The sequence below is a fragment of the Ovis canadensis genome, chromosome 17 (genome assembly GCF_042477335.2).
Source record: "Ovis canadensis isolate MfBH-ARS-UI-01 breed Bighorn chromosome 17, ARS-UI_OviCan_v2, whole genome shotgun sequence".
Classification (NCBI taxonomy): domain Eukaryota; kingdom Metazoa; phylum Chordata; class Mammalia; order Artiodactyla; family Bovidae; genus Ovis; species Ovis canadensis.
In genome coordinates, this window is record NC_091261.1 from 53,791,404 (window position 1) to 53,935,582 (window position 144,179).

Genomic DNA, 144,179 nt, shown 5'->3' on the forward strand with positions numbered 1-144,179 from the left:
ATTTTTCTAGGATGCCCTGTGAATAACTTTAAAGAAAGCAACCATGTCTACCTTTACAGTGTTTAAAATTAAATAGAAAAATCTAAAAAGGAGCATCCTTACAGATGAATAACTATGCTAGTAATTTAAAAATCTAAACAAATGTATCAGACATAGCTTTTGTTTGGAGCACACAAGCCTTTAGAGATGAGAATATCACGGTAATTCTTTCCTTCTTCGCCCCAGACACAGTTTGAGAAGACTAGAGTCCCCAGTAATACAGGACCATCTGTCTTAATACAGAGGAATCACTATTAGTTTTCCCCTCTAGAGGTCTCCCCAGTTTCATACATTATTTTGCACATGGTCCAAGTAGGCTGGTAACATGGCATTTCTTGGAAATGCATGCCCAGAAAATGCACTTTGGAAAATTACAATGTACAGATAGTGTTTGTCCTTCCTAAAACGGAATCTTGCCCTGGGATTGCTTTCTTCCTTCAAGAGAGAGATGCTGCAGTTCAAAGTCCAGACAATCTGGGCTGTTTTGAAACATTGTTGTAAATAAATTATTAACATCATTCTAAAGAGATCTAGCTGGCTATTTTAAAAATAAATAAACAGTAATGAGGTCATTTTTCTCAATTACATTGGATACAATTTTTCAATTTCTATAAATATGTTTCAATGAATCATTTTATCTTTTTCTTTTATATATATTCATTTATTTTATTTTTTTATTTTACTTTACACTACTGTATTGGTTTTGCCATACATCAACATGAATCCACCATGGGTGTACACGTGTTCCCAATCCTGAACCCCCCTCCCACTTCCCTCCCCATACCATCTCTCTGGGTCATCCCAGTGCACCAGCCCCAAGCATCCTGTATCCTTAATTGGAGGTTAATTACTTTACAATATTGTATTGGTTTTGCCATACATCAACATGAATCCGCCACAGGTATACATGTGTTCCCCATCCTGAACCCCCCTCCCTCCACCCTCCCTGTACCATCCCTCTGGGTCTTTTCTTTCTTTAAATTTTATTACTTATTGTTATTTACACTATGCTGGATCTTTGTTTCAGCTTGCAGACTTCTATTGTTGAGTAAGCTTAGGTGCCCCGAGGCATGAGGGACCCCCGACCAGGGATCGAACCCACATCCCCCACACTGCAAGGCAGATTCTTAACACTAGACCATCAAGGAAGTCCCCATTCAACATAGTGTTGAGAATGTTTATTCTCAAAACAATTGAAAGTTACAAATCAATCAAAATACACTATGAATTTAGATTATTAATAAATGTTGCATTTCAATTTTATATATTTCAGTCAAAGTAAAGGCTAAGAATAAGCTGTTGGGCTTCCTAGATATCAGAGAAATCATGAACTACGGTAGAATAGAACAGTTTCTGCTTTTACCCCTGCCTCTGTCATTAAGACTTCCAGTCACTTTCTACATGACATCTATTCCTGTATTTGATTTTTGGTAACCCCATTCATATGAAGGCTTCAGATAATCCTACTCAGATGGTACTAAGTAAGTGAGACAAAGTTATAACATTATCTTTGATAATTAAAGACACACATATCTTTTATTCAAAACAATCACTAGTATCACATACATGTAGCCCTTCCAATTTCAAAGCTTAGAAATTCCATCCTGATTATACAAATGCATTTAAATAACGCAATTCCTGACATAGACAGCACTTTACATTTGAAAGAGAAAGTGAAAAAGTTTTAGTCGCTCAGTCACGTCTGATTCTTTGGACCCAATGGACAGTAGCTCACCAGGCTCCCCTGTCCATGGAATTCTCCAGGCAACAAAACTGGAGTGGGTTGCCATTCCCTTCTCCAGGGGATCGTCCTGACCCAGGGATTGAACCTCCTGCATTGCAGAAAGACTTTATCATTTACTCTTGAACCTTATTTTCAAATAAGCATCTGATATAGAAGTCTTCTCGTCATGAACTGCAGACTGTTTCATGGACTCAAGGCCAGTCATCAGAGATCACACAAGGATTATCTGAAATGTACACTCTACAAAACATAAGATTATTTTGTCGGCTTTTAGCATGATGGAGATTTGTCTATAGTTTGTAGAAATTATCTGCCTGGGGTACAGATAAGAGCAAACAAATTAAAAATAAAATATATTTTTTATAGTTTAACTTTTATGAAGAAAATCAGCAGAGAAATGGGGTAGGAAATGACTCCCAGAATGTGTGCTGCTTGAATTATGGTGGTTGGGGGAGACATCTGAGCTGAATCTAAAGGAATAAAGGGCTGAGTGGTATGGGTTCCCAGCAACATGGGGATTGGGGAGGAGAGAGCGCCAGGCTCAGAGGAAGACAGGCAAGATCCTCACGTGTGAATATACCTGCAATGACCAAGAGACACAGTGAGGAAGGTGGCATGCCGATGCCCAGGGAGCAAGGAGAAGCATGATACCTGGTGGGATCATCATGGCGGGCAGGTCACCAAAGAAATGTAACATAGATGACGGTGGTTTCCAGGGGGTGAATTTCAGGAGTTGCTGGGTACAGGTCAACAGAGAAGAAATTTGCCAATGATGAGATGACAAAGACTGGGTATTTGGGGACCTTATTTCTACTCTCTCATTTACTAACTATATAGACTTGGCCAAATGAACCACTCTTAAGGCCCTCATTTCTCTTACCTATGAAATGTAGGTATCTGTACTGTCAAGGTGCTATCATAGGCTTTAATAAATTAAAGATCTTATCATCTAACATTGACTGACAACTAACGTGTTATATTAAGCTTCTTTATGTTAATCATACTTGGCATCATTTTCATCCTTCAGCCTAAAACTATAATATGTATAGGTTTGCAGCTGGACAAAGCAGTATCCGATCAATAGAGAAATAAGTGTTTCCTTTATACTAAGTTAATAACTATAATATGCTCACTTATAGATGGAATGAAAAATGCTAGAGCTCTGATAGAAACAAAAATTCTTTTAAAAGATAACTAATAAAATTTACATATTCATTGAGTCAACACATACTTGTTAAACACCCACTAAATGTCAAAAACTATGATTGATCACTAAAGAGTCAAGGTTAGTGCTAGCATAAGGTTGGGATTTTACATTTAATTGGTAATTTGTCAAGTTAATGGATAGTTATAATTAGCAAATTGTACAAATGATACTCTGGTTTCAGTTGAAAACAGATGGAAGAGAACCAGAGTATCTGCAGCAGTCAGGATTCTCCAGAAAAAAGAAAGAATACAAGAACTTATTGATTGCTTGATTGATTTATTACAAGGAATTATGGAGGATGATTTTCACATAATTATGGAGGCAAGCAAGTGTCAAGACCTGCAGGGTGAGTCAACTGGAGACCCAGCGTCTTCTGCAGGATGGAGTCTGAAGACCTGCAAACCAGGAAAGCTGATGGTAATGTTCTGGTCTGAAGGTCAGTTGCCTTCAGGTCCAGGAAAAGCCAGGGTTTCAGTTTGAATCTGAAGCGGAAGACTGCCGATGTCCCAGTTTGAAAGGAGTCAATTAGGAGTGATTCTCCAGATTAGCCATTTTGTTCTCATCTTTTTATTCAGCATTCACCTGCTTGCCCACAGCCCACCCACATCCAGGAAGGTAACCTTCTTTACACAGGCTAGTGACTTAAATGTTAATCTCACCCAAAAACACCCTCATGGACCCCTGTGCCCCAGTCAGGGTGACACATAAAATTAAACATCATGATGTCCACTTTTCAAGGTTGACTAACACAAATGAGTGATGACCGGGGCAGTAGAGCAGGGAAGAACTGCAAAAATTTAAAAGATACGAAGGAGGTAAGGGAAGTGGGGGCAGCAAGGTTCACGACAAGCATATCCTCCTGAACCAGATCTCCTGATGCTTATTGGTGGAGTTTGGGAAAGGGGTGTGTGTGATGAAGACCATGGGTGCACAGTTAAAGTAACTCTCCCCAACAAGTCCCCAGGCTGTGACAGTGCCACTGGGGTGTATGTTTCTGCATGTTCCTGGATGTGTGTGTGTATGTGTTTGTATGTGGCTGGGAAGTGGGGTGTGGAGAAAACTGGGTTAAAGAAAGGGGGCAGATATACGAGGTATACTAGATACATACTAGATACCTAGGTAGGTGTGCACTCCTCCTTTGCTGGCCACTGGATCCTGGAGTCAGCACTTCAGTTTAAAGGCCGCACAAAAGCACAGGGCTATGAGCAAAATATTAATGACAACCTTGAGAAGTCGCCCAGTTCAGTCTTCTGCCTTGAAGGACGCATTTACATCTTGAGAAAATGAGACTCTTTCTGCTTTTCTATTTCTTCAGAAAGGAAGATTCTGGAGGCCAGTTCGTTATCAGAAACACTCAATTTCCTCTACAATACCGGCGCACACAATATTAGTGCATAATAAAACGTACTTAGTACTTACGTGCTCCAATAACGCAATTACTATTGCTTCCTTAGTGCTGTGGGCTGGTTCTCTGCTCTGCAGCCGTAGATGCCGGCTGTGTGACAGGGGACTTGCTAATTGGCCTCTTTGGACCGCAATTCCTTCTTTTTAAAAAGAAAGCTTGGATTAGAGAGTCATTATGGAGTCTTCCCGTTTTAATTTTTACCTGTGATTTCTATAGATTTAATACTAGATATCCGCCCCCAACTCCAGCCAGGCACTTCTCTGTTTTTAAAAGTACCATGCTGCCCTCATGTGGTCTGAGTTGAAATGACACACATTTAAGGAAAGCAGTAAGTACAATTTTTGTTTTAATTAATGTCAAGTGAAATCCTATACTTTAAAATAAAATTCATAAATAGTAACAAAATCAGTTTGGATACCTGTCCACTAAAAGCATCAAAGCTTTACACACCCACACGGATGCAACATTTTCTTGTAGGAATAATAATACATATTCTAACATGAGTTAACATGAATGAGCATTAGCTAAGAGATAGGCAAGGTAAAATTTTACATACCTCATCTCACTTAATTTTTCAAGCATAGGCTGTTTTGATATATTATTTTTCAGGTGTGGACACTAAAACACGTATGGGGAATGTACCAGGATGTCAATAAATAAATGTAAGTGAAGTCACTCAGTTGTGTCCGACTCTTTGCGACCCCATGGACTGTAGTCTACCAGGCTCCTCCGTCATGGGATTCTCCAGGCAATAGTACTGGAGTGGGTTGCCATTTCCTTCTCCAGGGGAACTTCCCCACCCAGGGATCGAACCCAGGTCTCCCGCATTGTAGGCAGACGCTTTAACCTCTGAGCCACCAGGGAAGTCCAACTAAATGTAAAGGGCAGTATAAAGCTGCTTTTTCTGACTCAGAGCCCAACCTCTTTAGCCATCATATTCTTACCTTGTTCAATTCTTTTAGATTAACAACAGTGCATTTTCTAATATTCCATTATCAGGAGACATAAGGAAAGGAACAAAGAATTTTTGAAGATGAGGTGAGATAATACAATATATATGAAAACTATACAAATGCAATGCCTAGGATGAAAATAGGAGCTAAACAATGTTAACTTCTTTCTGAATTAAGTATCTTATTGCTAACAGAATAATACTACTTTATTTAATAACTAATATTCACTACCAACCTATTGGGATGTGAGTCAAAAAAATAGATTAAGTATCTTAAATTAACCAGTGAATACTGATCTTCTAAACAGTTCAAACTCTATCCCTGGTAAGTGAAAAAAGATCTGTTAAGAGCTTAGGAATGAAAGAGGATTTATTTCAGGTTTATATTTTTGTTGGTTGACTGCACAAGGCAGATCAGCAGTGACTGCATTTCAAGTTGCAAAAAAAGAATTTTTAGTTTAAAAATGAGAGGATGTGTCTACTCAGAGAAGCAGTAGCAGCCAAAATACCGTGTTAATCTCTGGCTCTTCAGGGGCTGACCATGTGAAATTTAGGAGTGTTTCATCTCATTAGAAAACTTCTCATCTGCAAATTAAAGAGATTAGATTCTAGGGTTTGATCCTAATGATTCTAAAAAGTCTGGAGTTCAGATCATCTTCGTCTTTGGTCTGCTTTGTTTCATAATTCTATAGTCACGTGGCAGGAGGATTTGTGTTTGCTTAGGCTTTGTTTAACTTTTTCAGTTATTTCTCAACCACCCATCTGAGATGTGAGGTTAACAGTCTTACGTTTGCCCATAATAAGTCAATGATAGAGCATGTGCTATCAGATCTTTTTAAAGCGTCATATGGACAGAGAAATCCAGTGACTGAATTTCACATGCCAATCTCTCTCCCCAAGTTCTATGCAAAAATAATGCTGCTGACTTTGCCATTCATGTTTCCTCTGTTTTGTTTAAAACTCCAAGAACCCTATTTCCTTAAATATCTCTAAAGGAAGAAATAAAAACTTAAACAAAAAATGTCCAAATTTGTTGGGTCAGTGAGACTATCTAAGAAGGAATTATTATGGTATTAATAAGTTAGTCATTAGGAAGTTACCATACGTCCCTGATAATAATAGCTAGCTTTTATGATATATGACTACTAGTGCACTCTTGAGATCAGAAAAGTTCACTAAGATGCAGAAAAGACAAAGTAAGGCTGCCATCTGCAAATATGGAATGACTTTTGCATAAGGACTTAACAATAAAGAGAGTAAAGTCTATAGATGTTGGTTCTGCATCTTATCCCACAGGGAAATTTTATAGCCAACAACTATATCTACTATTATGAGTCAACAGCTGTGGCCTAAGAACTCTTGATCCATTATCTCTAATCCTTATAACACCAGAACTAAGTATGTCTAACTTATATAGAATGTAATTGAGGCCCAAGAAAGGTAAGTAATTCCTTAAGGTCACACAGACAATAAGCAAACAAGTAGAAGGGTTCATGTTTACCCAAATCCAAGGTTGTGTTTTTGGCTTCCCTGAAAACTAAGACTGTAAAGAATCTGCCTGCAATGCAGGAGACCAGGTTCTATCCCTGGGTTAGGAAGATCCCCTGGAGAATGAAATGGCACCCCACTCCAGTATTCTTGCCTGGAAAATTCCACGGTAAAAGGAGACTGGCAGGCTATATATAGTCCATGGTGTCACAAAAAATCGGACATAACTGAGTGACTAACACACACACAAGGCTGTTTTTTATCCACTTTGTGTCACATGCACTCTGGTATTATCTAGGGTCTCAGTTCAAGAATTATCTTAAAGACCATAATGAACAAATGCAGTATTAAAAATGGCAATCATCAGGAACAAGGTAAGGATACTCTTTCTCAGCACTGCTTTTCAACATCATACTTGAAGTCCTATCTAATGCAATAAGACAAGAAAATTAAGGCTATGCAGATTGAGAGGGCAGACATAAACTGTCTTTGTTCACAGATAACAGCTTAATCAATGTAGAAAATCTGAAGAAATCAACTAAAAAACTCCTGGAACTAGTAAGTGATCACAGCAATGTTGAAAGATGTAATGTTAATATGGTTAAGTCAGTCTCTTTTATGAGATAACAACAATGAACAAGTGGAACATGAAATTAAAAACATAATATAATTTATATTAGGACCCCTGAAATTAAATACTTAAGAAAAATTCAAAAATATTACAAGATCTGTATGAGAAAAGCTACAAAACTCTGATGAAAGATACCAAAGAAGAACTAAATAAATGGGAAAATATCTCATGTTCATGGACAGAAAGACTCAATATTGTCAAGATGTCAGTTCTTCCCAGTTTAATCTGTGAATTCAACAGAATCCTAAAGTCCCAGCAAGTTATTTTGTAGATATTGACAAACTGATTGTGAGGTGTATATGGAGAGACAAAGGATACAGAAGAGCTAAGTCAGAGAACAGACACTAACTCACTTTGAAACTTTGTATGAAGTTGCAGTAATCAAGACATCATGATATCAGTGAAAGAACAGACATATAGCTTAAAGAAATAAAATAGAAACTTCAGAAGTAGATAGGTATAATATAATCAACTAGTCTCTGACACATTAATTATAATCAACTGGTCTCTGAAAAATAAGCAAAGGCAATACAATGGACTATCTCAACAACTAATGGTCCTGGAACAGCTATACTTCCACATATAAAATAACAAACCTAGTCACAGACTTACACCTTTCACAGAGTAGAGGCCTGAATGCAAAAAGCAAACTGTAAAAATCCTAAAAGATAACACAGGAGAAAACCTAGACTGCCGTGGGTATGGTGATGACTTTCAATGCACAATACCAAATTCACAACCTATGAAAGAAATGAATCATAAGCTGACTTCATTAAAATGTAAAAGTTTTGTCTATGAAAGACCATGTCAAGTGAGTGAGAAGATAAGACACAGACTGGAAGAAAATAGTTGAAAAAGACATAGCTGATAAAGAATGGCTATTCAAAATATATAAAGAACTCTTAAAACTCAACAATAAAAACACCAATACAGTATGCTGCTGCTGCTGCTGCTAAGTCGCTCAGTCACGTCCGATACTAACACATATAAATGGAATTTAGAAAGATGGTAACGATAACCCTGTATGTGAGACAGCAAAAGAGACACAGATGTATAGAATAGTCTTTTGGACTCTGTGGGAGAGGGAGAGGGTGGGATGATTTGGGAGAATGGCATTGAAACATGTATAATATCATATATGAAACGAATCACCAGTCCAGGTTCAATGCAGGATACAGGATGCTTGGGGCTGGTGCACTGGGATGACCCAGAGGGATGGTATGGGGTGGGAGGCGGGAGGGGGGTTCAGGATGGGGAACACATGTACACCCATGGCGGATTCATGTTGATGCACAGCAAAACCAATACAATATTGTAAAGTAATTAACCTCCAATTAAAAAAAATAAATTTATATTTAAAATTTTTTAAAAAGATTATATATATATATATATATATATATATATATAATCTACCCATACAGAAAATGGGCCAAAGATCTTAACAGACACCTCCCCAAAGAAGATACATAGATGGCAAGTAACACATAAAAGTATTCAATATCATATGTTATTAACAAAGTACAAATGAAAACATCAGGGAGATACCACTACACACCTATTAGAATGACTGAAATCCAAAACACTGACATCACCAAATGCTGTCATGGTTGTGGAGCAACAGGAAATCAAATATACTAATGGCAGTAATGCAAAATGGTACAGACACTTTGGAAGATAGCTTGACAGTTTCTTTCAGAAGTAAATATACTCTTACCATACAATACAGCAATAGCCCTTTGTAGAGTTCAAATGAAATTGAAAACTTCTGTTCACACACACACACAAAAAAAACCCTGCACGTGGATGTTTATATTGTAGAAGCCTTAGTCATAATTGCCAACACTTGGAAGCAACCATGATATCCTTCAGTAGGTGACTGGATAAATAAGCTGTGATTGATCCAAACTAAAGAATATTATTTAACACTAAAAAAAAAAAATGAATTATTAAGCCCTGAAGAAACATGGAGGAAACAAATACATATTACTAAGAGAAAGTTAAGTTAATTTGAAAAGGCTGAATTACGTTATGATGCCAACTATATGACATGCTAGAAAAGGCAAAATTATGGAGAATATAAAATGATTGACAGTAGCCAAGGGTCAGGGGTTGGGAAAGATGAATAGGAGCACAGAGGATGTTTAGGGCTGTAAAACAATTCTGTATGATTCTATAATGGTGGATGCTTGTCATTACACATTCATCAAAACCCGTAAACTATCCAATATCAAGAGTGAGCACCAATGGAGAAGAGTGATGAGCTAATATAGACCATTGATTATGACAAACATACTATTCAGTGGGGATGCTGACAGTGGGGGATATCATATGTGTAGGGGGAGGGACAAGAAATATGTGGAAATTCACTGTGCTTTTGTTCAATTTTGCACCAAACCTAAAACAGCTCTAAAAATACAATTTATTAATTTGAAAAAGACAGTGATCAATTAAAAAGTCATTTAAGCTGAGTATGATCTCTGTTCATTTCCAAGTCAAACCATTCAATATCACAGTAATCCAAGTCTATGCCCCAACCAGTAATGCTGAAGAAGCTGAATTTGAATGGTTCTTTGAAGTCCTACAAGACCTTTTAGAACTAACACCCCAAAAGGATGTTGTTTTCATTATAGGGGACTGGAATGCAAAAGTAGGAAGTCAAGAACACTCAGGGTAACAGGCAAATTTGGCCTTGGAATAAGGAATAACGCAGGAGAAAAGAGAACGCACTGGTCATAGCAAATACCATCTTCCAACAACAGAAGAGAAGACTTTACACACGGACATCTCCTGATCTTCTGTCAACACCAAAATCAGACCGATTATATTCTTTGCAACCAAAGATGGAGAAGCTCTATACAGTCAGGAAATACAAGACTGGGAGCTGACTGGGGCTCAGATCATGAACGCCTTACTCCTTACTGCCAAATTCAGACTTAAATTGAAAACCATTAGACCATTCAGGTATGACCTAAATCAAATCCCCTATTGTTATACAGGGGAAGTGAGAAATAGATTTAAGGGACTAGATCTGATAGACAGAGTACCTGATGAACTGTGGATGGAGATTCCTGACATTGAACAGGAGACAGGGATCAAGACCATGCCCATGGAAAAGAAATGCAAAAAAGCAAAATGGCTGTCTGGGGAAGCCTTACAAATAGCTGTGAAAAGAAGAGACGTGAAAAGCAAAGGAGAAAAGGAAAGATATAAGCATCTGAATGCAGAGTTCCAAAGAATAGCAAGGAGAGATAAGAAAGCCTTCCTCAGCGATCAATGCAAAGAAATAAAAGAAAACAACAGAATGGGAAAGTCTAGAGATCTCTTCAAGAAAATTAGAGGTACCAACGGAACATTTCATGCAAAGATGGGCTTGATAAAGGACAGAAATGGTATGGACCTAACAGAAGCAGAATACATTAAGAAGAGGTGGCAAGAATACACAGGAGAACTATACAAAAAAAGAGCTTCACGACCCAGATAATCATGATGGTGTGATCACTCAGCTAGAGCCAGACAACCTGGAATGTGAAGTCAAGTGGGCCTTAGAAAGCATTACAGGAACAAAGCTAGTGGAGGTGATGGAATTCCAGTGGAGCTGTTTCAAATCCTGAAAGATGATGTTGTAAAAGTGCTGCACTCAATATACCAGCAAATTTGGGAAACTCAGCAGTGGCCACAGGACTGGAAAAGGTCAGTTTTCATTCCAATCCCAAAGAAAGGCAATGCCAAAGAATGCTCAAACTAATGCACAGTTGCACTCATCTCACACGCTAGTAAAGCAATGCTCAAAATTCTCCAAGCCAGACTTCAGCAATACATCAACCGTGAACTTCCTGATGTTCAAGCTGGTTTTAGGAAAGGCAGAGGAACCAGAGATTGAATTGCCAACATCTGCTAGATCATGGAAAAAGCAAGACAGTTCCAGGAAAACATCTATTTCTGCTTTATTGACTATGCCAAAGCCTTCAACTGTGTGGATCACAATAAACTGTGGAAAATTCTGAAAGAGATGGGAATACAAGACCACCTGACCTGCCTCTTGAGAAATCTGTATGCAGGTCAGGAAGCAACAGTTAGAATCGGACATGAAACAGACTGGTTCCAAATAGGAAGCAGAGTACGTCAAGGCTGTATATTGTCACCCTGCTCTTTTAACTTCTATGCAGAGTATATCATGAGAAACGCTGGGCTGGAAGAAGCACAAGCTGGAATCAAAATTGCCAGGAGAAATATCAATAACCTCAGATATGCAGATGACACCACCCTTATGGCAGAAAGTGAGGAGGAACTAAAAAGCCTCTTGATGAAAGTGAAAGAGGAGAGTAAAAAGTTGGCTTAAAGCTCAACATTCAGAAAATGAAGATCATGGCATCTGGTCCCATTACTTCATGGCAAATAGATGGGGAAACAGTAGAAACAGTGTCAGGCTTTATTTTGGGGGGCTCCAAAATCACTGCAGATGGTGACTGCAGCCATGAAATTAAAAGATGCTTACTCCTTGGAAGGAAAGTTATGACCAACCTAGATAACACATTCCAAAGCAGAGACATTACTTTACCGAGAAAGGTCCATCTAGTCAAGGCTATGGTTTTTCCAGGGGTCATGTATGGATGGGAGAGTTGGCCTCTGAAGAAAACTGAGCGCCGAAGAATTGATGCTTTTGAACTGTGATGTTGGAGAAGACTCTTGAGAGTCCCTTGGACTGCACAGAGACCCAACAAGTCCATTCTAAAGGAGATCAGTCCTGGGTGTTCTTTGGAAGGACTGATGCTAAAACTGAAACTCCAGTACTTTGGCCACCTCATGCGAAGAGTTAACTCATTGGAAAAGACTCAGATGGCTAGGAGGGATTAGGGGGCAGGAGGAGAAGGGGACGACAGAGGATGAAATGGCTGGATGGCATCACCGACTCGATGGGCATGAGTTTGAGTGAACTCTGGGAGTTGGTGATGGACAGGGAGGCCTGGTGTGCTGCGATTCATGGGGTCGCAAAGAGTCAGACACAACTAAGTGACTGAACTGAACTGAACTGAATCCTTCAAAGTCACGAAGCTGTGTCATTCTTCAGTTAGCTGCCTCAGTCGTTCAGCCGAGTAGTTCTCTTTTTCGTATACTTCCTGGACTATAGATTTTTCTGTGATTGTTGAGTGTAATGCTAGATATATGGTCAGTAAGAGCCACCCTAATTTATGCAAATTCCACCTGAGGACAGTATTTTTTATTTTTTCAATGTGTTTCCCTCCCTGTAAGTCTTCCGTTTTTCTCATGTCTTATATTTGCAGCAATGTGATTTTTGCACAGGCAATAAAAGTCAAAAGGTATGTAATTGTTTCAGGCTCCATCTAACCTCAGGGAATGGAAAAGTATTAAAACATAAAGTACATAAGTACTAATGACGTGCAGAGAATAAAGAATACTAGAATTACTTTTCTTAGATTATGAAAAGGACACATTTCTGATATTTAAAATGGTTACATGAAAGAGAAAGGGAGTTTAGGCTCTTGCAAAGTACTGCTGTCATGTGAAATGTATTGTTGATACCTATGAGTCCTGGGTTTTTCTAACATTCTTAAGACTATGGAATCACCCAGAGCTTCCCAGGTGGCACTAGTGGTAAAGAACCTGCCTGCCATGCAGGAGACTTAAGAGATGCGGGTTTGATCCCTGGGTCGGGAAGATCCCCTAGGGGAAGGCATGGCAACCCACTCTGGTATTCTTGCCTGGAGAAACCCATGGACAGAGGAGCCTGGCAAGCTACAGTCCATAGGGTTGCAAAGAGTCGGACCTGACTGAATTGACTTAGCACAGCGCAGCACGCATGGAATCACCTTAAGTCTATAAGAAGAGAACTGCTACTATTTTGTTATGAGCAGTTAATAATGGTTTTAAGATAAACCCATTAGCTGTAACCATAGCACATGCAGCACAGCAAAGCTAAAGGCTTTCTCTGCTCACATTTACTCAAATGTCAGCCACATAGAATGGATTGAAGTTTCTATGGAAACCATTTGAGGTTTCAGTTGTTTCTCGGGATATTTCATTTCATTAATTGTTTGGAGAAAGGAGATATACATTACGGCTTTTCACTAATGACATTTTCCCTCCTGGTTAGAAGCTGGTGGGTGGAGTTACCACCTTGTTTTACCACATTTTTGGCAGCCCCCAGTTGCAGTTTCCCTGTGGATGAGAAAATGGAATGAACTGCTTCTAAAGCCTACAGAGCCAACCCATCAGCAGTGACTGTTCAGACAGCATCTCTCTTCTCTGGCCTGAAAGGAAATTTGAAAGTCTGGTACCTAGAGATTTTTATAATGTATTTTCTCATTCAGGATTTATGGAGTTCTGCTTCCCTTGTGGCTCAGATAGTAAAGCATCTGCCCACAGTGTGGGAGACCGGGGTTCAATCCCTGGATTGGGAAGATCCCCTGGAGAAGGAAATGGCAACCCACTCCAGTACTCTTGCTTAGAAAATTCCATGGATGGAGGAGCCTAGTGGGCTACAGTCCATGGGGTTGCAAAAAGTCAGACACGACTGAGCGACTTCACTTCCATGAAATGTAGCCAATGCAGGATGTCAGTACAACTGTGATGACTGTATGAACCCAGCTAGCAACAACAATGTAAGGGGATGCATGGTCGGGGAGGATTTTGTGGCATTAATAAATCTTTCAGTGCAAAATTCAAGGCCGAAGAAAATAAAATATTTCAATCCATCCATTAGCTAATTAATTGCCTGGAGGAATAGAATCCCCTCCTGTACTGGGAAGAGAAAAGTTAAAAAGGAGAAAAGCAGCTCTTCAACCCAGAGGCGATACAAGGACTCGAATACACTATCGAGTGTCATGTTGTTCTGTAATCATATCAAAATATAGAAAACTTGTAGTAGACTACAAAAATATTAATAATAAAGAAAAGTCAACACAAAATAAAACTAAGAAGAAGGAACAACCACAAATGTTCCTTGGAATAACTGAGGGCAATATGGCTCTGAAGTAAGAGCTTAATTTACATCTCATCACAGCTACTGACTACCTAGGGTCTTAAATAATTTTCTTTCTCACTATGCAAGTCAGTTTCTTCATCTGCGGAGGGAGGAATACCTACCTTGCAAAGATGTTGTAAGGATAAGAGGTAGTGGGTAAGCATCCTTTTCATCAGTATATTCATTATCTGAAATCCTGAAATCATGAGGTTAGATGGTACATAATTTCCCATATCATGAAAAACATCACTAAAGTACTAATCTCTTATAAAATTAATATCCACTGAAACATTTCCCCGTTTAAAACTAGGAGCTTCTCAGTTTATGCTTGACAAACTTTAGCTGATTTAAATTTACAAAATCTCATGCATCACAGTACTCATTCAATGAGTACTGTAATGCATCTCTCAAGAATGTTCAGAATTTAATAAAGCATTCAAAAATGAGGATGAAAGACTGGAAAGGCTGCATAGCGGAGATGAGAGCCAGACTGCTGATTCAGATGGACCAGTTGTCAGACGCACAACCTCAAGCAAGTACCTCAACTTTTCTGTGTCTCAGTTTCCCACACACACAGCAGAAATAAGGATAATACCATCTCCTATAAGTGTTTGCATGAGGATTCAATAAAGGTAATACTTGTAAAGTACTTAGAACAATGCTTAGAAAATAAAAAGCATGGGTGTTCATTACAATATTATAAAGTAAAAAAAAAGAAAAAAGAAAAGCAAATGAAACAACTCCATAGCAAAGTCATTTTATTTATTTCTATTTTTTAATTGAAATTTAGCTGATTTACAATGTTGTGATAATTTCTACTTTACAGTACAGGTTCAGTTATGGATATTTTTTTCCATATTTTTCCTTCATGGTTTATCACAGAATATTGAATATAGTTCCCTGTGCTACACAGAGGACCTTGTTGTTTGTTCATCCTATACATAATAGCTTGCATATGCTAATCCCACCCTCTCAATCCATCTCTCCCCTCCTCACCCCTCCCCCTTGGCAACCACAAGCCTGTTCTCTGTGTCTATGAGCCTGCTTCTCTTTCGTGGATACGTTCATCTGTGTCATATTTTAGATTCCACACATAAGTGATATCCTGTGATATTTGTCTTTGTCTAGCTTACTTCACTTCTCCAGGCCCATCCACGTTGTTGCAAATGGTGTATTTCCTTCTTTGTTATGGCTGAGTAATATTCATTGTATATGTGTACCACAGCTTCTCTATTCATTCTTCGGTCAATAGACATTTGGTTGCCTCAATGTCTCAGCTATTGCAAGTTGTGCTGCATAGCAAAATCATTTTAAAATAAAGTAAAATGATTATAAGCTAAAGAAAGAAAACCCAGAAGGTTTATGACAAGATCGTAGAAATAATAAATAATGATTTGACTATCACAGAACTTGAGAAGCATTTGTGAAGCAGACAAAGAGCTGGATTATTGTCATGATTATTTTCATACACACACAGGTGACCATGTGAGCTGTAGGACCGCTTGTATCCAGATGAAGCCTTGGCAGTTGGTTTCCCAGACACGCCAGGGAGCCCAGCACCTGGTGTTCACAGTCTGTATCCTCTCCCCTCCCCAGCCCCCCAACCCCGGCCCGGACCATGCTTGGTCTAGGTAACCTTGGGCAGCAGCATGCTATGCGACTTCAAGGTCAGGTCCCAGAAGACACTGCTGCCTCATCTCAGTCACTCCCTTGCCTGTTCTCCCCACACCTCCAATCCTCACTCTGGAGGAAAACAGCTTACAGGCCCCATGGAGCCCTGGGGAGAGCTCAAGTGGTGGGGACCTGAGGCTTTTGTCCAAAAGCCTGAGGACATCTGAGAACTCCTACCAACAGTGATGTGAGCTTGAAATCTCAACCCCAGCCCTGTGAAGCTTTCAGACAACCTCAGCTGCTCCCAACAGCTGGTCTGTATCCACTGGGAAAAAAAGACACAACCATAAAGTTGAGAATTATGTTTTATTTGGCAGACATCCTGATGATGTAAGCCTGGGACAGCCCTCTCAGATCACTCTGAAGGACCTCTTCAAAGAGGCAAGGGAGGAGCCAGGGTATATAGGATCTTTTACAACAAACACCAGGTAGTAGGAACTTCTAAAATTACTGTTCGTCAAAGAAAACCAAATATCTCAAGGAATTCAGAGCTTTTCTATGTTGCATTTTCTAGGGAAGATGCAAGAGTCTGGACTCACTGAATCGTTCCTCTGATGTACACCTCAGCAGTCGAGGGCCAGTATCCTGTGTTTTCTCAGCCTGAGTCACCCTGGGGTGCTTCAATGCAGGCTGGCTGCAGGACTGACTGCTGGATGGTAGGCACCCTCTTTCCATCCTGTGTTTCCTTAGGGCTCACTGTCAGGGTGGCTGTAATGTGGAAGGTGACAACATCCTTTGCTTAGTCATATGGCAGGTTTCCTCATTGACATCTGCAACCGCATGAGAGAGCCTGAGCCCAAACCATCCAGCTAGGTCCCTCTTAGCTGCTTGCTCCACAGAGACTGTATGAGATCATAAAGGTTAGCACTTTCAGCTACTAAGTTTGGGGTCACTATTGTGTAGCAACAACTAACACAGAAATGAAGGAAGTGCTATGTGCTATTCTACAAAGTTAATGAGAAAAATTACCTCCCACATAGATGCAGTATAGATGTGAGAGTTGGACTGTGAAGAAGGCTGAGCGCCAAAGAATTGATGATGTTTTGGGAAAGTGCAGTCACAGTCCCACCTCAAGGATGGGCAGTGACCATTCCTTCCATCTGCTTCTCTTTCCCCAGATTCAAGAGCATCTCACCAACTCCATGAGGGCAGGGAATTTTATTACTTTAATCACTTATTTGCTAACAGATTCTCATCAACCAGAACCATGTCTGGTACTTAACAGGCGCTCAACATATATTTGTTGATGTGAGCTTAGAAAGTAAATTTAGTTTAAATGTTTTTTTTTTCCCCCATACCAATATTCCTGGGGTTAGGTGGCTGTTCTGTTAAAATTTTCTGACTCAGTAGGTTGTCAATAAACAGTAGCTATGATCTGAATGAAAACTTTTGTTTATATTGGGTTGACCAAAAAGTTCCTTTGAGGTTTGTTTTTTTTTTTTTGGCAAGATGTTGCAGATATGTACACATATACACGCATAGTAACTCCTTTAAATATGAACAAGTTCCTTTCCAAGAACATGCTTGTTCAATTTGTTCATAAGTCTAACAAAGTTAGCCTAGGTACCCAACTAATACAATTGGCTATATAGTACTGTACTGTAAACAAGGCTTATAAAACTTTTCACACAAATAATACATTAAAAACAGGCACAAAAAATAAAAACATTTTTAATCCTACATTACAGTATCTTGAAAAGTACAGTCGTACAGTACAACAGAGCTTCCCAGGTAGCTCGAATGGTAAGGAATCTGCCTGCAATCCAGGAGACCTGGATTCAGTCCCTGGGTTGGGAAGATCCCCTGGAGAAGGGAATGGCAAACCACTCCAGTATTCTTGCCTGGAGAGTTCCATGGACAAAGGAGCCTGGTGGGTCCATGGGTCGCAAAGAGTTGGACATGACTGAGGAACTAACACACACACACACACACACACACACACACACAGTACAACAGGTGGCATACAGGGGCTGGCACTGAGTGAACAGGCAAGAAGAGTTGCTGACCGGAGGAGGGAGAGGAGGTGGGAGATGGTAGAGATGAAGAGTCATCAGCAACAGAGGGCAAGCTGCAAAGTCACTCACTCCTGACGTTGATGCCATACATAGGTCTGGTTCTTTGATGGATTCAATTCTGTCTACCCTTGATAGCTTACAGTCAACAGTGTCAGATTCTTGATCTCCAAAGAAGAAGATTTAGCTTCAGGACCAAGGACCAGGCTTGATCACTCAAGAGCATCTGTGTAGCAGTTTTATTAAAATATAAAAAGGAACAGAGAAAGCTTCTGACACAGACATCAGAAGGGGGAGGGAGAGTGCCCCCCTTTACTAGTGCTAGCAAGGAAATTATACAGTTTGTTAATTGATCACAATACATCAAAAGAATGTCTCAAGTTTGTAGAGATCTTACTAGACCCACTCTGACAATATACATTTTAAGATAACAGGGTTAGTCAGGTTTTCAGGAAGGAGAAACATGCTCTCAAGCAGGATACATTATTGTTTTATAATCCTTATTAAGGAATATAGGGGAAAAAATGTTTGTCCTTTCCTCCTTGAGAATTCCAGACCCCTATCTTCTCCTTGAGAGCCCCAGAGACCCCTTCCTCCTCCTCCTCCTCCTCCTTCTTCTCCTCCTCCTCCTCAGGGACCCCAGACTTCTTATCAACCTGCCTAGGAACTGACTCTCTCACCCTCTTGAAAAAAATGGCCCAGTAAGGTCTGGGTAGCGGCTCTTCTTTCCTCATCATAGATGACACAGTAGCACTGGGTTGAATTCTGAATGGCTGCTGCCACCTTTGTGCACCATTCTACATTCAGGCCCTTGTGCCTCAAAAGCTAACAGTGCCTCCTCCGATAAAGAAGATTCCCCTGCCATTTCCTGTGTTCTGGATCTCTTCTTACACTTGCTTCTGGACATCCTGAACTTGAAATAAAGATACAGCCCCACTGTACTCTATAGAGTACTGTGGTAAGGTACACAAAAGCACAACCACTTGTAGAGGATGCATGCAGGCGACGATGTACACTAGACATGTGAACTAGTCTCTGTGATTGAACATGTGAACTCATGTTCATGCCTTTGAAAGTTCGCCACTTGAAGGTTCGTATATAGGGGACTCACTGTATATATATTAGCTTCAGTGTCTTACAAGGAAGGTCTAGATGCAGAACTGCCAGGGATGATATGAACACTGACCTGTAAATTCACCGTTTAAATTAAATCTTTACCATCTACATTCCGAGAGCAATAATCTCATCATATATGTGTAGAAAAAAGTTTTCATGTCTTTACTTTTAATACATTATCAACATACATTATCTTTATTAACAATTTTCCATCAGAGAATAGCATGACTCACTGTACTAGGTAAAAACTGAAGATGTAAATCAGAGAGTGAGTCTAAAAATTCTAAGAGGCTGACCGTGACATCAATTCAGAAGACTCCTGAAAGTCGTTTTGAAAAGATTATAGCAGAAAGACCCAGGAAGCTGCCTGTGTGGGTGTGTGGCCTGGGGAGCCACACAGGACCCTGTACAAGAGAGACTCATCCTTGGTTTAATGTTCTACTGTTGCCATCCTAAAGTCCTTACTAACATTCTGTTTACACGGGACCCTGCAAATCACGTAGCTGCCCTGAAGCCAGGGAAGACAGTATTACTCACTACCTGTGACCAAAAGTGGTCCAGCTGCTCACTGTTCAAAAGCCATCAGGCAGGTGGAGGCTAGGTTGGTGAAAAGGAATTTGCCTTTGGATTCTGGCAACCTTTGGGGAGGGCACATGCCTGTCCAAAGGCCACCCCCTCCACCCTACCCCCCACACACATACACCAACAGTCAGGGGGCAAGAAATTTTATAGATGGAGGGAGGGGGCTACATACAGAAACAGCACAGTTAGCTCTGACCATCACCTTGAAGTTGGTTATTGAAGGTCTGACCAGTGTCATCTTGCTTGTTTTAGGTACAGTTAATCTTCAGTTTCAGGGTCAGTTTGTTTCCATTTCTTCAGGCCAGTTCTCAGAACTGTGGCAGCTACTGTCAAGGCTACAGTCTGGTCATCACGCAGTTAACTTCTCTCACCTGGTGGGGGTTTCAATATCTTTAGAACAGCTCACACGCTATGGTTTAGTGTGTGTGTGTTAGTCGCTCAGTCGTGCCCGGCTCTTTGCGACCCCATGGACTGCAATTCACCGGGTTCCTCTGTCCATGAGATTTTCCAGGCAAGGATATTGGAGTGGGTTGCCATTTCCTTCTCCAGGGGATCTTCCCAACCCAGAAATCGAACCCGGGTCTCCTGCACTGCAGGCAAATTCTTTACCGACTGAGCTACAAGGGAAGCCCCAATCTAAAGCCCTTGAGAAGGAACAAAACGTCCTTGACTTTGCTTACTAACTGAACTATTATTGCTTTGTCCTGTCAGACTGTTTTCCTTTGGGTCTGCATTTTCCCACTTCTCTGATTAAACTTCTTCTTTGGCTAAAGTTTCTTCACAGACAAAGGCAGACAGAGGTCATGAGGAACAAGAACCATAGGGCCCTGCTCTGTTTCAGTACTATTCACTGTGCAAGGAAATGAGCAGAGATAAAATGACCAGGAAAGTATGAATTTTCCCTGGGAAAGATACCCTAGCCTTCTCTTCATGTCCCTCTTGAGTTAGGGGAGCGGAGAAACAGCAGCAAGTTTGGTACACTGCTTGCTGTTCCAAACAGGAACCCTGATGCCACCAGCAGCAGGCCCAGGAGATGGTTAGAAAAGCAGAATCGGGACCGACTCCAGAACTCCTGCATTAGAATTTGCATTCAACGTGCACTTTAAATTTGAGAAACAAATCTGTGCCCTTCCAAAAGCCATCCTGGACACTGATGACAATGCACGTTACAAGTGGCCTGGTCTCCTTGTTACTACTGAACTCAGGTCGCAGCTGCTTGCAGCTCAAAAGCCAAGAGGCAAGTGTGAACAGAAAGGAAAGGTGCTTTAATCAGAAAAGCCAGCATTCTGGGGAGAAGGTGGATTCATGTCCTGAGATGAACTCCAAAGATTTTGAGCAGTCATGGTACGTTTTCAAGGGAAAAACGGATGGGAGCAGAGAGTCTCAGTAAGTCAGGGAAGCAGGAGGGTGGGTTCTGTGTGGTCCTCCATAGCTGCAGGCTGGCTGACTCTTCAGATGTTATCTTGCCTGTGTGATCCACCAGCAGGACTGCTCAGGGGGCTGTTCTGGGTAGAAAGGGAGCCACTCTTTAGCCATGAAGTCTTCATTCTTATCTCTTTTTATCTAGAAGAATCAATAGGTCAGGCTAGGTATGGTGTGCATTCAGGAGAGCATAAATCAGGAGTTAGTTTTGATGCCTAAGGATCTCATTCCTACAATTAGGTTTTTAGCGAAAGAGCCACTTTCATCCTTAAAGGGGACCTTCCACCTTCACCAGAAAATCCTTAACTGGAAATGCTGCCAGATTGGGATGTTAACTGATTTGAACATTACTTCTGTTGTGTCTATGGTCCATTCTCTAGGATTAAGTTGATATGAAGTGAAATGACTTAAAAAAATAAATGAAAAAAAAAATAAATGAAAGAGAGAAGAAAACGTGAAGGATGGGTTACTATGAACTAAGCTGAACAGGGGGAAAGCAGTGTAATGATAATAAGAGGGGAAAAGCTACCTTTAAAACAAAATAGTTGATAAATCAAGCGTTTAAAACGCGCTGGGCATCTTACAAAGCGTTTGAAATACTTTATTTAAATTTCAACACAAATGTAAGAAGTGCTACCTTCAGAAACTGATTTCCAAATTTTGAACTGGCTATGATCTAAATCGTCAAAACGTGGTGTATTATTTTCACAAGTGTGTTTTGATACGCAATTATAAACACCTGCTGAAAGAATGTCTATAAATTCACAAGCATTTTGGAATTGGGTTCCTAAAGTCAGGGCTCATCACAAAGAGAAACAGAATTAGGGTCCTTCGGATTCCACTGTTGCCTGCATCCTTCCATCTGAGATGGAAAAGAAAAAAGATAAAACTTCGACTTGACGCAGGAAGTGCAGGTCACACAGCTGTCTGCACTGTCACACTTCCGAGTAAAGAGGCTCTTTCCTAGCAGAAGTGAAACTACCCCAGGGCACACGGTCCGGGGCAGGTGCTCGCACTGAAAACAGCGTGAACCCTACAGCTTGCAGCCTACCCGACATCCGGGCTCAGAGCCGCCAGGAACGAGGGGGCGTCGCCGTCTCAGCCCCACGCCCCGCCCCGGACCCGCCGGCAGGGAGGAGCTCGAAACCGAAGAGGAAGCGCGGGATGGAGCTGCGGCGCCTCTGGCTGCTCTGCTGCTGCTGCTGCTGCTGCTGCTTGGGCTCCTGCGCCGCCCTGACCCCGCCGCTCGGCCGCCACCCGGCCGCCGCCTTCCGGGTACCGCGCACGCCCGCGGGTCCCTTCCCGCGCTGCCAGCCCCGGGCTGGGTGGGGCGGAGGGGCCGCGTGGGGCGGAGGGGCCTCGCGAGCCCCACCCACTCCCACCTCCGGGGTCGCCGGCCCCTTCCGGTCCCGGGGCGGAGGGAGGAGCACTTGAGCTCCACACCCCGGAGTCTCCCGTATTTTCCAGCCCGGGGCTAGGCTGGGTGGGTCCGAGGTGCCACTCGAGCCGATCCCGTCGGGTTACCTGCCCCGTCCTTTCCCGGGGCGAGAAGTGGGGCTGGGGCACCTGAGCTCCACACCGGGACGGGCGGGGGCGGGCGTGGGGAGACTCTCAAGTCCCGTCAAGTCCTGGGGCTGAGGGGCCACGCGAGTGCCACCCGCGGGGTCGCTTACCCTGTCTGGTCCCGGGGCTGGGAGAGGGGGCACCTGAGCTCCACCGCGAGCACGCCCCCCTGTCCCCGGGCTGAGCGGGCTGGAGGGGCCACGCGAGCACCCCCAGAGAATACCTGCGCCGTCCTTCCCAGCGGTGGGGGCGAAAGGGGTGGCACTCGAGCGCCATCCCTAGGGGGTCGCCTAAACTCAGTCCGGTGACGCGCCCGGGTTCCAGACCGGACTCCGTCCCAGGGTTTCCCAGGGCATGCTGACCCACAGATTGGTCCTCCAGGAAGGATGGGTGCCTGAGGGTTTATATGGTACGTCCCAAGTTGCCCACTGATTATGTCCAAAGTGAAAGTGGAAGTGAAGTCGCTCAGTCGTGTCCGACTGTTTGCGACCCATGGACTGTAGTCCACCAGGCTCCTCCGTCCATGGGATTCTCCAGGCAAGAATACTGGAGTGGGTTGCTATTTCCTTCTCCAGGGGATCTTCCCGACCCAGGGATCTAATCCAGGTCTCCTGCATTGCGGGCAGATGCTTTAACCTCTGAGCCACCAGGGAAGCCTGATTATGTCCAAGGTGGTCCTAATTGAAAGGCACAGCCCCCGGGCGTTCTCTCAGCCTCCCCAGACTGTGCATTTCAGGGACTGGAACCAGAAGTAGGCGGAAGAAACCTGGCCGTTTTCCGGAGGGGAACACTGATCACCTCCTCCTCAAATCAGAATTTTATCCAGAGCTCAGGGAATCCTGCCCATTTATGATTATCCTGAACCCTGGCTCCTTGAACTACCCACCCTAAAAGTTCACCTGACTTGGTGGAGACTGATTTAGAGAAGGGTGTAGTGTTTAATTTACTTTTCAGATTATTTTGAAAAGGCTTCATAATCTCAGATGGCACCCCAGCGTTAAAACTCAGGAGCACACCAGTCGGCTGAGCTTATCAGTGTTTTTCCTGAAACCAAGGAAGCTGCAAGAGAGAATGATTTAGAGTGGACCTCAGTGTGTTCTATTAATAGTATCCGATACTATCTAATAGTTTTAAATTGTGAGAGGTCATTATCATGGTTTAATTTTGCTGTCAAAGAAAGTTCATTCATTCCTAATCAGGAAGTATGAAGTCAGTAATCCTGCTGCTTATTGGAGTTGTATTTATTCTTTTTCCTGGTATTTTATTGAGGTTTGCCAGGGATTCTGAGGCTGTGCTCCCTTCTACCTCTCCTGCTGGTCCCCTGAAGCCACAGTGTGTGGGAAGTGCCAACCTCACCTGAGTCTATTTGTATTTTTGCCCAAACCAAGATATATATTTTTTTTAATCTCCTACTTACTGCTCTAGCTTTCAAAACCAGAAGCACTGGTATAATTGCTTGAGAACAAAGTTTTTGTGCTGTATTCTCTTCCTGCCCTGAGCTTAGTGACATGTGATGGTGAAGTAAACCCCTTTGGGAGAAAATAATCAGTCCTACCTATCCTGGTGATGTGTTTATTGACTGAAGAAATAAAAGCGCTGCCATCCTCCTCAAAAATATATTTGGGGATTGGAATCACAAGGAGGCAAGAGTAATGAATATATCTTAAATATGTATTATTTGTATAATTCATAGATATATGTGCACTTGTTCATATTATATAGTTACTCATACTAGAGGCCCTACCCAGACAATGGCAGCTAGGAAATACAGCTAGCTCATGTGAGAAGTACAAGAGTGCTTGTTGGAAGATAGAATTTCTGTTTTAGGTGGAGGAGGGCAGAGTGATAAAGATTCTGAGCACATTTTAAAAATCTTGAGTGGAGAGAGCCTGAAAAATTTCCAAAGCAATTGCCCCTCGTGGGACTTGACTTCATGAGATGTTGGTGACTCCTTTCCACACCTGCTGGAAACTGGGTTTGAGCATTGATGGCTGTTTGAACCTGGGGCAGACTAGGTAGAAACGGCCTTGCTTGAGCATTAGGAAGCCTCCCTCTGCCCCAACAAGAGAGACTAACATGTGTTGTGACTGATGCTCAGTATAACTCTGGAAAACTTTACTCCTTAAAATTATGTCAGATTAAGAGTTGGTTAAGTTGAAATTCTCTGCTTACCTATCTGGGGTAAATTATGTACAGATTCTAGAAAATTCCCTGGCTCCATAATCAAGTTAAATTTTTTTTTAATGTTTAAAAATTAAAATAGAGTTATAAAGTACAGTCTGTGTTGTGCTAGGGAGAACCAATAGGTTTTAGGGTGAAAAGTAACAAATACCGAGGGCCAGGAGGTTTCCTAAATTCACTTCGAATATTCCATGAGTGGAAGTTAGGTGGAATCTGTAATCCTTGCTCACAAACTGTCATTCAGTTACTGCTGGGTGAAGACCAGGCCCCTCCTGGGATGATTATGGGATGCCTCTCAGGATAACTGACAGGAAAGGGGGAAACAGCACCCAGCTCCCACCTTTTCACTCCTTAGAAGCTTCTGGTGCTCAGGAAGCCCCTGCTCTTTTTCAGCCTGTTCCTCAGGCTGGAACCCAGCTGTGCACTGACCTTTACTCATGCTCCCTATCTGACCAAGAGCAGCTGGTCTCCTGACCGCTTTGGGGCTACAAACCCATTAAGGGAACCAATGATAGCTGTATGTACTCACTTCAGAATAATGTTTATATGCCAGTGCACATGTGATTTTGCCTAAAATTTCAGAAGCTTCACGTTTAAAATGCTTACCTTAATGATACATGTGCCAGTTTTAAAAAAATTAAATTATGCATACTTAGAGGCATGTTTCTTTAAATAGATCATTTTGTGATGAATGATCCTAAAGAATGAGCCACAGTTTGCTATTAACAGCCCCTGAAGATCTGGATTATTTCCTCCAAATAAACTTTATCCAGAATACTTTAAACCACAATTTTTATCTAACTGAAACGTTAAGAGGTGAAATTGATGTAAAAGACTCTTGTTCAGTTGGCAATTTCTAATGGTTCTAGCTTAATGCATATACTGCCAAAATTAAAATATACCAGAAACTTGAAATCTTGGCTCAAAATTTATTCATTCATTTGTTCATCTGTCCATCTATTTATCTAGTACTTTAACATTTACTATATAATGTGGGCTTCCCTGGTGGCTCAGATGGTAAAGCGTCTGCCCACAATGCGGGAGACCTGGGTTCGATCCCTGGGTGGGGAAGATCGCCTGGAGAAGGAAATGGCAATCCACTCCAGTATTTTTGCCTGGAGGATCCCATGGACAGGGGACCCTGGTAGGCTACAGTCCATGGGGTCGCAAAGAGTCAGACATGACTGATGCCTGTATAATGTGCTGACTTTAAAAATAAAAAGCACAATATAAGGGTTGCAAGTTAATTTTTGTTTGGGGCAAAATGAGAACTATAGCATGGGAGACTGCATCTTAGATAGCTCCGAGAAACTGCTCCAAAGAGGTAGCAGGGGAGTTCAGTATATATGTAATTTTAGTGAAAAGGGAGTACATGCAGTCAAGCACATATTTTTTGTAGAAGGTTTCTGCTAATCATGAGGAGCAGATGTTATCATGTAGGAGATGCAGAAATTGGGCTCATAAAATCGGCTTCTGAAGATACCTCTTGAAGAGCTGTCCTGCCAACTTTTCCTTGAGCACAGGGCACATCATTTCTGATCTTCACACAGAACTTCTTTCAGGGGGTATTGAAGGTCAGCAGCTGCAATGGCACATGATTTAATTCTTGTAGAGGAAGATGGCAAGCACCTGTGGCAGGTGCCAATTTGTAGTTGATAATGAGATGGTCTAGGTTTTCTGATTGATTCAGTGGGGAATAAGACACAAATGGATTCTGTTAGAAGTTGGCCTCTGGTCAGAGTAGGCATTTCATCAATTCCTTCTGTCAGGTTGATCAAGTTTCCTTTCATTCACTGCTGAGAGTCCTTATGAAAGGATTATGAATTATGTCAAGTGCTTTTTCCGCATCTATTGAAAATATCATATGGTGATCCTGTTTTTATTCCATGAGTGGGGGGAATTATGTTGATTGATATTCAAATACTAAACCAATGTAGTCTCTTTTAATGAACCTCACTTGGTCATGCTCTATTGTCTTATAAATTTTTGAATTTGATTTGCTGATTTTTTTTTTAAGGATTTTACATCTACAGTCATGAGGGCTATTGGTGTATATTTCTCTTGCCATGAGGTGTTTTTGTCTGGTTTTGGAATCAGGCCTTATGTAACCAGCTGCAAGGGGTTCCCATGAATGTGTGTGTACAATTGGTATTGGCATTTCTTTTTTAGTTATATGGAATTCACCAGTGAAGCCATCTGGGCCTGGAGTTTTCTTTGTGGGATGATTTTCAGTTAGGAATTTAATGACTTTAGTTGATAAAAAATTGTTCAAATTCTCTATTTTTGTTATATCCAGATTTGGTGATCTATGTCTTCCTTGGGGGTTGTCCATTTTGCATAGGTTATCAAACTCGTTGGCCTCAAGTGCTAAAAATATGATTCTTCTAGTGCCTGAAGCATCTTTGTCGCCCTTCTTTCATTCCCAATAGTGGTGATTTATTATGTGTCTTCTCTTCTTTTTTCTTTATCACAGGAGTCAGGACTGAGAAAGTGCAGGGAGGGGCTCAGGGAGAGCATCTGACTAGAGCAAAGCTCTAAGTGGAGAAAAGGGGGAGAAAGGGCGTGGGGGATGTGCCCTGGACACCTTGCAGGCCAGGGCAGGGTCAGGAATCCGTGGGGATGCATTAATCACAAACCAGCCTTCAGGGGAGCCCCTTCCCCTAGTAAGACACCTGAGTGCCTGGTCATGGGCCAGGTTTTGGGAACCTGGACCTCCTCGCTGCAGTCTGTCTGTGAGGCCCACCCTTGTGGCTGCCATGTACTTTCCTGTGTGTCCATAAAGGTCCTACACCCTCAGGATGTCCATCATCCCTCCAACTCACAATGAAGTCCAGGAGATGTCTTTAGGACCAAGGAACCCTCTAAACTGCTCAGCAGTTTACAGTCACTGGCTTATATTTGTCACATACTCGCTTTGTAATTCAGTTCTGTTTTTAGATGTATACATCTTCTTCCCAAATTAAAATCAAAGCCTTGCTTCATCAAGATTATCTTTTGAATGCCTGAAACTCGATAACTGTTGATAATTTCATAGATTAGCAATCTTACCACAAATGCTCAGTAAGGAAAATATGATCATGATAAATCCCAGGAATGATTTGCTTAAAAATAAACAGCTTATGCCATTTGTAGCAATAAGAATGACCCTAGAGATTATCATACTAAGTGAAGAAAGTCAGACATTGAAAGACAAATACCCATATCACTTATATGTGAAACCTAAAAATGAACTTATATATAAGCCAGAAATAGACTCACAGACATAGGAACCAAATTTACGGTTTCCAAAGGGTAATGGGGTTGGGTGAGGTATAAATTAGGAATTTTGAATTAATGATATACACTACTATATATAAAATTGATAACCAAAAAGTTCCTACTGTATAGCACAGGGAACTGTATTCATTATCTTGTAATAACCCATAATGGAAAACAGTCTGAAAAATCATTATATATACATATGTAAAAAACATAGCTTAGAGCTATCAAGGGCATGATGTATATAAAATATAATTACGCGTTATTCAACAAAAAGTGCTAATTAAGCATCTGTTGTGTGCCAGGCATGTGCTCAGTGAGGCAGAAACAGCAACGAATAAGACCAGCCTGGCCCTCATTTTGCTTACAGGTTTATGAGACAGACACCCAATAAACATATAAGTGAACAAGCAAGTTTAGAGTAGCTGAAGATAGAAACTTAAGGAATGGTGGTCTCCTGAAGTTGTATTTACTCCACAGAGTTAGTTCAGCTCAGTTCAGTTCAGTTCAGTCACTCAGTCGTGTCCGACTCTTTGCGACCCCATGAATCGCAGCACGCCAGGCCTCCCTGTCCATCACCATCTCCCAGAGTTCACTCAAACTCACGTCTATCGAGTTGGTGATGCCATCCAGCCATCTCATCCTCTGTCATCCCCTTTTTCTCCTGCCCCCAATCCCTTCCAGCATCAGAGTCTTTTCCAGTGAGTCAACTCTTCGCATGAGGTGGCCAAAGGACTGGAGTTTCAGCTTTAGTATCATTCCTTCCAAAGAACACCCAGGGCTGATCTCCTTTAGAATGGACTGGTTGGATCTCCTTGCAGTCCAAGGGACTCTCAAGAGTCTTCTCCAACACCACAATTCAAAAGCATCAATTCTTTGGCACTCAGCTTTCTTCGCAGTCCAACTCTCGCATCCATACATGACCACTGGAAAAACCATAGCCTTGACTAGACGGACCTTTGTTGGCAAAGTAATGTCTCTGCTTTTCAGAGTTGGTTAGTACTAGCAAATTGAAGCTTGTTTGTGTAAAAGATGAGTCTAACATACTTATCACAAAATTCAAAGTGGAGGAATCTGTAAACAAGGATCTAATTTTCTCTTCAGACAGACAAACCGAGTCATCTTCTTGGGACATTTCCAGGATTGAATCTCTTTCCCAAAGCCTTTTACCCAAATGAAATAGAGATCTCTGTAAAGCCCAGATAGAACCACACTGATTTATCCATTAGTTATTTATTCCTTTTTTCATGCTTCATTCATTGTGCTGAGATAAAGATATAGATCACATAAGCATTTAGTGGTTACAATTCCTACTAGTGTCTGGTATTTGTTTGCAATTTATTTTCTTTTTTCCACTATGTTAAATAAGCATATTTAGTGCTTTCAAATGCTTGGTAAAGAGGAATTATAAATGGATAAGACATTCCTTTCCCAGCCTCAGAAATTATTCCTGAAGTCAGATAGTATTTTTAATACAAAACATTTATAAATCTAATCTATTATCTTAGATAACCTTTCATTGTGATCCACAAGAAATAAATCAAGCTTTTACTTTTGCATCTGAAAACTATTTCTAAGTCAGTTATATGCACATTGCTCCAGAAAGTTAACATAGTTGATAGAAATTAGTGTGGTTTTTTTTTTTTCTTCTTCTAGGAAAGTCTTAATAGACAGCGATACTTGAATTCATTTCCCCATGAAAACTCCACCGCCGTCTATGGAATAAACCAGTTTTCATATTTGTTTCCTGAAGAGTTTAAAGGTATGGGTTCTGGGGTTATTAGCTGATTAGTTTCCTGATTTTAATTTTTTTCCTTAATTCTTGAGAATCTTCAGTTGTGAAGTTAGTAAACTGAGTAATAGTTAACAGTGATTAAATGCTTAAAAGTCTCAAGCAAGTACCTGGTGCTGACATTGGAGAAATAAGCTCATGGCCACTTTCTTCTAATGATCACTTAAGAACGAAATACCATAAATGCAGACATTTCCCTGTGGCTCTGAAGAATAACAACTCATCCCTCATCCAGTTTTCTATGCTATTTCTGTTCATGACCCCCCTGGTTATGATAAAACAGATGATGTCAATTATACTCATTTTTTATTGACCAACTTCTCTCAAACCATTTCATGTGACAACCCGGCCCTATTGGGAGAATTCTCATCTTTTATAGCTTTGTCTACTCCATTCCAATTATGGAAAAGAATAAAAAGCAGACTTTATCAGAAGCTCCACTGTTTCTGTTGAAACATCCCTCTGAAAGGAATCCCTGTAATATAATGTTGGTTGTCCTTTCATCTTGTGTGTGTCCTCAGCTATTTATTTAAGAAGCAGCCCTTCCAGGTTTCCCCCATTTCCAGCAGAAGAGTACACGTCCATCTCCAACCTGTCTTTGCCGTTAAAATTTGACTGGAGGGATAAGCATGTCATCACCCAAGTGAGAAACCAGAAGACGGTATGTCTTAGGTTTTTTTTTTTTCTTTTTAATCACTTTAGGATGGGAGTCACTTTTGGGGTCAAATTCAATCAAACTTGTGATGGAACCATCCTTTCAGTAGGTAAATTCACACCTCGGTCATCACAGAACGATGAGACCAGCAGGCCACCGCCCCCCACCCCCCGGAGGGAGGAGGCGCTGTTAGGCCCAGCTTCACTCGGCCGAGCTCTGCGGGTGTCCCTCCCTGCCTGCCTGACCCCCACTCAGCATGCAGACTCAGGGCTGCTGCCCGGTTTCACGGTTCCCAGGACTCTGCAGAACAGTGGGTGGAAGGCTGAAGGAGGTGAACTTGACCAAGTTAAGTAGCTCCAAAGGGAAACAACCCAAAATCAGGCACCTGGTCCCTCAGTGCTCCCTGAACCCTTGGGTCCATCCCTTGAGCTCCTTCAGAGACCCTGCCCCCAGCCCCACCCCTGCAGAATCGCACATGTTTTATCTGTGGTCCTTAAAAAAGCTGTCAGATCTGCTTTGATATGACATAGACGTTCCTGGAAATTACCAACTGTGCAAAATCATAAAATGGAAATGAAAGGGATTGTAGGAGAAATGAGGTTAAGACTCCGCACTAAAAATTCATGACACGTTAAAAAGAAAAAGAACAAGAAAGTAGTAAAAGTAACAGCACAGTTTTACCTGTGTTAAATGATAAAGAAATGTGTAAGTCCTGCAGTAAATGCAGCCATTTACCACCATGTGATATCACTTATATGTGGAATCTAAAATATGACACTAATAAACTTATCTATGAAACAGATACAGACTCACGACATACAGAAGAGACTTCCTCTTGCCAGGGAGGAGGGGTATAAGGGGATGTAGTGAGAGTTTGGGGTTAGCACATGCAAACTATTACATATAAAAATGGATAAACAACTAAGTCCTACTGTACAATGCAGGAAACTATATTCAATATCCTGTGGTAAATCAGAATGGAAAAGAATATGAAAAAGAAAGTGTGTGTGTGTTTATATATAACTGACTCACTTTGCTGTACAGCAGAAATTAATACTACATGTAAATCAACTATACTCAATGAAAAGATAAATTTAAAAAATGCAGCCATTTACCTTGCAGAAGTCCTGCGTGTGCCTGTGAAGATTATCTGGAATCAGAGGGAAAGCAGAACCCCAGATGCTGGTGGGGTGCTCATGGCCCACAGTGAGCCATCGTGCCGGCAAACATTTGAGGACAGGTGTGTGTGCCCTGCACCCCTGCCAGGCACAGGGAAGTCAGCTTACCAGTAGAAGTTGATCCCTACAGGGATGTGGTCTCAGTTTGTCTGCAGTGGGAACCTCAACAGGTCACTCAGCATCCTCTTGTAAGGCCAGCATTTTGGATCCAACAGTTCCCCAGTGACCATCTCATTAAGATGAGATCATTTTTGTTTCTCAGATTCTGCATTTGTTGTTGTGGATTGAAATTACCACCATATCATATGCTTTATTACTGGGTTCTAATGAAGAGTGATGCAGTCTGAAACCCAGTCTATGCAGGAAGCACTCAACGGTGTCTTAAAGTAGAACTTTCATTTAGGAATCTTTGTACTAAAGGAAAGATGTTTTGAAGCAGCCACCACCCTCTTGGGGCAGCAGTAGGTGGGTGACCTGGAGCAACCTTTTTCCAATGCAACCTGGAGCATTTACCTTTTTCAAAGGGTGCAGAGCCTGCAGTAGCATCCCTTAGTGAATGCTGTACTCTCCACATGCCCTGGAGCTAGAGGTGTAGATAAGGCCACACGAAATCCCTCAGAACTTCACTCCCCAAGGACCACCAGCTGCCCTTCCTCTCTTTCCTGCAGCACCTGGTCCTAGGATTAAGGTGGTTCCACCCAGTTTCAAATCCCACTCTCATCTCTGCCTTTCCTGCGATTCTTCTTTCTTATGTGAAAAATCTTCATCCCTTTCATTCCTTTGTTCTAGTTTAGCCAATAAAAGCAAGTTAAGAGACGCAGAGTCAGAGAAATTGTTAGTATTTCAATGGGGAACGATTGCTGTGGGCTCCTATAATTGGGACATTACCTGTGCATTCATAATCCTGATAGGCTAACAAGTCATTCATCCAGGTCCTATGCTTATCTGTTAATGAGAACAAATATGCACCATGCACCCCGGCTCTGCTCACCTTTTCCCTGCCTTCTGCCCTTGGAGGGGAGGTGTTGGAGGGCAGAGCAGAGTGTCAGGGGAGAAGCACACACACACTTTTTCATATTTTTTCCCTGATGGTTTATCACAGGATATTGAATATAGTTCCATGTACTGTACAGTAGGAGCTTGTTGTTTATCCATCCTATAAGTAATAGTTTGCATCGGTTAATCCCAAGTTCCCTGTCCACCCCTCCCCCACCCCCTCCCCCCTTGGCAACTACAAGTCAGTTACCTATGTTTGTGCTGACTTGTTTTTTTAAAAAGAACGTCCAAGTGTTTTCCTAATCTCTAAAGTTCACTTTTATTTTGCAATGTCTAACTTGCAATAGTGATACTACCAATTTACTTTTAATAAATAGTATATTTTGATGCTTATAATAGAATTTAATTGAAAATCAGCAGGATTAGCATTTATATTCTGTAGGCCTCCAGATTCTGCTCACATGATTTGATCATTTGTGTTGTCAGAGATGTCGATAGACGTGATTTGCACATTGTTAGATAACAAATATCATTCCATTTCTGTTTCTATCATCATTCTATCTCAGTGTGGCGGATGCTGGGCTTTCAGCGTGGTAGGTGCAGTGGAGTCTGTGTGTGCGATAAAAGGGCAGCCCTTGGAGGTGCTGAGTGTTCAGCAGGTGATAGACTGTTCTTACAGCAACTACGGCTGCAACGGAGGATCCCCGCTCAACGCTTTGTACTGGCTCAATAAGGTGAGTGGCTCTGCAGTCTTTTAAGCTGCTTGTTTACTGTGCGTTCAGTCGGTCATTTACTAAATAATATTTTCAAGTTTGGAAATGTAGCTAACCAGAGCTTGAATTAATCCAGAGATTTCCCATATATCTGACTATGTATATCTAGAAATGAGGTCTTTAGGAGGTTATTGAGGTTAAGTGAGGTCTTAAGGGGCTTCTTTGATGACTTAGCAGTAAAGAATCCTCCTGCAATGCAGGAGACATAGGAGATGTGGGTTCGATACATAGGTTGGGAAGATCCCCTGGAGGAGGAAATGACAACCCACTCCAGTATACTTGCCTGGAGAATCCTATAGACAGAGGAACCTGGCTGGCCACTGTCCATAGCATCGCAGAGTTGGACACAACTGAAACAACTTAGCACGCACACATGAGATCAACAGCCCGGGGCCCTAATTTGATAGGACTGTGACAGAAGAAGAGAATGAAAAGGGCAGGGTCTCTGTCTCCTGTGTGAGGACATGGTGCGAAGGTGGCCGTCTGCACCTCAAAGAGAAAGTTCTCACCAGACGCTGACCCTGCTGGCACCTTGACCTTGAACTTCCAGTGTCCACAACTATGTGAAAATAAATGTCAGTTGTTTAAGCCCTCCACCCCAAAAAATAAGAATTACTTCTGTGTAGGTCAGCCATTGGAGAAGGCAATGGCACCCTACTCCAGGACTCTTGCCTGGAAAATCCCATGGATGGAGGAGCCTGGTGCTGCAGTCCCTGGGGTCACTGAGTCGGACACGACTGAGCAACTTCACTTTCACTTTTCACTTTCATGCATTGGAGAAGGAAATGGCAACCCGCTCCAGTGTTCTTGCCTGGAGAATCCCAGGAACACAGGATCCTGGTGGGCTTCCATCTATGGGGTTGCACAGAATCAGACACGACTGAAGCGATTTAGCAGCAGCAGGTCAGCCATCGAGAGAGAAACCAAAGTGTGAAAAATCTTACCTGCAATCTCTGTTCAGAAAAATATTTATGTTTACTCCCTAATATTACTTGGTAATTGCTTTTTTTGCAGATGACCCATCTTTTTTTAAAATGACAGCGTATGGTTATTCATTTCCATAGAACTTCTGAATGCCCAGGTTAAAAGGGGATTAGAGGTCAGCTGGTTGGGTGCCTCTGTGTAGATGCAGAACTGAGCCCTGGGAGGTGAGACCCCATTGCCAGGTCAGTAGCTGAGATGGGCAGCACCCTAGTCCTCTCCCCACCTCCCACCCACCCCCAGCACACACCCTCTGACACTGTCCTGGTCCAGCAGCAGTGGCGTAAAGCCAGCGATGAAGGTGCTGCTGTGTACTGTGAAAAGCTGTCAAGACAGAGTTCCCAAAGTTGAGCATCCCTCTCTTCTTCGTTTGCTGTGTCTGGAGTCACCGCCAGATGAACAGCAGAGAGAGTGGATGGAAGGATGCTTGTGAGCATAATGCACGACCTCAAAGGCTTGATAACCCAGAGCCAGAGCTGTAGAAGGAAGATGTTTATGCTCTTGAACCTTCAGGAGAAAGATGACCAGACTTTATTATCAAATCAATGGAGGTTCCAGGAATAGGAGATATAGAGAAAGCAGGAGCAAAAGACAAAGACAAACAGAGTTTAATTACTTAGGCTGTCCATAAAAAAACACTTAAAGTTTTAACTTAAGATTTTCATAACTCAAAGAACCCAGATAATGTGACCAAGTGGAATCTTAGACTCCCTGTAGTAAGTTCTGTTTGATCTTTGACACAACCATGTGACATAGATCATGTTGGATGATTATTTTCTTTCAGCTGCAAGTCAAGCTGGTGAGAGATTCAGAATACCCATTTCAAGCCCAGAATGGCCTCTGCCGTTACTTTTCCGACTCACATTCTGGATCTTCAATCAAAGGTTATTCTGCATATGACTTCAGGTAAATGTCTCCTTCTCTTGTGGGTTTCCCTCTATTTCTCAAGTTATTATCTACTGACTACTTGGAATTAATAAATTAATTGGCAGCGTTGCTGCATACTTTTAAATGTTTTAAAATACACTTGATTCCCTGGTGGCTCAGATGGTAAAGAATCCGCATGCAATGCAGGATACCAGGGTTCTACCTCAGGGTCGGGAAGATTCCCTGGAAAAGGGAATGGCCACCCACTCCAGTATTCTTGTCTGGAGAATTCCGTGGACAGAGGAGTTTGGTGGGCTACAGTCCATAGGGTTACAAAGAGTCAGACACAACTGAGCGACTAACACTTTTATTAGAGAGATGAATTGGCAGTCACCATGGAGGCCTGTGGATGTTGTTTCTTAAATATGATCTACTTTTTTTCCATATCTCTACCAACAGAAATAAGGCAATTAAATCAACACATTTAAATTCCTTTGAAGGTATAATTGATACTTAGCACCTCCTACCAAGTTTCAGTGTCACAATTACCCTTAGCGCATTTCAGTCTTACTCTTGAATTAATAATAATAAAAAAACCTTGCTTTCTGTAGAGTCTGAAGCTAATGTCAAGCAGTCTTACTTACCAAGAAGCATTTTTGAACCCCCTCTCTGTTCTCTATATTGTTCAAGTCATTGACTGTAAGAAAGATATAAAATCAAGTTTTCCTATTAGAGGCAAGTAGACAGAGTATAATGAGGCAGGTGACGAGCTCATCCTGCAGGCGTGATGGGACGCAGGGGTGGGTGAGGAAGGGACTTGTGTGGGAATGGGAAGGGCATGATGACTTGGGGTGAATTCAAGGGAAACAATCATTTAAAAATGCTTTAAAAACACATGGCACTCAAAGCCAGCTAAAGACCCATTATGACCATTTTTTTTTTAGTGCAAAATAGGTGCTCAGAGATGAGAAACAGAACCATCCAACTCATTATTTAGAAGTATGAAGGAAGCTTTGCACAGGGTTTTGAAACAGAGAAAGCAAAAAAAAAAAAATTAAATTTGGCTAAAGTAAAGACTGGTCTACTACTTACTGAATATAAAAGCATCTCTGGGTCTAGATGGCATGTCCCTATGGAGTCTGAAAGAAATCATGAGTGACTCTGGATCCTTGAACAAAGTGGAACCCACACCAGCAGCCATGTGTCTGAGGACGGGCTGACCGTCCCCTCAGTTCCCAGCTGCCAGAGCAACTCACCTGACAGCTCAGTCCCCAAGGGCAGGATGCACAGAATCGTGATAAACGGGCAGGGCCACTGAGCACAGTGGTCCCCACCTCCCGTGAGGGTGAAGATCACAGGCTTTCTAAATGAGCAAGTGAGCCCCTATGCTGCCAGCTCCTGGAGAGTCTAAGATGAGTTGTGTGCACAGGAACTTCCTGAGGATCACAGTGTGATCAGAGAGAACTCAAGGCACCCCTTGTCACAAGGAGCAGATTGAGAAAGTTAGGAAGAAATGAGAGAATAATGGCATTGGGCTACTTTAGAGAGAGAGAGACAAAGCGAAGGTGACTGCAAGATTCATCTGTCCTTGGATCAGAAGGCAGAGGCCACTGTGAAAGCCCACCCCCCCATCACACAGAATATTAAACTCTAAGAACATGGCGCCAAGCTAACCACATTAGACTCTCTTTGCAAAAATACCTTCCTTTGATTTATTCATTCGTTCAGATATTTACTGAACCATTTCAGGTTCTGGGGATTTGGCAGTGAACACAGCAGACAAAAGCTCTGCCCTCTGGACTGTATTTTAGTGATAGAGACAAGCAGTAAACCAAAGAAATAAAAATATGAATGGTCTGCTAGATGAAATAGTTTTAGAGAGAACTAAACAGCCATGAGGTGAAGAGAAAACAACAGGGGTAGGGGGTTGCAGTCTCAGGAAGGGGTTCCTGGAGGATGTAACATTTAGTGAAGATTTAACCCTGCAGGCACCTGGGGAAACACAGCTCCTGGCAGAAGGGATTGTATGTGCAAAGGCCCTGCAGCAGACATAGGTCTGGCATAGCTGTAGAGCAGTGAGGAAGCCGCTGACTGTCCTGTCCTGTCGTGTTGTGTCATGTCATGGAGAGACACACTAGACTGTAGGGGATGAGTGACAGAGGTCATCAGGGGGTGATCTTGGGGCAGTATTGGAAGAATGATCTTAGACATATTAGATGGAATAGAGAATAAAGCCCCACAGGGCGTATTGAGGGATATTTGTGAGGATAAGAGAGGAGAATGTCAGGGAGGACTCTAGGACTTTTGCCGTGAAAGACTGAAAGAATGGAATTGCCAGGCAGGAAGTTGGAGAGTCTAAGACAGAAATAGAGAACAGCAGGTCCACGTGAGACAGACACATAGAAAGTAATCCCAGGAAGCTGGGAGGAGGACTAGGGTGTGAAGCAGAACCAGAGAGCCGAGTGTCCTCAGGAAACAAGTTAGTCCTGGGGGTAACCGGGCCCTCAATCCTACCAGGACCTCCGGAGATGGGCAGAATATGCATGTCAGAAATGATGCCCCAGCCGTGTTGGTGTACATCATCTCCCAGGAATTTCCCCTGACCTCTATTTTTATCATCGTGCTCTCTTAGTTTTTTAGTATTCCCAGACAACACCAGCCCAGATCATAGCTATCAGCCAAAAAGTTCACAAAATTGTCTGCTAACTCTGAAAATATGTATTTACATAGAAAACCCTTCTGAATCCAAAAAGCATAATCTAGCCTTAAAGCAGAATGATCATTCATACACAGGCTGCCTCCTGCATTTTTGCTCATCAGACCTCAGGAAAAACATTTCAGAAGCCAAACTAGAATATGACCATGACTAAATAAATAAAAAGGGAAAGAACCTGTCACGTATAACTATGGACAGAAAAACTAGGATGCCATAGGGAAGATGAAGTGTAAATCCATGCGCTCATCCAGGGTCTGTAACAGGTAGGACTCACCCTAATCACCAAATCTTTGTGACAGTAACGTTTAGGAGAATTCTTAAAGACTGCAGGATTTGTCTCTTACTGATCTGTGAAAGTAATAGTAAGCTCATGGAACAAGGTTTGGTAATATGATAGTAACTCCATATTGGGCTAAAATGGATATAAAGATATTTTTTTGAATATATTGTAACTTGTTTCTGGCCCACACCTTTCTGAAAGATGAGTGACAACAGCTCTGGGGCTAAATGGAGCCTTTCCCTGGAGCCTTTCCCTGCTAGTCTAGACCACAGGTGCCCTCCTATTTCCTGTTTTTCAGCAACTATGAAATCTTTTTCCTGGTCCTCCCTCAAGCAGAGACCATAACTAAACTGTTTCCATGACCCCATAGCATTCACCACCTCTGCAATTCCCTCAAACTTCTCTCTTTCATCCTTCTCCTTCCCTCACACCATCTCTGTAAAATGATCTTTGATTTTACTGGAATAATTTACTGGATAGCTTTTGTTATCTCTAAAAAGTGGAGGCAGTTGTCTTCTGGTTAATATGGAGATTATCGTGTTGGTCTAGAGAAGGCAGAATAGCAACCCACTCCAGTACTCTTGCCTGGAAAACCCCAAGAACAGAGGAGCCTGGTAGGCTGCAGTCCATGGGGTCACAAAGAGTCGGACACGACTGAGCGACTTCACTTTCACCTTTCACTTTCATGCATTGGAGAAGGAAATGGCAACCCACTCCAGTGTTCTTGCCTGGAGAATCCTAGGGATGACGGAGCCTGGCAGGCTGCCGTCTATGGGGCCGCACAGAGTCAGACACAACTGAAGCGACTTAGCAGCAGCAGCATCATATTTGTCATAGTTGCATTACAAAACATTCTGCAAGTTTAAATAAAATAGACGTTATACACTAAAACCTATGCTGAAGAAAACTAATTTATTAGATAACTTAGAAATGAAAGAAGGACACAATGTTTATTATAAACCTGGGGTATAACTTGCGGGTTAGGCAGGCTATGAAATCTATGCCTATAATTGTGTCTTTATGTTGATTCCGAAGGTGGATGTGGTGGCTGTGGCGTGAAACTGGAATTTGAACCAACTCTGTGGAACCTCAAAGCCCATACCCTATCATGTTCTCCTCCAGAATTTTATAATTTTGACTCTCTTTAATGAAAACCAATTATTTTTACAGCAGCAAAAATTAGAAATGCCTGCTTGTAAATCTCCAAAAACATTGTCTCCTCAACAGATAATGTGAGTGATTGTTTAGAATGAACTTGTGGTTTCTATTTCAGCAAATCCCATTGATAGGCACTCATATTTTTCCCTCATCTTTGGACACAATATCCCCTTGATAGAAACCGGTCTCCAGCTGGCAGGATGAGGGCTTATCTACTCTTTCTAGCCACTAATCCTCCATGCTTTGCTACAGCAATAAACTATCAAATGCTATCTTAATGGGCCGAAATATCGGTAACTTGGTTTCAGTGTCCTGCACCCACAAAGCTGACCTTTAAAAATGCAACTAATGGTTTAATTATGTACTTTTAAGATTGATGAAGGCTGCATGTTATGTAACATCAGACTTTATCAATTCGGGTCCAGGTGGGAAGGCAGAACTGCATGCCCTGTTCTCTTTCCAGTTCAGCCCTAGTTCTCCTGGCATCTTAACATCCCTCGCGCCCTATAACTACACTCCCCGCCCCCTACATTTTTGGGTAACTCTTTTCTGTAGTTTTCTTTATTTGATATTCACTAACCTAGGCTGTCTGCTCTCTTGATTTTTACTTGGTGTGGCAGAGGTGATGAGATATCACCACATCCAGGCTTTCCACTCTCCTTATTAAGAGAATCCTTATATTTTAGCATGGTACTTTGTCCACCAGCTATAAAATTTAATTTCCCAACTTTCTTAAAACTAACCTTGGCCGTGGGACTGACATCCAGCCAGTGAGACACATGCAGATGTGTGCAGAATGTGTGATCGCTTCTGAGATCTCAACAGGGACATCGCACCTCCCCTTTCTACTTCTTACTGTCTGAAATATATGAGTGAAATGGCTGGCACTCTAGCAGCCTTCTTGAACCGTGAAGTGATCTTGGGAATGGAATCCTCATATAAGAAGAACCCAGATCCTGGTGTCCTGGAGCCCCATAGCACTCCTGGACTGCCAGTCTTCCAGACTTCTTACAGCCTCCATTGTTGAGAACTTGATAATTGCCACCAAACCTACTCCTTGCCATATACAGATTAAATACATCACTTTTGTAAAATGTTTTTACCTTGGAAACTAAACTTCTTAACTAAATTTGTTTTTCTTTTGATAGTGGCCAAGAAGACAAAATGGCAAAAGCACTTCTTGCCTTGGGACCTCTGATAGTGGTGGTAGATGCCATGAGCTGGCAAGATTACCTGGGAGGCATCATACAGCATCACTGCTCCAGCGGAGAGTCAAATCACGCCGTCCTTGTAACGGGCTTTGATAAAACAGGTGCGTGCTGGTGAGACGTGACTGATTGCTTTGCAGCTTGAACTCCAGGTTGACACGTGATTCCATCCTTTAAAATGCTGAAGCTTGGTCCTCTTACATCTAAGTTCTCATGAGCTTTACAACTCTGCCCTAAACTTCCAGGTATACACGCCCTGCAGATCCCTGGTCAATTTTTGGTAGATGCCGTGTTAAAATGACACTGAATTCTTGATCTAAATATTGGACATTCTCCATCTGCAATGTTTAGGATAATTTCTGGGAAAAGAGAAGTGCTTATTATTTCATCATACTTATCAGTTCTTTTCCTTTCCTTTTTTCAAATTGCTTAGAAATGTGTATATATGTGTGTTTTCATTTTATGTATTAAATGTAACAAGCAAAGTGAATTCAAACCGCTTTTCCATTGATTGCAGTGTGACACTAGTACAGTTCAGTTTACTTGGCTAGTTTGTTAGCATTTTCTTAGGGGTTTTTTTGTATATTTGTTTTCTTAAAACCACTCTACTTTTCAGAAAGTGTTCAGTCATGTCTGACTCTTTGAGACCCCATGGACTATAACCCACCAGGCTCCTCTGTCCATGAGATTTCCCAGGCAAGAATACTGGAGTGGATTGCCACTTCCTCCTCCAGGGGCTCTTCCTGATTCAGGGATCGAACCCACGTCTCCTACGTCTCCTGCATTGGCAGGCAGCTTCTTTACCACTGTGCTACCTGAGCTTTAAGTGAACATTCTTTCACCACAGCTATGTTCTCCAGGGTCTGATTTATATTTTGTAGGAAGTATCCCATACTGGATTGTACGGAACTCCTGGGGAACTTCATGGGGCATCGATGGCTATGTCCGTGTGAAAATGGGAGGAAATATTTGTGGTGAGTCTTGAACTGATATTGAAAATTCCTGGCTCAATGTCAAGAAAGAGACTGAATAGATTAAAATTATAAGTCTGTCCCATCCATAGTATCATCCAGGGTTTTCAAACCACTGTTACAGTAATTATGGTCATCCTTTAGCTAATTGATAAAAATAAAATAGTATTTTTTTAAATAAGACACTACTACACATATTCATGTTTTTAAAAGGGACTATAGTAAAAACCAATGTAATGAGCAGAACATTATAAGATATAGCAATAATTTACCAAAGCTAACTGCTTCCAAAAACCCACTTAAGAATCTGAACTTCTCCAAAATTTTCCAAATTTTTATAACTATATGACTATTTAATGCATTATAATGCCTACCTTAGGATCATCAAGAATCACTTTTTCTTTGTATCAAACTGAATGAAAATCTGAGTATTAGTGTTGTTTCAGATTTAATATACCTCTTGCCACCTATAAAATTCTAGCAAAAAATTCTGTTCCCTGGAATTGAGAGGCTTAAGAAAATACCAGACACACTCTTTTGTTGAATAATAACATTTTTATTAAGGAACAACAAATTTAAGTAGCTATTGAAGTATTTTAAATGTATTCTAAAAATCTATATTCAAACCCTATTCTAAAACTTTTGATCTGGAAAATCAGCAAGTTTTCTGAATTGAGTTGATCCAAACTATATTATGTATGAGATCAGTTATCTAATTTCTCATTAGTTCTAACAAATATACAACTTTTTAAAAGTTGTGGTATGCCCCAGGTTGTAATATTTGTGATAAAATGATAGTCATTTTTAGATGTTTTTATAATTGATTTGGCATTGCTACTGAAGTGGATAAAATATGAAACAGTGGTCTGTTGCCCGTAGACCACTGGAGCACAGTTCTCTAGTTCAAATGCAGTATTTGCAAAGAGAAATTAGAGCAATGAAACAAATATGCTAATTTAAGCCACTCCTCTTGAATAGGACCAAATAGAGTTTTTAGCTGAGGAATAGTTTACTGAAGTTCTTATGATAAATTCTTAGTTAAAAAAAAAAAGTTATGGAAAATTTTGAGAGCATATATATTTTTTTGCTTCTTCATATATATTTATATGTTACTTTGGCTGGACTGGGTCTTCTATTCAGCCTGCAGGCTTTGTCTTGCTGTGGCACGTGGTGGCTTCTCTAGTTGCAGAGCGTGGGCTCCAGAGCAGACTGGCTCAGTAGCTGCGACATGCACACTCAGTTGCTCCACAGCAAATGGGATCTTGACTCCCCAACCAGGGATTGAACCGAAACCCTCTTCATTGCAAGGGCATATTCTTAACCACTGGACCACCAGTGGTTAAGTGGTGAGAGCTTATATTTTGATTCAACCTAGTGACAACAGCGCCATTGTTCCACTAACTGGTAACTGGAGCGTTGCAGCCAGAGCACCAGACTCCAGCCACGCCTCTCCTTTCAGCATCCCTGAGGGGCTTTGCAAGTAGATGTGGTTCCTGAACCCTTGCTACCTCCAGTTTATCTCTGACTGTGGAGTGTGGTGCCTGCATCTGGGCTGAGGGGCGGCTGCTGTTAAAGCTCTAGAAGGAGAGTTGCAGGAACATAATTCAAACACTGGTTCATCTTCACGTCTATCACAACTCTGTTCCCTGCCCCCACTTCTCCCAGCCGCCAGCTACAAAGGGTGGTTGGGGTCATTTCTTTCTGTTCTCCAATTAAGTCTGCACACCCTGCCTGGTTAGTCATTACATAGGAGCCCACATCCTTTCTGAAAGTGTTTCCTGAAAGTTAAATCCCTGATACTATCACATTACTCTCATGAACAACCACCGAAGGCAGATGGCAATTCTGTGGCCCCAAGAAATTTTAGAGACACAGCTAATCACACAAATCCAGTCTTTAAATAGGATGTTTCATCGCTTCCACCATGGCATTGTGATCTGTGCTCTTTCATGCTAAGGAAGCATAGCACACTTGTGACTGATTGAAATTTTGTTAAAGTTCAAGTCTTAGAATTTAAAGGTTTTAAGTTATATGTAAAATAATCCTATAAATTATTGTATTGCCTCTAAAGTATATATGAGTGCGTTCCATATTTCAGATACATTCATCTGTTCAGTTGATGAGTTGTTTTGAGTTTTTTTTAATAGTTTCTTGAAATAAAAACATTAAGCATTTCTGTCTACTTTTGAGGTTGCCATGTTTATATGGACAGGTAACTAGAACCAGTAAGCTGTTTTCTTGGTAGATATTAACTTTCTGAACCCAAATCAAAACTGTTTTAATATTTAAAAGACACATAGTACTCACTTCAGCAGCACATTTACTAAAACTGGAACGATACAGAGAAGATTAGCATGGCCCCCGGGCAAGGATGACATGCGAATTAGTGGAGCATTGCATATTTTTTAAACAGAGAGAGTAGCATGGAAACATATACACACCATATGTAAAACAGATAGTCAATGGGAATTTTCTGTATCACTCAGAGAACTCAAACCGGGGCTCTGTAAAAACCTAGAGCAGTGGGAGGTGGGAGGAATGGTCAAGAGGGAAGGGACATATGTAGACCTATGGCTGATTCATGTTGATGTGTGGAAGAAACCAGCATAATATTGTAAAGCAATTATCCTTCTATTAAAAATAAATTTTAAAAATTAGTGATGAAGGGTTAAATCATAGTGGTGCATAATAAGCTCATTCACGTTAGTTAAAAAAAAAAACAACATGTAAAGAAAAAATAGAGTAGTACCAATGATTTTCCTTTTTTTCTTAGGTATTGCAGATTCTGTTTCGGCTGTATTCGTGTAACATGTTTGCCAGGTTGAGAGTCGAATACAAACCTGAAGGTTCATAATGAGATCTGACACTTCATTCTTGGCGTTTCATCATTATGCTTTTGCAACTTCCCTCAGAGCCAGGTTCTAGGACCTGGTCATGTTGAAACCAAGCAATGAAAATTCTCTTAGAGAGAGATGAACTGCCCAAGCCAGATGGAAGAAGACCAGCACGATGGCCTGGGAGGAAGACTGGGAACAGTTTCCTCCTGGGAGGAAGGTCAGATTAGGAAGTGTTTTAGGTCTCTTCATTCTGAAGCATCTATTATCTGGTTTTGTTTGATTGCTGTTTCTATTTGTCATTTGTTTGTTTTTAATGACATATTTCAAACAGGATTAAGGAGAGGATAAACAGTCCTTTTCCTTTATGGGACACAGTCACCGGCCTCCGCTGCCCCTACGCACAGGAACAGCCAACCTAGAACTGCGTGTGCCTGTCATAGAGGTGTTCCCAGCCTGCCAGAGGGAATTTCATAAGAGTTGTGAAATGCCAGTTGCTTTATCCCCCAAAATGGTGCTCACCCCTTGACCTGTGCAGAGGTCATGTAGAAAGAGCCAAAAAGACAATCACTTTTTAAGACAAACAGTTGATTGAAACAAAGTAACCCATATGGCAACCATGTAATGGGAAAACCTCAAGTAGCCTTGCATGAGAGACAAATTGTTATTTGTGAATTTTCACTATCAGTAGGATTTCCATGCATTTTTTTTTAATGTGGACCATTTTTAAAGTCTTCATTGAGTTTGTTACAATATTGTTTCTGCTTTATGTTTTGGTTTTTTGACCTCATGGTATGCAGAACCATATAGCTCCAGCACCAGGGATCAAACCTGCACCCCCTGCTTTGGAAACACCAAGTCTCAACCACAGGACCACCAGGGACGTCCCTCCAGCGCTTTTTATTTCCTCCTTGGTTCTCCCTGGATTGAGGAGCAGTGGGCCTTCCTATATTTTCTCACATTTTCTCTTACTCCCAACTGTGAAACTTTAAATCTTCCTCGTGGTCTGGCTTCCCTGGCTAAAGAAGTCTCATTTTTTACCTTCTATTTCTATTTTATAACCGTTTACTTGATTCCAGTTGTCTCTAAGGCTTTATCCATGTCAGGACCTCACCTGTCTGCTCCTCTGTCATGTGGAGGCACCACTCCTTTCAAAGTTCAGTCTCAGTCATTTGAGACTATATTAGCCAAAATGTGAGCTCCCCAGCCCCTGTTTTTCCAGTTTTCTGCGTGTTTTTCAGACTCCCTTCCTAGCTACTTTTCTGTGCATCCTTTGGGCTTTCAGTTCATCCCTGGTTCTTGAGGTCATCTCCTCCTTTGCTTAGTCAGTGTGGCTGTGTAAGAACCTCAAAGTATGAAAGCTGCTTTCCTGATTGATACAAGTACAGTCGTATCACAGGAGTTAATACAGCTGCACCAAATACTACATGTTTAAGCATTTCCTCTGTAAGATTCATGATCACTCTCCAAGCTCAAGAGAACCAAAATTGTAAAGGTAGCAACAACCACTGAACACAGTTGAGACATCCACTTTTTTTCTCTCATGGTTGGCCTTTATCAGTCTCCTTATTAGAAAAAGAAAATCCACAACAGGACACTATTTCTTTTCCTTACACCAGCCAGAAACAATTTCAAGTGAATATGTGTTGACTCAGGTTGAGAAATGCTTCAGAATGAAAATTGATATTTTATTTGATTAATATTGTAAATATCCAACTGTACCAGAAAGGAATATGTCTTGATTGTCCTAGTTTGTGATACTAATTCTTGTAAAATGTAAATGATTTTCTGATATTCTTTTACAAATGATATCTTTAATTACAGAATGATGTATACTTTTCAGCTCTTGTGGATTTTTATAAAATTAATAATGAAACAATCTATATTTGACTGACTTAAGACTCTGTCCTTGTGTATAACTTACATTTTGTGAACACAGTGTTAATGTGTTTTATATTCACACAGGAGTTTCCTCAGCTCTGAATCCATATATATATTGATTTTTAAATTTTTTCTATAGACATGTTGGGCTTCCCAAATGGTGCTAGTGGTAAAGAACCCTCCTGTCAATGGAGGAGACATAAAGACAAGAGTTCGATCCCTAGGTCGGGAAGATCCCCGGAGGAGGGCATGGCAACCCACTCCACTCTTCTTGCCTGGAGAATCCCATGTACAGAGGAGCCTGGTGGGCCACAGTCCATAGGGTTGCAAAGAGTCAGCCATGACTGGAGCGATTTAGCATGCATGCACATAGACACCTTAACTACAATGTCTGTAAACCATCTCCTTTCCCTCCTTAGAGAAACACACACACACACACACACACAAAACAACTCCCCACACCTCTTAGAGTCTCTGTTTTTGGTAACATCATGAGCATTATACATTGACCCAATCAATAAAATTGAGGGAAATCTTGAGTGTTCTACCACTTCGGCTCTACCTGATCCATCACCTGATCACCTGCCACTTCTCCATCTCTTCTCTCCATCCTCCCCTCATGCATATTCTTTAGCATCTCTCACCCCCACTGCCCAGGAGTTGACCCACGAAGTCCATGTCCTTTAATCCAAGGCTTCTCAAGTTTGGTCCCCAGACCAGGAATCAGCTGAGGATGGGAAACTGTTTCACCAGTCCCCCCAGGTGTTTGTGGTGGACGGGATGTGAATCCATCTACTCTTTCTTCCTGGGTTGACAGTTTTAAAAGACACCACAATCATGTTACCCCACCCCCACCCCCGTTTAAGCCTTCTAAGGGTCTCTTCATGCCTAAAAGATCACACATCAACTCTTCTGAAAGAGATTTCCCAAAGAAGCCACCTCCTGTTGATAGCTCACAGTAAATGGTGCTGCTGGATTCAGGTCTCTGAAGGAAAAGATTTAACTCTGGGACCAAAGACAGTCTCACTCACTCAGAGCTTTGTGAAGATTTTATTAAAGTAACAGGGATAAAGAAAGCTTCCAGGAAGAGGCAATGGAAGGGGGCAGGAGAGTACCTGCCTCACTAGTTTAAGCAGGACCTTATATACTTTTCAACTACCTGCTGAGAATACATAAAAAGAATATCTCAAGTTTGCAAGAGTTCACCAGACCCTTTCCCAAGGCACGCATCCTGAAATAACTTTGGCACAAGATTAGCTAGCCAGGGAGAAGAGTTCCCTGCAATGTCTCCAGGCAAGATACACTGTTGCTGTGCAATCAGGGGTACAAGTCTTGAGAAACAGGTTCCCAGGCAAGATCTGTCACAATTATAATCATTCACTTAGAGCCTAAGAAAAGCATTTCCATGAGTAAGACATTGTGCTATGTGATCATTAGTTCCAGACCTAAATATGTATCTCAGGCAAGATACATTGTTGCACAAGGCTTAAGGACAGCCTGAGCAAGACTGTTCACCTCTTAAAGGGCCTTGGACTGCCTGCCTAAATGTTAACTCTTTCACTGGCTTCTCAGCCTCACCAGCTGCTAATCCACGTGGGTGTGTGCTGTGGTCTAGCTCTGACAAGCTGCTGGGCATTCACCCATTGAGGCCAAGAGCAGAGCAATGAAATCATCATGTATTTAGTAGAAGTCATAATGAAAAACATCAATATGTTCCTGAATGTGATTTCACAGGGATCTCAGAGTGAATACTAAATTGGGCAGCCTTGATTTCTTGATTTATCTAAGAATTATTAAAAGTGCATTGTAGAAACTAAAGCAAGTTTAAGTGGGTCATTATAAGTGGTTTTGGAGTAGGAAATGGCAACCTACTCCAGTGTCCTTGCCTGGAAAATTCCATGGACAGAGGAGGCTGGCGGGCTACAGTCCGTGGGGTAGCACAGAGTCAGACACAACTGTATGCAGACATAGTACATAAGTGCATTTGACATTTACATAAGAATTAGTGATATATCATTTGGAAAAACCCTCACAGCTGTATAACCTAGCACACCAAGAAATGAGATAAAAATAATTAAATAAGATTACTTATTAAAAGAATAAGTCTTGACAACATTTATTTCACACCTCCAAGGCATCTTGGTGACAGAACATCCATTAACATATTTCTTCATTACTTCATGAGAAAAAGCAAAAATTGTAAACTTTATCCCCATTAAACAGATAGGAAACTGGGGATTAACCTTGTATCAAAATAGGTAATAGGTTCATTTACTGTCAAACTTAAGGCACTACCACCGGCCACCATGCTATTTGTCTTTGGATTTTTCAGCTTAACCACCATCAGGTACTATATATATATACACACACATATAGGCAAAAGCAATTATATGTAATTTAGAGATTAAACTAGACGGTATGATTTTTATAAGAAAAAGTTGCAATTGAGATCAAAGAATAATTCAGAATCAAGAACCTGCTTCTTACAGAGATAATCACTTGGTCAATGTTACTCTACATCCCAAATTTTTTTATAATATTTTCATAACAGAAATTCTACCAAGTATTGCCAGGCCATGCTAGAAAGAGAAGAAAGGAACTCCTGTCTGATCTAAACTCTGGGTCTCACACTTTTCATGACAAATAAACTTGGTCATTTCTTAGTTTATCTGTGTCTCCTGTCTTCTAGAAAGAATACCCCTGGTCACCTCAATTCTGCCGTGCCTCAGGGTGTGCTCTGCCTCCCAGATCATGAGCCTTGGGGCTGGGAAGAGCACTTTTCCCTCTGGGAGTCTAGAGGTGCTGAAGCATGGATGCAGCCTGAGGACAGAACTGGTCCATAACAGGGAAGAGCAAGGCCAACCCCTACTGAGAAAGAGAGGTGAGACCCAGTTCCCCCCAAGTGCCAAGAACTGAGGTCTCCAGGGCCTGCATCCATCCCTGGGGGCTCCAAGCTTCCCAAGCTTTTCTCACATACAGGATCTCCTGGAGTAACTGCCCAGTGAACCCCCTTGAGTAAAGTTTCAGATAGATTTCTGTCCTTGGTCACCAAGAGTCCTAACAGATGCAATCAATGTTTCCAAAACAATATATGTCAACAAACAATACTTGCAAAATGTTTGACTGAACACCTCTTTGTACAGAATGACACATTTTATTGCATAAAATATTTGAAACAGCTGAAGTTTACAAGCTTACAATGTTTGAAATGAGATAACCATTACATTAAGATAAGTACTAGGACATTGTTTTTAACAGGAAAACACACTATGTACAATGTTATAATTTAACTGAATTTCTTATCTTAATGTTTAGTCTGTTATCACAAACGAGGTGATAAAATTATTTCTAGGTTTGAATCAGTGCTACAGTGCTATATGTTTAATATATGCTATATATGTATATATATGTAAGTACATATAATACATTAGGACTCTGTATAGTCATGAAAATTCATAGAAAATTTTTTAAATGGACTGAGGAAGCAAATTCACAGATTTTTGCAGATGATTTTAATCTGATTCATCACTGCTGAAGTAAGAGCTGTCACAGTATTCAGCTGTGTAAAGGAACTTATGAATGACTGGGTTCATCTTCGGAATCCAGTGTCGGGGAACCAGATATGTTGAGAGATTAAATAAATCTACAAATACCTTGTACCTGTCACTGAAAAAACACATATATACAGATGTTTTAGAATTATTGATATGAAAGATTTTTAAAAGTTTCAAATAAATTTCTATATTCTATCATATTATATATGTTACATGTTATATATATCAAGTATTAGTATTAAGATTGCTTCTTTTTTATTCCATATCCAAAGTTTATGTCCATAAAACAATATTATGTGTTTCAGCAATCCAGACCAGACTGGGCCAGAACAAAACCTAGAGTTATTACTGTCATGCTACTTTCATGAAGATAAAGATGTATTCCTGTTTCTGATTTTTAAAGGGTGGGATGCAAAATAATTAATTGAAAGCAAATAAAATTCCCAGTTGTTCATTGGAAAATATTTCCCACCTGTAAAGTAGCTGCCAAGTAACAGACGAGTGCATTGATATATTGAAACACCATCTTAGATTATATAATAAATGTCTATAGGAGTGGTTTTCACTTTAAAATTGCTTTTGTGTTTGTTAGCCAACTACTTTCACTTGCATTTCACTTGCAGAAGAACATTTGTCTTTAAAATCAAATTTGGGTTCATATCTTGCTGTAATTTGCAACTCATGTGACCTTGGTCAAATTGTCCAAAGCTTAGTGTTTTGGTTTCCAACTTCATCACATAAAAACCACAATGCCTTCCTCTCACCAGGAATTTGTGATGATTTAAAATGAGAAAGTGACACACTAGGAAGGTGGTTTGTGTTCACTATTCCCATCACCACTGATGGGTGTGCTCATTTTCTGTGATCATTTATGGTTTCATGCTCACAGAATTTATTTCCAGGAAAGGAGAAAATGTGTAATGATTATAAAAATTCAAACTAATAAATTTTTAGAATCATTCAATCTAACTTTTATTCCTGGGAAAATGAAGATGTATAAAAATAATGAAAACTGAAACTGTGCATTTTATAATTTAGTTAATCAGGTGGTAAGATTAGGGATGAAAATAGGTGAACTACAAAGAATTTCAGGGTCACTTTGCTGTACAGCAGAAATTAATACAACATTGTGAATCAACCATACCTCAAAAAACTACAATTTTTTAAGAATTTCAGAGATTAAATGTGAACACCTCATTTATTCTTGAGCTGATTCTCCTTTCCCAAGGGGCCATATAAGTTTTCCAGTTCTCAGATGTGTATATCTATCTTAGCAGCAGCAGCATCTATCTATAACATTCGGAATCCTAAATAAGAAAATGAATGTCCTTGAAATCTCTCTAGCATGTTTTGAGTGCTCAGTTAATGTTGCCCTCTTTCCTTGTAAAGGGCACTCTGGAGACGTAAAGGGCACTCTGGAGACATAAAGGTTTTTAATACTATAAAAGTCACTTCAGTAAACAAGCTGTGTCATTCATCTGGCCAAGAGGACATCAGTGACATTAATGATACCTATTTTAGTCTAGCCCAAACCTGAGGGAGAATGAGTTGAAAACATTTCTCCTTGGGTTAACTTGGTTCCTTCCCTCACAGGTGATGAAAATATTGGTATGGTGCCCCATCTCATCCCAGGATCCAATTGATGACCTTCCAGAAATAAGGATGTTTACAATGATCTCCAAAAGCTCCTGTAGGAATTCCTTAATTTAAGGTTAAATGTGTTGCCGGCAGCTCAGACAGGAGCAACAGGAGCAAGTGTAAGTGACTTGCCTAGATAAGGCACATCTCCGTGGAGAAACAGGTGCTGGTGGCCCCGCCGAGGTGAGGGGGACGCCGGCTTACCTGACGGTGGAGCGCAGGTACTGGTACCCCGAGGACCCGCCGGTGCCCGCCTTGCTGCCGAGCATCCTGTGCACCATGCACACGTGGTTATCTAGGTGAACACACACATTAGCTCCAGGGAGCTGAGGGGGATGGGTTAGAAAGATTATTGCCTCTGAGAAAAGGCTCCCCTTTATCATTCCATATGGGAGGTTCGCGCGCGAGCCGATGCGGCACAAGGGGAGGTTGCCTGGCACTCTACCTGGTCCAGGCTGGGCGGAGCATCCATTCTTCCCTAGGATTAGCTCTTGGATGCCAGGGCCCGGGGTGAGGGCATACGGTGACTTTTATGAGCCCTTGTTCCTATCGCCTTCATGGGGCCCTTCCTCCATTAAAACAAAACTATTGGCATATTTTCAAATTGTATTGACACAAAGATGAATACATTACTATTATAAATTAAAACATTTTCTTTCACCTAAAGTTTACTTTTTCCTTCTGATGATCCCTGATGGCTCTGACGGTAAAGCGTCTGCCTGCAATGCGGGAAACCCGGGTTCGATCCCTGGGTCGGGAAGATCCCCTGGAGAGGGAAATGGCAACCCACTCCAGTCCTCTTGCCTAGAAAATTCCATGGACTGAGGAACCTGGTAGACTACAGTCCATGGGGTCGCAAAGAGCTAGACTCGACTGAGCGACTTCACTTTTCTTCCTGATCAAACACATTTTCCTGGGCCCCCAAAGGACATATGAGCCCTGAAAACTGCCTGCTGTGTGCACTGGCTGGGTGGCCCTCAGAGAAATTTCTGAGCTGTTTTTTCACAAAGTATCCCATCCCCCCCCAACACACACACACACACACACACACACACACACACACACGCACGCACACACACACATACACAAGTGGAGGACAGAGGGTAATGGGGACTTCAAGGGGAGCAGGGTTGTGGGTCAGGTTGGGGGGAAGGACTTACATCTCCACTTTGTCATGAGTGAGTCCATGTCCATGAGGAAAGTCAGCAGCTGGAAAGGGACCTGGAACCTGGGCTCTTCCCTAGGGAACAAAACCACCATCATCGTCTGGACCATAAACATGTCCAGCCAAGTCCAATGTGTCAGAAAGAATACATACTCTACAATCTGTTGGGCCCCAAACCAACATCCCCTATGCCTCTGGGGAGCTGTGACAGCTTAGATAACTCTCCCAGGCTTAGGGAATAACACAATTCATCTTGCAGTGTATGTTTAAAGATTCTAGAACATTCCTTGAAGTACATGAAATAACCAGAGTCACACCTCACCCCCATTCTCATAAAAGGCAGACACAAACACCATCTAAGGTTTTCTAGTCAATATAGCCAGAAACTTCTTCCAGGCAAGGATATTAAACTGTGAAAACAAAGACTGCCTGTTAAAGATTCCTCTAATACATATATACATAATAAATACATATAAATAAAATAAAATTATATATTTTTTAAATTTATATATATAATTTTATTTATATATATTTTTCAGTTTTCATCTCCTTTGTCAATCCTCTCGGTGTATTTTCTGCAGAGGATACATTAGCCTGAATAGCATATATTCACTAAGAATTGAGGAAAACAGTCAAAACTGTTTTTTATGCTGCTGCCATTCTGAAAAATAGGTGAGAGAGGATTAAAAAACTAAATGAATTCAAGTAAGACACGCAGTAAACATAGATTTTTTTTTTTTTTTGCTTTATACAAGCATGGCATCTATTGCTCTGACACATTCAATTTATGAAACACAGATGGGCCTCAGACATGGTGGGCAATGATGACAATTAGACTTGAAATTGCAGAGCAAACAGAACAGCAATTTCTATGGTGCTTCTACTTCATTCTTTGTCATTTTATAAAACAGGAATAACAATGTCATTAAATGACAGAACCTATTTCATGGCTAAGATTCTGAGACAGATTCAACTTCGGGTCCTTAGGACACAATGTCGCAGAATTTAATGAAAAGGATATTTGATTAACTTATGTGTGTGTGTGTGTGTGTGTGTTTAACCCATGACAGGGATAACATTGGACTCTTATTATTTAAATAAAGAAAAACCTCATGAAACTTCACAATTATTTTCTAAGCTTTCCCCCAAATCTAAATGACTTTTTAAAAATTATGATTGCAATGTATAAGCTTTATACTGGATACATTATCTATATCTACTCCTCAATTTTTTGCTTCAAATTCTCTTCTTTTGACTTGTTTTTACCTGTAAAAATATATCATCAAGGCCCCCTGAAGTGCTTTGTATGATAGCCGTCTTTCTCCTGCAAGACATGGAACAAGTTTTAATTTAATAGGTAATTTAAGGCACTCATGTTAATTTGGCATCATCACCGTAAGTAATTGTTCATGTTTTTAGAAAATAATGTGAATGTTAGTTAAATATTTAATCCCTTAGCTTGAATTTGGAAAACTATCATTTAAAACATTATTTTAGTATTAGATCTTAAAAGACAAAATAATACATACATGTATATACACACACACTTTAAATTCTCAAAACTTTTAAATAGAGTTAGAAATCATGCAATAAAAAGCCACAGACAAAAGGACGTGACCTTTTTTCCTCTAAATACTTAGTTTCTGTATCATTTATGAATATCTCATTGAAAATAATGCACTTAAATTATAGAATTATAAAGTTTGTTAAATATATTTTGTCACTTTCAAAAAAGAAAAAATTGATAAAGATAACTTGCAAGATAAATTTTTAAATTCCTTACTTCTATGAATGGAAATATCATCCATTTTATCCCCCCGAAGTAGGGTTCGGTATTTTGGTCTCACAGTCTTATGTTCCAGGGAAAGGATCCTCTGAATAGAAATGCCTACCTTTACTAAGGAGATGCTCATGACGTTTCTCATCAAATAAGGACAGTAATACCTCTTTCTGCTTCTGAAATTCAGCCATTTGTTCCTCCTTTTCCTCTGACTCTTCCTTAGCCTTTGGGAGAAAAGCTGCATTAATATTCCCAAGAGAAAATAAATTCTTATTTTAGAAAATACTGCTTGTGAGAAATAGACTAGCCCAGGTGCAGAAAAGATGTCCCTAGGATATGTACTGTATCATCTAGACTATAGCTTGGAAGCTATGAGCCAGGCTCTCCCTCATGCCCACTGCTTCTACCCTTTTGTTTAAGTTTAAATGATTTGTTAAACTCAAATACTCTTTTCATAAATGTTATGATAAATGAACTTGGGCAAAACTAGAGTGACTATGAGGGGTCAATAATGTCTAATTTTAGACAACAATTATTTAATACAGGGAGTAAATTAATTCCACTTAGGAAAAGTTAAGAATTCCTAGTCAGAGAAACTAATTCTACTGAAATTCTATCTTCAGTGCAATATTCTATATTATATGTTATATTTTTACTCACTTGATATTTATTGATTTGTTTAAGGAAATTTGCATTTTCCTGCCTTCAACACATGCACTACTTAGAACTCATTACTAGGAGCAAAAATCAGTTACTCCAGCTGACTTCCATTTACCAAATCAAGCATATCATGTGGTCAGAATGTGTGTGCCATCTATGGCCAATGGACTATTCATTTATTCAGTAAATGTCAGGCTAGTGATAGAGAAAAAATTGTGAGCAAAAACTGAGTCCCCTGATTTCTATCTGGTGGGACTGAAACACTGAAAACTTGTTAAATTACAACTATACAGCTAGGTTCATCTGTATCATTTCTCTACATATATGCATTAATATACTTTATTTTTCCTCTTTCTGACTTACTTCACTCTGTATGAGAGACTCTAGGTGCATCCACTTCTCTACAAATGACCTAATTTCATTCCTTTTTTATGGCTGAGTAATACTCTATTTTTTACATGTACCATATCTTCATCCATTCTTCTGTTGATAGACATTTAGGTTGTTGCCAGATCTTGGCTATTATAAACAGTGCAGGGCAGGAATAGAGATAAATGTGTAGGGAACAAATGTGTGGACATGGAGAGCTGGAAACAGAGGGCAAGAGAGCAAGATAAATTGGGAGACTGGGATTATATATACACTATGCATGTTTGTGTTCAGTCGCTCAGTCACGTCTGACTCTTTTGTGACCCCATGGACTGTAGCCTCTGTCTGTGGGATTTTCCAGGCAAGAAAACTGGAGTGGGTTGCCATTTTCTTCTCCAGGGAATCTTCCTGACCCAGGGATCGAACCCACTGCTCTTGCATCTCCTGCAGTGGCGGGTGGATTCTTTACCACTGTGCCACCTGGGAAGCCTTATATATACACTACTCTAAAATAGATAGCTAGTGGGCAGCTGCTGTATAGCACAGAGAGCTTAGATTGGTGCTCTGTGATGACTTAGAGGGGTGGGATGGCGGGGGGCAGGGGGTTGGAGTCTCAAGACAGAGGGGATGTTTGTATACATATGGCTGATTCAGTTTGTTTTACAGCAGAAACTAATACAACATTGTAAGACAACTATACCTCAATTTTTTGAAAAAAAATTTTAAATAATTGCAACCATGGCAGTGAAGTAAAGAAGCAATGTCATACCATCACAACTTATAGTAGCAGAGAGGTCAGGAAAGACCCTCCTGCTGAAGTTTTCCTTGAACCAAGACCTGAAGACTGGGAAAAAGTTATATGGGAAAGAATGGAATCTGAAATTCAAAGAGCCAAATAAGCTAGAGATAAACAGTTGAGAATTACTGGTGTCTAAGCAGATGCCACAGCAGCAGGTGTAAATGAGTTCACCCGGTGGAAGAGGAAAAAGAAGATACAAGGGACCTGAGCCCATGCACTGTGAATCTCCATCAGTTACTGGTTTCAGAAAGAAACATGAATCCATGAAAGAGCTGGAGAAGTAAGGGTCAGAAAGCTAGGTGAGGACAAACTGTTGATACCAAAACCATAGGGGGGAGGCGGGGGGAAAATGTTCAAGAAAGTGTAGGTGGTCATTAGTATTAAAGCCAGTAGGAAGTGAAGTAACATGAAGAGAAAACGGCCATTGGATTTATGTACGGGGGGTCATTTGTGAATGACAGGAAGACAGACTGAACCAGGGTGAGAATTAGATGGAGAAAAAGAAATAATTACACTCACTGCTGTTCTAAATACCCTGCAAATATGAATCCAATGTAATGGTCACAATATCCCTGCGAGGTAAATACTCATATTTTACATTTTGCCAATGAAGGGAGAGAAGCAAATGAACCAGGTAGCAGAAGGGTATGTTGCAGGGTCGCCAAGAAGGGAAGGGGAATTTGGCCCATGACGGTGATAACACTGCATGGTGCACGCAGCCTCTCAAGATGTAGAACTGAAACAACTCTTCCAAAAATTTGGTCATGAAGAAACAAGAGGGCCCGTCACATGAGAGAAACTGAGGAATCAACAGTACTGAGAGAAGTTTGCCATTGTCTGAGGAAGAACTCAGCCGATAGGAAGAACTCAGCACACACAAGTGAAGGGGAAGTTATGTGACTTAATGTATTGGTTGACCGGTCCTTTATGAGCCCACTTCTGTCTAGAAGCAATCATAACATGCAACTTTCAGGAAAAATGAAAAATGTCTATTAGTCTCATCTCCTCAAAATCTTACCTACAATAAACTCCTTCATTTTTTTATCATGCATCAATAAAATTAAATCACTTGTGTGATATATTCCAAGCAGATGCACATGTAAAAGAAAAAGAATGTAAGGAAAATGAAAGACTGAGAAAATAAAATTAAAATAAAATTCCCAAAACTTCTCCTATAGTAAACTTATGTTTACTTATGATTTCACAAATACCTGAATCTTTGTGAATTCTTCTTCCAAACCTTTGACAATGTTCTTTTCAAGCTCTCCCCAGAAGTTAAATCCATGTGGCTCTAAACCTGGGGTTCTTTCCAGCCATGCCTGAAATAAATATTTTTCAAGTGAATACACTGTAAAATTTAAAATATGTAAATGTTTTGTAACATACATCTGTGAACTTGAAATAGAAAATTTTCCTGGTATTGAGGAAAATGTCAGTACATCCTTAATCTTTTTGTATGTAAATGTTTCTCTTTCCTTTCAATTTCTGCAGTCAAATGCTCTACCACTGAGCTACATCCCCTCTCCCCTTCAGTTTCTTCATTTATAAAACAGGCAGTGATTTTTTCTCCTAATGTAGAAGGTAATCATATTAAAATTTTACTTTTTATTAACAAATTATTACAGATATTCCAATTTTGTTCTATAGATCTATGAACATATGTATATGTTGTTTTAATGAGGTATACTGGTTTATTCTCAAAATAGTTTATGTCTTAGCTGAAGGAATCATAACATATATAATTTGATTTGATCTAAATGCAAGGATACTTTGTACTTAGCAACTTTGAAATCAGCTAGCTACTCAATTATTTCAAGATTCCACAGGATTTTTAATCTAGAAATAAAAATGAGTCCATGCATCTCTGTGAGCTCTCATGTATCCTATTCTTAGTTTTGAATTTAACTTTGTGATTCTTTTTCTATAGCCATTAAGTGGCATTGAAGTGAAGTCTCTCAGTCGTGTCCGACTCTTTGCGACCCCATGGACTGTAGCCTATCAGGCTCCTCCATCCATGGGATTTTCCAGGCAAGAGTGCTGGAGTGGATTGCCGTTTCCTTCTCCAGGGGATCTTCCCAACCCAGGAATCGAACCTGGGTCTCCCGCATTGCAGGCAGACGCTTTACCGTCTGAGCCACCAGGGAAGCCCTCTTTAGTGGCGTTAACAGTATATTAACCTAAATCTGTATTTACAATGCCCAGGGGATTAGTGAGCGGAGCATAATTTGCTAAAATAAAGGTTTAATTTGCAGAGTAAAAGCCTTTGTCCAGGAAATCAAGACTGTACAATCCTTATTTAATAATTTTCTTGCGCAGAAACTAATAATTCCTCAGGACCATGTACAGACCCACAAAGAATTAGATATGACTGGGGGAAATTCTGAAGGACAGAACCTTAGTGATGAACCTTAGTGATGTAGTTTAATTAAGAAACATACTCAACTTGTGGAACTTTTCAATTATGGAATATTTTAAAGTAAATCTCACTAAATAACCATACCCAATTTAAAAATCAACTAACCCAAGGCTAGTTGCTTAGCAGGAATGTTTAAAAGGATTGCTTTAATAAGATATAGAGGTTATTAAATGTTAACATTATCATTGACTATAGAAATATATCTGAAGTTCTCAAGAGAGTTCTTAATATTTTAATTAGTGGAATTTACCAGTTGAAGTATTTTTATAAATTTATTCTTCTCTTATTTACAACAAATGCAACCCAGTTTCGACAGGAGTTTTGTAGTCCGGACCGTGCAGAAGCTCAGTGAACGACACGTGCTGAGCGAAACGTTACGTCTGCGCACGCACCTCCACCAGCTGCAGAAGCGTTCTTTCTTGCTCGGACTTCAGCAGAAGCTCGTTGTCTTTCTCTCTGAAGTTGTCGCGGTAGTGTCTTCTGTTGTAAGGGACTCTCAAGCTCTGCAGAACCCCTATCTTGTTTTCTAACAGGCGGAACTGCAGACTCTGGAAGCCGGACGCCGGGGATAAGTACTCTCTTTGAGAACAGGTCCCGGGAGAGAAGAGCAGGGGAAGGTGTACATCGTAAATCACTGTAACACTGCCTTCTTGGGGAGGGGGGAAGGTGGTGATCATGTGACTCTGCAGGTGTCACCAGGCACAGACACAACAGCCCAGGGCTGAACCCATGACTTGGACTTGATCCAAATCAGGACGAGGAGCTCCTAGCCACCATCCTCTCTGCAGGCTGATGTTTGTATAGTTTGTGAAGGGTCGTATGTGTACCAACGTGTGTTTATATCTGTGTATGTGTGTTCACATGTGTACGTATATATACACATGCATAGATGTACGTGCATGTGTGTATACTAAGCTTTTTCCTAAGGTAAAGACAGATGAACATTGAGCAATACTTCTTATTCAGTAGTGCTAAAAGTTCCCTTGTAAATTTTCTTCAGTTTCTCCTTAAAGTTCAATTCTCAAAGTTCAGCACTGCGAGACTTTACAAGTGAAATGATTGGAGTGTTGCCTAGCACAAAACAGGGCATCACAAAATGTGATTACTCCCACCAGGCACAACCCTCACATCCCTCTATATGTTCTCTCTATAACTGGTACTAAGACTTCAATTTGTTAAGTATATAGTAAAAAGGAATTCCACTTCTTTTCATTTGATTACCAACCATGTAGAGGACACTGCTTCTGCACCCCATGCTCTTAAAATTTATTCTCAAATCTTAGTTATGAAAAAGTTTTCTTATAAAATTTATAGTTTGACTGCTAAATATTCCATAATAACCTAAGTGAGAAAAGAATCTGAAAAATAATAGATACATGTACATGTATAACTGAATCACTTTGCTGAAGACCTGAAACTAACACATCGTTGTTAATTAACTGTAGTCTAACATAAAATAAAAATTTTTAAACACATAAAAAATAAAATGTATAGTTCAATCCATAACTTATACTGTCAGTTTTGGTGACATGCTTCTTTATATATCATTCCTGTTTCTCTTGTATTTTTGGTTTTTAATCATTTAAATTTAGTATGTGTATTATATCAGCCTTTTAAGCCATTTTGCTAAGCTGTCTAAAATCCTTTTGGGATAAAACCAGGGTACACATGTTGAATTGAATTTAATGGATCCTGTTATGTTCATATGCAAAAGGAAGAGATGAAATATTTTCAATAGCTACTCAAATGCTTCGAGATGACGGCTCCCAAGTGCTCACAGTGACAGACTGTCAGCAAGACTGACTCCTTAACGCCACACAAAATAGCAAGCACGCTCTTTCCAGCCCATCAGAAGGGAAGGGTAACCCCTGCATGCTGGCAACGCCGCGTGCACACCTGAAGTCATTGAAGTCCAAGGCCGTCATGGTCTCCAGGACGGAAAACTGCTGGACCAAGAGTTTGAGGATCACCACCACCCGGTGCATTCGGGTGACCACCTTCAGCATGTTCCTCTCATCCCTGACCTGGGTGTTAGGAGACAGGACACTGAGTAATCAATCCTCAATTCTGGGAGACACTAAATAGAGTATAAGTAACAATACACTCCTGAGGATGTTATCTCTACTTTAAAGAGGAACATTTGCATTAAAATGTGCCTTAGGTAGATGCTAAACTAATGGCAACTCTGAATTGTTTGCAAGGAGTGTCTGCAACATTAAAATCATTTTTTTTTTTTTCATTAAAACTGGAGAGATTCTATGGAAGGACAAATTAAGTAAATTCTAGAACACAACTCCCACTGATTTCAAAGCAAATGTCTCTCTTAGTTTTGCTCTGAGGAATAAAGGTTAGGAGAACGTGGAAACTTGTGGCTAAGGATTAAGCAGACACTTGGGTTCCTCTATACTGTACCAAGGGCAGGAATTGCCATGGAGATGGATGGGAATGATGTTCACTGTCTGAGGATGGATGTTCTCTCCTTCCCAGCCCCCTTGGCACAGGGGCTCTGAGCTGGAGAACACAAGGCTGTGTCCTGTGTCCTCCAAGGATGGAGGAAGGTACATGTGCGAGAAGTGAGCTGGGAGGGAGACTGAGGGAACATCACCAGGATTCTGACTCTTCCTCCTCATCCTCTTCTGACTCATCCTCCTCATCTTGTCTGTTCTCTTTCCCTATCTCCACCTCTCCTCCTGTCTAACCTCCCTCATCATTGCTCCTATCTTCCCATAGCAAACGTTCATTAGAAATACAATTCTGGTAGCTATTGACTAAAGAATCTACATTAGCTGTCCTGGCAATCCAATGTCATTTGTAACAACTTTTTTGCAGCCGAAAAAAATGATTTCTAAACAAGGGACTTGAAAATAAAATTCTAAAGGCAACTTAAAGCAAGGGCATGGTGATAATTACACTGGAAGACTAAACTCTCTACACTAGAAACTTTTTTTCCTCTTAAATACTAATTCCACTATTTGGTGTTAAACTTTTCCCATTAATAATATTTTCTACACTCTCAAAGAAAAGTATGAAAGCAATACTGTGACATAGCAACTCACATGGCCATTCTGAAAGATCTCACGAACAGAATCTAATTCCCACAAGATCTGCTTAAACCAGAGTTCATAAGCTGCAAAGAGAAGATCATCATCAGTTGGGAGCCTTTTGACTATAATTATATGAAAGACAAAGCTAACACACTGAAAGAGAAATAAAAATGTAACTTAAAAGTCTATAAATGCCAACATAGCCCTATACTATGCTACAAACAAGTATTAGTGATCAAGTTAAAATAGCCTCATTTTAATGAATGTTTTAATATGTCAGCTATGTTATCCATATGCTTTATGTTATTTTTGAACTGATTTCTTTCAACAAAATATTGTAAATGTCTTTTGGGATACAGCAAATAATCTTATCTTCCCATGTGGAAGCTGGAAGTGTGTGGAGAAACAGAAGTAATACTGAATATCTATAAAGTGAGATATTAATAATTCATTAATTTAATGAATGGGCTTCCCTGGTGGCTCAAACAGAAAAGAATCTGCCTGCAATACAGAAGTTTGATCCCTGCAATAAGGGTTCAATCCCTGGGTCAGGAAGCTTCTGTGGAGAAGGAACTGGCTACCCATTCCAGTATTCTTGCCTGGATGCTCCCATGGACAGAGGAGCGTGGTGGGCTACAGTCCATAATATTGCAAAAGTTGGACACCACTGAGTGACTAAGCATGCATGCACACAACCTAAGGAGTATGACAACATTCTATTTCTAGAGATTTAGACTTTACAGGGAGGACAAGTTATGAACAGGCTGAAACTCTGTCATATTCATCAGTTTCCCTCAGCTCCTGGCATAATGCTTGAGATAAGATAAACACTGGGTGATTGTTTTATAAATAGATAAATTAAACAGCAAATGTAGTCATTAGGGGAGCATGGAAATGAATCATTTTAATGATTGCTCATGCATTCTGTTTGGGCAAAGGCTGTGCTTCTGTACTAATGAAAGGAATAAAATTATACCTTTAAATTAGAGCTAAGGAGACTTTAGAAATCTAATTTCCATCTTTAGACAAAAAGAGCAAATCAAATATTTTTTGATCAGTTTATTTATCAATTTTTCAAGTTTAACTCTGGGTAGCAGGTCCCATGACCTGCTGACCTTGTGTTCTGATGGAAGGAAAGTTTCTCCATCAAATGATGCAAGCTGCCATTTACTATGAGCTCATTGCATGCTGTACCTTGAACTAAGTGTGTAACACACTTTATCTCATGTCATCCTCACAGGAGCTCTGTGAATGAGAAGATGTAATCATTCTTCCCATTGTACAGATGGGGAAATGGAGAGAATTACTGGTCCAGAAACCAGACTGAGGTTGCATCATCTTTAATGGTAGAGATGGGATTTGAAATAGATTTCTGATTCTAGACGTATGCTGACCTGCTGTCATTCTGCCCTCATTGATTTTGTCTTGGTATAAGCCACCAACAGAATGTCAACATAAAAAACAGAAGAAGTAACACATTAAGCCAATTATTTTCCTTTTTTTTTTCTCAAAGAAGTTGGTTATATTAGCCAGTCAGTGAAGAAAACAATCATTTGAGGAAAAGACAGAAAGAATGGATAAGACAAAGAACCATCTAGAAATGCATCACTGATCAGCATGAGACACGGGGCAATGATCAACCAGAGAACAGTATTATGACACAAAGGATTTAGAGTAAGTCTTAATATTTTGGGGTAACAGACTTCTGTAAGACACATATTTGTGAAATCTTGCACAAAATTCAAAGAGTTCCGAGACTTCCTAAACTTCCAAAGTCATGGACTCCTACATTAAAAAACCACTACCCAGAGGTTAGAAGTCTGGAGAGAATGAATACACATTTTAGATAACATTTATATTCCTGTTTAGTACCAGATTTCTGTAGGACATGTAAAGCTACAATAAATGTGAGTGATCTATTTCTTGAAAATAGCTCTGAGTTGACAAGTAGTGATATCTTAACTTTCAGATTCTTTGTGAATTCCACGAGATAAAAAGTCTCTTTGGATTAAGGGCAAAGTCCTACCTGATCCAATAAGTAGTGAGGTAACAGAAAGAAGACTGTAATAAATCCCAAAAGGAGGACCTATGATAATTTATCTGACGGCAAAGTATTTGCAAGCATCCTAACAAACATGATCCTTTACTCTTCCACCATTCTACAGTTAAAAGCATTGTAACTTTCCTCATTACCAGTGGGAAACTATTACGAATAGTTACTGTTCAACCCTGTGTGCAACTTACCTTGATGAGTTATGATAAAAAGATGTTCATCATGGATTTTATTTCCTTTTATTTCACTTTGAAGCTCCTGTGCATTCAAAACTTTTTCCAACTTCAAACAAAAAAAAATAGAAAAACTGATTTTGTAGAAACTTCTATTTACATGATGAATAAGTTACAGTTAGGATCTAGTGTACACCATAGTGATTGTAGTTAATGACAATGCACCGTATACTAGATCTTAAGTGTTCTTACCACACAAAAAAAAGAAAAGTGATTATGTGATGTGATGCAGGCATTAGTTAATGCTCTGGTAGTAATCACTATGCCATATGTCAGTGTAATCAAATCAACATGTGGGCACCTTAAACTTATGTGAAGATATATGTCAATTATATCTCAGTAAAACTGGAAAAAAAATACTACAAAAAGACTGATATTGAAATTGCAAAACTTGATTTTTACCAACTTTAATAAATAGAATATGATATGATAAAAAAAATGTCTCCCAAATACTCAGGAACCAATCTACTGTCTTTTAAACAATTAATGTATCTTCACAAGGAGTGGGTTGAATTTATGAGTTTTATTCTTTTCAGAAGAAATTATATCTGTGTATGTGTGTGTGCTATCATGTCTGACTCTTTGCGACCAAACGGACTGTAGCCCACCAGGCTCCTCTGTCCATGGAATTATCCAGGCAAGAATACTGGAGTGGTTTGCCATGCCCTCCTCCAAAGGATCTTCCCAACCTAGGGTTCAAACCTGAGTCTCTAGAGTCTCCTGCATTGGCAGGTGGATTCTTTACCACTGTGCCACTGGGGAAGCCCAGGAATCTATCCTAAAACATACTATTACCTTCACTGAGAAATCACATCCCTTCCGGCTCTTGAAGCCAGTGCCATAAAAGCTCTATAACTTGCTTAGCCTACTGTGTGTCTGCTGTTCTTTTATTCTCCTAAAGAGTCAGTTCTAAGAAGGTCTTAACATTGCCTATCAGCTCATCCTTAGAAACCCATCAACAAAGTCATCAAGGACTCTAATCATTTCACATCTTAAAAATAATCTCCAGCAACTTCCCTAGTGGTCCAGTGGTTGGGACTCCATGCTTCCACTGCAAGAGGTGAGGGTTCAATCCCTGGTCAGGGAACTAAGTTCCCACATGCCAAGTGGCAAAAAAAAAAAAAGAGAGAGAGATAAAATAAAAATAATATTCAAATACCTCTTTGTAGCACCCTTCTTTCATCTAAACATATGTCTTCAACATTTCCACTTTACAATAAATAATTTAAAAGAGAAATTGTCTGGCTACATTTATAATTCTAGGCTGGGATTTAGTAACCAGGTCTCACGTGAACAGGTCATGCAATGCCAGCCAGTTATCTATGCTTTCTCTACCGTTATTGTACTTTTGTTGGGCAGGTGAATCTTTACATGCAAGTCTTTAGAATTTTCTAACAAAAATATATGCTCGAAAAAGCATGCATTTCTATAAAAAGAGATATCTTTAGATCCATAAAACTGTTGGGTGACAGAATTTTTACGACCCCCATGGACTATACGGTCCATGGAATTCTCCAAGCAAGAATACTGTAGTGGGTAGTCATTCCCTTTTCCAGAGGCTCTTCCCAACAGAGGGATCAAACCCAGGTCTCCCACATTGCAGGCAGATTCTTTACCAGCTGAGCTACCAGGGAAGCCCAACTGCAAAAACAAACACAAAACAATTCCAAACATGAAAATGTCATGTAGCTGAGTTTAGGGCCTAAAAATGAAAGATAATCCTTGTAAGGACCCTGCCACTTACTTGCAGGTAGTTCCCATAGATAAGTCCTCCTTTACTGGCTCTATTCACACCGGCCTGTGATTTGTCTTCTTCACTGCCTTGTGCAGAGAGAGGTTTAAAAGTATATCTGCAGGTGAAAGAAGTAAAAGGGGAAAAAAATAGAGTTTGAGAAAGCACAGTACCGAATAACAGAAGCAACGAGAATTCTCTTATTCCTAACTTTTCAAAGTAGATGATTAAACAGCGGAAGAAGGCTGACAGTTTTCACTCTTGCTCTTGAAATTCTGAAATTACTGTTCATATTTGACCTTCCTAAGAGCTTAACCATACTCAGGATAGAGGTAAATACTCACCCAAAGTTGTTTCCTAAGAAGGGGCACCCACTCATGATGAAGATACACTGTCAGGGAAGCCCAGAGCTCTGACTATAGCTGGATGATGAGACTGACCTCCCCAGATGGTCCACAGCTGCCTTTTATGTACCCTGCCCACCTGCCCCAGCCAATCAGCCCCTTTGCATCTCCTAGTGGGACTTCTGTTTCAGTTGGTACAGAAGCTGAACTTTGGCAGACTGTAGAGTGGATTTATGTTTGGGGCAGTTTGTTTGCTATAGACCTGAGTATTCTGCCAACAGTATTGGACTTGGTAAGTTCTGCTTTCATATCCAAAGTAACAAGCAGTAAATAAATCGATGAGAGTCAAAGTTTAAAACCCAAAGATTTAACTACTCTATTCCAAGAACACATTTGCATAGTGTTAGAATGTATAAGAGGATGAGCTTGTTAAAAAACAAATATTTATTCTCTTGGTCTGAGATTTGGATATTTTTACAACGCCAAAGCCAAAGATGGACCTTGAGTGTCTCTGGAGAAAGAAATCCAGTATTCAACAGAGACAGGAGTCACACTTAAACCCAAATTTCAGCCCCTCTTCAAAGTTTTCCTGGTCTGAATCTCATTTAATAATTAGCAGCAGTCAGGCTGCTTACTGTATTAGAACGTAAATGCATATTATTAATTTACTGATACTTGGGCATACTGACTACAGGGCACTGGGAGTCAACCCACTTTGTCTGCAGATAATTTTAAAACAGGAATAACATAACTGGAGTCCAAAGCATGTCCATGAGAAAGTATTCTTTCTAGAAAATATTATTGATTGGCTTAAGTTCTAACTGTTGCTTTGGGATCCATGGAGCCAGAGCTGAAACTCCATCCTCCCTATCCACCACCGCAGTGCACAAAGAACCACACAGAGATGGCTTTTCCTATTTATATCAATGGTCAGTTTATGTCTAATTCACCAGTCATTAGAGGTCAAAAGCCTCATTTCCAGTATTGGCTCTCAGTTCAGTTCAGTTCAGTTCAGTTCATTCACTCAGTCATGTCCGACTCTTTGTGACCCCATGAACTGCAGAACACCAGGCCTCCCTGTCCATCACCAACTCCCGGAGGTCACTCAAACTCACATCCATTGTGTCTGTGATGCCATCCAGCCATCTCATCTTCTGTTGTTCCCTTCTCCTCCTGCCCCTAAACCCTCCCAGCATCACAGTCTTTTACAATGAGTCAACTCTTCACATGACGTGGCCAAAGTATTGGAGTTTCAGCTTTAGCATCATTCCTTCCAAAGAATACCCAGGACTGATCTCCTTTAGAATGTACTAGTTGGATCTCCTTGCAGTCCAAGGGACTCTCAAGAGTTTTCTCCAACACCACACTTCAAAAGCATCGATTCTTCGGCACTCAGCTTTCTTCACAGTCCAACTCTCACATCCATACATGACCGCTGGAAAAACCACAGCCTTGACTAGACAGAACTTTGTTGGCAAAGTAATGTCTCTGCTTTTTAATATACCATCTACGTTGGTCATAAATTTCCTTCGAAGGAGGAAGTGTCTTAATTTCATGGCTGCAATCACCATCTGCAGTAATTTTGGAGCCCCCAAAAATAAAGTCTGACACTGTTTCCACTTGTTTCCCCATCTATTTCCCATGAAATGATGGGACCAGACGCCATGATCTTCATTTTCTGAATGTTGAGCTTTAAGCCAACTTTTTCACTCTCCTCTTTCACTTTCATCAAGAGGCTTTTTTGTTTCTCTTCACTTTCTTCCATAAGGGTGGTATCATCTGCATATCTGAGGTTTTTGATATTTGTCCTGGCAATCTTGATTCCAGCTTGTGCTTCTTCCAGCCCAGCATTTCTCATGATATACTCTGCATATAAGTTAAATAAGCAGGGTGACAATATACAGCCTTGACCTACTCCTTTTCCTATTTGGAACCAGTCTGTTGTTCCATGTCCAGTTCTAACCATTGCTTCCTGACCTGCATATAGGTTTCTCAAGAGGCAGGTCAGGTGGTCTGGGATTCCCATCTCTTTCAGAATTGTCCACAGTTTATTGTGGTCCACACAGTCAAAGGCTTTGGCATAGTCAATAAAGCAGAAATAGATGCTTTTCTGGAACTCTCTTGCTTTCTCCATGATCCAGCGGATGTTGGCAATTTGGTCTCTTGTTCCTCTGCATTTCATAAAACCAGCTTGAACATCTGAAAGTTCATGGTTGATGTATTGCTGAAGCCTGGCTTGAAGAATTTTGAGCATTACTTTACTAGCATGTGAGATGAGTGCAATTGTGCGGTAGTTTGAGCATTCTTTGGCATTGCCTTTCTTTGGGATTGGAATGAAAACTGACCTTTTCCAGTCCTGTGGCCACTGCTGAGTTTTCCAAATTTGCTGGCATATTGAGTGCAGCCCCTTTACAGCATCTTCTTTCAGGATTTGAAATAGCTCAAGTGGAATTCCATCACCTCCACTAGCTTTGTTCATAGTGATGCTTTCTAAGGCCCACTTGACTTCACATTCCAGGTTGTCTGGCTCTAGGTGAGTGATCACACCATCATGATTATCTGGGTCGTGAAGATCATTTTTGTACAGTTCTTCTGTGTATTCTTGCCACCCCTTCTTAATATCTTCTACTTCTGTTAGGTCCATACCATTTCTGTCCTTTATTGAACCCATCTTTGCATGAAATGTTCCCTTGATATCTCTAATTTTCTCTAGTCTTTCCCATTCTGTTCTTTTCCTCTATTTCTTTACATTGATCGCTGAGGAAGGCTTTCTTATCTCTCCTTGCTATTCTTTGGAACTCTACATTCAGATGCTTATATCTTTCCTTTTCTCCTTTGCTTTCCACTTCTCTTCTTTTCACAGCTATTTGTAAAGCCTCCCCAGACAGCCATTTTGCTTTTTTGCATTTCTTTTCCATGGGGATGGTCTTGATCCCTGTCTCCTGTACAATGTCACGAACCTCTGTCCATAGTTCTACCACTGACTTATTTGTGATATGGGAAAATTAACATGTATATGTATCAACTTCATCCAAAGAAATGAAGACGCTTAAAATTGACTGTAGTTTCAAAGATCTTGAAACTGAAAGTCACTTAGTCATTTCCAACTCTTTGTGACTGCATGGAATTCTCCAGGCCAGAATACTGGAGTGGGTAGTTGTTCCCTTCTCCAGGGGATCTTCCCAGCCCAGGGATTGAATTGCGGTCTCCTTCATTGCAGGCAACTTCTTTACCAGCTGAGCTACCAGGGAAGCAAAATTCTGATTTTATGACTATAATAAATTGTAACATTAATGCACTTTTACAGAAGGATAAACAGCATGAAAATGTTATAAGAACTTGAAAATCATGTAAGCCACCTCCTTGACCCCCGTATTCCCTTGGGGTTTTTGCAGATATACAGGTGTGTGTATGTGCTCAGTTACCTCAGTTGTGGCTGTCTCTTTGCAACCCCATGGTCTGTAGCCTGCAAGCCTCCTCTGTCCATGAGATTTCCCAAGCAAGAATACTGGAGTGGGTTGCCATTCCCCTCTCCAGGGGATCTTCCTGACCCATGAATCTAACCCACCTCACTGTGTCTCCTTCACCGCAGGCAGATTCTTTATCCACAGAGGCAACTGTGAGTGAAAGTCACTCAGTTGTATCCGACTCTTTGTGACCCCATGGACTATACAGTCCATGGACTTCTCCTGGCCAGAATACTGGAGCAGGTAGCCTTTTCCTTCTCCAGGGGATCTTCCCAACCAGGGGATTGAACCCAGGTCTCCTGCATTGCACGCAGACTCTTTACCAGCAGAGCCACAAGAGAAGCCCATTGAGCCACGTGGGAAGCCCTTTTTACAGATACATCTGGCAATTGCTTATTCCCAGGACAGGGGTTTGTCAGCAAGAGAGACAGAAACAGGTCCCAGTATCCTGGCCTGGAGTGTTTGGAAGATGAGAATATTTAATAGCTCCTCTTGCTCCACGTGGTTGTTTAACTAGCTATGACTTTACAAAGAATACAGCTAAATCGTTTATTCTACTCTCTTTAAGGTTGAAAAGTGTTCTCCACATACTGGTCCCTATACTAGTGAAACAAATAAAGAAACTTCTTTCACTATGAATTAGAAAAATCAGATATTTTAGAAGCAAAAAGTTTTCTTCTTTTTTAAAATAAGATTCCACTTGGATCTTGTGTGTGTGTGTGTGTGTGTGTGTGTGTGTGTGAGTCACTCAGTCACATCCAACTTTTTGTGACCCCATGGACTGTAGCCCACCAGATTTCTCTGTCCGTAGGATTCTCTAGGCAAGAATACTGGAGTGGATAGCCATTTTTTTTTTCTTGAAGGGATCTTCCCAAGCCAGGGATCAAACCTGAGTTTCTTGCATTGCAGGCAGATTCTTTACCATCTGAGCCACCAGGGAAGCCCTCAGATCTTCTAAGTAGGGTCAATTTAGTTACTTGTCATGCAACATGAGAACTGATTATTCAAAGATGTGAATTCAGTGCATCAGAGAATACATAAGTTAACCTAAGGACAGTAACTACAATAACGATCCCTCATACACAAATATTCCTATTTATTTTTGCAATAGAAAGTATAATGCAATTTTAGGACTGGTTGTATTCTAGCCAGCATCTTGTTAATACTTACATGTTGCCACTTGGAAATCAATCTGTCAGTCTGATGCTTACCTCATAGTGAAAATTTTTTCTTCATGATCAGATTTAAAACTTCTATAATCAATACAGTACTTATTGCTCCAAATATATTTTATGTACTGGATAGTTTATACAGACCTTGTAGAAAGATAATTTTAACTCCAAGAAATCTCATGGTGAGAAGCTCAGACATCAAAGAAAGTGAAAAGAGAAGACAGACTTATGGGAATAGACAATGTTTCATGGTAGTCTTCCAAACTCATCGTGTGTTCTCACACACGTAACTCTGCACACATGAATTTCAGAAGGGAAACACTGGACACAAAGCTGGCTGATGACCATGCATAGAAGACAGGAATCATGCCCAATTTTGCCCAAAGGAATCCCTAAAAATCACCCATCTCTTATGGCATTGAAACATGTATACTATCATGTAAGAAATGAATCGCCAGTCTATGTTCGATGCAGGATACAGGATGCTTGGGGCTGGTTGATCCAAAGAGATGATATGGGGTGGGAGGTGGGAGGGGGGTTCATGTTTGGAAACTCATGTACACCCGTGGTGGATTCATGTCAATGTATGGCAAAACCAATACAGTATTGTAAAGTAAAATAAAGTAAAAATAAAAATTTAAAAAAAATACTGAAAACCTGGGAAGCAAAATAATCTTGTCCACAGGTATGTCCTAAAAGCATTCTCCTGTTAGCTCAGCTGGTAAAGAATGCACCTGTAATGTGGGAGACCTGGTTTTGATCCCTGGGTTTGGAAGATCCTCCAGAGGAGGGCATGAAGAATCCCCATTGATGGAGGAGCCTGGCAGACTGCAGTCCACGGGGTCTCAAAGAGACACGACTGAGGGTCTAAGCACAACACAGCACAGTACGTGTCCTAAAAATATTAAAAGTATATAAAAAATGAACTGTTAAAAACCAATGTTTCAGGTTAGAAAGTGAAGAGAATTTCCTTTATTCCTTCAGCCATCGCAGTATTGGTTTAGAAAGACCATCTGTAATCTGCTGTGGAATGTCCCATTTCCTTCTTTCACTTAGAACTGGGACAACACCCGCAACCCTACTCCACAAACCACCTGTTCCCATTTTTCTTGCTCAACAGTTAAAGATGGTGGCAGACAAGGAAATAGGGGGTCAGAATGGAAATTCTCATGGATAAATGACCCAGCATTCTATTTTTCAGAAGATAATTTTGAAAGGTACCCTGCACCCATTTCAAAACATCCGCAAGAGAACCTCAACTTATCTACCTCCATAAGGAATCTTGGTTTGGGCTTTTCCTCCTTTCCTGCCTGTCTCATGTCCCCCACTCCTCACTACCTCCTCCTAGGACGAATTTCCATATAAGCTCCCCCTGCTCAAGCCCTTGCCTCAGGCTCTGCTTTGGAGAAAACCAAAGCCATATGGAAAACTCTTATTCATCATGAGATGCAGAACATTTTGGAACTGAGTAGTTGCCTTTTTGTTTGTCAAAATCATTTTCCTTTCCAAGCAAAGAAAGTTCTATAAACATAGCAGCCATTCCACAATCCATTTTCATTGATTTATTTTGTGTGACAAATCGCCACTTGTTATATGAAGTAGTCTTTCATTGGTTGTTCTTGTATTGTTATTGTTGATGTTTTGCTTTAGTCCCATAGATGGGAGTCTCGAGAGAATTAAAGTGCATTTTAGCTGATATTTAAATTTAGTCATACAAGTAGGAACTATGCAAAGTTTGTTTGGTAAAACTTGGAAAAGCTATCAATAAGTAAATTTTGCTCAGTTGTAATTATTATGACAGACCCAAGAAAAAACAGAAAAGACACTATTAGAACACCAATTTAAAGAGAAGGGGTACTCATGTTGCTAATCATGGATCAATTAAGGAACTATTTCTTCCCTCTGTGTGGATTTATGATGATTATGACTGCCTAGAAAAGAGCATAGGCAAAACATCCTCTGACATAAATTGTAGCAATGTTTTCTTGGATTGGTCTCACAAGGCAATAGAAATAAAAATGAAAATAAACAAATAGGACCTAATCAAACTTACAAGCTGTTGTGCAGCAAGGAAAATGATTTAAAAATGAAAAGACAACTTATGGAATGAAAGATAATATTTGGGTTTAATCTCCAAACTATACAAATAGCTCATATAACCCAACAACAAAAAACTAAAAATTAATCAAAAATGGGCAGACAACCTTAATAGACATTTCTCCAAAGAAGTCATACAGATGGCCAGTAGGCACAGAAAAAGGTGCTCAACACCACTAACTTTTAGAGAAATACAAATCATAACTACAGTGAGGTACCACTTCACACCAGTCAGAATGGCCATCATTATAAAGTCTACAAATAGCAAATGCTGGAGAGGGTGTGGAGAGAGGGGAACACTCCTGCACTATTGGTGGGATTGCAAATTGGTACAACCACTGTAAAAAAACAGTAGGGAGATTCCTTAGAAAACTAAAAATAGAATTTCCATATGATCCAGCAAACTCACTCCTTGGAATTTACCCAGACAAACCTATAATTCAAAAAAATGCATACTCCCTTGCATTCATAGCAGCACTGCTCACAGCAGCCAGAACGTGGAAACAACATACATGTCCATCAACAGAGGAACGGATAAAGAAGATGTATATACATATATATAAATATATATGGATACTACTCAGCCACAAAAAAGAATGAAATAATGAAAATATTCCCAACCCAGGGATCAAATCTGGGATCACACACACACATATATCATATATGTGTGTGTGTGTATATATATGTATATATACATATATATGTATATGTATGTATATACATATATATGTATATATACATATATATGTATATGTATGTATATACATATATATGTATATGTATATGTGTGTATATATATGTATATATACATATATACATACATATATATACATCAAATCAGGGATCACACACACATATATATCATATATATGTGTGTGTGTGTGTATATATATGTATATATACACTATATATATGTGTATATATATGATATATATGTATATATATCATATATATATATGATATCATAAAAAATATAGTTCTAGGCCTCAGTTTTCCTAGAATAATCACCAAATGGATATAAGGCATTCTCAACATTTAACTGCCCATGATATATGTATGTTCAACCCAATTATTTGTACAAAAAGTAGTTGTTTATGATAGTAAGGAAGATATAAAATTAAGTCATAATATTTTTTTAAAAAGGATGCAATTAATTTTCTAACTTCCCTTTCCATCACCCTTTGTTTAGGAGAGTCAAAAACCAATTTAAAAACTTAGCTGTTTAGCAGAGAAGGAGCCTATTGATAGTATTTACAAAGGAGAGGCTAAACATGGTTAACCTTAGAAGAAAGTCAATGAACTTTGTTTTCAAATTAGGAATTTCAAGTATCATGACTTGTATATTTAGAACAAATATTTACACATAGGCAGGTAAGTACATCAACAACTTGCTAAGCACCTACTCAGTAAAAGTTGTTCAAGTGCAGTTAATCATCTTCTGTCTTTTTAATTCTTCTCAGTTCAAAGTTTAAATCAGTCACTTCCAAATAATTGGTCAATATGTGTGAAATGATTTCCAGGAATGGAGAGAAAATTCAGTAAAGAGAAAGAGAAAATAATTATGTAGTTTTTGTAATGTCCACTATGTGCCAAACACCATGCTAGGGCTGTACAAAGGTTTATATGTTTTTGGTCCTCTAAGAACTGACGCTGCACATGCTGGTGGTTGACAGAGCCAAAGTATAACCCAGACTCTCACTCTAAGTCCTTGCTCTCTCTCCTACATAGCCTGCCTTGTGTTTCCCAGCTGGTAGACTTCAGTAACATCCTAGGAGATAACAGGTCCTGGCACAGAGCTCTTGAAACCCTTGTAATTTCTTAAGTGATTAGAGTATTGGGACTGGACTTCCCTGGTGGTCCAGTGGTTAAGACTTCACCTTCTAGTACAGGGGACACAGGTTCGATCTCAGGTCAGGGAGCTAATATCCCGCATGCCTTGAACAACAACAACAAAAAAAACAAACCATAAAACAGAAGCAATATTGTAATGAATTCAATAAAGACTTTAAAAATGGTCCATGTCAAAGGGTGCTGGAAACATCTTCTGTTCTAATATTTGGTCTTTGAACCCAGCTCCGACACAGCTCCTCAGAGCCTTGTCATTTGCTGGATGACAGGAGTGTCTTTTGTTCTAATAAGGCCACCCTGAGGGGGTCTTGGTTGAGGAACAGTCTCTGAAAAGAATAAGCCATAATTAGATGCTTGGGGTTTTCAGCCCCACCCCCACAATTCTCTTGTGAAGTTAGCATGGCTGAGAATGGGCTTAAAGATGGATCTTGCCAGTGTGATGGAGCCTCCACACACACCCCATAGTATGGCATCCAGAGAGGCTGCAGGTAGGTGACTGAGGGGAGGTGCGGGTAGGTGCTGCAAAAGTGGGGGACACTCAGAGGGCATGAGGGCTCTGCACCCCTCCTCACACACCGTGCCTGATACGCCTCTTCATCTGGCTGTTCATCTGTGTTTTTAAACTGGTAAATATAAGTAATTGTGTCTCTGAGTTCTGTGAACTGCTCTAGCGAGTAATCGAACCTGAGGGCAGGGTCATAGGAGTCTCCAATTTGTAGTCAAATCAGACAGAAGGTGTGGGTGACCAGAGGAACTATGATTGCAATTGATGTCTGAGGGGTGGGGAGCAGTCCTGTGGGACTGAGTCTCAACCTGGGGAATCTGATGTGATCTCCAGGTAGACAGAGTTAGAATCCAGTTAAGTCATAGGGCAGCCACCTGCTGGTATCCAGCTTTCCTTTTCCTTCCTTTTGGATGCTTTCTGTCCTTGCCCCTCTCATGATTCTTGTGGGGAGCTCTTGGTGGTCTTTGCACCTGTTTCTTTGGGACAGAGACTCTGCCTGTGAGGGCCACACTCTGCAGCAGCCCCGTCTGGGGAAACAGCCTGACCCCTGGCTGGTTGCCTCCCTTCTGCTTGGTCTTCAGATTAATTTGCTGCCCACCCTCTTTCTGTCCTGGCCCCACATCCAACGTGGGGTTTTAAGTCTGCATTGATGTAACACCAGTTATCAGTAAGTCCAGAGGGAAAAAAGATAACTGCTTGGTGTGGGGGGAAAACCTGTCCACAGTTGGTGACAGGAAGTAAACTGCTCTGTGAAAAAAAGTAAAGGACACACAACAGGTGAAACACTGAGGTTTTTCTTTTTACATATCTTTACTGATTCTCCACTTTATCAAGAAGCAGGTCCCATGTTTCTCATTTCTGTAAATCTAGGAATATCTTTAGTTATCTTATACTATAAAGAAATCAGTTTTCAGGATAATGATTTGCTGATTTGACTTTGATTTTAACCTTGATTATATTAATATTGCATGATAAAATTGCAGAATCCAGAGTCTGAACTGTAAGGCAAGTTTATTAGTTTCTCCAGGAAGTAAGCCATGCTGTTTTCTTTCACTAGTTCCAAATTTGCGTCAATGCTTAAGTCTGTTTAAACAGCCAAATTAAAAGTAATACGTCCAAAGACTCCACCAGAAAATAACTAGAGGTAATCAATGAATATAGTAAAGTTGCAGGATATAAAATCAACACACATAAATCCTTTGCATTCCTATACACTAATAATGAGAAAATAGAAAGAGAAATTAAGGAAACAATCTCATTCACCATTGCAATGAAAAGAATAAAATAATTAGGAATAAGAAACTAAAGACCTATATATTGAAAACTATAAAAAACTGGTGAAAGAAATCAAAGAGGACACTAATAGATGGAGAAAAATAATAATAATAAAATATGAAAAAAACAACAAAACAAACAAAAAAAATAGATGGAGAAATATGCCATGTTCATGGATCAGAAGAATCAATATAGTGAAAATGAGTATACTACTCAAAGCAATCTATAGATTCAATGCAATTCCTATCAAGCTACCAACAGTATTATTCACAGAGATAGAACAAATAATTTCACAATTTGTATGGAAATACAAAAAACCTCGAATAGCCAAAGCAATCTTGAGAAAGAAGAATGGAACTGGAGGAATCAACCTGCCTGACTTCAGGCTCTACTACAAAGCCACAGGCATCAAGACACTATGGTACTGGCACAAAGACAGAAATATAAATCAATGGAACAAAATAGAAAGCCCAGAGATAAATCCACACACCTATGAACACCTTATCTTTGACAAAGGAGGCAAGAATATACAATGGAGAAAAGACAATCTCTTTAACAAGTGGTGCTGGGAAAACTGGTCAACCACTTATAAAAGAATGAAACTAGAACACTTTCTAACACCATACACAAAAATAAACTCAAAATGGATTAAAGATCTAAATGTAAGACCAGAAAGTATAAAACTCCTAGAGGAGAACATAGGCAAAACACTCTCTGACATAAATCACAGCAAGATCCTCTAAGACCCACCTCCCAGAATACTGGAAATAAAAGCAAAAATAAACAAATGGGACCTAATTACAATTAAAAGCTTCTGCACAACAAAGGAAACTATAAGCAACGTGAAAAGACAGCCTTCAGAATGGGAGAAAATAACTGACAAAGAACTAATCTCAAAAATATACAAGCAACTCCTGCAGCTCAATTCCAGAAAAATAAACGACCCAATCAAAAAATGGGCCATACAAGATACAGGATGCTTGGGGCTGGTGCATGGGGATGATCCAGAGGAATGATATGGGGTGGGAGGTGGGAGGGGGGTTCAGGATTGGGAACTCATGTACACCCGTGGCTGATTCATGTCAATGTATGGCAAAGCCAATACAGTATTGTAAAGCAAAATAAAGTAAAATAAAAATTAGAAAAATAATAATAATGTAAAATTTAAAAAAAAAAGTGGGCCAAAGAACTGACATTTCTCCAAAGAAGACATACAGATGACTAACAAACACATGAAAAGATGCTCAACATCACTCATTATCAGAGAAATGCAAATCAAAACCACAATGAGGTACCATTTCATGCCAGTCAGAATGGCTGCTATCCAAAAGTCTACAAGCAATAAATGCTGGAGAGGGTATGGAGAAAAGGGATCCCTCTTACACTATTGGTGGGAATGCAAACTAGTACAGCCACTATGGAGAACAGTGTGAAGATTCCTTAAAAAACTGGAAATAGAACTGCCATATGACCCAGCAATCCCACTGCTGGGCATACACACTGAGGAAACCAGAATTGAAAGAGACACGTGTACCCCAATGTTCATCGCAGCACTGTTTATGATAGCCAGGACATGGAAGCAACCTAGATGTCCATCAGCAGATAATGGATATATATATACACAATAGAGTATTACTCAGCCATTAAAAAGAATCCATTTGAATCAGTTCTAATGAGGTGGATGAAACTGGAGCCGATTATACAGAGTGAAGTAAGCCAGAAAGAAAAACACCAATACAGTATACTAACACATATATATGGAATTTAGAAAGATGGTAATGATAATCCTGTATGCGAGACAGCAAAAGAGACACAGATATATAGAACAATATTTTGGATTTTGTGGGAGAGGGTGAAGGTGGGATGATTTGGGAGAATGACATTGAAACATGTATAATATCATGTATGAAATGAATCACCAGTCCAGGTTCAATGCATGATACAGGATGCTTGGGGCTGTTGCCATGGGATGACCCACAGGGATGGTACAGGGAAGGAGGTGGGAGGGGGGTTTAGGATGGGGAACGCATGTATACCCATGGTGGATTCATGTTGACGTATGGCAAAACCAATACAATATTGTAAAGTAAAAAAATAAAATTAAATAAAATAAAAGTAATGCATCCAAACACCCAAAGATTTATAGCTCTGGTGTAGAAACTCATGTGTAGTATTATCTACACAGAATTTTTATCACATAAAATCCTAGGTATTTAAAATACAGCCTGGGTTTCAGAAGTTAAAATCACTTAGTTTATCATCTGTCCAACAGTGGAAAATCCTTTAAAATAGTGTACCAAAATAGAAATAACCATAAGTGTTAACTTAAACTACTTTATTATAATTTTATTTAAAATTATAATATGTTATATTATAACTATGTTATATGTGACTATGTGACTATGTCATAAAGTGTTCTAAGCTCAAGAGTTAAAGTGATGAGCAGAATAGAAAATATCTATATAATAATGTTAATACCCTTAGTAAGAAAAAATGAAAATAAAAATTAAGACAAATTAAGAAAGATGAAAATTTTAGATCACAATGGATACAATAAAATAAGATCATGAGACAGGGCTTGGGACATTTGATTGATAAGGCAAGGCCATCCAAGAGGTGTCATCTATGAACCCAAATGGTACCAAGGAGTCAGCCAGGCCCAGATCTGGATGGACAAAATAAATGTAAGGATGCTTGACTCTTGTATATTTTATCTCCTAAGCAAATCTATAAAAACTTTCACATAAGACTGTTGATATCCAAAAAAGTTAAATTCACACAGGTAATTGAATATCTGTTGATAGCATGTGCTTGGCCCCAGGTGACCGCCTACACTTGTTTCAAGGCAGGTCTTCCTGAGTGTTGCTTGTCAACAGTGACGGGGCTGTGTGATGCTGCCATCCTGCCAGCACTTCTGTCTGTTCACACAATTGCGAAAGATCTGTTCCAGCAGAGCACAGGGATGGCTTTTTTTTTTCTTTTAGCTTTTTCTCTTTTATTGGAGTCACACTTCATACATAACTGTGTCCATTGACTTTTTCACACCAACATGATACAGTGTTCCAGATGACTAGATGTCCACAGTGTCCAGAAGTGCTGTCTCTTATTCCATCACAGCCCCCTGCAGCTACAGATGGTGTTGTAGCAAGCACCTCAACAGTGCCCTAGTCACCAGGTAAGGAGGCTGAGACACTCCCTATGTGCCTGGTGTGAACAAGTAGATACCCATTCAGTTCACCTGCATTCTTGTCTCATTTGCCCAGGACAGATGTAGGGTTATGGGTGATAACATGAATATAAACATGACTGCACAGCTCCCTGTATCATGGGGGAGATGTGACCAGAGCCTTCCTCTGTTTGCATAGGAAGTATCTTCAAGGCTAGGATGGAGGGGTAAGAAGATTCCTCAAGAGCCTGACCTATCACAATTGAATGTTCTCTCCATGTGCAGGTGCAGGACAGTTAGCTGGAATTCTGAACAGAAAGAATGCAAAACTATTGCTGTTTAATGGGAATAAATAACTTACTTTTCATAAACATATTCTCAATCCCTTGGCATGCTATTTTCTGAGGAATTTAAGATATAGAAGTATAATGAAGATACCATTTTAAAAAGAAAACTTTTTTGAAAGAATTTAAAAATCTGTTTCAAACTACTCATTCCACTTCAGATGTTGGAACTGAATCATCAGTGAGTCTGTGTTTAGAAACAATAATTCTGATTAAATGAAAATTTCTTCTTAACAGCTCTGTAAGAGATGTCTGTTTAAATGGCCACCACACTGTGAGCTAACTCCAGTTGTCCACATATCCTAGACCAGCACCGGTTCTACACGACACCAGACAAGTGCCAGGGCCATTTCATTCTCTCTCTTCTCCAGAGGGCCGTGCAAGTTGCATTTTCCTCTCAGCCAAACTCCTTGGCTTGCAGTTCTTAACCTAGGCCATTTATTTCTAACCATCTCACTTCACAGGTGGGAAAATGAAGGCTCAGAGAATTTCAAAATATGGCTTAAATGCAACATCTACGTAGAGACAGGATTGGAGTAAAACCATTTAAAAATCTTCTGCCTCCAAGAAGGGAATAATCATTCTCCTATGTTACACTGCTTCTCTAAAAGGAGACTGGGTTAACTAAACAAAACACATGCAGGAAGTGGGATAAAAATATAGTTATTTATTATGTGTTTATACCTCCCTTATTCCAAAAGAAAAAAAAATTTCAGGCAATTTATAATATAAATTCAATGAGCATGAAAAAGATAGCTAAAATTAAACAGAGAACAGGGCAAAAAGAGAATGAATATAGGGAAATAAGATTAAGCCAGAAATGATATTATCATAAGGCAAGCTATAAGAATCTAGAGTTTTTTAGAGAGGGAGCCAAAATTTGCTTCTAAGTTTTCTAGTAGCCAATGCAAAGAAGGAAATTAGATAAGTACACAAGTCACAGTTTTGTTAAAATAAAGATAAGTCGGTTATTTGGGAAATCCACAAACAGTCCTGGTAATGAAACAGAGAAATGCCCTTTGTTCTAGTAAACAGAGGTTCCCTGGTGTAGGTAGGAAGCTGCTGGGGGAGGGGCTAAGCCAGAACTCATCTCTATCAGGAGATGTTTCATTGAGGGTTATGAGTCCCTGAACAGCATATGAAGCTGTATTAATACCTTGCAGTTTCAACACATCACTTTAGTGGGACTCTGAGACAGAATTACCCTCATTGATTTCACGACAGTCATCAAAATAAAGGTTTCAGTCATCAAATGCTGGCTGTATGCATGCAGGCTTAGATTCTGCAAGGCTTCTTTTTTTTTTTTTTTTTTTTTTCAATCTGGACACACGGTGTGAAGGGAAAGGTGGGATGAACTGGGAGATTATGTTTGACATAACTGCACTACCATGTGTGAAATATTTAATACATAGCTAGTGGGAAGGAGAAAGTAATGGCACCCCACTCCAGTACTTTTGCCTGGAAAACCCCATGGATGGAGGAGCCTGGTAGGCTGCAGTCCATGGGATTGCTAAGTTGGGCTCGACTGAGTGACTTCACTTTCACACGTTGAAGAAGAAAATCACAACCCACTCCAGTGTTCTTGCCTGGAGAATCCCAGGGAGAGGGGAGCCTGGTGGGCTGCCATCTATGGGGTTGCACAGAGTCGGACATGACTGAAGCGACTTAGAAGCAGCAGCAGCAGCAGCTAGTGGGAAAAGATATACCATGTCCAGAGACAAAGAAGGGATGGGCACAATCATGATAAAATCAAACCCCATTCCCACTAGGTGGGTGACGCACAAACTGTAGAAAAACAATACCAAAGAAGTTCTCCCACTGTTGTGAAGGTTCTGAACCCCATGTCAGGCCTCCCAGCCTGGGGATCTGACAAATGGACTGGGAATCCCCAGGGAATCTGACCTTGAAGGCCAGCAGGATTTGATTAAAAGACTTTCACAGGACTGGGAAAAACAGAGACTCCAGTCTTGGAGAGCACAAGTAAAACCTTGCACACCAAGACTCAGAAGAAAGGAGCAGTTACCCAACAGGAGACTGAACCAAAATTACCTGCTAATGTTGGAGGTCTCCTGTGGAGGTGTGGCTCAGCAGGGGCTCACCACATGAATGAGGGCATTGGCAAAAATTTTGGGAAGGTCCCCTTGGCATAAACCCTCTTTGAGATCACCATTAACCTGATCATAGAGCCCATAGACTCAAGGTCTGAGTCACCTCAGGCCAAAAATGTAGCAGGGAGGGAGTGCAACCCACCTGTCGGCAGATAAATGAATTAAAGCCTACCAAAAAAGGCCCTACCCACCAGAGCAAGACCCAGTTTTTCCCACCACCAGGCCTTTCCATTAGGAACTTTACACAAGCTTCTTGGCCTCCTTCATCAGAGGGCAGACAGAAGAAGCAAGAACCACATTCCTACAACAACTAAAACAAAAACTACATTACAGAAAGTTAATCAGCATGAAAAAGCAGAAAGTTATATCCCAGATGAAGGGACAAGATAAAACCCCAGAAACACAGCTAAATGAAGTGGAGATAGGCAATCTTCCAGAAAAGAATTCAGAATAATGATAGTGAAGATGATTCAGGATCTCAGAAAAAGAATGGAGGCAAAAATTGAGAAGATGCAAGAAAAGTTTACCAAAGACCTAGAAGAACTAAAGAACAAACAAAGAGAGATAAATAATACACTAGAAGGAACTGATAGTAGAATAACTGAGGTAGAATAATGGATAAGTGATCTGGAGGACAGAATGGTGGCAATCACTGCCACAGAACAGAATATAGAAAAAAGAATGAAAAGAAATAAAGACAGCCTAAGAGACCTCTGGGACAACAATAGATGCACCAATATTCGCATTATAGGGGTCCCAGAAGGAAAAGAGAGAAAGGACCTGAGAAAATATTTGAAGAGATAATACCTGAAAATTTCCCTAACATGGGAAAAGAAATAGCCAACCAAGTCCAGGAAGCACAAAGAGTCCCAGGCAGGATAAACCCAAAGAGAAACACACTGAGACACATAGTAATCAAACTGACAAAAATTAAAGACAGAGACAAAATATTAAAAGCAATGAGGGAAAAAAGATAAATAACATACAAGGGAACCCCCATCAGGCTATCAGATGATTTCTCATCAGAAACTCTATAAGCCAGAAGGGAATGGCATGATATACTTAAAGTGATGAAAGGAAAGAACATGCAACCAAGAATACCCTACCCAGCAAGACTCTCATTCAGATTTTTTTTTTTAATTTTAAAATCTTTAATTCTTACATGCGTTCCCAAACATGACCCCCCCTCCCACCTCCCTCCCCACAACAACTCTCTGGGTCATCCCCATGCACCAGCCCCAAGCATGATGGAGAAATCAAAAGCTTTCCAAACAAGCAAAAGTTAAGAGAATTCAGCACCACCAAAGCAGCTTTACAACAAATGGTAAAGGAACTTCTCTAGGCAGGAAACAAGAGAAGGAAAAGACCTACCTGTAGAAAATAAACCCAAAACAATTAAGACAATGTAAAAGGATGATACATGTCAATAGTTACCTTAAATATAAATGGATTAATGCACCAACTAAGAGAAACAGATTGGCTGAGCAGATGCAAACATGTGCATGCATGCACTTGCACTTAGCACATCACTCTGCTTGAACCCCAAAAAACAGTGTAATTATTTTACATTGTTAGAGTAATCACATTCCCTATATGGCTTGCAATTGTAATTATCTTTTATTTTTTGTCTGGCTATTGACTGTGAGGATTCCCTGGTGGCTCAGAAGGTAAAGAGTCTGCCTGCAATGTGGGAGACCTGGAAACAATCCCTGGGTCAGGAAGATACCCTGGAGAAGGAAATGGCAGCCCATTTGAGAGTTCTTGCCTGGAAAGTCCCATGGATGGAAGAGCCTGGCAGGCTACAGTCCATGGGGTCGCAAAGAGTCAGACATGACTGAGCCACTTCACTTTCTATTGACTGTGAAAACTGATAAACATCTTTTACTATTGTGATTATGTAATTATTACTCACTTAATATCATTGTATCATGATTGGTCAACAGAAAAACAATAGAATTCTATATCACCAAAACTACCATTTAACAGAAAAACCTGCAATCACTTTTAAAATCCAGATGCATATCAGAATTATCTTGAAATTTTTTGAAAAATATAAATGCTCAGGTATTGCTTTTTTCCTCCGAAGCTCCAGATATTTTTCTAATGAACAGCCATGTTTAAAAACAACTGAAATATTTTACAATCTTTTACTTTTATCTAGTTTTTTCACTTTTTCTATTTCATATTTAGTGCTTCTATTTCATTTAGTTTATTTTTTCCAATTTCTCCATCTCTTTTTTTTACGTTATTTCTCAAGCCTTTATCAAGCATAATAGAAAGGTTTTTGCATACATATATATAAATAATATGTATAATATATATATTTGAGAAAACATATGAATTTTTGGCTAACTAAAAAATCTATGACATTTTGATTCCACTTTGAGTTAGTATGAGTAGAATGCTGGCTTTCTAATTTAAAACAATAGATATGCAACAAGCAACAAAGCTTTACTGTACAGCACAGGGAAGTATGGTCAATGTCTTGTGATTGACTATTGAGCTATAGTCATACCTTGTAATAACTATAATGGAAAATAATTTCAAAAATGATATATGTGTATATGTATAACTGGATCACACAAAAAAGAATTTTACTTTTTGAAATTTAGTAATGCTTATCTTTTTCCAGTTTTTGTAAATTTCCTATGGAAATCTAATAACAACCTATAGATATAAAATTTTAAATATATTTATGTAGGATATAAGAGCAATATAAATATAAACTATTATATTGAAATTATTAATAACATCCTCCAAGATACTCCTATTCTTATTTTTTCTGCACTTGATAAAATATTCTCAGGGAAATGTTAATATGTCTCACTATGATTATATTTTTTCCTTATATTTCCTCTGATTTTTGCTTTATATACCTTTGTTTCTTTTCTGTTAGATGTCTAATGGTTTATGAGGTCTATATTCTTTGTTAATTGTACCTTTTCATCATTAAAAATATTCATCTTTGCTACATTTTAAAATAAATTAATTTTTTAAAAAGATACATGTACCCTTATGTTCATAGCAGCACTATTCACAATAGCCAAAATATGGAAACAACTTAAATGTCCATCAACAGATGAATGGATAAAGAAGATGTGGTATAAATATATGTATAGTGGAATATTACTTAGCGATAATAAGGGATGAAATAATGTCATATGCAGCAACATAGTATACTAAGTGAAGTAAGTCATATAGAGAAAGATAAATATGATATCTCATATACGGAACCTAAAATATGACACAAATGAACTTATCCACAAAACAGAAATAGATTCACACACAGATGTGTTGTTGCAATGGTGAGGAGGGTTGCAGGGGGATGAATTGGAAGTTTGGGATTAGTGGATGTAAGCTATTATATATATTATATATAGGAGGCCTAAACAACAAGACGTTACTCTATAGCACAGGGAACTGTGTTCAGTATCCTGTGATGAACCATAATGAAAAAGAAAAACTACATTATTTATGTTGAAAAAACAATGGCAGCTTTAAGCTTTTTGCTAAATTCAAATTATCATACAGGCTTAAGTGTGTAGTGGTTCATTTTAAAGCTTTCAGTCACCTCAAGCTTAAAAGGCTATTGTAAAATGCCATGGGCCCTGCAAACCATGGCTGCTGCCCCCAGCCAAGGGTAGATCTCAGGTCACAGAAGGAAAATGACCATGGCTGTCTCCTCAATTGTGAGATTAATTTAGCACATGAATAGAGATTCCTCAGCAGTCCTGAGAAAACACTGATACCAACAGAGGATAGCTGTGGTTAGCCACCTACTTTGGTGTTTTGTCTGTCCTGGTGAAGTCTGATTTAGCTCATGTACAAAGAATGCTCAGGATTGTTGCAGAAGGCTAGAAAAGCATGTTCCTTGACACTTTGAGGGTACCTGGCTGTTTCTGAAAATCAAACTGACAAATACAGATTAAAAGAAGAAAATTACACAAATGTTACAGAATTTATACATGTACACAGGAGCCTTCATAAGGGAGTGAAGACCTGGAAGGAGTCATTTATATTTCTTGGACCGAGAAACAATAAATCTGTGAAGAATTAACAAGACAAAGGGGTTCTGGTGTAGTAAAGAGTGGAGAAGTAACTCAGGATATAAGGGCTAAGGGAAAAAGGCTTGTTTGCAGAGTCCTCAGCTGACTTTATCTGGGCTGATAAGAGTCTGACTCCAGCAAAAAGGGAAAATTCCTGCTTTAGGCAGAAAGTGGGGAGCTTTTCCTGCATTTACTGCTCTGAATTGCCTTCAACTCGACATAATTTTTATGTCAAAGAAGTATACTTGGGGATGACACAGCCTGGGGTTTCCTTCTTTATTAAATACTTGGTAACTGTGGCTCTCCTTTGTATGTATTATCTAACATGGTATTATATGTATACACACACACACACACACAGAACAGTGTTATTCAATTATTTTTTTAAACCCCATGTTTTCTTCAGGAGAGAGATTATATAAAATTAAAAGAACTCCAGTAAAAAATAGGCCTTTGAATTTTTCTTTATTCCTACAAAAATGTACATATTGTGAAACAATATCAATACAAACAGCAGCAACTCAAAAATGAAGATTACCAGGGCTCCACTTCCCAGAAAGAACCAATCTTTAACTTGAGTCAAATATCCCCATATCTAGAAAAATAGTTATTTTTAATATTATAAATTTAATCAAATCTGTTTACCTATGTTGAAAAATGCAAATATGTGTGTATTTGACTAGTTTTATTATGAAATTTTTCAACTCCAGCAAAAAAAAAGCTCATCTCTTAAGAGCTGTAAGCAAACCAGTGTCTCTTGATTAACTGGTTCATTTCACTGTCCTGAAAATCTCCCCAAAGTTATTTATCCCCAAAGAAGCCCTCTCTAATATGCCTGCTTCTTCTCTCTTCATCTCTTCCACTATGGCCAGGTGCTGGGGTCCAGCCCCGGTGGTTTCAGGGAATTCAAAGGTGGGGACGGCATCGGCGTCCTTGGAAAAATACATATTTAATTACAGATACATAGAGAGATTAGAAACGGATAGTGTAGCAGGAAGATTAGTGGAGAAAAAGAGGCTGAATAACTTGGTCTATGTGGAATAGCATCCATGCTCCAGATGGGAATTCAGCCAGAAAAACAGGGAGCAAGAAAGAAACGACATGGGGGAAACTGTCTTTTTCCGGAAACTGATCCGATTTCTTTATTTTGGGGGTTTGCTTATATACCTTTTGTTACATATAGGGATGAATATAGAGTCACGTGGGGGTCAGCAGTCCTGACCTTTATCAAAATCAGGTGTTTCACATAAATGTATAAAAAAAAGGTCTTAGGGATATTACATCATCTTCTGGCCATGAGTGAGACCTGCTGACATTTTATGATCCTTTCTTTCTGATAACCAAAAAACTTATTTCTTCCAAGGGTGTTTTTTCTTAAACCAGGCACCACCCTCCAAATAAAGTTACATTCCTATAGGATGAGGGTGTAGTGAGTTACAATCAAGAAAGGAATTTATTTAACCCAAGGTTAACATGATTAATCTTAAAGGTTAATACTTATTTCTCCTATATGCTAGTTATATTCATTATAAGGGCAGGGAATATGGAGATTTAGCAGCAAACATCAACCCAACAAATGAAAATCCTTTCACCAATGTTCCCCTTAAGATCTATTTAGTCTTAAGATAGTGATAAAGTTACATTTTTACATAGCAAGGACACAGTGATTTATAACAAAGTACAGTGATCTATTACAAAACAGAAAATCCATTAACTCAAAAAGTCTAGTATTGCTAACATCAAAAACTACTACATTTCCTTTTCTATATTCCAAATACATTGATTAATATATTCCCAGGTGCCTAAGGATATGGAGGCCTGGCTGCAATCATTGACTCAACAAGAAGAAAAAGCCCTATGCTAATTAAGACTCTCAAAATACTCCCAAACTCTCTGTGCTGTTTATGGTTAAGAGGTAGTAAACAATCATGTGCAGGAGTATGGATAATCCTGTCATACAAGCTAGTCTGTCAGCAGAGAGGTTTGACCTGAGACATCCTTGTCCCACCCAGGGCAGGGAATTAGCAGCAATTATTGACACAACAAATGAAAAACCCTTCACCAATATAATTCTTAACCAACCCACTATACTAATAATTTCCAACTCCCCAAAAGAATTTGCCTTTAGTAAGTCTAAAACATCTCATGCCTCTCAGGTTGGGAGGCTGTAAACAATCACATGTGGCCGGATGAACCTATATAGGCGGGCTAGATAACCTTCAGAGGAGTCCGTAAGCTGAAACACTCTTGTCACGCCCAGGAACTTTTATTGCCTTGGAGCTGCACGTTTACTCCTTCTCCAAGAGAAACGGCTATGAGGGAGAGCATAAAACAGACTCTGGTTTTGGGGTTAGATGCTCGGGAACAGGGGGTTTCCTGAGGCTTGATCACGCCTTTGCGTATGCCAAGCCTCCTTCCTCATGACCTTTGCCATGGGTGGAGTTCCTCACGCTGGCCCCCGGCAGCCAGGGATAGAAATGCTACTCACTTTTTAAAATTTACTGTTTATCTTATATTGTGGTGTACTTGAGTTACAATGTTTTGTTAGTTTCAGGTGTATAGCAAATTGAGTCAGTTTTATATATATATATTCTTTGCAGCCAAAGATGTAGAAGCTGTATACAGTCAGCAAAAAACAAGACCAGGAGCTGACTGTGACTCAGATCATGAACTCTGTATTGCCAAATTCAGACTTAAATTGAAGAAAGTAGGGAAATCCACTAGACCATTCAGGTATGACCTAAATCAAATCTTTTATGATTATACAGTGGAAGTGAGAAATAGATTTAAGGGATTAGATCTGATAGACAGAGTGCCTGATGAACTATGGATGGAGGTTTGTGACATTGTACAGGAGACAAGGATCAAGACCATCCCCATGGAAAAGAAATGCAAAAAAGCAAAATGGCTGTCTGGGGAGGCCTTACAAATAGCTGTGAAAAGAAAAGTGGAAAGCAAAGGAGAAAAGGAAAGATACAAGCATCTGAATGCAGAGTTCCAAAGAATAGCAAGGAGAGATAAGAAAGCCTTCCTCAGCAATCAGTGCAAAGAAATAGAGGAAAACAACAGAATGGAAAAGACTAGAGATCTCTTCAAGAATATTAGAGTTACCAAGGGAACATTTCATGCAAAGACGGGCTCAATAAAGGACAGAAATGGTATGGACCTAACAGAAGCAGAAGATATTAAGAAGAGGTGGCAAGAATACATGGAAGAACTGTACAAAAATGATCTTCACGACCCAGATAATCAGGATGGTGTGATCACTCACCTAGAGCCAGACAGCCTGGAATGTGAAGTCACGTGGGCCTTAGAAAACATCACTATGAAAAAAGCTAGTGGAGGTGATGGAATTCCAGGGGAGCTATTTCAAATCCTGAAAGATGATGCTGTGAAAGTGCTGCGCTCAATATGCCAGCAAATTTGGAAAACTCAGCAGTGGCCACAGGACTGGAAAAGGTCAGTTTTCATTCCAATCCCAAAGAAAGGCAATGCCAAAGAATGCTCAAACTACCGCACAATTGCACTCATCTCACAAGTTAGTAAAGTAATGCTCAAAATTCTCCAAGCCAGGCTTCAGCAATACATGAACCATGATCTTCCAGATGTTCAAGCTGGTTTTAGAAAAGGCAGAGGAACCAGAGATCAAATTGCCAACATCCGCTGGATCATGGACAAAGCAAGAGAGTTCCAGAAAAACATCTATTTCTGCTTTATTGACTATGCCAAAACCTTTGTGTGGATCACAATAAACTGTGGACAATTTTGAAAGAGATGGGAATACCAGACCACCTGACCTGCCTCTTGAGAAACCTATATGCAGGTCAGGAAGCAACAGTTAGAACTGGACATGGAACAACAGACTGGTTCCAAATAGGAAAAGGAGTATGTCAAGGCTGTATATTGGCATCCTGCTTATTTAACTCTGGGGCTTGGTAAGCACAAGATTTGTTTTAGCCCTCCTAATGTCTCTGGTGGGTATGGGGTTTGATTCTAAATGTGATTTTGCCCCTCCTACCATCTTGTTGGGGCTTCTCCTTTGCCTTTTCATATGGGGTCTCTGTTTTTGGTAGAATCCAACTTTCTCCTGTTGATGGTTGTTCAGTGGTTAGTTGCAATTTTGGAATTCCCACAGGAGAAGATGAGCACATGTCCTTCTATTCTGCCATCTTCTTTGAGATCTTCCAGTTCACTCCTTATAAAAAGTGAAGGACTCAAGAAGAATGGAATCTTATGAAAGAAGAGTGAGGGCAAAGCCAGAAAGGAGGAAATTTCCAAGGGCACCTCCTTGAGAGGATATATATATATATACACACATACACATATTCTTTTTCAGAGTCTTTGACAGCCTATAACCTGTAATATAGGTTATTACAGAATGCTGAGTAAAGTTCCCTGTTCTATGAGCAGGTCCTTGTTCTTTATCTATTTCTTATATATATTAATGTCCATATAGTCAAAACTATGGTTTTCCAGTAGTCATGTACGGTTGAGAGAGTTGGACCATAAATAAGGCTGAGCACTGAAGAATTTATGCTTTCAAACTGTGGTGCTGGACAAGACTCTTGACAAGACTGCAAGAAGATCAAACCAGTCAATTCTAAGGAAAATCAACCTTGAATATTCATTGGAAAAACTAATGCTGAAGCTGAAGCTCCAATATTTTGACCACATGATGAAAAGAGCTGACTCATTGGAAAAGACCATGATGCTGGAAAAGATTGAAGGCAAAAGAAGACAAGGGCAGCAGAGGATGAGCTGGCTAGATAAAATCACCAATTCAATGAAATTTGAGCAAATCCCAGGAGATGGTGGAGGACAGAGGAGCCTGATGTGCTGCAGTTCATGGGGTCTCAAAGAGTTGGAAATGACTCAGTGACTGAACAGCAACAACAACGAAGTGTGTACATGTTAATCCCAATCTCCTAAATTACCCCCTCACACACACCTTTCCCCTTTGTTAACCACATGCTTGTTTTCTATGTCTGTGTGTCTATTTCTGTTTTGTAAATATGTTCATTTGTATCATGTTTTTAGATTCCATATATAAGTGAAATCATATTGTATTTTCTTTTTCTTTCTCTTTCTGACTTACTTCACTCAGTAGGTCCACCCATGTTGCTGCAAATGATATTATTTCAATTCTTTTTTACAGCGGTCCACTCACTTCTTATTCTTGTTTTCAGACTATTCTTCATTTCTTTCTGAAAACTAAATCACTCGTCACTGTTGATATGAAGGACAGAGTCCTGCACAGTCCTTTCATGTTTCCCAAGGATTCTACCTACCTGCAGGTTGGCTTTCCTTTCAGAGGTTGTCCTTTATTTATTCGTGAAACTTTCAGTGCATGTAGACTGCCCTATGCACAGCCTGTCCAATCTGTCCTCTGGTTTCTTTGTCTCCTCTAAGAATCTTGAAGTTCCTTTTCTCTCAGCCAGTCACCCCCGGAGCCACCACCTGCTCTTGCACCACCCACACAGTAGCCATCAGATACATGTGGCTATTGACCACTTGAAGTGTTCTTGGTCCAAACAGAGATTTGAGTGTAAAATATACACCAGATTTTGAAGATCAAGCGCTAAAAGAAGAGTGGAAACATGTCTCTTTAATAATCATGTTGATAACAAGTCCAAATAATATACTAGTTATTTTGTTGCGTGAGATATATGATTAAAACCAATTTCACCTGTTTCTCCTTTTTTAAAGTCTATAAGAAAATTTTAAAAGCTATACATGTGTTTTATTCTTGTGTCGTTCTACTGAATTCACTTTAAAATCATCCCCATGAACCTCGCTTGGTTCTTTACATTATTTTCATCTTCTCTCTTCCCCAGCCCTAGAACAGAGTTAACATAGAAGGAACAGATTCAATATGGAGTCAGGTTTATTCTTTCCTGTTACACACTGACTGCCCCAGCATCATCTACACCATCTCCTCCAACTGAGGACCCTTGATCTCTCCTACATGTTTTACCTCTTTTTCTTCTCTAGCACAGTTCCTTGTCTAACTCATTATGTAATTTACTTACTGATTAGGTTTACTGTCATCTCCTGCTAAACTAGCACCTCCACAAAATCAGGCGTCTCTGTTTTGCCCACAGACGCCTCTTACAGAGCTGGGAGCAGCATCTGAACAACAGCAGGGTGTCCAGACTTTGTTGAATGAAGACAACTATCCCCACAGATTTAATGCTAAACCCAAGTATGATGTAAAAGTATTTCTCATTGTTCTTGACTTATCGAAAGCCTTACAGAGATTCTGGGCTTTTGCTGTGACATAGTTTTCAGGAAGCATTTCTCGATATCGTCAATATCTTTCCTGGCATTCATCTGTATTGTCATATTTGTTTGCTATAGAGTTGCAAAGAGTTTCATCTCACATAGAAACTTACTGTTTACTTCAGAAAACTAGGCTTTATCATGAGGCTTAGTTGCCAAGGAATCTCACAACTTTTTTACAAATCCAGTTAAAAATCCACCAGATATCTCTTCATTGTGTGTACGAGTTTGTTGTTGTTGTTGCTGTTTAGTGGCTAAGTCGTGTCCAACTCTTGTGATTCCATGGACTGTAGCCTGCCAGGCTCCTCTGTCCACAGGATTTTCCAGGCAAGAATACTGGAGTGGATTGCCATCTCTTTCTTAAGGGGATCTTCCTGACCCAGGGATACCCTACATCTCTCCCATAGGCGGGCAGATCTTTACCACTGAGCTACCAGGGAAGCCCAAGAGTTTTTTAGGACTGCTAAAATAATTTACCACAAATACGATGTCTGCCTCCTCCAGCCACTGGGGGCTCCCAAATATTCTCAGCTAAGGCACAGTGTCCCTCCAATCACTGCCTTCATCTCCCATGGCTTCCTCTGTGTGTCCAAAATCCTGATGATTTCACCTTGAGATCCTTAATGGAGCACATCCATGAAGACTCTATTTCTAAATAAGGTCATATTGAAGTTTCCAGTGGACATGAATGTTTTTAATTTACCCCCCTCTAGTGTGTGAAATTCACATGAGAAAAATTAGATCATGAGAAAAATTAGATCATGAGAAAAATTAGATCATTCTTATTATTCCTGGCAATCTATGCCTGTTGAATGTTCAATTTTAAAAATTCACCATCTTTGAGTTTGCTTTGCCTTCTTTCTTGAAGATATGCTAAGCACACAACTTATAGCCTTCTTTAGAATAGTTTCCAAACGTATGAAAATTGTGAGGAATCACTACTTTTCCTCTAAGTAGTTGGAATGCAGGTAAATTTTTTCCAAATATGCCATTGCACAAAGAAATAAAAGATCAGAGTTGAGAAAAGAAACAGGAACATAAAATCTCCAGTAGAATGTTTGGATAAGTTGACTCTATCCAACTAACCTTGACCCCAGCATCATGAACTATATGGACACATAGTTTCACAACCTCCTGGGCCTGCAGGTTAAGCATTAGTAGAGTCCTTCCCCTACTTTGGCCAATAACAGAAACATGTTCAGTGCTGTGAGGAAAACCCAGAGGTGTTTAAACAGAGACCGTTTCCCTTGTGGCGTGGCAGGCGCTGAGTGACAAACAAACCTCCCACAGAATGGACCAATGGTAGGCTGTGGCAGAGCTGGAGTCCCCAGAGCTTTCCATTTTCAGAAGGTTGAACATACCAGCTGGGGGTGGGCTTTTTCCACATACAAATAATTAGGATATCATTGAGGTACATTTAATACATGTTTATTAATGATGATATTATAGCTATGTGACATTTTCTTGTCTATCTTACTGCTATGTGTAGAAAACAGTAGCTTCCTATATTTAAAAACTGAAGGATGGGCATTTTATTGAATCAGAGCACTAAAATGAAATTCAGAATTGTTTGGATAACAAGGTCAACATCTTATTAAGTGTCAAGAGATAAAGAAACAGAGTCTGTGATTCAATTTTGTGTTGAGCCAAGAGGCTTTGTTTCTGATATATCTAAACACAAAGATAAATAAATTTATTTATCTTTATTTGATGTAAAATAAAGACAGAAAAGGAAATTGAGGTACTTAAAAGGAACCCCCAAAAGTTAGCATGTCTACATGTTACCTTACCACTCTTGACAGCCACCCAAATAACTGAGTGCTAAAATAATTATGAATCCTATCTCTTTCCTAAAGCTAAGTATTTTGGTGCTTTAAATTAATTGATCTGAGTAGAAAACATCACAAGTTTTTATTCTCAGATTAACACATTTTTGTCTAAAGTGTATTTTTAATTTCTAATTTTTAATAGATACTTATGGAAGATGAGACAGGAGTAAATACAGCAAATATATTTCAATTAGTCCTTCCAGAAAAGTTGTCAACTTAAATAATTTTTTAAAAAGTAATAACCACAGAAATAAGTTTTAATGTATACAACAATTCAAAACTAATTTTAAAAAAAATAAGGGAAATCAGAAGATAAAGCTCTTCTTTTAGAAGAATAGTGACAAAAAATATAGCAAGAATAAAGAAAGAGAATATCATTCTATAAACACCATAGCTATAATTAATTCAGATGAGACTCATTGATTTATGCTAAAATCAGTGGGTGAACAGTTGGGAACAAGTCTAACTTCCTTCTGGTTAGTTATTAATTACAAAGGGAAAAGGTGCATTTATGAAAAAGGAATATGACTGGCCTCCCTTAATCAGGCAATCAAGCTTCCTGCCGTCAATGATACAAGAGACTGAGGTCACATGCTCCTTGATCTGATGCTTTGTGAGGAACACCAATCCCTGAGTGGTTCTCCAGGGACCTTAAGTACCTGACCTGAGCCTAATTAATGAAGAAGAAACTATACAGCCCTGATTTGAGAGACATTCTGCAAAACATCTGGAATGAATTCCTCAAAACAGCAATATGATGAGAAGACAAAAAAATAAACTAATGGCTAGGGAACTGTTCTGGATTAAAAGTGAATGAATATAAATGATAAGGAAATTAAACCCATGATCCTTGAAGGGATTTTGAATTAGGAAATAAAATATTATAAAATTTGACTGGGGAAAAATTTGGAAATGTTCAGTATAGAATGAGTATTAAATTATACTGCTACATCAAAATTAAGTTTCCTGAGTATGATTTTTACATTATATTTACACAGGAAGATGTCTTTTTTCTTAAGCAATAAGAGGATGGATTTTATTCCTTTATTTAACAAGGAAGATAAAGCAAATGTGAGAAAATGTTAAAAGTGAATGGATTATGGTAGAGTATATAGGTATTCGGAGAAGGCAATGGCAACCCACTCCAGTACTCTTGCCTGGAAAATCCCATGGACGGAGGAGCCTGGTAGGCTGCAGTCCATGGGGTCGCTAAGAGTCAGGCACAACTGAGCGGCTTCACTTTCACTTTTCACTTTCATGCATTGGAGAAGGAAATGGCAACCCATTCCAGGGATGGAGGAGCCTAGTGGGCTGCCGTCTATGAGGTCACGCAGAGTCGGACATGACTGAAGCAACTTAGCAGCACCAGCATATAGGTATTCATGGCACAATTTATGCAATTTTAAGTTTGTACTTTTCAAAATAAAAGTACAAAATTAATGACTATAATTTTCTTGTACCATGATAGCATGTGCATAATGAAAAAAGTACAAGGCTAGGACAGACTTTGTATTCATTTGACATATTTGTTGACTACCTCTTACTTACCACTTATTTTTCTACCCTGCTGGGTAAACAACAACAGCAAAAAAAAAAAAAAAAGAAGAAGAAGAACCCTGCTATCATGGAATTTATTTTCCTTCTCCTCTTGTCTGGGTGAGGGTGGAGGTAGCAATGAGGCTTGGACTTGGTGGTAACATAAGTTTCCTTTCTGTGACAAATGCTATCATTTTAAATATGTGAATTTATTTGCTTTGAATAGATATGATACAGTAGCTAGTTTCTTTCATTTAGTGTTTTATAAAAAAAAACACAATATACTGTAACAAATACAAAAACACTAACACTAACCTACTTTGAAGGATTTTGAGCATTACCTTGCTCGCATGTGAAATCAGTGCAATTATGTGGTAGTTTGAACATTCTTTGGCATTGTCCTTCTTTAGGATTGGAATGAACACTGACCTTTTCTAGTCCTGTGGCCACTGCTGAGTTTTCCAAATTTGCTGTCATATTGAATGCAGCATTTTAACAGCATCACCTTTTAGGATATTAAAAAGCTCAGCTGGAATTCCATCTGCTCCACTAACTTGTTTTATAGTAATGCTTCTTCTTGATGAAAGTGAAAGAGGAGAGTGAAAAAGTTGACTTAAAGCTCAACATTCAGAAAACGAAGATCATGGCATCTGGTCCCATCACTTCATAGGAAATAGATGGGGAAACAGTGGAAACAGTATCAGACTTTATTTTGGGGGGGGTGCTCCAAAATCACTGCAGATGGTGATTACAGCCATGAAATTTAAAGACGCTTACTCCTTGGAAGAAAAGTTATGACCAAACTAGATAGCATATTGAAAAGCAGAGACATTACTTTGCCAACAAAGGTCCATCCAGCCAAAGCTATGGTTTTTCCAGTGATCATGTATGGATGTGAGAGTTGGACTGTGAAGAAAGCTGAGAGCCGAAGAATTGATGCTTTTGAATTGTGGTGTTGGAGAAGACTCCTGAGAGTCCTTTGGACTGCAAGGAGATCCAACCAGTCCATTCTAAAGGAGATCAGTCCTGGGTGTTCATTGGAAGGAATGATGCTGAAGCTGAAACTCCAGTACTTTGGCCACCTCATGCGAAGAGTTGACTCATTGGAAAAGACTCTGATGCTGGGAGGGATTGGGGGCAGGAGGAGAAGGGGACAACAGAGGATGAGATGGCTGAATGGCATCACCGACTTGATGGACGTGAGTTTGAGTGAACTCTGAGAGTTGGTGATGGACAGGGAGGTCTGGCATGCTGTGATTCATGGGGTTGCAAAGAGTCGGACACAACTGAGCGACTGAACTGAATGGAACTGTATGCTTCCTAAGGCCCACTTGACTTCACACTCCAGATTGTCTGGCTCTAGATGAGTGACTATATATCGTGGTTATCTGGGTCATTAAGACTTTCTTGTATAGTTCTTCTGTGTATTCTTGCCACCTCTTCTTAATATCTTCTGCTTCTGTTAGGTCCTTGCCATTTCTGTTCTTTTTTGTGCCCATCTTTGCATGAAATGCTCACTTGTTATCTCCAGTTTTCTTGAAGAGATCTTTAGTCTTTCCCATTCTATTGTTCTCCTCTATTTATTTGCAGTGTTCATTTACGCATGTACACCCATGGTGGATTCATGTCAATGTATGGCAAAACCAATACAGTATTGTAAAGTAAAATAAAGTAAACATAAAAATTTAAGAAAAAAAGATTAACTGAAAAATATACGAAAATTTGAAAGAGGAAGAAACGCACACTAGAAAAAAATGTTCATACAAAAAATAAGGCTATCCTGGAAGAACTGAGAAACAAAAAACATATGTGAGAACAAAAACTAACAGCAGGAAAAAGTCCTTTAGTATTAATAATTTTTAATTATTAACTTTAATTGATTGGGACTCACAATTTTAAACATATATTATAAGAATATATGTATATTTATATTTTGGCCACTCCACTTGTAGGATCTCAGGCACTGAACCTAGGCCACAGCAGCAAAAACCAGGAAGCTAACCATCAGCCTACCAAGGAACTCCCAAAAGAATACATTTTTAAATTATGTACATAAATATTCCATTGCATATCTATAACACACAATCCATACATACATAGAATATAATATAGCCATGAAAAAAGAAGGAAATCCTGACACTTGTGACAACATGGATGGGCCTTAAAATTATTGTGCTAAGTGTATATCAGACACAGAAAGAAATACTGTATGATCAATCTTGCATGTGAAATACTTTAAAATCTGATCTCATAAATACACATTTGGTATTGGGTATCAATGCCTGCCAGAGATGAGGGGTGGTCAAAAAGAATGAAGGGGATCAAAATGTATAAACTTCCAGTTACAAAGTAAACGTGTTGCAGATAGACTATACCACATGATGACTATAAATAATACTGAATTATATATTCAAAAGTTGCTAGGAAAGTAAATCTTAAGAGTTCCATGACAAGAAAAATATTGAAACTATGTGTTGCAATGGATGTTAACTATATTTATTGTGGTAATCAGTTTGCAATATGCCCTTATACTGAATCATTATGTTGTACACCTGAAATTAATGTCATGTCAATCACTCTCAATTTAAAATGACTGCATTTTGTCAATTCAAAACTCACTTTTTGAAACACAAAGACAAAAATATGTCGAATGAGAAGAGGAAAAGAGACTTTTTCACGCAATGAATAGCCAAATGAAGCAGGAATGACCATACTAAGGTTAAGGAAGAAATGGTTTTTAATAAATAACAATTTAAAAGAAACAATTAAAAAAAAAAAAAAAAGAAAGCTTTCTTATCTCTCCTTGCTATTCTCTGGAACTCCACATTCAGGTGAGTATATCTTTTCCTTTGTCCTTTGCCTTTCACTTCTCTTCTTTGCTCAGCTATTTGTAAGGACTCCTCAGACAACCACTTTGCCTTCTTGCATTTTTTTTTTCTTTGAGAAGGTTTTGGTCTCTGCCTACTGTGGAATGTTACAAAACTCTGTCCATAGTTCTTCTGACTGTCTGTCTACCAGATCTAATCTCTTGAATCTATTCTCACCTCCATATGTATAATCATAAAGGATTTTATTTAGGTCATACCTGAATGATGTTTTCCCTACTTTCTTCAATTTAAGCCCAAATTTTGCAACAAGGAGATGATGATCTGAGCCACAGTCAGCTCCAGGTCTTATTTTTGCTGACTGTATAGAGCTTCTTCATCTTCAGCTGCAAAGAATATTATCAATCTGATTTCGGTATCAACCATTTGGTGATGTCAATATGTAGAGTCATCTCTTGTGTTGTTGAAAGAAGGTGTCTGCTATGACCAGTGTGTTCTCTTGGCAAAACTCTGTTAACATTTGCCCTGCTTCATTTTGTACTCCAAGGCCAAACTTGCCTTTTACTCCAGGTATCTCTTGAATTCTTACTTTCACATTCCAATTCCCTATGATGAAAAGGACATCCTTCTTTGGTCTTAATTTTAGAAGGTCTGGTAGGTCTTCATAGAACCATTCAACTTCAACTTCTTTGGCATTAGTGGCTGGGGCATAGACTTGGGCATAGACTTACTGTGATTCTGAACGGTTTGCCTTGAAAACAAAAACGATAATTCTTTTTTGAGACTATGCCCAAGTACTGCATTTTGGACTCTTTTTTTTTTTTTAAGAGGGCTATTCCATTTCTAAGGGATTCTTACCCACAACAATAGATATAATGACAGAAAGTATTTGTTAAGATATGCTAAGCTGTGAGTTTGCTTTATCTTGTCCTTTCCAAGATTATTAAGAAGAGTGTCTCAAAATAATACAAGAAAAGGTATTTTTTACATTGTCTTTCTTTGCAGATCATATAGTCATTATCAGATCTGTCTAAATCTAAAAAAGTTGTGCATTACTATTAATGGTTATGCATTTTCCTAAAGAGAAAGTAAAAGTTTTAATTCAAAGGTAAATTTAAAAGTAGTAGCTAAAGATGGTCTTTTCAATACCTTTAGATGTAAGTCGATTCAATGGGATCAAAAATTTTATTAAAAACACATAAGATTTGGGGCTTCTCTGATGGTCCACCAGTTAAGACTCCACGCTTCCCATGCAGGGGGTGCAGGTTCAATCCCTGGCCAGGAAACTAAGACCCCACATGCTGTGTGGCAAAAAACAAGCAACAACAACAACATAAAAAAAAAACACATAAGATTTTTTTGAAAAATAGAATAAAAATGTCTGTATAATGAATGTGGTGCCAGAATATACTTCTCTAGACACTGCATAAAATTCTTAATGTTGCTTATGCTCTGAATTCAAATGCAAGGGCAGAGAAAATGCTCCCTCTGCCCCATCCACTCTCTTTATTTCACCTTTTGTATTTATCAGTAGTAATAAGTGGTTTTCTGCAGCTGATACTATTGGTGCAAGAGTGGTAGATAATAATTTAGAAACCTCTGGACTCCCCCTGAATTTGATTTTGTCTGTTTGTGAGCATGTTAAGGGGTGGTGATGGGAGGAATCTGGAGATGGATCTTTTGCCAAAGGCCCTTGCTATGCAAATCAAGGGCAGTGAGCTGGGCAAGCAGAAGGAAGGGAGTGGGAGGTTCTGTGTTTTCACTGAGCTGCTTAAAGAGGTACATTAATTAACAAAGAAGAAACCAGAGGCACTTGTGAGATGGATGGTGGGCTTAGATTTCACAGAAGGACATGATGAAGTAAATGGGGGTATTTCCTCACCAGACAAAGATTGAGTTCATATTTACTACCAGCTACTGATACAGGAAAGTGAGTGAAATATTTTTAAAACTGAGCAGAGAAGGAGAAAAGGAAGCAATGTTGGAAAGGCCATCCTAAAGTAGAAGACAGAGGGGGAGGTATCAGGGCAGGCAGACCAGAGCAACCACAGTCTTTAATTGTGTCACATGTGAGGAATACACATAAAAATAAGAGGCTTTTAAAATGCTATTCTCTATCAAGTAAAGGGTAGGCAAAACAGGAGAGGTCTTGCCAACCTTCTGTTTCACTCTTCTTTCCTGTTTGCACTGAGGTCTTATGTGGAAGTAACCAGAATTTGTGAGCAAGAGGGAGAGGAAGTGAATACATGAAAGGGACTTTAGGAATGTTCTAGTAGGGATTTCCCTGGTGGTCCAGTGGTTAAGACTGTGCCTTCCAATGCGGGAGGTAAAGGTTTGATCCCTGATCAGGGAGGTAAGGTCTCACATGCCTCAGGATCAAAAACAAAACAAAACATAAGACAGAAGCAATATTATAAAAAAAACTCTATAAAGACTTGAAAAAAAATGTTCCACATCAAAAAATTTTAAAAATCAAAAAAAGAAATATTTCTAGTTATGCCTGCCTGCTTGCATGTTCAGTCACTCCAGTTTCGTCTGACTCTTTGCTGCCCCATGGACTGTAGCCCCCCAGGCTTCTTGGTCCATGGGATTCTCCAGACAAGAATACTGGAGTGGGTTGCCATGCCCTCCTTCAGGGGATCTTCCTGACCCAGGGGTTGGACGCACGGCCCCTGTGCCTCCTGCACTGGCAGGCAGAATCTTTACTGATGAGCCACCAGGGAAGCCCTGGTTATGCCTGTGCCTTCATTAAACTATGATGCAGATAAAATGTGGCTTTGGAGGCTATCTTTCTCTCTCTCGATTTCCCTTCCAGCATTTTCCCCCCAGGGCACCCGCTCCCATTTTTATTACTGCCCCCCACCTGGCCTGCCCTTTCCATGTTGGCCCCATCACCTACCAGTCTGTTCCCAAACTGAAATCACCCAGTGAGTCTGCCCCTAAAAGTTCAGACAGTGAGTAACTGACAGGACATGAACATGTAACCTCCAGGAGTGCTGCAGAAAGATGCTCAGAAGAAAAGAAGGAGGACATGCAGGGGAAGGAAGAGTGATCACGTAAGTGAGGAGCACCTGGATTTTAACAGACTGTAACTGAGGCTGTCATTAACCCCAAAGGAGAGCCCTCTAAGGGAGAAATTCATACATTATGACTGACCCTCTTCCTGAAATCTTTAATTTCATAGTTAGGGAAGTCATCCCAGGAGTTTCATTTACATCTCTTGAAATTTCTTAGTTTGAAATTTCTTAGTTTATATAAGAATAGTTTCAACTTAGAGTCCTAAGCTTCCAAGAAAATACATGTAACACATATCGTACCATGTTAAAGGTTAGTGATCATATGAAATGTTACCATGGTGACTCTAAAAGGCTTTAAGTAGTGATACAGGCAGTTCCACAGTTCTGTCAAGAGATGGTGCCGTTTAAACACAACAATGCATAGTCTCCAGTTTATTATTTAATATTATAAATCCTTATAATTTCTCAGAATTGTTCCTATGAACAAATAACCAGCCTTTGTGCTCGATTGAGTTTGAATGCTTTCAACAACCATTTCCTCTCAAGGAGATATTTTTCTGGGGTTTTATTTTGTCATTTTCATGTGATTATTATTTCTGTTCAAAACCTTCATCCACTATTTAGAAAGAAAATTCAATGAGGAAAAGACATCTTTATCCCCACAAATTTCACTCCAACTGCTTTTTGATTCAAAGTGATGTAAAGAGAGGTGGAAATAAAGACCATGAAGACTTTCTCCCAGGTGAGTCTTCAGAGTCACTTAGCCTGTTCAGAGGGATTCTAAAACCACAAATATTTGTAGAGATTGTCCCTTTAGTTCTGAGAAAATGGTTTCCTTAATTATGTTTTTTGGTTTCACTATGACAGCTTCTCATGAGTCCATGGAGGCCCATAGCTGGTTTTGCCAGTGTGTTCAGTTTGCAGGTTATGCACTTTATGAGGCAAAACATAGCAACACAAACATTTAAATTGCTCCCACGTTTTATAGCCTCAACTGCTGTATTTTATATAAAGGCCACAAAATGAGTATGGTTATTGATGGAAATTGGTTAGACCTCAAGGACTCCTGCTTATTGAAATTGGAGATGGAGCAGTTTGAGAAATCAAACACCCAGGCTAAGAAAGGTGGGTAAGGAGTAAAATCTTCAGAACAGGTAGAATTTTTATCTGTAAAAGCCAGAAATTAACAAAGGAAAGGGAGGTTATATTTTCATTGGGGAAATTTGATTTCCAATATTACTTAGATATACTATAAGTAACACAGTTTCTGTTACTTAGGAAAAGTGTTATTTTGTATGCAGCAGTCAAATATATGTGGTTTTAAAATATCCTTGTATACCAGAATCTCTTTTTGCAGTTATATTTGATTTGGCTTCTATTTATCATGTGCCTATAATTTTTATATTAAAATACAGCAAAACTTGTTTGATGTTCTTCAGAATGCGTCTGTAAAGATCAATATTCAATGCAAGGGCCACTTGTAATAATTACAAAGTATCCATTTCAGTGGGAAAGTAAGAAGTTTCTTGCTTTGTAGACTGGTAGACTCCTTATTAAACAAATTCTAATCTTCCTCACTGTAATACATGACCTTGTTGCTTCACTATCCATCCAAAAATATTTTTAAGAATTCTTTCTAAGCCCTAGCAAATGATGGAGAACACCCCAGGAAAGTCAGAGCAGTTGTCAAGAAGTAGATTTATAATAAATGAGCTGAGTTTTGACAGAGCTACTTAAAATTTACATTTTTCAGAGTAATGTTTACAACCAGAAACACTGCAGTTGACCAAATACTGATTGCTAAATCACTCTTCCCTTGTGGATGGAAGGGCATCAGGTTCCCCGAGACTGAATTGTCCTGTCAGAGTCAATTCCCCACATGTATTATAGCTAATGGATAAATAGTATGTAAACAAGCATTATTAAGTTTATTTTGCTCATGAATAATAATAACAAAAAGCTTTTCATACATTTCTGATTTTGCTCTGGAGCTGTGCAGTTACTCTAAATACACATATTTAGGGACTTCCTTGGAAGTCTAGTAAGTTAAAATTCTGCTGTTCCACTGCATGTGGCATGAGTTTGATCCTTTGTCAGGAAGCTGAGATTCCGCATGCAGGAATATATATATATATACATATATATATGTATATATATATATAAAAAATGTGCTATGCTCAGTAGCTTCGGTCATGTCCAACTCTTTACGACCTGTGGACTGAAGCCTGCCAGGCTCCTCTGTCCATGGGATTCTGCAGGCAAGAATACTGGAGAGCATTGCTGTGCCCTCCTCCAGGGGATCTTCCCGACCCAATAATTGAACCCATATCTCCAGCGCCTCCTGCACTGCAGGCAGGTTCTTTACCCACTGAGCCACCTGGGAACCCCCATATATATATAATAAGTATGTATTAATATATAACCACATGACAGGATATATATATTATATATGTGTATATATAACCTGTTTAAAATTAAAACAATTTTAAAAAAACGTTTGTGGAGATATTATAAAATCTTAGTACAAAGTCAAGCTAATCAGACTAACACATAATTTCCTGCTCAGTGTAGAATCTGTGTAAAAAATCATAAAATAATTTGTAATTGTGCCTTAATGCTTTGCAGATGAGATAGAGTCCCTTAGAAAATGTTCATAGTTGTCTTTATGTATCATTGTATATCCCATAACTTAAACTTAGTTAATTGATTAGGGACCTGGGGGATATTAACTAATGATTTAATGAAACCTTTTGGAATTAAATTAATGCTGATTAGTTGAAGAATACTTCCTGAACTGAAACAAAGGATATAAAAGTTAATTCAGTTAATCATGAGCATTTGCGAGACAGAACTCATCTCTCTTTATTTATTTATTTGTTTGTTTTTGGCTGCCCTGGGTCTTTGTTGCTGTCCGGGCTTTTCTCTAGTTGCAGTACATGGGCCTCACGTTGCAGCAGCTTCTCTTGTTGTGGAGCACGGGCTCTAATGTGCACGAGCTTCAGCAGCATGCTGAGTTCGGTAGTCACATCTCCTGGACTCCAGAGCACAGGCTCAGTAGTTGTGACACAGGGCTCGGTTGCTCCACGGCATGTAGCCTCGTCCCAGATCAGGGATTGTACCCATGTGTCCTGCATTGACAGGCAGATTCTTTACCACTGAGCCACCAAGGAAGACCCAAGAACTCATTTCTTAAATGAGAATTTTAGACATGAAACTCTTCCATCTACCACATCACTACCAAATTCATAAAAAAACACAAGTTGCTAATATGAATTGAGTACTTATCACGGTCTGGGTGAGGTGCCAAGCTATCCTTAGGTGCTATTTTATCTAATACAACCAACTCATTAGGAAGAGAATGTTTTTCCCATTTGACTAAAGAGAAACACACTATTAGAATAAGAAATGGGCTAAAGTAGGTTTGCATTAACTAGAGGCATTCTCTCATGAGAGGCATCACATACTTATTAGATCTCTGTAGTAGACACTTCTTGACTCCTGAAGAAGCTGTGCAACTCAAGATGAATTTTGAGTCGGGGAGCATGTGTAAAGTCATGTGAGTTGTGTTTTTCACATACTGCATTAGGTTTTCCTAACTTATTGCTTGTTTTGTCTTTGGTTGAATGTAAGGACTCTTGGAAAAGATCAAGCTCTACCTTTCAAAGAAAACTTTGCCACCTCACACTGACCGTAGGAAGTTTGACCATGACTTTGCCATCTCCACTTCCTTCCACGGAGTTCACAACATTGTCCGGAATCCGAGTAGGATTCGCAAGGTGGTCTGGTTGCTGGTGGTCCTGGGTTCCATCAGTCTCCTTGTCTGGCAGGTCTACAGCCGTCTCGTCAACTACTTTAGGTGGCCCACCACGACATCTATGGAGGTGCAGTATGTGGAGAGAATAGAGTTCCCAGCTGTGACCTTCTGCAATTTAAACAGGTAAAAGCTACACTTTTAATAAGTCTCTGTAACTTTGCTAGGTATAATCTTTCTTGGATGACTGAAATAGTTTATTGTGTGCTATTTAATATACACAAAACCACTTGTGGTCTTAAACTGTCTTAATAACAGAAATGTTGGGGGCTAAGAGGCTTATTGATTTCTTCTCTATTTTCCTTTTTTTCTTTCTTTTTTCCCTCCACAATTATATGCTAGGCTAAGCACCAAACCCTGTGGTTAAATAGATGTGCAAGTCTTTATCCTTGCATTTAAAAAGCTTGTTTCAATTAGCCAGAAAGAGAGACACATCAGCAATCACAATGCAATATATATGGTGACTATAGATTACATGAAAGGTATGTGCAAGGACTCTGCGAGCACAGGTGACATCCCTGTCTAGGTGTCACAGAGTGTGAGTGTCAAAATGTGGCTAGGCAGTTTGTAGGGGGAGATGAGGAATAACTTGAAGATACAGGAGAGCACTGTGCTAAAGCTGGAGATGTGAAATGTTCCCGTGTGTTCAGGATGCGGTGTTTACGGGGATAGGAATGTGCCCAGCTCCATACGCATGTGACCTGTGCACACACTTGGTTTAGCACTCTGTTGCTATTGCACTCTTGACCACAACTCCCTCCAGAGATCTACAAGTCCCTAGTCGTGTACCAGGTCTCTTGTGGTGAGTAGGGAGGGAACTTTCCCGTGAGGTCATTCATGAAAACCCTTGTTACTGCCTGTGGTCAAACCTGAAATCCTGTACATGGGATTTTCACCTAGCGGGTGGGGGAGGTGGTTTCCTTCAGATTCACCGCTAATCAGCTATTTGGCCATGGACAAATCACTTCACCTTTTAAAGTTTCAACTCCTCTGTGAACAAAATGATGTAATATCTGCTTGATGTATTTTCTGTTACATTAGTTCAGGTAGTATATACACCACTTTGTCTCATCCTTGGGGTGGTTCTTCGGACAGGTGTTCAATGCGTGTGTTAGTCACTCAGCTGCGTCTGACTCTTTGCGACTCCGTGGACTGTAGCCTGCCAGACTCCTCTGTCCATGGAATTCTCTAGGCACAAATACTGCAGCGGGTTGCCATTGCCTTCTCCAGGGGATCTTCCCAACCCAGGGATCGAACCTGGGTCTCCCACATTGCAGGCAGATTCTTTACCATCTGAGCCACAAGGGAAGCACAGGGGTTCAATATATAGTTGATATTACAGCATGGGTAATAGTTAGATTTACTTCAAGATATGTGTCAAGGTGCCAAAGAGTAAAACTAAATCAAAGGCCCCACAAAGATATTCAATACAGTTGCACCATACTGTATTTCAAATGGCATGTGTTCTTTTTTAAAATTTTATTTATTTAAAAAATTTTTAATTTATCTACTTATTTTTGGCGGCACCAGGTCTTCATTGCTGTGTGTGGGTTTTCCCTACTTGCAGCCAGTGGGAGGCTGCTCTCTAGTTGTGGAACACAGACTTCTCATTGTTGTGGCTTCTCTTGTTGAGAAGCACAGGCTCTAGGGTGGATGTGCTCAGTAGTTGCATCTTGTGGGTTCTGGAGCGTGAGCTCAGTAGTTGTGATGCATGGGCTTAGTTGTCCTGCCACACATGAGATCCCAGAGCAAGAACTGAATTCACGTCTTCTACATTGGCAGGCAGTTTTTTAACCATTGGACCATGAGGGATGTCCAAAAGGTATATGTTCTAAGAAAAGCAAAGGCTGGTTGAAGATAGCCAATATCACAAAGAAATTTCACATATCATTTTGAGTATGCCAGAGTGAGGACCTTAACAGAAATTTTCCCGGGAGAAACAACCATAACTGGTACATTTTACTCAAAAAAACAGCCATTTAGAAGCTAACCACCAAAATATAGAAGTAACTCCCACAACTAAATGAAATATTATCAGTGGTTAAAAAAAAAAAAGAGCTATCAAGCCATAAATAGATGGAGGATCTTAAATAACAGTCAACAGAAATTGCCCAACTTAGATATCACACTTCAGTTCAATTCAGTTCAGTCGCTCAGTCGTGTCTGACTCTTTGTGACCCCATGAACTGCAGCACGCCAGGCCTCCCTGTCCATCACCAACTCCCGGAGGTCACTCAAACTCACATCCATTGAGTCGGTGATGCCATCCAGCCATCTCATCCTCTGTCATCCCCTTCTCCTCCTGCCCCCAATCCCTCCCAGAATCAGAGTCTTCCAATGAGTCAACTCTTTGCATGAGGTGGCCAAAGTATTGGAGTTTCACCTTCAGCATCAGTCCTTCCAGGACTGATCTCATTTAGGATGGACTGGTTGGATCTCCTTGCAGTCCAAGGGACTCTCAAGAGTCTTCTTCAACATCACAGTTCAAAAGCATCAATTCTTCAGCGCTCAGCTTTCTTCACAGTCCAACTATCACATCCATACATGACCACTGGAAAAACCATAGCCTCGACTAGATGGACCTTTGTTGGCAAAGTAATATCTCTGCTTTTCAATATGCAATCTAGGTTGATCATAACTTTCTTTCCAAGGAGTATTTAATTTCATGGCTGCAGTCACCATCTGCAGTGATTTTGGAGCCCAGAAGAATAGTTTGACACTGTTTCCACTGTTTCCCTATCTATTTGCCATGAAGTGATGGGACCAGATGCCATGATCTTCGTTTTCTGAATGTTGAGCTTTAAGCCAACTTTTTCACTCTCGTCTTTAACTTTCTTCAAGAGGCTTTTTAGTTTCTCTTCACTTTCTGCCATAACGGTGGTGTCATCTGCATATCTGAGGTGATTGATATTTGTCCTGGCAATCTTGATTCCAGCTTGTGCTTCTTCCACCTCAGTGTTTCTAATGATGTGCTCTGCATAGAAGTTCAATAAACAGGTGACAATATACAGCCTTGATGTACTCCTGTTCCTATTTGGAACCAGCGTGTTGTTCCATGTCCAGTTCTAACTGTTGCTTCCTGACCTGCATATAGGTTTCTCAGGAGGCAGGTCAGGTGGTCTGGTATTCCCATCTCTTTCAGAATTGTCCAGATTCTTGTGATCCACACAGTCAAAGGCTTTGGCATCGTCAATAAAGCAGAAATAGATGTTTTTCTGGAACTCTCTTGTTTTTTCCATGATCCAGTGGATGTTGGCAATTTGATCTCTGGTTCCTCTGCCTTTTCTAAAAAGGCAGCTTGAACATCAGGAAGTTCATGGTTCACGTATTGCTGAAGCCTATCTTGGAGAATTTTGAGCATTACTTTACTAGTGTGTGAGATGAGTGCAATTGTGCGGTAGTTTGAGCATTCTTTGGCATTGCCTTTCTTTGGGATTGGAATGAAACTGACTTTTTCCAGTCCTGTGGCCACTGCTGAGTTTTCCAAATATGCTGCCATATTGAGTGCAGCACTTGCACACATTCATCTTTCAGGATTTGAAACAGCTCAACTGGAATTCCATCACCTCCACTAGCTTTGTTTGTAGTGACGCTTTCTAAGGCCCACTTGACTTCACCTTCCAGGATGTCTGGCTCTAGGTGAGTGAGCACACCATTGTGATTATCTGGGTTGTGAAGTTCTTTTTTGTACAATTCTTCTGTTCATTCTTGCCACCTCTTTTTAATATCTTCTGCTTCTGTTAGGTCCAGACCATTTCTGTCCTTTATTGAGCCTATCTTTACATGAAATGTTCCTTTGGTATCTCTGATTTTCTTGAAGAGATCTCTAGTCTTTCCCATTCTGTTGTTTTCCTCTATTTCTTTGCATTGATTGCTGAGGAAGGCTTTCTTATCTCTTCTTGCTATTTTTGGAACTCTGCATTCAGATGCTTATATCTTTCTTTTCCTCCTTTGCTTTTCGCTTCTCTTCTTTCACAGCTATTTGTAAGGCCTCCCGAGACAGCCATTTTGCTTTTTTGCATTTCTTTTCCATGGGATGGTCTTGATCCCTGTCTCCTGTACGATGTCACAAACCTCCATCCATAGTTCATCAGGCACTCTGTCTATCAAATCTAGTCCCTTAAATCTATTTCTCACTTCCACTGTGTAATCATAAGGGATTTGATTTAGGTCATACCTCAATGGTCTAGTGGTTTTCTCTATTTCCTTCAATTTGAGTCTGAATTTGGCAATAAGGAGTTCATGATCTGAGCCACAGTCAGCTCTCGGTCTTGTTTTTGTTGACTGTATACAGCTTCTCCATCTTTGGCTGCAAAGAATATAATCAATCTGATTTCATTGTTGATCATCTGATGATGTCCATGTGTAGAGTCTTCTCTTGTGTTGTTGGAAGAGGGTGTTTGCTATGACCAGTGCATTCTCTTGGCAAAACTCTATTAGCCTTTGTCCTGCTTCATTCTGCATTCCAAGGCCAAATTTGCCTGTTACTCCAGGTGTTTCTTGACTTCCTACTTTTTCATTCCTCTCTCCTATAATGAAAAGGACATCTTTTCTGGGTGTTAGTTCTAAAAAGTCTTGTAGGTCTTCATAGAACCATTCAACTTCAGCTTCTCCAGTGTTACTGGTTGGGGCATAGACTTGGATTACTGTGATATTGAATGGTTTGCCTTGGAAACGAACAGAGATCATTCTGTCATTTTTGAGATTGCATCCAAGTACTGCATTTCGGACTCTTTTGTTGACCATGATGGCTACTCCATTTCTTGTAAGGGATTCCTGCCCGCAATAGTAGATATAATGGTCATCTGAGTTAATTCACCCATTCCAGTCCATTTTAGTTTGCTGATTCCTAGAATGTTGACATTCACTCTTGCCATCTCCTGTTTTACCACTTCCAATTTGCCTTGATTCATGGACCTGACGTTCCAGGTTCCTATGCAATATTGCTCTTTACAGCATCAGACCTTGCTTCTATCACCAGTTGCATCCACAACTGGGTATTGTTTTTGTTTTGGCTCTATCCCTTCATTCTCTCTGGAGTTATTTCTCCACTGATTTCCAGTAGCATATTGGGCACCTACTGACCCAGGGAGTTCCCCTTTCAGTATCCTATCATTTTGCATTTTCATACTATTCATGGGTTTCTCAAGGCAAGAATACTGTACTGGTTTGCCATTCCCTTCTCCAGTGGACCACATTCTGTCAGACTTCTCCACCGTGACCCTCCCGTCTTGGGTGGCCCCGCACAGCATGGCTTAGTTTCACTGAGTAGACAAGGCTGCGATCTGTGTGATCAAATTGGCTAGTTTTCTGTGATTATGGTTTCCATGATGTCCTCTCGCAACACCTATCATTTTACCTGGGTTTCTGTTACCTTGGGCGTGGGGTATCAGACTTAGCAGACATCAAAGCAGCTACTATAATACAAATAACTGAAGAAACTGTGATTGAAGACATAAAGGAAGATATAATGTCTCATCAAGCAAACAATATCAGTAAGGACAGAAATTATACAAAGAACCAAAAGGACATTCTGGTTTTGAAAAGTATAATAACTGAAATGAAAAATTCACTATATCCAGTAAGGGACTCAGCAATTGGTTTGAAGTGGCTGAAGAAAGAATCAATGAACTTGAAGATAAATTAACAAAGTATGTGAGCTGAGAAACAGAGAGAAAAACTAATGAAGGAAAATGAAAAGAGCCTCAGAGAAATGGGGGATACTAAAAAACATAAAAATATATGTAAAATGGGAGTACCAGAAGAGGAGAGAAAATACAGTAAAAAAATTTCTTTTTAATATATTGTGTCAAAACTCCCCAAATTTGCACAAAAATGTATCTTTAAAATGAAGATAAAATAAAAACATTCAGAGAGAATTCATTCTAGCAGATCCATCATACAAGAAATACTAAAAAGTTCTTCAGACTTAAAGCAAGTGAACTCAGAGAGTTTTCAAATCATATGAAAAACTAAAAGCACCTGTAAATATACTTTTGCAATTTTAAAAGACATTATAAATGTGTCTTTATTCTTCTTTCTTCTCTTGCTTGTTTTAAAATGCAAGTGTGTAATACTTAGGCCCATAATACCTATAGATCACTCTACGTAACAGCAGATTACACACTCTTCTCATGTGCGCATGGAACACTTTCTAGGGCAAGTTGTAGCAAGACCATAAAACAAGCTTCAATACATTTAGAAGATTTGCAATCATTCAGAGTATGTTTATCAAATACAACAGAGTGAAATAAGCAGTCTATAATAGGAAGAAATTTGGGATATTAACTAATATAGAGATATTAAACAGCACACACGAAATAACCAATGAAAGAAAAAAATCACATGGTGTTAGACAACCCTCTGAAATGAATGAAGAAACACACAGGATACCTAAACTTACATTTGCAACTCAAGCAGTGCTGATCAGAAAATGCATGGATTAAAAAAAGAAGAATGATCTCAAGGAAAATATTTAATACCCTAAAATTTAAGTACTATCATGTTTTTATTAAATTTTTATTTGTATAAAAGTTTATTTTGCATAATTCAAATCTCAAATCAATGATTTAAACTCTGGTGTTGGATGGTGGCATTAAGAAAAAACTGATCGTATACCCTGCAGTTAGATATAGGTAATATCCAGATGAAAAATGGGATTCAATAGTGTAGAAACTAAAATTGTAGAAGAGGAAAATTATTAATTATAAGAAAATTACTCTTTCTTAGGTAACAACTAATACATCATCAATACCGTGGTGGTTAGAGACATCTTACTCTCAAAGTCTGATTTTAAAAATAGATACTTTGAATGTCAGTTCACCAGCATCTCACCAACACTCTTCAGCAAATGACTGATGGATCAAGAAAAGAACTTAGGTTGTGCACTCCCCTGTTCTCACAGCCAGTGGTCTTCAAACATTTTCCCTCATGTTCCATATAAAGGAAGTTTGAAAAACTATGCATTTCAGTTGCAAATTTTAAATTGGCAGCTAAAATTTTAACCATAGCTTTAAATAACTTAATGTCTTAGTTTTAGGAGGTCAAAAATAAATATTATGAGAAAAATAAATGCTAGGAGATCAAAAATAAATATTTTGAGATAAATAAATATTAGGAGATAAAATATGATAAGGATTGACTATTAAGAATAAATGTTTATGATTTTATAAATATTTGATTACTTCACTGATAAAAATCATGCAAATTTTAACCTGTGTACATTTTTTAATTGAAGAAGGAAATGGCAACCCACTCCAGTACTCTTGCCTGGAAAATCCCATGGATGGAGGATCCTGGTAGGCTATAGTCCATGGGATCACAAAGAGTTGGACACAACTAAGTGTCTTCACTTCACTACACTTCACATTTTTTAATAGTGCAATAATCTGGAATTTGCACACAACAACCCAGTTTCATTTAAAATAATGTGCAGGAAATCCAAAAAAGAAGGAGTACTAATTTGCTTTTGTGTACAGTAAAAATTAACAAAATGTTATAAAGCAACTATACTCCAATAAAAATTTTAAAACCCTATTTTTTAGTAACTCAGAAAATAAAAATGAAATGACAAGTTTTATCATATTACTTCAACTTTTCTCAATTCAGAGGATCCAGTAGGGGCTCAAATACCCTATGTTTAATGCCAAGCTTCACCCTAGCCAGAAATATGTGCATACAGGACAAGACAAAGTTTAAGGAGCTTTGATTAATTCTTAGAGGAGTCTTCCACCAGTGTTTGCCTGTTATGAGCCTTGAGATTGCTATACACCAGGTGCATTATATGCTAAGATTTGTAATGCTTGACAGGTAAAAACTCTTTCATAAATTGGAGAAGAATATTTGTGGGTGTTTCTTTTTATTTTTTACTTTTTTTATTAGTATATGTAATTTTATTAGTTAATTTAAAAATCTTTTTTTTTTCATTTTCTTTCTTTTTTCTTTTTTACTTTATAATATTGTATTGGTTTTGCCATACATCAACATGTATCTGCCACAGGTATACATGTGTTCCCCATCCTGAACCCCCCTCCCACTTCCCTCCCGTACCATCCCTCTGGGTCATCCCAGTGCACCAGCCCCAAGCATCCAGTATCATGCATTGAACCTGGGCAGGCGACTCGTTTCATATATGATATTATACATGTTTCAGTGTCATTCTCCCAAATCATCCCACCCTCTCCCTCTCCCACAGAGTCCAAAAGACTGTTCTGTACATCTGCGTCTCTTTTGCTGTTTCACATACAGGGTTATTATTACCATCTTTCTAAATTCCATATATATGCGTTAGTATACTGTATTGGTGTTTTTCTTTCTGGCTTACTTCACTGGGTGTTTCTTTTTAAATGCTGAGTTAGAGCAGAGGATCTGGAAATTGATTCTAACACACATACACTTGGATCTATTTTGATGGAGCTCAACAAAGGACTGAGTGAGGCGTCAACGTGGACTTGAAGTGAAGCTTACTCATTTGGGTCATATAATTTGAGGAAATGTACTTAGAGGTACTAACACACCTAAGAAAGATGGGTTTGGGAATTGGTTATCAGTTCTTAAACTATTTAAACATATCATATTTTTATTGTTTTGTTTGACTAGACTTATCAGTATAGGAAATGAAAGAGTAAGACAAGCTATCACTAAACAAGGTTTCTGAAAAATTATATTTGGAAGAGTTTTGGAGCTTGAATTAAAGTTGAGAATAAACTTGGAGAAAAACACTTAGATTTTATGCTAAACAAAAATGTCTCACAAAATTTATCACTTCTTTTGTTCCAAATACTGTTGGACTTTATTCACTAAGTTTAATTCATCCACCTAAATTACTCCATGATCTAACTATTAATAGTATAAAAAAATAGTTCTAAAATAATGTTCTAAAATGCTCTCCTCTTTAACCTTTTAATATATTGTGCTCAGACCTCCTACACCTGTAATAATTTCTTCATTTCTCTGCATAATCATCATGAAAAGAATGCAATGAACATTGTATGAGGTGGTGTGGGCTCAATCTGTGTAGGAGTTCAAGGTCACAGGGCTTTGGAGCAGACCCTTGGTCCCCTGTCAGTCAAAGAGTTAGAAACCTGAAGTCAGCAAAAGGTTCATCCCTCCGTTTAGAGCAAACACTTCTTCACAAAATCTGTTACTAGTGTAGGTTTTTAACTTCCCAAAAGATCACTAAAAACACTTTTGCCCAAGAAAATCAAGAGTGTTAAATATATTCTAGTTAGGTAAAATACCACAAGGGTGGAGGCTTAATAGTGTCTCTGAAGAAAAGAGTTCAAAGAGAATATTTATAGGGTTCTGGGACCTGGGGCAATGGTTTTAAGAGAGGTCTTGCGAGGCTTCGAGCTAGTTACATAAGGTATTCTATTAAAACCTGGTCAAAAAAAGCTGTTTTGCATCTCTAAACGGATATAATGTTGGTTTGGTTGTTTTGTTTTTCCTGTTTTTGGTTTTGTGTATGTCCCGCCTTGACTGAGAAAGGGTTTAATGTGACTGTCCTGAGAATGAAAAATTACATTACGGATCATACAAAAGGAAAGTGAAAATAAAATGTAGATTTTGTGACATAGAAGCAAAGTCACACACAAACCATGCACCGCATGGTCCTGTATGCGCACCAAGAATGAAATGAAAGTGGCTCTTTGCGACCCCATGGATTATACATTTCATGGAATTCTCCAGGCCAGAATACTGGAGTGGGTAGCCATTCCCTTCTCCAGGGGATCTTCCCAACCCAGGGATCAAACCCAGGTCTCCCACACTGCAGGCAGATTCTTTACCAGCTGGGTATGTATTTTATTCTATGCTGTCTGGCATCCGATTTGAGGAGAGGAAGTGTGTTCCATTTCAAATTGTGTAATAATATAATATAACATCCAAAATATGAAAATCACATATTGAAAGAAGTTAAGGTATGAAAATAAAGAACCATACAGAATGCAAAGCAGAAACTGTCCAGCAAAATAAAAGAATTACAAGGCACTTATTAGGACAAACACATTACTTCTGCTTTGATTGCCAGCAAGTTGCTTTGACAATAATGAGGCATTTATTTAATAAATATTTACCTTACACTCTTTGAAATATGTTAGGAAAAATAGTTTAATCATCTAAACGATTGTTTGACATGTTATTTAAATAAATCAATATATTAACCTTCATCATTGGTGTATTAACAAATACCAGTTTCATAAGTGAGGAAGCTGTGTGACAGTGGGATGAGAAAATGCACTGTCATAGCCTTAAGGCTGTAACGGTCAGGGCTCCATCCAAGAAGCAGAACCTCTGTGGATGGCAGAAAACCAGGGGTTTATTATAGGGATTCAGCCCACTGAACCTTAGGGGCTGGGTAAGCAGTCTCTGCAGGTCTGTTGCCTCTGTTTCTGGTGTTGGATCTGAAGTCAGCAGGATCTGTGCTTAGAAAGGAAGATAAGAAAGCTGTGGTACATATACACAATGGAGTATTACTCAGCCATTAAAAAGAATACAGCTGAATCAGTTCTAATGAGGTGGATGAAACTGGAGCCTATTATACAGAGTGAAGTAAGCCAGAAAAAAAAAAAACACCAATACAGTATACTAACACATACATATGGAATTTAGAAAGATGGTAATGATAACCCTGTTTGCAAGACAGCAAAAGAGACACAGATGTATAGAACAGTCTTTTGGACTCTGTGGGAGAGGGAAAGGGTGGGATGATTTGGGAGAATGACATTGAAACATGTATAATATCATATAAGAAATGAATCACCAGTCTACGTTCAATGCAGGATACAGGATGCTTGGGGCTGGTGCGCTGGGATGACCCAGAGAGATGGTATGGGGAGGGAGGTGGGAGGGGGGTTCAGGATTGGGAACACGTGTACACCCATGGCAGATTCATGTTGATGTATGGCAAAACCAATACAGTATTGTAAAGTAAAATAAAGTAAAAAATAAAATAAAATAAAAATATTGGCCAAAAAAAAGAAGAAAAAAAGATAGATTTGAAATGAAGGAAACAAACATGAGCTGGGAATGCGTGTTTCATCCCCGATCCTGGTGGTGCAGGAGGAGTTGGCATCTTTTTTCAGATTGCACCCTTGCTTGAGCCAGGAGCAGAAGCTGTCTGAGGAGACTAGACAGGGCTGGGGGAACTGCCCAGTGCAGACAAGCTGGGGTGGCAGATCCACATCCACAATGTACAGAACAACCACACCTCCACTCTGCAATGAACTGCAGGTTGTAAACAGATGCAGACAAGAGGGAGAGGTCTAGCAGTGCAGTTGAGGCAGCCACACAGATTTAGCATAGAGCACAATGGGGCTTGGATGTGAACCCTAGAAATCTGGTTCCTATAGTGTTATCAATTCCTAACACCTCTCTCAGTGTTGGGTTGTGAAGATCCATTTGGATGTATCCAGAGCAAGGTCTGGAAGGTATTCTAGGTAAATGAAATTATGTGTAGAAATTCAAGATAGATTGCAGCAGGTGACAAAGACCTCTTAATAATCCAATTTTGCTTGAATGTATTACAAATGAGGGAAAATATAGGAGATAGGAGGAGAAAATGATAGAGTTCAGATACCATCTTTGAGATAACAAGTGTTTATTATTCTAAATAATGCCTTTATTCCCACAAATAGGTTCCAAGCAGAAGCTGCAGCCACATTTGGCATTATTTTTTTCTTATGGAATATCGTATCCAAAGTCCTTCATCTTCAGGAAATCAGTACCAATTCTACTGGCTCTAAAGAGGCTATTGATTTCCTTGCAAGTGAGCGAAACTTCAGCATTACAGAGTTTGTCAAGGAAAATGGCTTTTATCTCAACAGCAGCACATTGTTAGAATGTGAATTTTTTGGAAAGCCATGTGGCCCAGAGGTAATGTTGCACTATTTCTTCAAATTTCATCAATATAACAAGCTACTTCTTTGTATTATTTTGCATTGAGGTAAAGTTTACTCCCATGGGGAATCAGTTTAAATTTGCTCCAAGATCACATGTCCTTAGCTCAGCCTTATGATATCAGGAGGTGTGAATACACATGGGACATACCTCCTTTTTCATACAGTTAGATAAGGAAAGATAGAAGACAGAAATATTTGGTGATATTTCTTGCAGGATTGTCCTTAAAGGGAAACCCCTATCTGTGGTTCCAAGTCCCAGCTGAGGATTCCACCAACCATAGGTTGAGCTGAACTGTGGTGGGTATTTATTTTAAAACAATGAGTCTATGCAGTTCAAATCCCTGTTGTTCAAGGGTCAACTGCATATGAAAATGTCTCAACTAGATAAGCAGATACAAATTGACAGGTGCATTTTACAAAAAAAAAAAAAAAGAAAGAAAGAAAATAAAGCTGTTCTTGGAATACAGACTAAAATCGCCAGATTTCTATTCTTCCTGCTGTTTTTGCTTCTCACTCAGCACTATGAGTAAGAAAAGAAAGTTATAAGCATTTAAACTTTGAAAGGACCAAAATACTCACCTGATTGCGTTTTCTTTTTATTTTCATATTGGAGGATTTTGCACATGTCTTCACTGAATATGGAAACTGTTTTACCTTTAATCATGGTGAAAATATCCAAGCGAAGGAAAAAGTGAGTGTTTCTGGAAGAGGCTTACACTTGCTCTTCAATGTCAATCAGGTATTGAATTTCTTTAAACTTCACCAAGGTTCAAGCCAAACAAGAATGCACAGGAATTTCAGGACGCTGTGCCCTGTTGAATCGTTCCCACATGTCTTTTTCTTTTTTTTTAATTATTAATTTAGTCAAGACTCTCAGGATGAAACTACAGACTTGGAGATTGAAAATGTACAGTTTAGAGGAATAACCTGGACATTTTTAGCTATGTTACTTACTGTCATTTTTATGATGCTGGAAATGTTCATGTCAGAAAACAAGGAAACTAAAGATTTCTAAATCTCAATGTATATAGTAATTCAAGAAGACCTATGAATTTTTAGTGTTCAGATAAATGTTTAGATTTTCATGAAAATAGGCAGTATGTTTTAGAAAGAAGCCGTACAGAGATATTTGACAAACCATAGAAATCTATAGTCTGAAAAGGTGATGAAAAATATTGCTTTGCAAAAATATTGTATCAGCAGGCTTTGCCTAAGCCAGTTTTGTAAATTTGTAATTGGCGTAAGTAGATTCTAAGTGTTTAGACCTAGGTGGCAGCTGTCCAGGCTCCTAAGAAATTCAGAAGTGTTCCTTCAAGACTACCTGGTGTAACTCTCACCCAAGGCTGATCCTCACCCTCTGTCATGCACAATCATTTGTAGTGTTACACACTTAGAGGTATTCTACTCCATTGTTATGATCTTGTAAATGAAGATTTGAAATGCTATTGAATGAAGAATTCAGAATCACACAATTAATGGCAGAGATGAAAAATAAAGGTAGCACCCCTGAATTTCACCAAACTACTCCCCAATCCAAGTGAACAAGGCAATTGGTTACTTTCCAGGAATTTCTCCTAAGCCACCCTTCCCCTGTATTCCATTCAAGAGTCCGCAGCACTGCACATTGTGATACACACAGCCAGACTTGTATATCTAGTTCATTGATATTTTCAAGTTATTTAAATATAAGCCACATGTTCACTTCAAATATTATATAATAACTTCTATAAGCTAGAATTTCCCCCAGTGTTTTTAGAGTGCAATTAAAATCTGCAAATTCAGTGCAAAGTTCAGTAAGTAAATAGAGCTGAGCTATTTCTCCAGACTAGCAGTTAAGTGTTCCTTAGAGAGTTATAGTGGGGCTAGGAGAACAGGGTCCTGAGTATCAAACGCAAGACTGAGCAGGTTTATTGTTGCATGTGCAGTTAACTGTTAGCAAGAAAAATCATCCTAGCCCCTCATCAAGGCCACCCCTTCTGCTTATAACTTGAAATTATAACTAATAAAGTCACCGGAAGTTTGATCTTAAATTTCTTGTGCCTCTCTGACAAACCGGCTGCTCTGAGTCCTGCCTTTTGGAAGTGGAACTATGCCTGGTGCTCATGTCTGCACTGCTGGGGTTCCTTCCAGCTGTGCTCGCTGCTGTGGGTTGGAGAAACAGGCTCACTCTGACCCGTCCCTGGGAGTGTGCTCTTCCTGCCTCAGAGTCACAGGAATAAACACAGTATGCCTCCAAAAGCCCTTTCTGATCCTAATCATGAAGAATTACTGGCTTCTTAGGAAAAAAAAGAGAAACGATAAACCAGAAATTTCGTTTTATGATAATATGAAAGCCAACCAAGAAACCTAACCAATAAGGCAAAGCTTGAGCTCCTGAAATGTATGCTTTTATGTAATGGACAATTATATATACATATTTGTTTTCTTGTAAAAAATTCTTTATCTGACATACAATTTACAGAAGAAAAGCACTAGTGCTAAAGAAGTAGTATAAGTCTTTACTTTTAGGAGAAAATAAATTTGAATTTTAAGTCAAGCCAAATATTTTAACTGCAAAGAGAAGCAGACGGCCAAAGGATTTTCTTTCTTTTTTTTTTTTCCTAGTAGAGATCTCATTCATGTTTATTTTTTTTATTTTTTTATTTTTTTATTTTTTTATTTTTTAAATTTTAAAATCTTTAATTCTTACATGCGTTCCCAAACATGAACCCCCCTCCCACCTCCCTCCCCATAACATCTCTCTGGGTCATCCCCATGCACCAGCCCCAAGCTTGCTGCATCCTGCGTCAGACATAGACTGGCGATTCAATTCTTACATGATAGTATACATGTTAGACTGCCATTCTCCCAAATCATCCCACCCTCTCCCTCTCCCTCTGAGTCCAAAAGTCCATTATACACATCTGTGTCTCTTTCCCTGTCTTGCATACAGGGTCGTCATTGCCATCTTCCTAAATTCCATATATATGTGTTAGTATACTGTATTGGTGTTTTTCTTTCTGGCTTACTTCACTCTGTATAATCGGCTCCAGTTTCATCCATCTCATCAGAACTGATTCAAATGAATTCTTTTCATTTGAACGGCTGAGTAATACTCCATTGTGTATATGTACCACAGCTTTCTTATCCGTTCATCTGCTGATGGACATCTAGATTGTTTCCATGTCCTGGCTATTATAAACAGTGCTGCAATGAACATTGGGGTACATGTGTCTCTTTCAATTCTGGTTTCCTCGGTGTGTATGCCCAGCAGTGGGATTGCTGGGTCATAAGGTAGTTCTATTTGCAATTTTTTAAGGAATCTCCACACTGTTCTCCATAGTGGCTGTACTAGTTTGCATTCCCACCAACAGTGTAGGAGGGTTCCCTTTTCTCCACACCCTCTCCAGCATTTATTGCTTGCAGATTTTTGGATCGCAGCCATTCTGACTGGTGTGAAGTGGTACCTCATTGTGGTTTTGATTTGCATTTCTCTAATAATGAGTGATGTTGAGCATCTTTTCATGTGTTTGTTAGCCATCCGTATGTCTTCTTTGGAGAAATGTCTATTTAGTTCTTTGGCCCATTTTTTGATTGGGTCGTTTATTTTTCTGGAATTGAGCTGCATAAGTTGCTTGTATATTTTTGAGATTAGTTGTTTGTCAGTTGCTTCATTTGCTATTATTTTCTCCCATTCAGAAGGCTGTCTTTTCACCTTGCTTATAGTTTCCTTTGTTGTGCAGAAGCTTTTAATTTTAATTAGATCCCATTTGTTTATTTTTGCTTTTATTTCCAGAATTCTGGGAGGTGGATCATAGAGGATCCTGCTGTGATTTATGTCTGAGAGTGTTTTGCCTATGTTCTCCTCTAGGAGTTTTATAGTTTCTGATCTTACATTTAGATCTTTAATCCATTTTGAGTTTATTTTTGTGTGCAGTGTTAGGAAGTGATCTAGTTTCATTCTTTTACAAGTGGTTGACCAGTTTTCCCAGCACCACTTGTTAAAGAGATTGTCTTTACTCCATTGTATATTCTTGCCTCCTTTGTCAAAGATAAGGTGTCCATATGTGTGTGGATTTATCTCTGGGCTTTCTATTTTGTTCCATTGATCTATATGTCTGTCTTTGTGCCAGTACCATACTGTCTTGATGACTGTAGCTTTGTAGTAGAGCCTGAAGTCAGGCAAGTTGATTCCTCCAGTTCCATTCTTCTTTCTCAAGATTGCTTTGGCTATTCGAGGTTTTTTGTATTTCCATACAAATCTTGAAATGATTTGTTCTAGTTCTGTGAAAAATGTGGCTGGTAGCTTGATAGGGATTGCATTGAATTTGTAAATTGCTTTGGGTAGTATACTCATTTTCACTATATTGATTCTTCCAATCCATGAACATGGTATATTTCTCCATCTATTAGTGTCCTCTTTGATTTCTTTCATCAGTGTTTTATAGTTTTCTATATATAAGTCTTTAGTTTCTTTAGGTAGATATATTCCTAAGTATTTTATTCTTTTCATTGCAATGGTGAATGGAATTGTTTCCTTAATTTCTTTTTCTACTTTCTCATTATTCGTTCAAGTGCTCATGGAACCTTCTCCAGGATAGATCACATCCTGGGCCATAAATCTAAACTTGATAAATTCAAAAAAATCGAAATCATTCCAAGCATCTTTTCTGACCATAATGCATTAAGATTAGGTCTCAATTACAGGAGAAAAACTATTAAAAATTCCAACATATGGAGGATGAACAACACACTTCTGAATAACCAACAAATCACAGAAGAAATCAAAAAAGAAATCAAAATATGCATAGAAACTAATGAAAATGAAAACACAACAACCCAAAACCTGTGGGACACTATAAAAGCAGTGCTAAGAGGAAAGTTCATAGCAATACAGGCATACCTCAAGAAACAAGAAAAAAGTCAAATAAATAACCTAACTCTACAACTAAAGCAACTAGAAAAGGAAGAGTTGGAGAACCCCAGAGTTAGTAGAAGGAAAGAAATCTTAAAAATTAGGGCAGAAATAAATGCAAAAGAAACAAAAGAGACCATAGCAAAAATCAACAAAGCCAAAAGCTGGTTCTTTGAAAGGATAAATAAAATTGACAAACCATTAGCCAGACTCATCAAGAAGCAAAGAGAGAAAAATCAAATCAATAAAATTAGAAATGAAAATGGAGAGATCACAACAGACAACACAGAAATACAAAGGATCATAAGAGACTACTATCAGCAGTTGTATGCCAATAAAATGGACAACGTGGAAGAAATGGACAAATTCTTAGAAAAGTACAATTTTCCAAAACTGAACCAGGAAGAAATAGAAAATCTTAACAGACCCATCACAAGCATGGAAATTGAAACTGTAATCAGAAATCTTCCAGCAAACAAAAGCCCAGGTCCAGACGGCTTCACAGCTGAATTCTACCAAAAATTTAGAGAAGAGCTAACACCTATCCTCCTCAACCTCTTCCAGAAAATTGCAGAGGAAGGTAAACTTCCAAACTCATTCTATGAGGCCACCATCACCCTAATACCAAAACCTGACAAAGATGTCACAAAAAAAGAAAACTACAGGCCAATATCACTGATGAACATAGATGCAAAAATCCTCAACAAAATTCTAGCAATCAGAATCCAACAACACATTAAAAAGATCATACACCATGACCAAGTGGGCTTTATCCCAGGGATGCAAGGATTCTTCAATATCCGCAAATCAATCAATGTAATTCACCACATTAACAAATTGAAAAATAAAAACCATATGATTATCTCAATAGATGCAGAGAAGGCCTTTGACAAAATTCAACATCCATTTATGATAAAAACTCTCCAGAAAGCAGGAATAGAAGGAACATACCTCAACATAATAAAAGCTATCTATGACAAACCCACAGCAAACATTATCCTCAATGGTGAAAAATTGAAAGCATTTCCCCTAAAGTCAGGAACAAGACAAGGGTGTCCACTTTCACCACTACTATTCAACATAGTTCCGGAAGTTTTGGCCACAGCAATCAAAGCAGAAAAAGGAAAAAAAGGAATCCAAATTGGAAAAGAAGAAGCAAAGGATTTTCTGAGACAAATAAGTAAAGAGAACAGCCAAGGAGAAAGAAACTAAAGAGGCAGGTGAGGAGAGGGCCAGGGGAACCAGGTGGCTGACAGTCAGGATACCATACCTTCCATATTTCTATTCAAATTGCCTCAGGCAAGAGGTGACCGGGAGAAAATGACTGAGGCCTTGATGTGTAGCTTAACCATGAAAAGTAGGTCTTTAGGTGTTTAATTTTCACAGCTTTTATATAAAAGGAGATCTCATATTGACATGAAGTATTTGATTTTTAAGTTATTCAAATACTATCATGAGAGTAACTCTGCACAAAATTCTGCACAAACTCATCTTGTGCATAATTGACATCAATTTGTAATCTGAGAAGAAATACTTGTTTGTTTCAGGAGGAATTTACAGATGACCCAACCCTTGGCTTTGTCGACGCTGGGATCACCTTTGTAATCCATTCACCCATGAAGGTGCCGCAGTTTGATGGTTTGGGCTTGTCCTCACCAGTGGGAATGCATACACGGGTGACCATCCGCCAGGTGAAGGTAAATATCAAATAAAGACATACATATAATCACAAAATTCAGAGTCTGAGGGAACTCTGACCTCCGGCTGCTCGAAGGAATGCAAAGCTTGGCACATCAAGAAGCAGTGTGGATGTCTGCCTTTCCTTCTTCCTGGTAAACAGAGGCTGTGTCCCTCAGTGGGGTAATGATCCCATAAACACATAATAACACATTTCATTAAAACTCTTTTCTCTCCTGCATTTCAAACATCACCAGAAATTCAATGGTTTCAGTTCAGATACGTTTCCATTACTGGGAGGCTCAAAACCCAAATTCACGGATATAGTGTAAGTGAGTGCTGGGAAGCCCAGCAAACCCAAGTCAACTTTGAATTTTGAGTTGAAAATGGGCATTAAGAAGGAAGTTCATGTGGCTGAACTGTGGTTTTTCTCAACAGGACTTTCTAGGAAGGAAAAAGTCAGTGGGCAGAGCAGGTCTTAGAATCCCAGTGTCTGACAGGTTTCCACTTGGCAGCCCCTTGCTCTGTAATTTTCAGGATTAACTTCCTGAATTTCCATCTCCTCTCTGCACACTGAGGGCCAAGGGCTAATGTGTCCTTTCACAGTTACTCTGTGGTTGTTCAGTCGCTCAGTCGTGTCTGACTCTTTGTGACCCCACGGACTGCAGCATTCCAAGCTGTCCTTCACCATCACCCAGAGCTTGCTCAAACTCATGTCCACTGAGCTGGTGATGCCATCCAACCATCTCAGCCTCCAACACCATCCAACCATCTTCTCCTTCTGCCCTCAATCTTTTCCAGCATCAGGGTCTTTTCCAATGAGTCGGCTGTTCGCATCAGGTGGCCAAATCACAGTTACTTTGAGGTTTAAGTGAAATAATATAAAGAAAACAGTACCATATTGCCTGGCACATATTAGGTACTCAGTGAAGGATCTTTGGTGGGACTAAACAACCACCAAAGGATCTTTTCTTAATTGAAGTTTAGTTGATTTACAATGTTGTGCTAATTTCTTCTGTACAGTAAAGTGATTCAGTTATACATATATATCTATATATATACATCATTTTTGCATTCTTTTCCATTATGATATATCATGGGATATTGAATATAGCTCTCTGTGTTATACAGTGGAACCTTGTTGTTTATCTGTCCTATATATACTAGCTTGCATCTGCTAATCCCACACTCTCAGCCCATTTTCCCCCAACCTTGGCAACCATAAGCTGTTCTCATGTTTCGATTCTGTTTTAAAGGATCTTTTTGTGTGTATAATTTTGGTTGCTGTTTTGTGAGTGGGTTGATAAATATGCTAAAATATGTCAATAAATGATTTTTTTCCTTGTAGGAGTTCAGTTTTGGAGCACTTTGTCTGATTTTATTGATTCACTACAGGTACAGGCATCACTGATTCAATTGACATGAGTCTGAGCAGACTCCAGGAGATGGTGAAGGACACGGGAGCTTGGCATGCTGCAGTTCATGAGGTCGCAGAGTCAGACATGACTTAACAACTGAACAACACAGAGCATTTAGGGTGGATATTAAAGGGCAAACAGTAGACTTAACTTCAGGGGTTTTCAGGTTAATAGAGTAGGCATAGTGGACAAATGTAGTCAACTAAAGAATATCAAAGTCTTCAGAGAAAAGAAAAGGGGTGTATTGAGTCAGACAGATCTTCTGACCTGGGTGTTTATTTTGTCTTAAGACAGTCCATCAGGAATACCCTTGGGGAGAATGCAATCCCCACATGAAACTGCAGAACTTCAGGACCTATAGCACCTCTGGCTGCTTGCAGGAATGCAAAGCTTGGCACATCAAGAAGCAGTGCGGATGTCTGCCTTTCCTTCTTCCTGGTAAATAGAGGCTGTGTCCCATTCCATAACTCTTTACTTAATCTGAAACATGGAAATAAAGGTATCAGAGAGCTGTTGCACATTCTTAAGAAATTCTATGCTGGAAAACCATCCACCTGACAAATAAACCTCCTAGCAGAGATATCTGGAAAAGAAAAGAGCCTTGTGTTGTCTGAGCCGGTCCCCAAATCTGATTTCAACATTTTCAATTGGGTGCTCTTAAGCTGCTCATCAAGATTTTCTCTGTTTGAAAGAAACAGTAGATCTTCTTACCAATACTGAATATTTCCTTGTTGAGACCTTTTCGTTGTTGTTAGAAAGACTCTGTAGTCCCCCTTTGCATCCAGTCTGAAATGCTTTCAGAGCCATGGATGTCTGAGCTGAGCCCTGGACAGGGCATTGGAGCAGGGTGGATGGAGCTGGCCTTGCATTTAACTTCTGCAGCTTCTGGAAAGTGAGGAGCAGCATAATGTATCCAACCTACATGGCCTGACAAGTCATAGGGATGGAGTGAGTATGCAGGTAGTCTCAAAACTGCTTGACACAGAACTCACTCCATGTAACAGCTGGATATTTCTATTCAGATTTCCTTCACCCTATTCTCCAGTGTATTTATGAAGGAGTGTAGAGTGATTTAAAGGGTGAAACCAGTCTGGTCCTACAAGTTTACCAGTTCCCCATGTGATGGCCCATCACACACCCCATGCGCATGCACACACACACAAACACTAACACACACCACACACACACTCACACATGAACATGATAATGCTGCCCCTACAACAAGGGTTGCAACTCGGCAAAGAGCTTCTCAGATATTTTGAGAATCATCACTTCCTTCTTTCTAGAATTTTTATTTTTGGTCTTGTGGCTCCTCCAAAACTGGCATTCTATAAAACTGCTAATTCTGGCTCTGAAAATTCCGAAGTTACAGGAAAGGGTCCAAATTGATATATGAAAAATAATGTCACAGTTTTAAAATGTATCATTTCTGACAAAACAAAATAAAAATGAAATAACTAATAAGAACCGGACACTAGGCAAAATGAAATGTAAAACACAAAGCATGACATTTGCACAAACTTTGGGGTGCTTACAGAAATATATCTTATTTGATTTGATACTTAGTTATCCAAGTTGGCTAACAGATGAGGAATGAGTTTTATACACATTAAATGAACTAGCTGAAGAACTCCCACTAGCAAATTGTAGAGGTAGTTCTAAAAATCAGCCTTTCAGATGTGGATCATTTCCAAAATTTCATTGTTCTTGATGTGTACGTGCCGTCACTTCAGTTGTGTCTGACTCTTTGCGACCCCATGGCCTGGCCTATGACAGGCTCCTCTGTCCCTGGGATTCTCCAGGCAAGAATACTGGAGTGGGTTGCTGTGCCCTCCTCCAGGGGATCTTCCCCACCCAGGGATTGAACCTGCATCTCCTGCATCGCAGGCAGGCTCTTTACCACTGAGCCACCTGGGAAGCACATTGTTCTTGGTAATGAGAGAAATATCATTCAAGAAGTAAGCCACAGTGTGGTAAGAGAGACTTCTCATAGACTCAGTGTTCAAGGCAGAGTTTTCTTTTTTTATTTTCACTTCTTCCCAAAGCACACTTCCCCCTTGTCAGCTGAACTTCTCCACAGACTGTAAGTGACACTCTCTGTTGTTTGTTTTCAGGACCATTGAATAAACTTTGAGCTCACCCCAGAGATGCATGGGTTATAGCAAGAGACAAGTGCTGCATTAAGATGCAAAGACTGAAGTTTTAGAATCAGCCTGGGATGAAACCCAGCTCTGATTGAGATTGATTCTGTCCCAAGGTTCACAGCAGGTGTTCCACAGGGAGTGCTACTTCCCTGCCCCATCCTACCACAATAGGCAGCCCCACCAGGTGCGTGGGTCTATGCATATTTAAATCAATGGATATAGGGAGCTGGATAGAAGGTGAAGAGATGAGTCTAAGCCCCCTAACTGCTTAGGCAAGCCACTTTCTGAAACTTGGTTTCTTTGTTTGTAAAATGGTGATTTGCATGTCTTACAATCACCGTAGGAAAGAATGAGACGACAAATGTAAAAGTGAGTTTAAATTCCAAAGATATGAACAGTTGGAAATCATTATTCCTACTTGCAGTTCAGTTCAGTCTCTCAGTCACGTCCAGCTCTTTGTAACCCCATGGACTGCAGCATGCCAGGCTTCATTGCCCGTCACCAACTCCTAGAGCTTGCTCAAACTCATGTCCATCAAGTCAGTGATGCCATCCAACCACCTCATCCTCTGTCATCCCCTTCTCCTCCTGCCTTCAATCTTTTCTAGCATCAGGGTCTTAAGATTTTAAATGAAATAGATAAATGGAAAGAAACATGGAAGAAAACAAAAACATTATTTTCTTCCTCCCAGTGTGCATTTTCATCAGGTACTGTGTTTTCACACTAGTTTTTGCAAAAGGATAGATGAAGAGTGTTTTTGTCATTATTTCACTCATTTCATAAAATGTAAAGTCTCTATATTTACCCTTTTTATTTTTAAGGAAATGGGATAGAGTGTGACCTACAAAAGTTTTACAACTGTGTGTCTCCTATACTCGGTAAGTGGCTTAATTTATTTCTCTACTTTCAAGATTTATATGAAAGTTGCTCAGAATCATACAAGACTTTAAATCATACTATAGATAGTTCGGAAATGAAACAAGAGAGACTATAAGTGGTAGTTTTTCAATGTTCTTAAATTTAATAACAATAGCTTACACAGTAAAACACAATGAAAAGCCTTTCTTACTTCAAAATACGTCTAAATCAAAGATATGCACTATCAAAGTGCCAGTAAGAGAGCTGTGGTTTTTACTTCTAATTTTTTAAAACTGTAAACATTTTTATAATGAAAGTAGCTTTGTTGGTTTTTCTTATTACATACATAAAACACGCTTGTGATTAGTTCAAACATTACAGAATAGGAAAGACTCACCTGAAAATCAATAGAAATGGCATCACTTTGAAAATTACTGTCACAATTTAGGTGATCATTCTTTTCCTCATTCATTTCACTATATGTAACTTATATATAAGTGTGCATGGATAGTTTTTACATAAATGGAATCACAATGTACATTACACACATACTGGAGACAGCTTCCTCTTAAACAGCATTTTTCACTTATATATCTCTTACCTTAACTCTCAACCAGTGTTAACACTCCAGTACATTCTACCATATTTTTCTCCACAAATATAGTTTTCTATTTATGATTTTAAGTCATTGGTTATTTTATTAAAATGGAATCATACTATATACTCTTCTATGAAACTTGCTTATCTAACCTGTTGCAGAAATAACTCCAGGAAAGCAGGACTAGATTTCAGAGACTCCTTTTAATGGCTGTAAAATATTTCATGGAATGGGCATGGGTAGAAATGATCTGATATTTTTAAACAGCTTTACAAGCTGAATATGCAGAAGTCACATTACTAAGTGAGGAGTTAAAATTACATTGTCAAATTTCTTGTCATTTCCTTTCCCTGAAAAAGGATGAATGTGAAGTTTGGGGGAATATCGTGCATGCAGTTACTTCTTGGGGGAGTTTTATGGGGAAATGGGATCAGAAGAGTGCATGTGTGTGTGCACGTGCATGTATGCGTCTGTGCATGTATATGTGGATGGGTGTGTGTGTGTGTGTGTGTAGGGAAAACATGGAGGTTATTGCCAGTCATCTTTCAGAACCAAGGGATGCCTACAAAAGTCATTCTCAGAGGAGTATCAGTAGGAGAATCTAGAAAACAAGCCCAAAGTTGGTCCTTATTCAAGGTCTTGGTGAACAAAGGATTCACTGGAGTTTCAGTAACAAAACCACAAGGAAAACAAGAACTGGAACATTTGCTGAAAACAAAGAGCAACGAGATGGGCCCAGTCACTGGTCCAAAAGTGCCTGTGGGCAAACACCACTCCCTTCCCAAGACACACTCACATGGGAGTTGTGGTTGCTGAGGAGAAGCCAGAGGACAGGGAACTAAGTGAGAAAGTCACTGCATCCCCAGACCCGAGGACCTCAGCACCCCACAGCACGATCCATACCATCTTTATTGAAACAAGCCCAAGAGTACATTTGGTTTAAACCTGTGTCACTCACTTTCAAGATGATGTTCCTAAGCTCCTCTCAAGGTGATGTAAGGTCACAAAAACTTTCCATCTTTTATCCAAATATCTAATATCTTATGAAAGCAAGCCCAGAGACTTTCTGGTAAGAAATTCTTACTTCTAGCAAAGATATGAATCCAGTGACACCATGAATTCAAGGTTAACCCCTATGATTTATATTGTCTTCTTTGCTCTATTTGTACTAAAATGTAAACAGAATATAAATACCACTCATTAAGGAAGCAGTGATTGAACTTGTTAACCACTGTTTTAAACATAGGGATTTCCCCCTAAAGGCTCTGACTGTAAAGAATCCACGTTCAAGCAGGAGATGTGGGTTCATTCCCTGGGTCAGAAAGATCCCCTTGAGAAGGAAATGGCAACCCACCCCAGTATTCTTGCACAGTGAAAGTGAAATGATAAAATTTTGAAAAGCTCTGTCCTCCCCAGTGTGAAATAATCTTTTTCTCCAAATATCCTGTCCTAATTTTCATCTCAGACCACATTGAAGTTAAGGGATTGTGTACGGTGGGAACACACAATTCCAGCTGCCCTGTACCTTGTGAAGAAACAGAATACCCTGCGTTCATTTCTTATTCTACTTTTCCAAGCCAAAAAGCTTTGAAATATCTTTCCAAGAAGTTGAATCAAAGCCAGCAATATATCAGGTATTTGTTTCAGCCTTATATATTATTTCTAATTAACATACATATTTTCTTTACTTTCAAAGACTCCAGGAATGAAATTCTGATCAATCACAGGAAGCAAGGGCTGACAGCAGTGAATCATCAATGAAAGCCTAGAATTTTAAATGTAGAAAAGAGCTTGTCTTTCAATCCCTTAACTTAATTGAGTGAAAAGTGAAATAAGGACTGAATAATTTGCTTATGATCTTACACTTTTGGCCCAACTGGGGAATAATGCTAACATGACTGAAAACATGAAAACCCCTTACAGCTTAGCTGGTAAAGAATCCTCCTGCAATGCAGGAGACCCCAGTTCAATTCCTAGGTAGGGAAGTTCCCCTGGAGAAGCGATAGGCTACCCAGTCCAATATTCTTGGGCTTCCCTGCTAGCTCAGATGGTAAAGAATCCACCTGCAATGCAGGAGACCTGGGTTCAATCCCTGGGCTGGGAAGATTCCCTGGAGAAGGAAACAGCTACCCATTCCAGTATTCTTGCTTGGAGAATCCCATGGACAGAGGAGCCTGGCGAGCTACAGTCCACAGAGTCATAAAGAGTCAGATATGACTGAGCAGCTAAGCACAACCACATATTTTATAAAGTTTGGGTATACTAATAACTGTATTAATTAAAGGGAATACAAATTATTCTCATTTTACAGAGGAAAGGAGTAAAGTTAATACATTTCAAGTGAATTGTCCTGTGAAGGTCCTTAGTGGCACACAGAGAATTTATGCCCCAAACCTAAACTCTGGTCTCTGTATATTTTCCACAGGGACACATCACTACAATTTTGATGAACTAAAGATTATATTAGGTCTCCTGCTATATCACTCTCCTATCAGAAATAAATCAAACTTCATAAAAAATGTTTTAAAAATCAGGCAGCATCATAATATTTATCTTTGTATTTTATTCATATTTTTAAGTTGAGGACCTGAAATATCAATATAATACATTTGGTGTTTGTACTTAAGTCTATTATAATAAAATATATTAATTAATTAAATGTGGATTTACTTTTGTACAGCCAAGTATCTGACTTTGAAAGCATATTTCAGGTTTTAAGCTGGTATGTATTTTAATGAAATAAACAAAAAAGCATTCTCCCAGTGTAAATTCCTAGACAATAAAATGATCTTTCAAATCAGGAAGAAAAAGTCTTTTCATTAAGATGGAGTTGATAGGGCATCACTTTAAACAGTTGGATGAAAAGATAGAAAGCTAGAAAATTTGCAGCTATATCTTTGTCAGCACTTCTGTCTCTAGTATAGATGCCTCTATTTCATTTTAATATGGAAAACTGATGTATTTATAATATTATTCCTATTATACTTAGCTGTGCCTGAGAAGAGCACTTCATGTGATTTTTTGGCTGGAAAAAATCTCCTGGGCTCCCTGTTTATCATGCAGAGGATGTGGACTTTATTTTAGAGACATATTGGTGAAGTCAGAAAAAAAACTCATTGTTATACAAAATGACTCTAGAGAATGTTGTTGTTTTTTCTCCTAAAATTTATCTTACTGTAAGTAGCTACCCATTAACCTCATCCTATAACTGACGCATGGGGACCTTGCAGGCTTGTGACTAGCAGAGGCCCGTGCCGGGAGGGCTAAGGCGAGTGGCTAAACAAACACAGCTGGACTCAGGGCTATCCAAATCCTAGACAGAACCAGGGGTTAGGAATCACATATATAATTAAAAATGTGCCTTGTGTACAGAGATCAAAAATCGAAGAGTGGTTAATCAGAAAACATGAAGAGTTTGTTGTTGTTGTTTAGTTGCTAAGTGGTGTCTGATTCTTTCACGACCCCATGAACTCTAGCCCACCAGGCTCCTTTGTTTATGGGATTTTCCAGGCAAGAATACTGGAGTGAGTTGCCATTTCCTTCTGCAGGGGATCTTCCTGACCCAGGGATCGAACTTGCATCTCCTGCATTGGCAGGTGGATTCTTTACCACCGGGCCACCAGGAAAGAGCATACAGTTTGTTAGGAAAGCAGTTACAAAAGCTTAGCATCAGTAGGGTTTAAAGCACTCTTAATTTAATCATGAAGTGTGATGGTGGTGGCACAAACCAGCCCAAGACTATGACCAGTCTGGAGCCCCAAGTGGCAGTTGCTGGATTCCATCAAGAAGGAGGTGAGAAGATTAGCCTGATTGAAGCAGACCCTATGGAAGTGAATTGTGGCTCAATTTAGGCCAATTTCATTAGCAAAATAAATGTTTGTTTAATTGAATGAATTTTCAAGTAAATTTTGTATAAAATGATTTGGTTTATAAAAAAAATTATTCCCCTCAATTAATCCATCACTAAAACTTAAGCATGTGGAAGCATTTTTTAGTGTTTTATAAATGGGATAAACACTCTATTTTTTCTTTGATCTTCTTACCCTCATTAAAATCCAGATTTTATTTTATAATTGTACCTCTTGACATAAACAAGTATTCTTGGATCTAAATTCTGAAAAATTTTCCTATCACCATGAAATGTAGTTTCAAAGAGACCCAAATTACTAGCAAGTAACTCACTTTGGAGGAGCTGAGTAAACCTTGTGATATTTTTATAGGGGTTGAATTTGTCTTCTCTCCAAAACACAAATAGATAATTTTGGAAAATGGCTCTAACTTTTGTGCTTGGGAAATTAAACAGTATTATCAGTTTACATGTAAATTTGGATCACAAAAAGATTGCAACATTGCTAAAATTTCTCAACGTCCAAAACAACCTTATTATTTCCTTCACTTTGGCTGCTGTGTTATTATTTGCAAATATTATGATACCCCTTGCTTAGCTACTTAAACGCAGTACATTCCCCTGTTACCCAGGGTTAAACCAATGGAAATTAAGTAAACATATTAATGACATATTTTGAATTAATTCTATTTGGGAATATTGATTTCTAAATGGTAAACAATCAGGAGAGTGATTTACAACCATGCCTCCCAGCTATTAAAGATACCACATAATTCCAGGAATCATTGCTAATAGAACCTATTCTTTTTTCTTTTTTACTTTTTATTTTATATTGGACTATAGGCCTGGCGTGCTGCGATTCATGGGGTCACAGAGTCAGACACGACTGTGCGACTGAACTGAACTGAACTGATGGCTGATTTATAATGTTGTGTTAGTTTCAGATGTACAGCTGATCCAGTTACACATATACATATATCTATTCCAAAATCTTTTCCCATTTACATATTACATTACATAATAGGATCTTTCTTAATGAAACTATTGTTGCATATGAAAACCATCAGGTAGTTGATATTTACCTCAGTTTAAAAGACAGAGAGGTTAAATATTTATAAATTTATTCATTCGTTGTTTTCTTCTTTGATTTGTTCCCTTATTTGTCCATTTCACAAATTGGAAATGAGTGCCTTTTGTGTGCCAGTATTCTGGAACGCTCTAAAAACTAGAGATAACTTCTGTGCATAAAAGATAAACCCCTGCCATGCTGCACGCATCCCCTGAGGAGTGAAGATGGACAATAAATACATGGGGCAATCAGCCATGGTGCTGAGTGCCTGGGAGGGGAAGGGAAAGAAAAGAAGGAGTCAGAGTCAGGGAGGGCTGGTCTCAGCATGAAGGACTGAGATCAAGTAAGACGGTCCTGGCAGGGTGATAGCCGAGCAAAGACCCAGTGCTTCTCAAACTTGTCAGTGTCAAAGTCCCTTTACAGTCTTCAGAATCACTGAGGAGTCCAGTGAGTTCTCCTTCATGTGAGCTTTAAGTATCAATATTTGCCATATTAGGAAAGTGAGGTGTGACTTCTTAAATTTATTGATTCACTTAAAACAACAATAATGAATGTGCTATACAGTAACATAAGTAAAAGTTTTTATAAAGATTAACTATTTTCAAAAATGTTTAGGAAGAGGAGTAGGATTGTTTTAGGATGTGGTAGATGTCTTCAGTGTCTGAAAAGAGAAGACAGCTGGATTCTCACTTTTGCATTTAATTTGTTGGGTTATGTTGTTTGGTTGGAGAACATGAAGACAACTTTGCATGAAACAAATGTATAGTTCAAAAAGGGAGGCTTATTTTTAAAGCCTTTATAGATAATTGTGATATTTTTCTTTGATGATACATCAAAAATCAACAAGACTAGCTTCTTACATGTTAACATCAGTATGTGTTTTGTCATTTGCCCAGAGGGACTGAGGTCAACTCTTTATTTTTTTTAATATCAATTTATTTATTTTAATTCGAGGTTAATTACTCCACAATATTATATTGGTTTTGCCATACATCAACATGCATCCACCACAGGTATACATGTGTTCCCCATCCTGAACGCTCCTCACTCCTCCCTCCCTGTACCATCCCTCTGGGTAGTCCCAGTGCACCAGCCCCAAGCATTCAGTATCATGCATCGAACCTGGACTGGCGATTTGTTTCATATATGATATTATACATGTTTCAATGCCATTCTCCCAAATCATCCCACCCTCTCCCTCTCCCACAGAGTCCAAAAGCCTGTTCTATGCATCTGTGTCTCTTTTGCTGTCTCGCATACAGGGTTAGCATTACCATCTTTCTAAATTCCGTATATATGCGTTAGTATATTGTATTGGTGTTTTTCTTTCTGGCTTACTTCACTCTGTATAATAGGCTCCAGTTTCAACATTTGATGGCACTGTTGAGATTCATGCTGCCATACATGCATCAGGAGGGTATGAAAAATGTACTTATTGTTCACATAATGACACTTTCTGTGAACAGAAGGGCAGGCTCCCAGGCAGAACTTTTCTTGGTTTGTGAGAGAACAAGAAAAGGCAGCTGGGTCTGCCTGGCCTTATGGTTTTGAGGTAGGACTTGGACAAACAATCTGAGATGAGGGCCAAGGTCTGTGTGGTTGAACTTTCCCAGGTGCCAAAGGGGGAAGAGCATGGCTTTCTCATCACTTTAACTCTTTGAGGACAAGAAAGGGGTGGGGTGGCATTTGAAAGCTGTCATCTCTGAAATGTCAAAACATATCAGTGAATTTTTCATATGCAATTCTATTTATACTCACTTGCACTTTATACAAACTTGCACTTTGAATGGGTCTTTCATTGTGCATGGTTTGGAACATCATTTATTGGGCATTAGAAAAATTCTTTTAGCTATGAGCATTTTCCAAATATCAATCTATTTTATTATGTAATATACATTGCAGTGTAATAACATTACTTTTCCTATCATGCTGCTGTTGTTAAGTCGCTTCAGTCATGTCTGACTCTGTGCAACCCCATAGACAGCAGCCCACCAGGCTCCTCTGTCCCTGGGATTTTCCAGGCAAGAACACTGGAGTGGGTTGCCATTTCCTTCTCCAATGCATGAAAGTGAAAAGTGAAAGTGAAGTCGCTCAGTCGTGTCCAACTCAGCAACCCCGTGGACTGCAGCCTACCAGGCTCCTCCATACATGGGATGTTCCAGGCAAGAGTACTGGAGTGGATTGCCATTGCCTTCTCTGTTTCCTATCATAAAAGTCTTTAAAAGTTGAGTTATCAAGCTCATCATAGCAGACATAAATTTTCCAGAATTTTAACTTTAGCTTTAATTTTAAAAGTTTAACTTTTAAGCTTTAATTTTAAAAGCTTAAAATGTATTATTGACCTCAAGTCTTATCAGTTATTCTGGATGCAACAAGCTCATTTTGTTCATTATTTTGAAAATCTCTGCCAGATTTCGCATTCTTAAGAGCTATAGTTTGTCAGCCATTCCTTCAAGTGAAATTGATGTTCCGCATCAGAAGCGGCTACTGCAGCTTTCTTGAAGTAACAATCATAGTGGAAATGTTAGATAACATGTCAGTATTTTATGAAAATAATTTTGACTTTGTGAACTTCCAAAAGAGATAACAGGGATCCCTAGGGGTCTGTGTGGGCTTCCCTGATGGCTCAAGTGGTAAAGAATCCACCTGCAATCCATGAGGTGTGGGTTCCATCCCTGGTTCAGGAACACCCCTGGAGGATGGCATGGCAACCTACTCCAGTATTCTGGCCTGGAGATTCCCATGGACAGAGGAGCCTGGCAGGCTACAGTTTATGAGTTTTCAAAGAATCTGATACTGAGCGACTAAGCAGGCATGCACAGTAGGGGTCTATGACCACACTTTGAAAATTGTTAGGCTTTAAGGTGATATAAGAGCTGGTCTCAATATTAATGGGAAAAAGGCACTTCAGGAAAGAAAACCACATGCCAAGAAAAGTCCTAGGCTGACAAGCGCACCTTATATATGGGTAGAATAGCCTGGAAATTGGTGTAGCAGGAAGCAGAGTAGATGATAGCCAAGGATGGGTAAGCATCAGTCACCATGAACAGGTCAGTGGTAGACAGAAATCTCATAACGCCACAGAGGGCGAATCTCTGGGGAGCTCTCAGCAGGAAAGTGATATGATTTACAAGTTGCAAAAGTATTGCCTTGGTTCTTGTGTGAAGAGCGGAGGGTATCTGTTGAGATGGAGTACACTAAGTTCAGAAGTAGAAGGAGAAACCAGAAAGTGACTAGAAAAATCCAGGTGAGAGATGATGGAGGTTTAGGCAAAGGTGCTCTCAGTGGATGGGTGAGAGGTTGGATTCTGGGTATATTTGAAGGTAAAGCAAATACTGATGGATTAGCTGTGAAATGTTATTGCATTAAAAATGAAGAAATATCTAAAGTTTGACTTCGAATATTTGAAATGTCTATTGAACATCAAGTAGAATACCAAGAGGCAATTCGATGTATTAATGAATTTAAAGGTAGTGTCTGGGTTGAAGATGGTAAGTGTACATAAGAGTTATTTCAAAATAGTTATTTAGCCACTCTGGCTGCATATAAAGATTTCCAGAAAACAGTGAGAAAACTGCCTCTGCCCAAAATACTAATGATATAAGGTAAATGACTACCACTTATCAAAAGCACAATAGATGCAGGTTCTGTATCAGTTCTTTGCATATATTATTTAATTGCTTCTTGCCACAGAACTGAAATCCTGACCACAGAAGAAGCAACCAAGACCCGGGAAAAGAAGGTGGTTTCTCCAGGACCACATAAGTCACAAAGAACAGGACCCAGATTTGAATTAAAGTTAGACACACAGTCAAGCATTTGTAAATCATATACTCAGTAGAGATTTACTTTCAATGTCTTTTCCCAGTTTCTCAGGAATGAAGCACAGAAAAGTTATTAGGTCAGGAGAAAAATTATTTTCCCTAAATACCAACATGACATGAATGCATTTAAAATGAAGCTATAGTAATTAGTACTGAACACAATGTCATGTCTAATTCAATACTAAACAATCTCTGAGACAAAAATAAATACTACCTTTGTCGAATGAGAATTAAAAGACCATCTGCCAAACCTTCTGTCTATGCCTGTGAGGGCTACCGTGTTAGAATAAAGGCTGAGAATAGAATAAGTCAGCTAAGACTGTCACAAAAGGTGGTCAGAACCTCTCCTAATGGGGGGAGGGGGGGAGGGTAGCCCAGGGCAACAGAGGGCAACACAGTTCAGTTCAGTTCATTCACTCAGTCGTGTCCAATTCTTTGTGACCCCATGAACTGCAGCATGCCAGGCCTCCCTGTCCATCACCAGCTCCCAGAGTTTACCCAAGCTCATGTCCATTGAGTCAGTGATGCCATCCAACCATCTCATCCTCTGTCATCACCTTCTCCACCTGCCTTCAATCTTTCCCAGCATCAAGGTCTTTTCAAATGAGTCAACTCTTCGCATTAACTGGCCAAAGTATTGGAGTTTCAGCTCCAGCATCAGTCCTTCTAATGAACACTCAGGACTGATCTTCTTTAGGATAGACTGGTTGGACTCCTTGCAGTCCAAGGGACTCTCAAAGGTCTTCTTCAACACCACAGTTCAAAAGCATCAGTTCTTCAGTGCCCAGCTTTCTTTATAGTCCAACTCTCACATCCATACATGATTACTGGAAAAGCTATAGCCTTGATGAGACCGACCTTTGCTGGCTAAGTAATGTCTCTGGTTTTTAATATGCTGTCTAGGTTGGTCATAACTTTCTTTCCAAGGAGTAAGCGTCTTTTAATTTCATGGCTGCAGTCACCAGCTGCAGTGATTTTGGAGCCCCCAAAAATAAAGCCACTGTTTCCACTGCTTCCCCATCTATTTGCCATGAAATGATAGGACCAGATGCCATGATCCTAGTTTTCTGAATGTTGATCTTTATGCCAACTTTTTCACTCTCCTCTTTCACTTTCTTCAAGAGGCTCTTTAGTTCTTCACTTTCTGGCATAAAGGTGGTGTTATCTGCATATCTGAAGTTATTGATATTTTTCCCAGCAATCTTAATTCCAGCTTGTGCTTCTTTGAGCCCAGCATTTCTCATGATGTACTCTGCATAGAAGTTAAATAAGCAGGGTGAGAATACACAGCCTTGACGTACTCCTTTTCCTATTTGGAACCAGTCTGTTGTTCCATGTCCAGTTCTAACTGTTGCTTCTTGACCTGCATATAGGTTTCTCAAGAGGCAAGTCAGGTGGTCTGGTATTCCCAACTCTTTCAGGATTGTCCACAGTTTCTTGTGATCCACACAGTCAAAGGCTTTGGCATAGTCAATGAAGCAGAAATAGATGTTTTTTCTGGAACTCTCTTGCTTTGTCCATGATCCAGCAGATGTTGGCAATTTGATCTCTGGTTCCTCTGCCTTTTCTAAAACCAGCTTGAACATCTGGAAGATCACAGTTCACATATTGCTGAAGCCTGGCTTGGAGAATTTTGAGCATTACTTTACTAGCATGTGAGATGAGTGTGATTGTGCAATAGTTTGAGCATTCTTTGGCATTGCCTTTCTTTGAGATTGGAATGAAACTGACCTTTTCCAGTCCTGTGGCCACTGCTGAGTTTTCCAAATTTGCTGGCATATTGAGCGCAGCACTTTCACAACATCATCTTTTAGGATTTGAAATAGCTCAAGTGGAATTCCATTACCTCCACTAGCTTTGTTCATAGTGATGCTTCCTAAGGCCAACTTGACTTCACATTCCAAGATATCTGGCTCTAGGTGAGTGAACACACCATCATGATTAACTGGGTTGTGAATATCTTTTTGTACAGTTCTTCTGTGTATTCTTGCCACCTCTTGTTAATATCTTTTACTTCTGTTAGGTCCTTATGATTTTTGTCCTTTATTGAGCCCATCTTTGCATGAAATTGTCACTTGGTATCTCTAATTTTCTTGAGGAGATCTCTAGTCTTTCCCATTCTATTGTTTTCCTCTATTTCTTTGCATTGATCACTGAGGAAGGCTTTCTTATATCTCCTTGCTGTTCTTTGAAACTCTGCATTCAAATGGGAATATCTTTCCTTTTCTCCTTAGCTTTTCACTTCTCTTCTTTTCACAGTTATTCGTAAGGCCTCCTCAGACAGCCATTTTGCTTTTTTGCATTTCTTTTTACTTGGGATGGTCTTGATCCCTGTCTCCTGTACAATGTCACGAAACTCCATCCATAGTTCCTCGGGTACTCTGTCCATCAGAGCTAGTCCCTTAAATCCACTTCTCACTTCCACTGTATAATCATAAGGGATATGATATAGGTTGTACCTGAATGGTCTAGTGGTTTTCCCTACTTTCTTCAGTTTGGCAAGTCTGAATTTGGCAATAAGGAGTTCATGATCTGAGCCACAGTCAGCTCCCAGTCTTATTTTTGCTGACTGTATAGAGCTTCTCCATCTTTGGGTGCAAAGAATACAATCAATGTTATTTCGAATGTGGTCCACTGGAGAAAGGAATGGCAAACAACTTCAGGATTTTTGCTTTTTCCCATGAACAGTATGAAAAGGCAAAAAGATGGGACACTGAAAGATGAACTCCCCTGGTTGGTAGGTGCCCAATATGTTACTGGAGATCAGTGGAGAAATAACTCCAGAAATAATGAAGAGACAGAGCGAAAGCAAAAACCACACCCAGTTGTAGATGTGACTGGTGATAGAAGCAAGGTTTGATGCTATAAAGAGGGCAACTTAGCTTAGGTCTAAGTATTTTAAAGGTACAAAATAAGATACCTAACTGTTTGATAAAATATGCTTGCCCACCTACCTCAAGTACATGGTCAAAATGACAAAGTCAAAAATATCAGCAGAACCATAGATTTCTTTTCATATGATTGAAAGTTGGCAAATATCAAAGATAGATAAATTTAATTATATTCCACATGTTCAAGTGTGGGCAATGTTTATATGAGTAACCAAAAAAGAGAAAGTAATTCAAAAGCTGAAAAAATAAAATTGGGCTGACAATCTTGAGCTCAATGAACTCTTTTTTATCCCCAGGGAGAATCTTGTGAATATTGAAATAAACTATAGTGACTTAAACTATAAGATAACCCAGCAGCAAAAAGCAGTGAGTGTCTCTGAGTTACTTGGTAAGTATTATCTAGCTGTTCCTCAATTTTTTTTAATTTATCTATTTTAATTGAAGGCCAATTACTTTAGATTTTGTGGTGGTTTCTGACACACATTGACCTGAATCAGCCATGGGTGTGCATGTGTCGCCCCGTCCTGAACTCCCAACCCCCTCCCCTCCCCTCCCCGTCCCTCTGGGTTGTCCCAAGCACCGGCTTTGAGTGCCCTACTTCATGCATCGAACTTGCATTGGTCATCTACGTCACATATGGTAATATGCATGTTTCAATGCCATTCTCTCAAATCATCCCACCCTCACCGTCTCCCACAGAGTCCAAAAGTCTGTTCTTTATATCTGCACCTCTTTTGTTGTCTTGCATATAGGGTTGTCGTTACCATCTTTCTAAATTCCAGATATATGCATTAATATACTGTATTGGTGTTTTTCTTTCTGACTGACTTCACTCTGTATAATCGGCTCCAGTTTCATCCACCTCATTAGAACTGACTCAAATGCATTCTTTTTAATAGCTGAGTAATATTCCATTGTGTATATGCACCTCAGCTTTCTTATCCATTCTTCTGCTGATGGACATCTAGGTTGATTCCATGTCCTAGCTATTGTAAACAGCACTGCGATGAACATTGGGGTACACGTGTCTCTTTCAATTCTGGTTTCCTTGGTGTGTTTGCCCAGTAATGGGGTTGCTGCATCATAAGGCAGTTCTATTTCCAGTTTTTTTAAGGAATCTCCACACTGTTCTCCATAGTGGCTGTACTAGTTTGCATTCCCACCTACAGTGTAAGAGGGTTTCCCTTTTTTCCACACCCTCTCCAGCATTTATTGTTTGTAGATTTTTTGATGGCAGCCATTCTGAGCAGCCTGAGATGGTACCTCATTGTGGTTTTGATTTGCATTTCTCTGATAATGAGTGATGTTGAGCATCTTCTCCTGTGTTTGTTAGCCATCTGCATGTCTTCTTTGTAGAAATGTCTGTTCCTCAATTTAAAAAAAATTTCTATCAGTTTATTTTCCTTTCATATTTAAGGTTTAGCTTATCAATGGAAAAAAATAATCCATGGTGCTTGTCTTTCACTTGTCATGTAAATCTGACACCTTTCCAGTCTCTGGACATGTCTCCAGCAAATGCAGCGGGGTGCTCAGAAGTAAGGCAGGGCTCATGGACTTCCCAGGTGGCGCAGTGGTAAAGAATCACCTGCCAATGTAGGAGATTCAAGAGACATGAGTTCCATCCCTGGGTTTGAAAGATCCCCTGGAGAAGGAAATGGCAACCCATTCCAATATTCTTGCCTGGAAAACTCTGTGGACAGCAGAAGAACCTGACAGGCTGAAGTCCATGGGGTTGCAAAGAATCAGCCATGACTGTGCACAGTACAGGGTACAGTGCATGGTCTCATGGTCACTCAGCATCTGCCTTCACCCAGATGTATCTAACCGCATGTCTGGGTCGAATATCAGCGTCACTGACCTCTGCAACAAATTCCACCCAGACTGGGCTGCAAAGAACCTGAAAAAGTAAAATCTGCATTTAAGTTACAAACACTACCTGTTCATGCTTCTCCATCATTCAGTCCTTGGCAAACTTAACCACTGAATTCCAGATTTCACTGTCTCTCAGAGGAGGTTGCGGAACAGACAGAACAGGAATCAGAGTCAGGTTGAGTGACCAAGGTCAAACCCTGGTGGCTGAGCCAATCTCCTCAACACAATGCAGAATCCTCAGTGCTCTTGGATGGGCTTTCCTGGTAGCTCAGCTGGTAAAGAATCCACCTACAATGTGGGAGACCTGGGTTTGATTCCTGGGTTGGGAAGATCCCCTGGAGAAGTAAGTGGCTACCTACTCCAGTTTTCTGGCCTGGAGAATTCCATGGACTGTATAGAGTCTATGGGGTCACATACTGGAGTGGGGTGCCATTGCCTTCTCCAATAGAGTCAGATAGGACTGAGCAACTTTCACGTTCATACTCAATCCGTCGCCAGGTCTTACAAAAATAACATTGTCCTAAGAATGGCTCAGGGCAAAGAGGAAAAGATTAGTAATGTAATCTATTTACAAAGGCAGTGCTTGAGGAGTCAGATTCACAGAGACAAAAAATAGGGTGGTGGATGCAAGGGACTGGGGAAGGGGCCAGTGATGAGTCAGTATTTAATGAGGACAGAGTTTCTGCTGGGGAAGATGAGAAAGTTCTGGAGACAGATGCTGGTGATGATTTTATGACAATGGGAATATACTTAATGCCACAGAATTGTACACTTAAAACTGACTAACATGGCTAATTTTATTCTATATACATTTTGCCACAAAAAAGCACAAACAATAAAGACTTATAGATGCTGAAAAACTTGTTAAAAAGAAGGCAGTACTGTGTTCATATATCTTAGTTCAATGAAATACTGCAAATGCTTACAAAGAAATTGTTTAGACACTTGAGGTCATAAACTGCTTGGAAATCTGTTTCTGGAAAGTATCATTAACCAGTAAGGCTGTCCTGGTGTCCAATTTCTGTTCTCCATTCTGTTCTCCACTTAGAAATGAATGTGTGATTGTCTAGGATGTTTTATGAATTTGCTGAGATTTAATACCCTCCAAAGTCCTTGAGTTGTATTTTTGGAAATAGAATTTATGTTTTCTTTCACTCCCTTTTTTGAGATAATTATGTGAATGTTACTCTAAGGTATTATTTATTGCTACTGCATTATTTATGCTAAACTTAATACCATTAGCTCATATTCATATATCAGCTATTATTAACTTTTGAGCTTCAAATAATTTAAAATCTAGTAATGTTTAATTTGCTTTTTATGGAATAAGCATGATTATTTCACTTTCTTTATTGGCTTTATTACAGCAGATGTTGGTGGTCAGCTGGGCCTATTTTGTGGGGCCAGCGTGATTACAATTATAGAAATTATTGAGTATATATTCACCAATTTCTACTGGATATGCATTTTGTTCTTGCTGAAGATCCCTGAAATGGCCCAGGGCGCTCCTGCACCTCAGAATCACCTGGGGAATA

General features: G+C 39.5%; 3 protein-coding genes and 2 non-coding genes across 5 annotated transcripts in view; 3 read left to right on the forward strand and 2 right to left on the reverse strand.

The window, feature by feature from the left end:
* The first annotated feature begins 3,281 nt into the window (after positions 1 to 3,281).
* CTSO (cathepsin O) lies at positions 3,282 to 46,556 on the forward strand. The gene is made up of 10 exons (XM_069557015.1): positions 3,282 to 3,407; positions 20,943 to 21,066; positions 22,219 to 22,526; positions 29,910 to 30,015; positions 30,567 to 30,706; positions 33,441 to 33,608; positions 35,413 to 35,534; positions 40,798 to 40,961; positions 41,739 to 41,831; positions 44,602 to 46,556. Exons 1-10 carry the CDS (start codon positions 3,282 to 3,284, stop codon positions 44,634 to 44,636), a joined length of 1,386 nt encoding a protein of 461 aa, XP_069413116.1. The 3' UTR covers positions 44,637 to 46,556.
* LOC138423003 (U6 spliceosomal RNA) lies at positions 44,128 to 44,234 on the forward strand. The gene has a single exon (XR_011250110.1). It is a non-coding gene; the product is annotated as a U6 spliceosomal RNA (small nuclear RNA).
* A 1,018-nt stretch (positions 46,557 to 47,574) lies between the features above and the next one.
* TDO2 (tryptophan 2,3-dioxygenase) lies at positions 47,575 to 67,218 on the reverse strand. The gene is made up of 12 exons (XM_069557512.1): positions 66,331 to 67,218; positions 65,999 to 66,104; positions 64,213 to 64,303; positions 61,981 to 62,051; positions 60,821 to 60,948; positions 59,317 to 59,503; positions 57,720 to 57,827; positions 54,793 to 54,904; positions 54,167 to 54,224; positions 52,896 to 52,975; positions 51,940 to 52,030; positions 47,575 to 50,209 (listed from the first exon to the last, which is right to left on the reverse strand). Exons 1-12 carry the CDS (start codon positions 66,363 to 66,365, stop codon positions 50,056 to 50,058), a joined length of 1,221 nt encoding a protein of 406 aa, XP_069413613.1. The 5' UTR covers positions 66,366 to 67,218; the 3' UTR covers positions 47,575 to 50,055.
* TRNAC-GCA (transfer RNA cysteine (anticodon GCA)) lies at positions 58,581 to 58,652 on the reverse strand. Its single transcript has one exon. It is a non-coding gene; the product is annotated as a tRNA-Cys (tRNA).
* A 35,711-nt stretch (positions 67,219 to 102,929) lies between the features above and the next one.
* Positions 102,930 to 144,179, forward strand: part of ASIC5 (acid sensing ion channel subunit family member 5) — a 41,363-nt gene continuing 113 nt past the window's right edge. The window contains exons 1-10 of the mRNA XM_069557605.1: positions 102,930 to 102,969; positions 105,475 to 105,781; positions 117,289 to 117,526; positions 118,166 to 118,291; positions 123,994 to 124,143; positions 125,832 to 125,979; positions 128,507 to 128,563; positions 130,607 to 130,775; positions 141,069 to 141,160; positions 144,012 to 144,179. The exon at positions 144,012 to 144,179 is cut by the window's right edge and continues 113 nt beyond it. Coding sequence (XP_069413706.1) covers positions 102,930 to 102,969; positions 105,475 to 105,781; positions 117,289 to 117,526; positions 118,166 to 118,291; positions 123,994 to 124,143; positions 125,832 to 125,979; positions 128,507 to 128,563; positions 130,607 to 130,775; positions 141,069 to 141,160; positions 144,012 to 144,179 — 1,495 coding nt within the window. The remainder of the gene's footprint in view (positions 102,970 to 105,474; positions 105,782 to 117,288; positions 117,527 to 118,165; positions 118,292 to 123,993; positions 124,144 to 125,831; positions 125,980 to 128,506; positions 128,564 to 130,606; positions 130,776 to 141,068; positions 141,161 to 144,011) is intronic.

What these genes read in the sequence shown, in the direction of transcription:
- CTSO (XM_069557015.1), top strand. Translation starts at nt 3,282, where the DNA reads ATGGAGGATGATTTTCACATAATTATGGAGGCAAGCAAGTGTCAAGAC. An exon ending in GCAAACCAGGAAAGCTGATG is followed by an intron (nt 3,408 to 20,942) that starts GTAATGTTCTGG and finishes TTTAAATTTGAG; the next exon opens with AAACAAATCTGTGCCCTTCC. An exon ending in CTTTGTACTGGCTCAATAAG is followed by an intron (nt 33,609 to 35,412) that starts GTGAGTGGCTCT and finishes ATTTTCTTTCAG; the next exon opens with CTGCAAGTCAAGCTGGTGAG.
- TDO2 (XM_069557512.1), bottom strand. Translation starts at nt 66,365, where the DNA reads ATGAGTGGGTGCCCCTTCTTAGGAAACAACTTTGG. An exon ending in AAGAATTCACAAAGATTCAG is followed by an intron (nt 54,905 to 57,719) that starts GTATTTGTGAAA and finishes TTTCTCCCAAAG; the next exon opens with GCTAAGGAAGAGTCAGAGGA. An exon ending in TGAGCATCTCCTTAGTAAAG is followed by an intron (nt 54,225 to 54,792) that starts GTAGGCATTTCT and finishes CATGTCTTGCAG; the next exon opens with GAGAAAGACGGCTATCATAC.